The following is a 133,689-nucleotide window of genomic DNA, read 5'->3' on the forward strand; positions in this document are numbered from 1 at the left end:
TCTGCAACTTCATTCTTTAATTCCTTAATAACTCTTGGGTGTATGCCATCAGGGCCCGGTGACTTATTGATCTTTAATTTATCAATGAGGTCTGAAACATCTTCTCTTTTAACCTCTATCTGACTTAACTCCTCGGTCAGGAGGGGCCGTTCAGGCAGCGGTATCTGCCCGAGGTCTTCTGCCGTGAAGACAGATGCAAAGAACTCATTTAATTTCTCTGCCATCTCTAAGTCTCCTTTTATCTCCCCTTTCCCTCACCATCCAGAGGGCCAACCACTTCTCTGGCGGGTTTCCTGCTTCTAACATATTTGAAGAAGCTTTTATTATTCCCCTTAATGTTGCCGGCCATGCGTTCCTCATAGTCTCGCTTGGCCTCCCATATCACCTTCTTACATTTCTTTTGCCACAATTTATGTTCCTTTTCATTCTCCTCATTAGGGCAAGACTTCCATTTATGGAAGGAAGCTTCCTTGCCCTTCACAGCCTCTCTAACTTGGCTCGTTAGCCATGCGGGCACCCTCCTGGACTTAGTGGAACCCTTCTTTCTTTGCGGTATACACCTCTGCTGGGCCTCTTATATATATATTGGCAACCTTCAGTCTCGAAAGACTATGGTATCGCGCTCTGAAAGGTGGTTCTGGCACAGCGTCTAGTGTGGCTGAAAAGGCCAATCCGGGAGTGACAATCCCTTCCACACCGGGAGCAAGTGCAGTCTGTCCCTGGTCTGTCTCCCTGGCTATGGGCCTTCCTTCTTTGCCTCTTAGCCTCAGACTGTTGGCAAAGTGTCTCTTCAAACTGGGAAAGGCCATGCTGCACAGCCTGCCTCCAAGCGGGCCGCTCAGAGGCCAGGGTTTCCCACTTGTTGAGGTCCATCCCTAAGGCCTTCAGATCCCTCTTGCAGATGTCCTTGTATCGCAGCTGTGGTCTACCTGTAGGGCGCTTTCCTTGCACGAGTTCTCCATAGAGGAGATCCTTTGGGATCCGGCCATCATCCATTCTCACGACATGACCAAGCCAACGCAGGCGTCTCTGTTTCAGCAGTGAATACATGCTAGGGATTCCAGCACGTTCCAGGACTGTGTTGTTTGGAACTTTGTCCTGCCAGGTGATGCCGAGGATGCGTCGGAGGCAGCGCATGTGGAAAGCGCTCAGTTTCCTCTCCTGTTGTGAGCGAAGAGTCCATGTCTCGCTGCAGTACAGAAGTGTACTCAGGACGCAAGCTCTGTAGACCTGGATCTTGGTATGTTCCGTCAGCTTCTTGTTGGACCAGACTCTCTTTGTGAGTCTGGAAAACGTGGTAGCTGCTTTACCGATGCGCTTGTTTAGCTCGGTATCGAGAGAATGAGTGTCGGAGATCGTTGAGCCAAGGTACACAAAGTCATGGACAACCTCCAGTTCATGCTCAGAGATTGTAATGCAGGGAGGTGAGTCCACATCCTGAACCATGACCTGTGTTTTCTTCAGGCTGATTGTCAGTCCAAAATCTTAGCAGGCCTTGCTAAAGCGATCCATGAGCTGCTGGAGATCTTTGGCAGAGTGGGTAGTGACAGCTGCATCGTCGGCAAAGAGGAAGTCACGCAGACATTTCAGCTGGACTTTGGATTTTGCTCTCAGTCTGGAGAGGTTGAAGAGCTTTCCATCTGATCTGGTCCGGAGATATCTGCCTTCTGTTGCAGTTCCAAAGGCCTGCTTCAGCAGGACAGCGAAGAAAATCCCAAACAAGGTTGGTGCAAGAACACAGCCCTGCTTCACTCCGCTTCGGATGTCAAAAGGGTCTGATGTGGAGCCATCGAAGACAACAGTGCCCTTCATGTCCTTGTGGAAAGATCTGATGATGCTGAGGAGCCTGGGTGGACATCCAATCTTGGGGAGAATCTTGAAGAGGCCGTCTCTGCTGACCAGGTCGAAAGCCTTTGTGAGATCTATGAAGGCTATAAAGAGTGGCTGTCGTTGTTCCCTGCATTTCTCCTGCAGTTGTCTAAGGGAGAATACCATATCAGTGGTGGACCTGTTGGCTCGGAATCCACACTGCGATTCTGGATAGACGCTCCGCTGGACCTCTATTACTGTTGTTTTAAGCAGCCTCCATGCACTCTGGAGAGATTGGACTCTTTTTACCCTCCCTTTTAACCTCCTTCTAACCAGCCTCCTCATTTGAGGGAAGCCCGCCCGTCGGAAGTCAAGGGTTTTTGTTAGAGATTTGCCTGGTATTCTTCCCCCAACGTGCACGTCAAAACGGATCGCAGCATGATCACTGTTCCCCAATGGCTCAGTAACGTTTACCTCTCTAACCAGGTCCTGCATACCGCACAATATTAAATCCAGAGTCACCTGCCCTCTGGTGGGCTGCATGACTAACTGCTCTAAGGCACAGTCATTTAGCACGTCAAGAAATCCGGTCTCCTTATCGTGACCAAAACACAAATTGAGCCGGTCTATATGAGGATAGTTGAAGTCCCCCATGATTACAACCCTGTCCCTCCTTGTCACCTCCCTGATCTGTTTCCTCATTTCCTAAAAGGTTTCCTCACAAACCTTTTAGAATTCTTTGAAAAGGTCAACAGGCACGTGGATGCGGGAGAACCCGTGGACATTATATATCTGGACTTTCAAAAGGCTTTCGACATGGTCCCTCACCAAAGGCTACTGAAAAAGCTCCACAGTCAGGGAATTAGAGGACAGGTCCTCTCATGGATTGAGAACTGGTTGAAGACCAGGAAACAGAGAGTGGGTGTCAATGGGCAATTTTCACAATGGAGAGAAGTGAAAAGTGGTGTGCCCCAAGGATCTGTCCTGGGACTGGTGCTTTTCAACCTCTTCATAAATGACCTGGAGGCAGGGTTGAACAGTTAGGTTGCAAAGTTTGCAGACGACATCAAACTTTTCCGAGTGGTGAAGACCAGAAGTGATTGTGAGGAGCTCCAGAAGGATCTCTCCAGACTGGCAGAATGGGCAGCAAAATGGCAGATGCGCTTCAATGTCAGTAAGTGTAAAGTCATGCACATTGGGGCAAAAAATCAAAACTTCACATATAGGCTGATGGGTTCTGAGCTGTCTGTGACAGATCAGGAGAGAGATCTGGAGGTGGTGGTGGACAGGTCAATGAAAGTGTCGACCCAATGTGCGGCGGCAGTGAAGAAGGCCAATTCTATGCTTGGGATCATTAGGAAGGGTATTGAGAACAAAACGGCTAATATTATAATGCCGTTGTACAAATCTATGGTAAGGCCACACCTGGAGTATTGTGTCCAGTTCTGGTCGCCGCATCTCAAAAAAGACATAGTGGAAATGGAAAAGGTGCAAAAGAGAGCGACTAAGATGATTACGGGGCTGGGGCACCTTCCTTATGAGGAAAGGCTACGGCGTTTGGGCCTCTTCAGCCTAGAAAAGAGACGCCTGAGAGGGGACATGATTGAGACATACAAAATTATGCAGGGGATGGACAGAGTGGATAGGGTGATGCTCTTTACGCTCTCACATAACACCAGAACCAGGGGACATCCACTAAAATTGAGTGTTGGGAGAGTTAGAACAGACAAGAGAAAATATTTCTTTACTCAGCATGTGGTTGGTCTGTGGATCTCCTTGCCACAGGATGTGGTGATGGCATCTGGCCTGGATGCCTTTAAAAGGGGATTGGACACGTTTCTGGAGGAAAAATCCATGACGGGGTACAAGCCATGATGTGTATGCGCAACCTCCTGATTTTAGAAATGGGCCATGTGAGAATGCCAGATTCAAGGGAGGGCACCAGGATGAGGTCTCTTGTTATCAGGTGTGCTCCCTGGGGCATTTGGTGGGCCGTTGTGAGATGCAGGAAGCTGGACTAGATGGGCCTCTGGCCTGATCCAGTGGGGCTGTTCTTATGTTCTTAACTACAATTCCCAGGAAGCCTTTCAGGTCTCTTGTTATCTGGTGTGCTCCCTGGGGCATTTGTTGGGCAGCTGTGAGATACAGGAAGCTGGACTAGATGGGCCTATGGCCTGAGCCTGTGGGGCTGTTCTTATGTTCAGAGCACTCCAGCCCCTTCTTCCATTTCCAGTGAAGCTGCCTGCTGACTGGGCCTTCCACCCCACCCAGGCGTTCTGAACAGAGCCACTCTTCCCGGTGGGCACACCCAAGGAGGGTGGCAGACACTCCTGCCTTCAGGTGCAGGGAGGGTCTTCCCCCTTTTCTGATAGCCCTCCTGCCCACCCCCAGAATTGGATCCGTCCAGGCTGGAACCATTCCAGAGCCTCATTCAAGAGACAGCAGGTCTGGCCAGGTCATTCCTTGGGCCCAAGACCCCACAGCAAGAAGCCTGTTTGCAGAGGTCCTTCCTGAACTGGGAGTCCCTGGGCAGCTGGGAAACTGCTGGACCCAAGAGAAGGGGGTGATGGGTGCTGCAGTCCAAGCGGCAGGAAATCCCTGAGCAGGAGGCTCACATCCTGCCACTGAAGAAAGGGCTGGGCCCTGCTTTTTGTGGGTCTGTCAACCCAGATTCCTCAGTGCATGTTCCCTCCTTTTCCTACCCCCCCCTCCAAACTGCAGTTCTACCTGGTCACTAGTGGTTTCTGAAGCTTCATGTCTGGACCCAGGAGGAGGAAGACACCCTCCTCTCCCCCCCCAATCCCTGAGGTCAGTCTCTTTTGCTCCTGCCTTGCATGTCGCCAAGCAGGTGCCCAGCAAAACATGATCTGGGATTCCAGTGGGGACCTGCCTGCGTGTGCTCCCCCTGTGCCATGGCCCTCAGGCAGGGCCTTAGCTGGGGGGGGGTTGGGGGGCTGGGGGGCTTTGTCCCCCCTGAACCAGCAGTTTCCCCCCCCCCCCCGGCAGCATTTTTTCTGAACCTGTCCTCTTTTTGTCTAGTTTGGCATCCGTTGGGGGTGATTTGAAGCCCTTTTTTTGCAACTTTTATGTGCACAAGAAGGAAGAGGGCTCAGTGCTTCTGGCAAGGATGGGGGGAGAGAGAGTGCATGTGTGTAGAGTGAGTAAAACAGGGTCCTGGGGGGCTCCTTAGAAGTTATGATCTCTGGTTACCCTGCCCCCATCCAGAGCACATGGAGAGTGGGGCTGGTCAAGAGTAGCCACAAGGAAGGTTGGGAGAAATGTCTACTTGTACTGGCTGCGGGTGGGCACATGCTGGGAGTGCTCGAGAACATGCTAATTTCTACAAAGGTATTGCTGGAGTTGACTCCTGAAGATCCTTCCACAAGGACATGAAGGGCACTGTTGTCTTCGATGGCTCCACATCAGACCCCTTTGTCATCCGAAGCAGCGTGAAGCAGGGCTGTGTTCTTGCACCAACCTTGTTTGGGATCTTCTTCGCTGTCCTGCTGAAGCAGGCCTTTGGAACTGCAACAGAAGGCATCTATCTCCGGACCAGATCAGACAGAAAGCTCTTCAACCTCTCCAGACTGAGAGCAAAGTCCAAAGTCCAGCTGAAATGTCTGCGTGACTTCCTCTTTGCCGACGATGCAGCTGTCACTACCCACTCTGCCAAAGATCTCCAGCAGCTCATGGATCGCTTTAGCAAGGCCTGCTAAGATTTTAGACTGACAATCAGCCTGAAGAAAACACAGGTCATGGTTCAGGATGTGGACTCACCTCCCTGCATTACAATCTCTGCGCATGAACTGGAGGTTGTCCATGACTTTGTGTACCTTGGCTCAACGATCTCCGACACTCTTTCTCTCGATACCGAGCTAAACAAGCGCATCGGTAAAGCAGCTACCACGTTTTCCACACTCACAAAGAGAGTCTGGTCCAACAAGAAGCTGACGGAACATACCAAGATCCAGGTCTACAGAGCTTGCGTCCTGAGTACACTTCTGTACTGCAGCGAGTCATGGACTCTCCGCTCACAACAGGAGAGGAAACTGAACGCTTTCCACATGCGCTGCCTCCGACGCATTCTCGGCATCACCTGGCAGGACAAAGTTCCTAACAACACAGTCCTGGAACGTGCTGGAATCCCTAGCATGTATGCATTGCTGAAACAGAGATGCCTGCATTGACTCGGTCATGTCGTGAGAATGGATGATGGGCAGATCCCAAAGGATCTCCTCTATGGTGAACTCGTGCAAGGAAAGCGCCCTACAGGTAGACCACAGCTGCGATACAAGGACATCTGCAAGAGGGATCTGAAGGCCTTAGGAGTGGACCTCAACAAGTGGGAAACCCTGGCCTCTGAGCGGCCCGCTTGGAGGCAGGCTGTGCAGCATGGCCTTTCCCAGTTTGAAGAGACACCTGGCCACTTAGACACCTGACACTTAGACTGAGGCTAAGAGGCAAAGAAGGAAGGCCCATAGCCAGGGAGACAGACCAGGGACAGACTGCACTTGCTCCCGGTGTGGAAGGGATTGTCACTCCCGAATTGGCCTTTTCAGCCACACTAGACGCTGTGCCAGAACCACCTATCAGAGCGCGATACCATAGTCTTTTGAGACTGAAGGTTGCCAATACAAATTGCTGGAGGGAGGCAGGGAGAAATGTTTCTGTTTGGAGAAATCATGGTGGGGTTTTGCCTTTCAGATATATTTTTAAAATTAATGGCTGCTGCTTGGAGGCTGGGGAAACCCATTTTCTGTTAAGAGAAAGCATGGAAAGCATCTGAGCTAAAAAGAACCAAGAACTTGTGTGGGAAAGGTTCTAAGCAGGGGCGAATCTGGGGAAGGCCTTGGGTGCCTACCCCCCTGTCCTGTCAGCAGGGAAAGGCACTGACCAGGATGGAGAGCAAAACTGGGTGTCAGGGGAACACCCACTGGGCAGGCTCCAAGGAGATTGGCTGGAATGGGAGCCCAGGTCTACCCACCCAGCAGATAGCCACAGAGGCTATAAGCTCAATCTGGAGCCCAGGTCTACCTGCCCAGCAAATGTCCACAGAAGCGATAGCTCAAGCGGGAGCCCAGGGCTACACAGCAATTAGACCTGGGTTCCAAGTCCAGGTGGTAGCCCAGGTCTGCCCACCTGGTTGACCTGGGCTCGGAAGGTAGTGCTCATGGCAGTACAGACACTGGATCAATCCCTGGTTCTATGGAGAATCAGAAAGATAGGGGAATTCAGCTTCACTAGGTAGATTCAATAAATTCAAAGCTTCTGTACTTGGCTTTTTCAAAGTAGTGAATATTGTGCAGAACGAATGTTCCAGTGGCGCAACGGGGTTTGACTTGTGCCTCTTTCCTCTTGCTTCTACGTAAATACACTTGATTTGCACATAGATCAATGCATCAGCAGTGCGTCACTGGCAAATGAAAGGCTTTCAATACAGTCCCTACTGCCTGCATCACAGCGATTTGTTTTACTTTTGCAGGGATGCAAGGCTGTGTATTGTGCTGCTGTGTAAAATGAAAGGATATGCTGCATGTTATTTCTGTGTGGACAAAGACAGACATTTTACATGGCATACAGAGATATGTTTATTCTGTGCAAATTACTGTGACGTGGCTTTACAGATAATGAATGTGTCTTTCAAAGCCCCCCCACAAAAATGTTGTGTTCATGAAATATGGGGTCTTTGATGTTTCTCCATACTTATCCTTTCATTTTGCACACCAGTATAGACACCTGACATAATTGCCCAACCTGAAAAATAGCCCCCCTCCCCCTGCTCTAGTATCCTGGCTATGGGCCTGCCCACAGGCCCACATGCAGATGACTTGGGAGCAGTTGAAGTGGACAAGCCGTAGCAGGGAGAGCAGCCTGGGTGGCCAGGCCCCACCAGCCACTCCCCCCAGTGGTGGGTGTGCAGGTCCTCTTGCTTGATAGGCCCCCCTGCCAGCCCTCCAGATGCTAGCTGGGTTTCCCTGGCAATCCAAGCACCAGGTGTCCTGGCCTGGGGGTGGCAGGGAGAGAGGCAGCAGCAGCCTGTGGCGTGAGGGGTCCTGCTGTGCAGGCCTCCTTGGCTACTGGGAGGCCACTCTGTCTGTTCGGACACACCCTTAACTGTGCGGCATCCCAGTGCTGGGGATTGAGGTCACCCTTGTGCTTGTTGCTCATTGTTCGGGGCAGGGGCAACCCCTTTACTAGCCTTCACCAACATATGCCTTGGCTGCCTGCCAGGAAGGAGAACCGTGTGTGTGTGTGTGTCCCCGCTGTTCGGATAAATTAAAAGTAGTTTCCTCTTTGGGGGGAAGCACAGTAGCTTAAGCAGCAGACCCCCCCCCCCTTTGGGTATTACCCCAGGGAACCTCCCTCACCCGGTTGACTGCTAATCAATGAAAAGAGGCAATGGCTTGTTAAAATTGCAAAAAGAAGTTGTTTGCTTACAATTCCACTGAGTGTATTTTTACAGCGTCTGATTAGGATCAGAGGTTCAGCTAACACTTAGATAGCAAGGCCCTGGAGCTGCCTCGCCTGCATGGACATGTGCTCAAGAGCCCTGCTGTGTGCCATCTTAACAGGTCAGAGGCCGAGAGAGAGAGTGCTCAGAGGAGAAGGAAGGCTAAAGGGTTAGGGCCACACCCCACAAGGATCACAGAGAGAACAGGAAAAGAAAGGTCAGAGTCACTGGGCCACAGCTTGACCCCTTCTGGGCAGCAGCAGAGTTGTACCAACACCTGCTGCATTTGCCTCCCCAATCCCCACTGCCCTGCCCTTTGGCCTGCCCTCCCTGGCAGATACCCTTGCTGCCACCAGGGGGCTGGCATCCTCCAGGAGAGTCACTATTCGAAAGACCCCCTTGAAGGGGGGCACCTGACGAGAGGGGGCAGCTGAGAGGTGACGGCGTGAGCCTCCAGGCCTGGCCACTGCTGGATGGAGCGGGCGGGTTGCAAGCAGCCCTCCACCTGTGCCCCTGAATGAATGTGCAGCCTTGTTGAGCTTGGCGAGGTGCCGCTAAAAATGCACAGGCCCCCAGGGCTCTCTCTGCTGGTCACAAGGAAGGCAGGGTCCAGGGCTGAGTGGGGCCCTCTGGCCAGCTCTGCCAGCACCCAGCAGCAGGGGGCTGAGGGCAGCTGATCCAACCAGGCCCACCGCCTGGCCGCTTCTGGGTCCGCCTGGGCGCTCCGCTGCTGGAGGCTGGCCCTTTAACGCCAGTGGTGTTTCTCCTAATGCTCCTAATCGGCGTCAATCCCCCTATAAAACTCCGCCGAGCTCCCCCGCACCCCAGCGCCACCCGTCCAGGCAGCATGGCGTCAGAGCCGCCTACAGACAACGGAGACTTGGAAGGAGGCTTTTGGGGTTCCTGCGGGGGGCAGACCGCTCTTCTGCCCCACATCCCCAGCACTTATCCTGCGCTCCACTGCTACGCCTGGTTGCCCCCACCAGCCTACAGCCTCCTCGCTCCGCCGGTAAGCGGGTTGGGGGGGAGGATTCGCGAGACCGACCGCACTGGCGGAACCCTAAAAGTCAGCCCCCCCCCCGTGTCCCCAGCACGCTGGACGTGCGCGCCTTCCACCCCTCGGCGTGGCCTCGTTCGCAGGGCAGCACCCAGTGGCAGGGAGTTGCATAGCGCCAGGGCTGCCCTGAGCGCCTCCTCTGCGGGACGCGCCCCGGTTGGCGGTCTCGTCCGGAGGGGCCATTCCGCGGGACCTGCCTGGAAGGAGGACGGAAGGCTCCGCTGACCTTCCCTTAGCGGAGCGGCCCTGTCGGTGAGTGCAGCTCCGGAGGCACGCAGGGCAGCGCCGACGCCCCTCTCGATGGAACTCCCTGCCACTGGGTGCTGCCCCAAGAGTCCTTTTTCGGAAGGTGGCTGCGCCCTGCCGGCCTCCAGGCACTGGGGGGGGGCGGGTCGACCGATGAGCCCGGTGCCAGGCCCGTGCCACGCTGCCGTCGGTGCCGGACAGTCACGCAGGCTCTCGGTTTGTGGCCGGCCCGAGCGCCGCTTGCCCGGGAACGGGGCGGGGCGGGCGTGGCGCCGCAGGAGCCGTGCTGGGGCTGCCCGCAGGAGGGAGCCCCGCAGCCCCCGGGGAGCCCCGCGCCGACGCGCCGCCTTGTCCTCCGCAGGTCCCGGAGCCGCCCGGGGGCCGCCCGCTGCTCCTGCCGCCGGGGCCGGGCCCGCAGCTCTGCCCGCCCTTCTTCGCGCCGCCGGGCGCCGCCGAGGAGCCGTGGCGGGCGAGGGCCGGCGCCTCGCGGGAGAGCACGGCGGCGCTGAAGGCCTGGCTGGGCCGGCACCGGAGGAACCCCTACCCCAGCAAGGGCGAGAAGCTGCTGCTGGCGCTGGCCAGCCGCCTGAGCCTGGCCCAGGTCTCCACCTGGTTCGCCAACGCCCGCCGCCGCCTCCGCAAGGAGAGCCGCGCCTCCCCCGGCAGCGCCCCGCAGCAGCCCCGGCCCCGCATCTGGCGCGTGGCGGAGCTGGCCGCCGGGCCGCCCCCAGGGGCCGAGAGCGCTGCGGGCCGGGGCCGGGGCCGGGGCCGCGCGGCGGAGAAGAGCGCCGCGGGCCCCCCGTGCGCGCCCGGCCAGCCGCAGGAGCCCCGGAGCCGAGCGGAGGAGGCCGCCTGAGCCGCGGGGGCGCGAGCGGGCTTCCGACGCCCAGTGGCCCGCGGGCGGAGCCCGGCCGGAGGGAAGCTGCTCGGGCCCGCGTCCGGAGCCGTCGCTGCGCCCAGGTGGGGACGCGCCGAGAAGCGGCCCTGAGCCGGCTGAGCGGGCCGCCTCCTCGGAGCGCAGGGGGCTCCCCCGCCGGCCTGGAGGGGGCGAGGCCGGCTGGCCGCAGTGCCGGCGCGTCTCTGTGGAAGTCAGTCTGGCGGGAGAGCGCGGCAGGACGGAGGCGGGCACGGCACGCGAGCTCCCCGGGACAGGCTCGGGGTCCACGGCGGCGCCACCGAGCCCGAGAGCTCCCGCGGCGGCCTTCCTGCCGCTCCACGCCACGGACTGCGCGAACGTCCCGGAGAGGCTCGTCCCCCGGCGGCAGCGAGACCGCCCAGGACTCCCGCTGAGCAGCCCGCCGGCAGCAGGAGGGGCCCGTCCGCCCGCCCCGCTCGCAGAGGGGCGCCCCGCCGCCGCCGCCGCCCTTCCGGCTCAGCCCCCAATAAAGGCCGCTGCCTCGAACCGGCTCCGCGCTTCTCCCGCGGCTCTCTGGACGGGCGGGCAGAGGCGGGGGCGCGCTCGCTCGCTCGCTCGCTCCGGAGGCCGGGCTCCTGGGGCTGCCCGGCGCCGCCTCCTCTGCTCCGGCGGGCCCTGAGAAAATCCCGAACCCCGAGCGCCCTCCAGGCGCTGCCTCCGCCCGCTGCTCGGCCCGGGAAGGGGCTCTTCGCTCCCCGCTCGCCCCGCCACCCGAAGGGGCCTCGGCAGGGTCCCCACCGCCGGGGCTGCACCCGACCTGGTGCGGAGAGCGGCCTCCGGTGGGAAGTCCGGGCTCGCAGGGCGCTGCGTGGGGCCTTCTCCAGCAAGGGCGCGGCGGGCGGAGGTTCCGGGCCAGGCCCAGCTCCAGCTCCGCGCGAGCTCTCACTCGGCGGCCTGCCCGCCGGATCCGGGCCGTGCGAAAGGCTCTCCGGCCCCTGCGACCCTCAGCTGGGAGGACGAGCCCGTGGCACCCGCGACCACCGCCAGGGGGCTCCTGTAGGCTGGTGTTTAGGAGGCCAGGCCCACGCTTTGGGTGAAAGTCACCGCGGAGGAGTTCAGGCCTGGGCCGCGGCCATCTGCATGGGGTGCCCCCCTTCCGCTGGAGCATCCCTGGGGTCAGCATGCTGTGAAGTACACATCTCGGCCCTGGCCCTGCCCAGCGCCAGCACCCGCACCCCGCTTTCCCACGGCACAGCATGGATGTGGGGGTCTGGGGCTGCTGCTAAGGGGGGCGCTGTCAAGGGGTCTGTTGGGTACCTGAGTTTGCCTGAGCAGAGGGTGTGGCCTGCTCCCCCCCCTTCCAGGAGCGACACCTCCTTTGCCAGCTCCATGTAGTGCCCGGCAGCACTTCCCAGCTGGGCTACCCTTAGTCCAGCATCCAGGACCCCCCCCCCCATTCTGACGCAGTCCCTCTGCCCCACACACCAGCGTTGCCTTGTGCTTCCTGCCAAAGAGGCCTCCAACTCCACTTCTTAGCAGCAACAGAATTTATTTGCCCAGGATGTGCACAGCTGCTGGATCAGACCGGCCGGCCGTGTCCCCAGGGCTGCCTCTAGGTCCCTGTGAGGAACAACAGCCCTGCAGGGCTTCTTCGCCAAACGTCCATCTAGTCCTCTTGCAGGCAGTGTCTGAGAACACCGGTTTGCCGAGGTGAATTGGGAAACCTTGGCGTTTATGGAGCGAGATCTGGAGCGCCTTTGAGCCCCCGTATCCATCAGTGGCCGGACCCCACAGAAATGCAGCGGGTGTGAATCTGTGGCCTCCACCTGGAATAAGCAGCCCCTTTGCTGCTGCAGCTGCGCTGGAGAGGAGGAGTCCCTGCAGCCAGGGCTGCTCCTGCACAAGGGGCCGGAGCGGAGGCAGGCTGGGGGCCGTGGAACCGCGCCTAGGGGCACGATCCTCCTTGGCAGCTGTCCTCGAGACCCCGCCCCGACAAACGCGGGGGTTCAGGAGGGGAAGTCAAAGACCTCATGGCACAAGCACTGGCAGAGGCTGTAGAAGACACAGAGCAGGAGCGTGGAGGGCACCAGGCTCACCAGGATGACGCCCAGGTGGAGGCGTTCGACCAGCAGGAGGTAGATCCCGAAGGGCAAGGAGCTGAAGTAGGCCAGGCAGAGCACGCTGACAAGGAAGCGCGGGACGGCTCGCCAGCTGCTGCGGGAGGGGCACTTGGCCAGGGGCCCGCGGCAGGGGGCCAGGGAAGGCAGGCTGGGGGCCCGGTAGAGTCGCATCACGTCCAGGATCCCCAGGCCCTCGGGGGCTGCCAAGTCCTCCGGCACTTCCAGGAGGGTGATGACGAGGCAGTCGGAGGAGCCCTCCCGGCCCTCCCCACCTGGCTCCAGGATGCTGGGACACAGGAGCACCTCGGGCTGACGTGTCCCCCACTCCTGGCAGCTCAACCAGGCGAGCAGCTGCGCGTCGTCCGGCAGCTGGCCGGGCTCCTGGTCCGGCACGGGCGTCTGCTGGCGGCAAAAGGGGCAGCTGAAGCACCCCTGCTGGGAGTCTCCCACGTCCACCATCTTGCAGAGGCAGCGGGCACACAGGCGGTGCTGGCAGCTCAGCAGTTTGGGCCGGCGGAGGCGCAAGTCGAAGCGCTCGTAGCAGATCTTGCACTCCATCTCGTGGGCGCCGAGAACCGCGGGGGGCCGGGACCCCATCACCGGGTGGCACGGAGGGCAAGCCTGCGGAGGGGAGAGAGGGGCCTTCAGAGCCAGCACTCGGCCTTCTGACCGGCGCCCGCAGCAATGGGCCCGGCCAGGCCGGCAGGGAGGGATGGCCTTGCAGGAGAAGCTCAGTGCCCCGCTGGGTCACAAGCCCACCCTCCCAGGCGTGCAGTGCAGCTGTGCCCGGGGACTGCTAGGCGGCCCTGCACAAAACATCACGGGCACACGCACAGCCAGCACCTCTTCGGCTGCCACAGCAAGAAGACTACGACACCCACCCCCCCAACAGCCACCTGCTTCCTGAGCGGTGGCGGCAGCAGCCCTGCAAGGCGAGCACTCCGCTCCAGGAGGGCTTGTGCTTCTCCTCGGCCCGCAGAACCCCAGCCTGCCAGACCCGCCGCCTTCTGGCCCGCCAAGGGGGGCGTCCTCTGAAGGGGGGTTGCTGCTGCTAGCAAAATGGGAGCACGCGTGCAGGGGTGCAACAGGGAGAGCAGCCTTCAGCCACTGGATGCACCAGGGCAGAGCCCCCCCCCCCCGCACAGCCTCCCATCCTCACCCATGCCGATTCCCACGCAGGGACTCCCCAAGCCTGAGAAGCAGCTCCGCAGGCCGCCTGCCAAGCCCCTCCGCCCACCCAGCCGCACCCCTCCCTACCTGGCAGTTCAGAGACACGAGCTGGTCCCTCCGGTGCCCCTCCCTGTCCTGCTGCAGCAGCAGCACCAACCAGCCAGCCAGCCTGACGCGCCCAGGCCCGGAATCCGCCTCACTGTTGCTATGGCAACGCAGACTGAGCAGGAATGGAGGGTGCCGGATGACGAGGCTCCCTGCCCCCCCCCCCCACACCCGGTTTCCTGCATCAGACCTGCAAGGAGCCACCACTAGGTGGGTGAGGAGGGCTCCTTCCCCCTCCTCACCTTTCTGGACATCCAACCAGATCTCAGTCTCTAGAGCAGTGTTTCTCAAACCGGGGGTCAGGACCCACTAGGTGGGTCATGAGCCAATTTCAAGTGGACCCCCATTCATTTCAACATTTTATTTCTAATATATTAAACGTGATGCTACCATGGTATTCGACTGCATTTGGGGAAACGTTACACGTCTGTACTTTTAACGGAAGACTATGTGCATTCTTTTGACAGTGACAGTGCATGAGACTTCCTAAATGTAAGAAGCACTGCTGGAGCATTCAGCAGCCCCAGCAAGCAGGCCGGCAACTTTCTGGTGCCCTGGCAGCAGCAGCATGGCTTGTCCACTGGCGCTGAGGCTGCAGGCCACCAGGGGAAGTCAGACTCCCTGCTCTGAGCAGACCTTCAAGGCCAGTCCCCAAAGGTCCCATGTGCCAGGAGTGTCCTGGCTCACCTCTCTCTCTGCCGTGTGGGGTCTGTTGCCCTGTCCGTAGGTAGTTCATTGCAGCCAAGAGAAAATAAACACGGATTGCTCCGGGAGGGAGGGTGTGTGCATGCACATGCTGGTGGTCCATCACACCATAAGTCCAGCCAGCACAAAAGGGAAGGGGCACTGAGAGCCCAAACCCAGTGCAGCTGCCCTCTCTGGAAGCCATCTGGCGTCCATGGAAACTCCAGTGCCACCACCAGTTCAGGACAGCAGATGGCCAGCAGCTCCATCATGGGCGGATGTGCAAGGAGCCAGTGGCTGCAGCCTGCCCACCCCCGTGCGCATGGCCAGGGAAGTGCCACCCAGGAGCAGCCGCAGGTCTGATGAGCAGCCCAGCCCCCCAGCCAGCCAGCCAGCCCCTGGGCAGGAAAAGCCAGCAGCAACTGCAGCCTCCATCCACAAGTGGTCCCAAGTAAGAGGGAGCACTGCAGGAGCCACTGCTCTGGAGCAAACACCTGACCGGTCTCAGCCGTGGCCCACTTCACACAGCCCACAAGCCACACCCGCTCTCAGTGGTCTGGCACCTGTGAGCCAAAGAGTGGCAAAAGGTTGCCCTCCAGCAACTGTGCCTGCGTGCCAGGGTGACCAATGCACACAGCCACTGCTCCTCTTTGCGCGTGTTAACGTGTGCTGCGAGGCACAGGCCGTTCAAACAGCCTGAGCGGCTACTGGCCTCAGGACCCTCCTGCTGAGGGTAACTCCTGCACCGCAGCCCTCCTTGGCTCCCTTTCCACCTTTCGTGCTGCTGCTGCTGCTCTCTGCCCCTCCTCTCCTTGCGCTGGGACAGGGAGGAAGGAGAGGAGCAGCACTGGTGCTGGCCACAGGCAGGGCGGGAAGGGGGAGGTGGTGTGGCTGCCCACTTTCCCCTGGCAGGGCGAATCAAGGGAACAGCAATGCTGACTCTGCCCCACAAGCAGCAGCTAAAAGACCAAACATGCAGGAGTCGCAAGTGACCTGTAGCCACCTCAAGTGTGGGAGGCCGTCCGCCTGCCCGCTGGATCCGCTAGATCTGGCCGAGTGGACAGAGGGTAGTAAATTCATCTTTGAGGGAGGGGGTGGTGCCTCTGGCATTAAAAGCAAGCAGTGGTTCGCCCCCTCCTGAAAAAGCCCTCTCTGGACCACTCTGTATTGGATAATTATCAGCCAGTCTCGAACCTCCCGTTTCTGGGCAAGGTGATCGAGTGGGTGCTGGAGTCTCAGCTCCAGAGGATCCTGGATGAAGCGGATTATCTGGATCCCTTTCAATGTGGCTTCAGGCCTGGCTTTGGGACGGAGACGGCCTTGGTCGCTTTGGTGGATGACCTATGCCAAGGGCTGGACGGAGGGAGCGCATCCTTGTGAGTCCTTTTGGACACCTCAGCGGCTTTCGACACCATCGACCATGGTGGGGACGGTTGGCCGAGGTGGGGATCGGGGGCACTGTTTTGCAGTGTGTCCAGTCCATCTTGGCCAACAGGTCCCAGATGGTGGTACTGGGGGACTCCAGTTCGGCACCCTGGCCCTTGAGGTGTGGGGTGCCACAGGGTTCTATACTGTCCCCCATGTTGTTTAACATCTACATGAAACTGCTGGGAGAGGCTATCTGGGGATTTGGAGTTGGGTGCCATCAGTATGCGGATGACACTCAGCTCTATTTCTCCTTTCCACCGGACTCCAGGGTGACTGTCTCTGTCCTGGAGCGTTGCCTGGAGGCAGTTGGGATCTGGATGAGGGCAAACAAGCTGGATTTAAATCCGGACAAGACAGAGGTCCTCCTGGTGCAAAAATCACGATGTGGGTGCTGGACTATCCCCCTGCTCTGAATGGGGTTGCACTCCCCCCGAAAGAGCAGGTTCGCAGCTTGGGGGTTCTCCTGGACTCGCAGCTCCTCCTGGATGTCCAGGTGTCAGCTGTGGCCAGGAGCGCCTTTGCCCAGCTCTGGCTGGTGCGCCAGCTGTGGCCGTACCTGTCTCGGGCGGATCTGACCATGCTGGTCCATGCCATGGTGACATGAAGATTAGATTATTGTAACATGCTCTACGTGGGGCTGCCCCTGAAGACGGTCCAGAAGCTACAGCTAGTGCAGAATGCGGCGGTTCGTGTAGTTGCTGGAGGTTGGCGGTTTGACTCTGTCACGCCGCTACTCCGGAGACTGCACTGGCTGCCCATTCGTTTCTGGGCTGAATTCAAGGTGCTGGTTTTGACCTTTAAAGCCCTAAACGGCTTGAAACCAGCATATTTGAGAGACCGCCTTCTTCTGTATAGTCCGGTCAGTTCTCTGAGGTCATCAGAAAGGGCCCTGTTGGTTGTGCCGTCATTGAGAGTGGTGATGGTGACCAGAAACAGGGCCTTCTCGGTGGTGGCCCCTGCACTGTGGAATTCCCTCCCCTTTGAGTTGAGAGCAGCTCCTTCATTATTAACGTTCCGGCGGGGGCTGAAGAATTTTTATTCAGGAAAGCCTGTAAGGGCTGTTTTTATAAATTATGTCTTTTACTGTGTGTTTTTATCTACTGACTGCATTTTATCTGGTTTTAATTGTTCTTTTGTAATGTTTATTTGTATTTTATCTTGCTTTGTATTTTAATCTCGATTGTTAGCCATCTTGGGTACCCTTTGGGGAGAAAGGTGGACTATAAATCCAATAAATAATAATAAATAAGTGCACACACTTGGTTCTCTTCTATCAAAATGTCATCTCCAAAGTTTTAAAAACCTTTACCAAACATTTCACAAACAGAACCCTTAATAAAACTAACAGGGGGGGGGATGCTTACAGTTGCAGTCCTTTGCTCCCCAACTCTTGGCTGCTTCACCAGCCTGCACTTGCCCTCACACGTCCCCCATGTGACCAGCCCGCAGCTGCTGCTTTTGGCCATCCATCACCCCACTCTGCAGGACACGGGCTTCTGACTCACCGCCCTGTCAGGGAAGGCACTGGGTCTGTCCCACTGGAATCCAAGTAAATCTGCCTCTCCTGACTGCCTAGAAGTCAGGAAACGTTTGTTCTTTGTAACTGAAAAATCCGCCTTAAGGGGGCAGAAAACCACCTGGACATGGTGTGCCACAAGGACGAGGTAGCAGGGCTGGTCTCCTCCAAGGCAATGGAAGTCTCACGCCTGTGGTCTGTCCATCACTTCTTAATATCCAAGCTCTCTGAATCTTTTCAGATTTTATGCCTGCAAAGTATGCCTCTCAGACCCTGAGAAACAACACAGCTGGAGGTGGCAGAAGGCTGGTGGGGGGGGCGGATGAACTGAAAGTGAAGATTCCATTCATCTGTGGACAAAGCTTGACGGTGCAGGTGTCCAGCAGGTATACTGGCGCACTCCAGATAATAAACCGCATTTCATCTGGAACCTCTGACAGGCCCCAGTCAGCCAAGATCTGGGTCTTCAGTCATAAGCATGGTGGCTGCAAGGTTCGAGGTTGTTCCATTTTTTCACAGGTCACATCCTAACATCTTCGCTTCAACACCACGACTTGACACTTGTGCAGTACTTCTGGAACACATAAAGCACTGTGCCTGTGTTTTCTTACTAGTGTCCTCACCAACGTGCTATTCACAGACTGCAGCTGGGAAGACTGAGGCTGGGAGGGAACTGCTCGCCTAAGATCACCTGGTGCAAAGATCTGGCAAGGGCCAGACCTGGACTGGACTGGGAATCGGGCATGAACCAGTTCTTCTGGACGAGGGAGACAGTAGAAGGGGGGGCAGAGGGGCTGCCTTTCAATGACCTCATCACCTCACTCTTCCAACAGCACTGCTGGGGCCCATCCGCTTCCACATTGCCGAGGCTTGTGCCTCTGAAGGAACTGGAAAGCACCTCTCTAAAGGGAGTGTTTACCCATCAGAGGCTTTTCCCAACTCCTTGAACCCCTCCCACCCCCAAAGCTGTTCTGACCATCTCCCCTAAAGCCAGTGGAAGCAAATGCTTCTATGGTTGATATGGTTGGCCCTAAAAAGCCCAGCAGCACAGTGGTGCTTACTGGTTACAGACTTGCAAAACCACCTGGGGGGGAGGGCCTCCTAGAAGGTGGACTGCAACCTCACTAAAGCCTGGTTCACCTATACAACAGAATTAAGTTGTGAACACATGATGGGGGAGGGGATGAGAAGGATCGACACCAACTTCAGTCTCCAGTTGGGGTGTCACCTGGAACACCTCCCTCCCACCTCAGGGAGAAAGGTTCTACTGCAATCATCCTCCCTGTCTTCCTGTTACAGGGTCATATTTTTTCTTTGGGAAGCACTCAAAAGAAGGAAACTACCCCATTCTGAAGTCTGCAGGGATACAGGCCATTCTGCCACTGCACTCCCCTGAACCAGTAGATCAGGCTGCAGATCACAAGGCTCGGGGGAGGCGGAGACAGACAGAAGTGTGGCACACAAGACTGTCAGGTGAAGCAGATGTTTTTGAGCTGAAGGCAGAGGGTGCCCCACTGTTGAGGGGGCACAAAAGCATTTGACAAATGCTTATTTTGTTACAGCACAATCCTGTCCTTATCTACTCAGATGTAAACCCCACGGAGTTCAGTGGGACTCACTCCCAAGAAAATGTGCACAGCACTGCAATCCTGGTCTCTGGGGAGGCTCCAAGCCAGTCCTGTGGCCCCTGCTGGGCATATGAACAGAGCCCCCTCCCCATCACCCCCTTTCTTGGGTTTCTCACACTGCAGAGACCGCCCCCTGGCTTTGAGTGACAGTTTCTGTTGCTTGTCCCAGGCCTGCGGTGGCTCCTGGCCCCGGCCCAGGCTCACATACCAGACCCACTAAGGCCACGACTTGTACACGGAAATGCTGGCTTTTAATGTTCCTAGGAACCAGGAAACAAAATCAAAAATAGACTTTTCTTTGCGGTTTTGATAAAAGTAATAAAATGGTTAGCGCTGTTAAATTAAAAAAAAGACCCAAAGTTCTCCAAGAAAGCCTGGACCTTCAGATAGAAACCATGACGACTACAAAATGACGGCTAAGACCTCTGTACACACACAAAAAAGCTCCTTTGCTCTGCGGCTGACAGTCATCGACTTCAGTGAGAACACGCAACTGGGACAACTTGGGAGAAACCAGGAAAAGGCAACAAGACGGCCTTCGGGAGCCGAGTTGTGACACGGACACGTATTTACATGGCAGGCACGCTGCTGGGCCGCAGCCACCCCGTGGCGCAGTGCAGCCTGCCTCCCCTCTCCCTTGCCCCCACAGCCTGCTGCAAGGCTGCACCAGTCTGCCCCTGCCTCAGCAGCCCACCAGCCCTTCCCCTCCTGCTGTTCCCCAACCCGCCTGATGCCAGCGGGCTCCTTCTAGGAGAGGGAGGCTCTATTGGGAAGGTGCAGTAGGCACCACCTGGATCCGTGTGTTGCCCCAAGGAGTTGAGCAGCCTCCCCGGGGGGCATGTGACCCCCCAACCCAAGGCCTGCAGCCCTGGAGAGGACGGTGGCTGCAGTGCCCATCTCTGCCCTCAGCGTGCCAGGGTCAGCTGCTGCCTCGGAGCAGAGTCTGTCTCCACCACTGCCGGAGGCCCGTAGGATCAGCCAACCCAGTGTCTGTTAGTGCGGGGTTGTCTCTCGGCTGGTGCTCTGCTCCCGAGCTGTCTCTCGATCCTTGTCTGGAGCAGAGGAAGAAGAGGAGGCGGTGGTGGCGGCAGCAGCGGCTGCAGCAAGAGTCCGTCCCGAGTGCTTATAGGCTGCGATGAGCTCCTGCAGCCGCTCTGGTGTGGGTTCCCACTTGGTAAAGCCAGAGTGGTTCTGAAGGAAGAGGACAGCAGTGCTGTGGACGGCCTTGTAGTACATCTCCTCCCTGCAACGGAAGGCAGAGGCTCCAGGTCAGCCTGACCCCACTGCTGGGCACCAAGTCCCAAGTGTGGCTGACAGACAGCCCAGGCAGCTGGGGGGGGGGGCTGGTGTCCCACTCAGCAGCTCTGCAGTAAGGCCAGCCAGGCGCCCCCTGGTGATTCACAAACGGAAGCTGCAACAGTGCGCCCTGGACATCAAGGAGCAGCACTTCCCAACTCCGGGTCCGGGCAGCTTGCCCAGGCTGGCCGTTTCTCTCCAGAGTTCACGATATGCTGCTTGGAAGGGTTCGGCTGCCTCACTCCAAGGGACGATTGCCCATCCCAGAGCGTCAGGGCTCAGGTGAGAAAGCGAGGGGAAGACCACGCCTGGTCCGCCCACCCCCTTAGTAGTTCAAAGACAGCTGCTGAAGGAGATTCAGAGGAGCCCTGCCTGTGGCCGCCTGGCCAGGGGGTTCCACTTACTTTTTGCAGATGTGCTGGGAGCCGCTGCGGTACTCATGGTCAAAGGCTGGAAGGCTGAGCTGATGGCGCTTGAACCTGCTCTGCTCCATGCGCGTCAGGGCCGGGGTGGGGGGATCCCGCCATTCTGGGATGAAGACGATGAAGGACAGGGGCTCATTGGATGTCTCCAGTAGTTTCTAGGGCAAGAGGGGAACAGGCCCATTCTCACCCGTGGCCCGGCTGGCAGCTGCCTGGCAGTCACGCAGGACCAGTAGCAAAGCCACACCAAGGAAGGGAGCGTACCTCAAAGTGAGACACCATGGCATCCATCAGCTCCTCACAGAATGGAGGGTTTGCCTCAAATGAGCCGCTAATGGGGAAGAAATCCAGGCAGGGACTGAAGGGAAGAAGGAGGAGGCAGGCAGGGCCAGTGAGGACCGAGGCAGCACCTGGAAAGCCCCCCAGCTCCTCCCAAGCCCCTCCTCCAGCACACAGCAAGCCAGACTATTCCTCCATGCATGGTCGGCCCCTCCCTCCCTCCCCCTCTGGCCCTGCGCCCCCAAGCAGCACACCGACCCCCTCGCTCATCCTCGGCAGGCACTCACCCTCGTGACCCAAAATAGCCGTCTGTGTCTGGAAAGGCCGAACAGTATTGCTTGAAGTAGCAGTTCAGGGGGGAGGCAAAGCACTCAAAGCTCACGCCAAAGAGTTTGTGAAGGGCTTCAAAGATGTGGACCGGAAGTGCTCCCTGCAAACCAGTCCCTTCGTAGAGGCCAACGCCAAACATCATCTGAGAAGAGAGCAGCCCCATGAGTTGCATGGCTCCCTCCCGCAGCTCATGAACCACCACCCAGGGAACCTTCAAAGCAACTGCTCCCCAGGACACCATCGTGCCCAGACACTGATGCTGCAGCAGCAGCCCAAACCCAGCAGGACCGCCCGTACCTGGTACCTGCGCAGAAGGCACCAGACCCTCGGCAGGAACCGCTCAAAGCCCGGGTCGTCGATGCAGCTGTAGCGGTAGAGCAGCCACTGCAAGAAGAGTCAGAGGTGCTCAGGCCGGGTGAGCACGCCCCAAAAGGATCCCCCCTCACCACAACCCCTGCTGCCCACCTCACTGGGGGACCTCCAAGCATTCCCCTCCCTACTGTCCACAGTCACGCAACAGAGCCCCCAGAGCAGGCCCCTCCCCTGCCACCTACCAGCTTGCTGAAGTAGCTGCGGCTGACCTTCACCATCTCGCCCTTGTAGCGCACACAGACCACGTTGTTCTCCACATGCATCTCCACACCCGGCAGGGGTGGTGAAGGGGTGGCCAGCCTCACTGGGTAGCAGTAGACCAGCCGGTCCTGCAGCTCTGCTGCCTCCACCTCTGCTGCAAAGGGGGCACATCGCATCAGTCTCATGCAGGCTCTGCCTGCTCCGCACGAGACAAGCCGTGCCAAGCCAAAGGCCACTCTCCTTCGGCAGCAGAAACAGTGAAGGCACCCTGGTTGCAGACTATACACCCCAAGGCGGAACAGCAGCTGCCTCAGCCTCCTTGTCCCCAAAGGAGCTGCTGCCACAGAGACTCCATATCCACCCCCAATTCTCCTGCCTGCACCTACCGGATATGTTGTGCTCCTTAAGGATCGCCAGGTGCTTCTCGCGAATGCGCTTGACGTACTCCAGGGAGATGTGATAGATCTTGCTGCAAATGCCCTCTACGGAGTCCTTGGCTGCAGCAGACACATGTGGGCCACACTGCTTGCGCAGGTGCTCCAGGCGGTCCTATGGAGTCAGAGAAAGGGGCTATGACATATTGCCAGCAGCCAGTCGGTTGGCTGGCCAGCCAGAGCACCTTCAGGTTCTCAGGTCAAGCTGAGGAGGGTGGCAGGCACCCATAGGGAAGCCTATGCAGCCAACACCTCCTGAGTTGGGTCAGTCAGACTCCACTTTGCTAGGTACTGCCTACACCAGCTAGGAGTGCCTCCTTGGGGGGCTTGGCTGGTGTCCACCCACCCACTCTATTTCCCAGACTGAGCCAGAGGAGCTGCCAGGAACTCATCCGGATTTTCAGGAACGCCAACAGCCCCAGAGAATGATTTACGCTCACCCTGCAACTAGAAAAGTTGAAGGAGAAAACAGTGCAGCTGAGATGGATGGAGATGTTCGAGGTATTGCTGGGGTGCTGTCAGCGAACCATTTCTGGGCCACTCCCCTTAAGGGGGAATGGCCAGTCTGGTTCCCCTGGTGGGCTGTGACCCACCAGTTTAGGAATGGCTGCTCTAGACCAGCAATTTTCAACCGTTTTCATCTCAGGGCACACTGACAAGGTACTAAAATTGTCAAGGCACATCACCAGCTTTTTGATAACTGACAAAGCACACTATATTGCTAGTGTGTTCACATCCTTGATTAGTCTTAATAATAAATGACCTTCCTCCAAATTCCCACAGCATACCTGCAGATCATTTGTGGCCCACCAGGGTGCTGTGGCACAGTGGTTGAAAGTCGCTGCTCTAGACCAATGCGTAAAGCACAGTAGCATGAGCAAGAATGAGCAAGACAGACTAGAGCTGTTGGTACAGGAAGGCAGCTAAAATCTAACAGGCACTGCTGAAACCTGGGAGGGGCGAGATGCAGGAGCACAACAAGGTAAGTGAAAGGCAGAACTTGGCCAAAAAGGCAGCGTGGGGAAGTAGCGCTGTGTATTAAGGCAGGTGAGCAGGAAACGCTGGATGGCAGCGTTGGGGTAAAAATACAAGGGGAAGGAAGGGGTGGAGAGAAAGGTGTGGAAGTCCTTGACAGGCCGCCCCGTCAGAAGGAAGACCTGAGTGATGCCAAATTTTCAGATGTGGGAATAGCGGGAGACTTTGTGTACCCAGATTTCTACAGGGAAAGGTTCTCTGCCAAGGATGAGAAGCCTCAGGTTCCTGACATGCCTTGCTGACGATTCTATACGCCAGCAGCACATGGAGGAATCTGGTGACTGGCTACCTTAGACCTTAGCCAGGTGGCTCTGCTTTTGAGCAGAGTTCTTTGGATTGGGGGTGAATGAAGGCAGCCCAGGCGCTGACAGCACCAAGGGATCCAATACAATCCTGGTAGCAAGTCCCACACCGAATGGATGGGACCAGATCAAGGACAGGGCCAGAAGAGGGAGGCAGCACAGATCTCAGAAGGCTGGGAGCAGCTGTCTCCTACGGGAGGGAAGCCAGCCAACGCTCAACGAAGCCACACAGTTGAGCCTGTGGTGGAAAATGGGGGTGCCATACACTCCTCCCCCACAGGCACTTGAAGCCCAAGAGAAGACTACAGCCATAGAGCCTCAAACCTCAGAGAAGACTGCTTTCTCCCCACTGACCCCATGACGACATCCTTGTGGATAAAACCATGGAGAATGAGTGCAAAGATGCCTGCCTGCCTGTTTCCAGCGAGGACCATTAAATGGCTCCACACCAACATGGGAGGAGGAGCCTAATGTAGTGCAGGGGGCTCTGCCTCAAGTCAGGTGTTGCTCCGCATATTTATAAGAGGCCTAGATGAGGGTGCAAAGAAGATTTGCAGGTGACAAAATGGGGGGGGGGATAACTAGCACCCTGGAACGGCAGGTCAGGATTCGGAATGACTTCAAAAGTTGTCCCCAGTGGGCCCAGATTAGCACATGAAGTTCAAGAGACAAATGAAAGGTTCTGCACCGAGGCACAAAAAAGTACACAGCAGGGAGAGGGGGCTTGGGAACAGCTTACAGGAGCAAGATCTTGGCACCCCCGTGGACTGCAAACTGACCATGAGCCAGCAGCGTGATGCGTTGGAGGAAAAGCGAACACACTGCTGGCCTGCACCGGCAGAGACAGGGACTTCAGATCCCGAGAAGGAGCAGCTCAGCTCTCCTCTGCTCCAGTCAGACCGCACTGGGAATCTCGCGTCCAGTTTTGGGCACACTCTTTTAGGAGGGACAGTGGTGAGCTGGAGCAGGGTCCGGAAATGCAGCCCCACAAGGAACGCTTTAAGGAGCTTGCCTGCTGAGCCCGGGGGAGAGACGGAGCCTCCCTAATGCACTGGAAGAGCTGACCCACAGGAGAAGGGCAGGACTTGCTCCTCTCTGTGGTTCCTGAGGGCGGGAATGGACTGAAACCACACAACTCAGCTGCACATGCCAAAGCATTTCACAAGCGTGAGAGCTGCCTGGTGCTGGAGCAGCCTGCCTCCTGCAGCGATGGGCTCTCCTTCCTGGGAAGTCTCCAAGCAGAGGACAGAGGCTGCCTGGCAGGGAGGCTGCAGGCTACGTGTTGCAGGGATTGCACTGGATGACCTCTAAGCACCTTCCAGTTCCAAGATTCGGTGGGACTTCCAGCAGGCTACACAGACTCCAACTGAACTAGGAACACTTTCCCCAAACAAACCCTTACGCTCCACCCTCTCCTCCTCCCAGTGAAAGTCAGCCCACTGACCATGTAGTCTTCCTTGGAGGCTGAGTGGTCCCGCCGCAGCCAGCTGAAAGTGTCCTCCACATTCCACTTCACCACCTTCCTGCTGTCTGGAGAGGCACTCCTGCAGACACAGAGCACTTCCTTGAGACCGAGTGCTCACTTCTGCGGCATTCGAGACCTTTCCCTGCATTGCACGCGACTGCCCTGCAGCCCTGGCCAATCCACTTGGACTGCCAGCGAATTCCCGGCCCCTGCCCTGGGTCACCTTTGAAGCAGCCCCTCTAGTGACTCTCCCCTGAATGCTCCCCAATAACCCCCCCCCCCACAGGACACCAACCTGGATTCAATGAGTCTCTTGGCCGCCTCCGCGTACTTAAAGAGCAATCGCTTAGCTTCCTCCCGGAACTTGATTCTGGACAACCTGCAGAACATGCCCAGAGGAAGGAGGTGAGGGGGGCCTGGTAAGGAAGGCAAGGCCGCTCCTGGCCCCTGAGGGGCTCTGCCGCCACTCCACACCCATCTTCCTCCAATTACCTGATGGGAATGTCATTCATGATCTCTCTGAACATGGATGGAGACACGACTGGCTCACAGCTGCTGGGCAGCAAAGGATCTGTCCCCTTGTCCACCACCTTCCTTTCCAACATCCAGCGGTTGAAGGATTCTCGGGGGGGATCGATTCCTGGCAGGAACACAGAGCGTGGCCATCAGGGCCCAGGTTGGGGGCCCTGCAGGGGGCGCAGGGAATGAATGTCAGGTGGAGGGCAGAGACCACCAACCTTCTCGCTGCTGGCAGAGCTCCCGGTAATGCTGGCGCAGCTTCAGCATCAGTTGGGAGCGGAGAAGTTCCACCTCCGGGTGAGGGGTCAGCACCTCTGATGGGGCTCTCTGCTTCATAACAGCATTAGTCTGGACATCCAGGTCCCAGTACACCCTGCAGCAGCAACACACAGCCAGGAGACATCACAAGGCGCAGAGCCCAGCATGGGGACTGACAAGGCCCCCTCTCCCATGTGCTCCAGCAGCAGGGCAGGGACCCACTGAGCCATTTCTCCTGCCTCTGGGACTGTGACTCACTCAGTTGGTCGCAAAAGAGCTGTCTGCTTGTCTTCCAGAGAGACCCCCCACATCTTCAGCAGAGGAGTTCCAGGAGTGCTGGAGGAGTTGAGGGCTGGCTGAGCCGGGAGGTTTCCTGGCACATCCACCTAAAGGAGAGGAATATCACATTACACTGGAGGTGGGGGGGGGGGCAGAATGCCAGACTGTCAACCCACGACTTCGCCCCAATGCCAGGCTGCCCTCCTTTCACCCCACTGTTTCCCCATGTGACATCAGGAGACTCCGACACTGGTCTGTTCTCAGCGGCAGAGACAAAATGAAGCTGAGCTTCTATCTTTCCCAGCAGGTTCCTCCAACTCTCAAAGATAAGTGACCCTGCCCACTGCTTCCTGCCAAGGAGGCTACACTGTGGCTGCCCAAGTGCACCCTGAGGGCCTTAACTGCTCTGACTCGCTCACTGCCAAGGTGACTAGAGTGACCTCCTCACTTCCCTGGGAAGGATGCTAACTTGGTCCGACTCTCTTCCTGCGATCAAGGCTCTCTGCCCTTTGGAGCCCTCCAGTCATAGACTGCCAGCGCTGGAAGGAACCATGGGGATCATATATTCCAAGCCCCAGCTCAGTGCAGGCCACTGAAGTATCGTTGATGGGCAGCCATCCCAGGTTGTGCTTGAAAGCCTCCAGTGAGGGAGGCCACAGCTGCACAAGGCAGCAGACTGCTCCACTGCCAGGCTCCATCGCCATAAGGAATTTCTCCGCGTGTCTAGTCTAAACCCACTTTGTTGTAGTGTCAACCTGTTAGTCCTCATGTACCTTCAAAAGTAAGCCCAGCCCTTCTGAGCATAAACCCTTCCAATACTGAAAGAAGCCTCTCCTACTCTCTCCTCTCCTACTTCTCTTTTCCAAGCTGAACACACCAAACTCCTTTAAGCCATTTCTGCCCAACATTGCATATACGCAACAGGGATCAATGTGTATACCAGTGGCTGGGCAGAAATAGGTTAACAGTCCCTCTCAGGACTCCCCCCCCCCATCCTAACTGTCCTCCTCTGAACTTTTTCCAGCTTATCAAAGTTCTGGACACGACACTCCAAGCAAGGTCCGGCTGGTGGGACACAGAGCGGGATGCTGATCTTTCTGGCTCTGTTCCTGCAGTGCACTGCTGGCTCACGTTCAGCCTGTGGTCCATGAAGACTCCTTGATTATTGTGACACAGGCTGCCTCCAAGTCAGCTCTCTCTGCCCCCGTCCCCAGGCTTGCACCTCTGATTTTCTGTTCCTACACAGAAGGCCTTGCGTTGCTCTCCACTGAACGTCATCCAGCTGGTGTGAAGGAGCCTGTCTAGGCCACTGAGAATCCTGATTCAATCTTCAGGGAGCTAGCTGACCTCCCCACCAGCTTTTCCCTACCGTCCAGGTCCCTGTAGAACTGTTGGACAGTACAGGGCCCAAGACAGAGTCTTATGGTGGCCCTCCACTTGCTTCCCCCCCTTCTGGTGGACACAGAACCATGCGATGCACTCGCAAAGAACAGCTGTTCAGCCAGCTTTGAATCTGCTGAATGGGAGCACTGACTGGCACCCATTTCGCCATTTGATCCACATGGTTACCATGGGAGACACAGTCAAATGCTCTGCTGAAATATCGGAAGGCCACGTCCACGGCATTTGCCCGTCTGCCAGACCAGTCGTTTTGTCAAAAGAAGACTTACTGTTGGCCAGGTTACCCTACATGATTGCTGAGTAACACATTTTGCCAACACACATTTGGCTTCCTTGAACCTTACACCAATTCCTGGGCATAATTGGGGTGCTGCTTCTAAAAATGGAAACCATTTTGCCCTATCACGTCTAGTTTTGGAGACAAGGCATAGTCTCTTTACTGAATGGTTGAAGCAGCTTCCTCACGAAGAACCCTATGCCATATCTTCCTCGTGAGAAAGCTGCATGAACCATTCGCTGAGGCTATACTATATCTCCAAAACTAGATGTGATGGGGCAAAACGGATGCAATTTTTGGAATTGGCATCCCAAATTCATATATAACCATTAAAAAGTTTGGGGAAAACTTTTCTGACGCTCAATTTCGTAGGCCTGTGTGATCAGTGAGGTCTGCGACTCCTTCAGCCTGAACCAGAAACAAGTGCTCGACAGGGAAACAGAGCCTACCTTGGGCTTCTTGATGCTGTTGCCACTAGGCTGAACCTCCTCGGAAAGTCTCCGTTTCCGCACCTTACTTTCCACGGCAGCATCGCCCACTCCCCCTTCTGCAGGCACTGGGGCTGCGTTCAGACCCAGAGGGTCGGACTAAAGACACCCAGAGAAAGGAACAATTATGAGGTGGACGATGGGCTCTGCCATCACGCCCCAGATGCAGGCCTCGTGCCTCGGAAGGACCCTATCCATCCAAACATGTGTTGCCTGTCCAGATGCACATAGCATGGTGCTGGACCCCAGGGCAAACTGGTTGCAGGCAGCAAGGGGTGCTCCTATCTCCTCATGCCCCCAACTTCTGGTGCCTGAACAAGGCCAGCCAGTCAGCAACTCACAATGACGTCGTGCTGCCCTAGCAGGGGCATCTCCCAGAGCGACTGGTTGGTGAAACGGTTGAAATAGTAGGGACGATTCTCCCGCTTGCTCCAGCACTTCTCCCAGCCAGCCTGCACCAGCTCATCTGAGAGAGAACATGACAGTCAGGAATCAGAATATTGTGGAATGGGGAGACGGGGGGGGGCAATAGACAGATAGCTTGCCTGCTCCCCCCCCCCACAGGCAAGCAGCTCCCTCAGCTACACTCCCAACAAATGATAAATACCTGGCAAATCCTGCACCAGCCGAATCAGTTTGGGGGAGCTTGGTTGGTTTTGATGGGAGGTACCAGGAGAGTGGCTCATCAGAGCAGCTTCCTCCCTGGAGCTGCCGTGGTTCTCATTGGCCATTTTTCCACATTTGCACTAGAGGAAACACAAGGTAACAGCATCACTACATGCCCCTCCACAGTCAAGTCTGTGCCCAGCCCAAGAGAACCAGCCTGTTGGCCTGCACATCCTACTGAAACCTGCACACTGCCCTACCAGGGACCCAGTGCAACCCACCACCCCTTTCTGCTTACAAGAAACCACAAAACGGCACTGGACATGCTAGCACCAGGACAAGGTGCAACACGTTAAGCACAAGCATGCTTCCCAGCCCCATAAAGTGGCAGCAGGTCTAACCAGAAGAGGGGATCCCTCATCCTATTTATCCAACGAATGCTCTGGGGCCTTTAACTTCCTGCTCCCTCCAAGGCAGATCAGGGTCAAGAAGACTCCAGTGCCTTGCAGCAGATGGCACGTGCAAGCCACAAGGCACCACATGAGAAAATGATGACTACCAAGCTCTCTCTGTGGAAGATTCCACAGAGTTATTCCACAGAAATGACTACCAAGTTTCCTCTTTGAGTTATTGCTGGGGAGTTCACTGACCACTCCGCTCCAGAGTTTTTGCCCATCACAATTGGGCCAAGGACCACAAGGCACTGAAAGCACGTGGGAAAGCGCAGGCTCAGAACATTTGAAAACTCTGGAACATTCTCTTGCTCTGGCAGCCAAGCTCCAGGTGCTGCAGAAGGCAGGGAAGGGCACTTTCCCTTTTCCGTACTAGCCCTCGCTTGAACCTGCGAGTGGGTGCAGACGTGATGGGCGCGCACCCAGGACGCGGCCCAAGACCCCGCTAGCAGTCCAGCAGCTTCCAAAAGAAGCGGCCTGAACAACTGCTGCCAAGCTGGCCTTTGCTAGGAACTTGCCCAGCGGCTTGGGGAAGCTCCAACAGGCAGGCGTTCTGCAGCTCGGCTTCTGTGGGCGCTGCAACTGAGAGCCGGAGGCCGGGACCAGCGGAGGGACTTCTCCCGTCCAGCGGCCCTGTCCTGGGGAGCAGCTTCTTCAGGTCGCCTGCTCAGCACCGCGTCCCCCTTCCCGGGCAGTCCCTTCCCGCCAAGCGCAGGCCGGAAGAGAGCGAGGCAGCCCTGCGGGACAGGCGCACTGGGCGCAGCGGCTCTGGCTCCTGCAGGCCTCCCTGCTCCCGCTCCGCCAGCACTGCACAGCCCGCCTGCCAGGCGGGGCCTCTTCCTGCTTCGGCAGCGGGAGCGGGCGCTGCAGGTCCGGGTTCTGCCGGGGCCTCCAGAGAACCGCAGGCGCGCGCAGGCAGGCCAGGCCAGGCCAGGCGCCTCTGCTCCAGGGCCGCGCAGGCCAGCTGAGCGCCCGCGCTCCAGGCCGGTGCGAGTCCGGGGCGCCCTGGCGCAGGGCCTGGAACTGCGAGCGGGGCGCGGCGCAGGCGCGGGCTACGCACGGGGCTCGGCGGCGCGGGGCGGGTCCCTCCCGGGGCGGCGTCTCCGGCTCGGGGGCGCGCGCGGTCCGCGGAGCTGCCGGCGACTCAGGCCTGCGCGCGGCGCGGCTGGCGGGCGCTGGCGAGGGCGCGGGCGGGCCCGGAACGCGGGGCTGCAAGAGACGGGGCTGCAGGTGACTCCCGGGCGCGGCCTCCCTCGCGGAGCGGGGCGCCGGGCCTCCCTCCGGCCGGGGGGCGGCTCCGCGGCGCGCCTCCCTCCGCCCATCCGCCCGGCGGGCCCCTCCGCGGGCCGGACCCCTCCCGCAGCGGGGCGCGGGCGCGTGCCCGGCCGGGGGCGCGCGCGTTCCAAGATGGCGGCGGCGGCGGCCCCTCGTCAGCGCGGCGGCCGCCCCCCGCCAGGCCCCGCCCCGCCCGCGGGCGGGCGGCCGGGCGCGCGCGCGCGCTGAGGGAGGAGCCTCCGGCGCGGGCCGCCCTCACCTGCGCGCGGGGCCCGCGGGCCGCTCCGCTCCCCTCCGCAGTCCCGCCGCTGCCTCTCCGCGGCCGCCGCCGCCATCTTGTCTTCGGTCCGCGGCTGGCAGCGCAGGCGCCGCGCACGCCCCGCCCCGCTCCTGCGCACGCGCCCCGCCGCCCCGGCCCCGCCTCCGCCGGGCGCCTCCCGGGCTGAGCCGGGCCGGGCCGAGCCGGGCGGGGGCCGGGCGGTGTCGGCGGAGGCCCAGAGCTCGCCAGAGGCGCCTGCCTGCGCGGCCTGGAGCCCAGCGGGGCCCTGAAGGAGGCGCGCCGTCGAGGCCGGGGCCGCGGGCGGCTGCGTGCGCTCGGGCAGCCCTCCGGCCAGCTGACGCAGACGCGAGCCGGAGGCTGAGACCCCTCCCGGCCGGCCCCCGCCAGGCTTCCGGGCCTGCTGCAGCCCCCCGGCCAGTCTGCGGCTGCCTCCCGGGGCCGGACTCCGGCACTGCTGGCTGCAGGGCGCCCGGGACGCGCTTCGGCTCCCCGGTCTGCGGGCTCGGAAGCAGGCCCTCTGGCAAAGCCCCCTCCCGCTGCCTCCCGGGGCTCCGCACTGCTGCGACTCCCCTCGTCGCCCGTGCGCTCGCTTGGCAGGACGGAGCGCTCCTGCAGAGGACTTGTTCCCCGCTCGCATGGCGTCTCGTTCAGAATTACGTCTCGTAATGTCGAGACAAAGAATCCTGCGGGACGGACAGAGTGGAGAGAGACTCGCACAGCTCCAGAACCGGGGCACAGCCGCTGAAGCTGAGCGTTGGGAGGGTTAGGACGGGCAGAAGAAAATATGTCTTTACTCAGAGTGTGGTCGGTCTGTGGAACTCCTTGCCACAGGATGTGGTGATGGCGTCTGGCCTGGACGTCTTTAAAAGGGGATTGGACAAGTTTCTGGAGGAAAAACCCATTATGGGTTACAGGCCATGGTGTGTGTGCCACCTCCTGATTTTAGAAATGGGCTATGTCAGATGCCAGGGAGGGCACCAGGATGCAGGTCTCTTGTTATCTGGGGTGCTCCCTGGGGCATTTGGTGGGCCGCTGTGAGATACAGGAAGCTGGACTAGATGGGCCTATGGCCTGATCCAGTGGGGCTGTTATGTTTTGAAGGCCTGGGGCTCATTATGCCTGCTTTTTTTCTGCTACCCGATGCACTCCCTAAACATACCATTCTGTAGTCTGGGAGAGAGACCCACAGCCCTTCCCAGCACAAGGCTTCAATTCCCCAAGGGGGAAGTGCCACCCCAAGAAAATACTCCTTTGCCAGGGAGGAAGCAGGGTCCCAGCTGCACTCCAGTGGGCTGGCTGCTCACTGTGCACAGATCAAGGAAAGGAAGCTGGCAAGAAATGCAGAAGCCCAGGCAGCAGGAGAGGAAAACCAAAGCCAGGCTTGTCTTTTGCATAGCTGGCAAAAAGTGCCCATCAAAGAGGGCCATGGAAGGATAACAGGCGGAGTTTGAATCCTTGCACTCCAGTCAAGAGACGAGTTTGTCAAGCACTCGCCCACGACAGGAAGCATAAGAGGAATTTAGCCCCACACTTCAGTGCGCGTTTGCACACGCGCACACCCTGCCCCAAACTGGATGGAATACAAATATAGCCATATAGCTATATCCTGGAACACAGACTGCAAGCAGCAGCCCAGCAGAACAGAGCAGCCCTGTGGGTCTTGGGACTCCTGCCAGCTCTCTGTCTGCGCGTGGCTACGCACAGATCGGCTGCTTCCGCGCGTGTCCCATGTGGGGGAATGTGGGCATGCTGTCCTGTGATGAGTGTGCAATTGGTGATGAGGTTGCTGTGGCGCTATGGGAGGGGTTGGTGAGTTGTGCACGTTCCTGTGGACCTTTTCAAAGTTTCTGAAAGGCTCATGAGTCCAGACTTGCCCTTGCAGAAACCGTGCTGATTCTCCCTCTGCAAGGCTTGTTCTTCTTGGAGTTTCCAGATTTTATCTTTGATGAGGCTTTCCACCATCTTCCATCTACAAACTGCATTTGGCAGCTAGTTGCAGTACATCTACCCCAGGACTGACACCCCTGCCAGGGAGACGGCAGCACAGATGTTGAGAAGTGTGGCACAGGGCTCTACCTCTAGTCCCTCAAAGGGCACTTTGGTGATGGGAACCATCTTGAGAGAGCACTTAGCTCACAAAGGGAGCACTGTGCAAAAACAACCTTGCATCCCTCAGAACACGTATGGCAAGATAAGTTTACTCAGAATTGCAGGTATTCTGCCCCAGGAGGAGTCCAAAGACACCCAGTTGGAATCCCTTGGTTACCACCCCAACAGAGGAAGCAGAAATGAAGCATCCTGCATGGGGAAGCAAAGGAGGGAGGGAATCCCACACCACCAGACATTGGTGCTGCACCACTGTCTTGTGTCTGTCCCCCTTCTGACCCTTCAGGATTAGTATGTCATTGGTGGAAGTGACATAAAGCAGCAAGTGCTTTCCTGAGAATGCAGCAACCACTGAAATTACCTATGGCAAGCAATGAAATCATGCCATTTTTAGGCAGGCTATAAACATTTAAAATGAATAATTAGAAATAAAGTAAAACAAATAAATGAGAGGAAATGAAATTGAGAAACCAGCCTAATTCCACCAAATACATAAGAAGAGCCTCGCTGGATCAGGCCAAAGGCCCATCTACTCCAGCTTCCTGGATCTCACAGTGGCCCACCAAATGCTTCAGGGAGCACACAAGAAAACAAACACAACCTGCGTCCTGGTGCCCTCCCCTGCATCTGGCACTCAGAGGCAGCCTGCCTCTAAAATCTAGAGCCTACTATGACTTGTAACCCGTAATGAATTTTTTCTCCAGAAATTTGTCCAATCCCCTCTTAAAGGCATCCAGGCAAGATGCCATCACTACTTCCTGTGGCAAGGAGTTCCACAAACTAATTACGCACTGGATAAAGAAGTATTCTGTTTGTCCTCCCAGCACTCAACTTTAGTGGATGTCCCCTGGTTCTGGTGTTATGTGAGAGAGTAAAGAGCATCTCCCTATCCACTCTGTCCATCCCCTGCATAATTTTGTATGTCTCAATCATGTCCCGTCCCCCCCGACTCCTCTTTTCTAGACTGAAGAGGCCCAAACACTGTAGCCTTTCCTCTTAGGGAAGGTGCCCCAACCCAGTTATTTTAGTCACTCTCTTTTGCACCTTTTCCATCTCCATTATATCCTTTTTGAGATGTGGCGACCAGAACTGGTCACAATACTCCAGGTGTGGCCTAACCATGGATTTGTACAATGGCACTATAGTATTAGCTGTCTAATTCTCAATGCCTTTCCTAATGATCCCAAGCACGGAATTAGCCCTGTTCACTGCCGCCACACATTGGGTTGACACTTTCATCGAGCTGTCCACAAGGACCACAAGATCTCTCTCTTGATCTGTCAGACAGCTCAGAACCCATCAGCCTATATGTGAAGTTTTAGTTCTTTGCCCCAATGTGCAGGACTTTACAATTATACATTGAATTGCATCTGCCATTTTGCTGCCCAGTCTCCCAGTTGGAGAGATCCTTCTGGAGCTCTTCACAGTCTCTTCTGCTCTTTGCCACTCAGAAAAGTTTCATGTCATCTGCAAGCTTGTCCACCTTGCTGCGACCTGCTGTCTCCAGGTCGTTTATGAACAGGTTGAAAAGTACATGTCCCAGGACAGATCCTTGGGGCACTCCACTTTCCACCTCTCTCCATTTGTGAAAATTGTCCATTGACACCCACTCTCTGTTTCCTGGTCTTCAACCAGTTCTCAATCCAGGAGAGGACTGGTCCTCTAATTCCCTGACTGTGGAGTTTTTTTAGTAGCCTTTGGTGAGGGACCATGTCGAACGCCTTCTGAAAGTCCAGATATATAATGTCCACGGGTTCTCCCGGATCCACATACCTGTTGACCTCTTCAAAGAATTCTAAAAGGTTTGTGAGGCAAGACTTACCCTTACAGAAGCCAGGCTGATTCTCCCTCAGCAAGGCTTGTTCGTCTATGTGTTTTGAGATTCTGTCTTTGATGAGGCATTCCACCATCTTACCTGGAGCAGACGTGAGGCTGACTAGCCTATAGTTTCCCGGGTCCCCTCTCCTTCCTTTTTTAAAGATCAGTGTAAATTATCAGAAGTAAATTATCTCTGTAGCCTGCCTGCAAAAACCTCAACCCCCCGCCCCCAAAAAACCTTAAAATTTTCAACCCTACCCAATGCCCAGTTCAATTTAAGTTCTTATATTTAAGCCAATTTTGAATCCAACATGTTTTTTATTTGGGCTGGATTGAGATTCAAAGCTTCCCTCTAAACAGCATTGAAAACCGAGAATAACAGGAAGTGAGACTCCACTGTGTGGGTGGGGGGGGGGGGAGGAATCTGCAAAGTGAACAGCCCTTTCCAGTCAAGCAGTCGTTCACCTGTTATCACTAGAATCCACTGTTTAAAATTTCACCCCATCAGGACCCACCTAGCTTTACAAGACTAAAAAAAAAAGACTTATCAACTCAAGCCTCTTTTAACTATGGGGGGGGCTGCCTTCTGGAGCAGTTGTTGAGCTCCACGTGCATAGGATCAGGACCATTTTGCTAGCTTTGCACTCCCTTTCGCCTGACCTTCCACATGAACCAAGCCACATTTACTTACTTGTGAGTAAATGTGACCGCATGGCTTAATTTCACTTTCCATAAGGCTCAAACACATTCCTTAGCTTGAAGGAGGGGCTTCCTTCTCGGGTGTTTTGGGGGGACTGTGTTCATTGGATTGGGACCTTCTTGTGGTGTTGGATTCCTCTCAGCCTGCCCTTCGCAATGGACCAGGGCACGTACATCTACTCACAGATAAACTTGTGGAATTGCTCATTTTCACTGTCCATCGGGTTCCAGTGCATTTTGCTCCTCTCCGATCAGCTTGTCAGTTGCAGCTTTGCAACCAATCCAAGTAGGTCTCAACCCACAATTTGAGCAACCCTGTTCTAGGATTGTCACTTGTGTCTCTGCTGTCAGCTGTGTGGCCCAACCACAACTGAGTGACTGCCGCAACTCCTTTTGGTACAGCTGAGCGCAGTGAGCTCCTGCGCACTCTTGGGGAATGCCAGGCACTCCAGCCGTTGCTACAGCTGGTCAAACACTCACCGTAGTCCTTTTTGGTTCTTCCCAACTGTGCCATTGCCACAGGATGTGGGTGCTGTTCCTCTGCAGGGATCCACTGCAGCCCCGCCTCTGATAGGGAGAAGTCATGTCCCAAGCCACAATATGCTCTTGCCCCCTATGCTGTCTGGGGACAACACTTGCCGGCACTGAGTATGTGTCCCAACCCAGAGAAGAGTGTGACTGATGCTGTTGTTGAGCTCTTGCTGTCGACTCTGTGTTTTTCCTTGCTCTGCAGAGGCGAAAGCACTGCTCAGCCCACCAGAGAAACCTACCGTCTGCCTGCCTGCCTGCAGTGACCAGCGTGAGCCCAGCTGCTGCTTGATGGGGTTGCTGACCTCCTCCTTCCAGTCGGGTCCTGCTTCTCAAACTCCAAGTCCAGCAGTGCACCGACCCTTGCAGCCTGACCTCACAGGCACGCAGGGCTGACTTCAAGCCAGTTGATCCAGTTGCTCTCAATTGGGCCCCATGCTAGGCTAGTCTACTTTTTGATTTTTTTTTTCTAAACAAAAAATAAAATATTTTAGCTAAATCATTCCAGTCACTAAAACAAGTGGTTTTGTAACTATTTCCTTTTTAATGGTGATCTACACGTTCTTTGTTCACTTGCAGGCTTACGTGTGTGCCGTTTTATATTAAAATGTGCTTCGATCCAGTGGGTCCCTGAACTCACCTGCACTTTTTAAACACACGTCTTGATTGCTCTCCATCCTACCGTAGAGTGTAATGCATTTCATTTATAGCTACAGACCTTGGCTGTGAATCTGGGGTCCTGTGAAAAGATGTTTTCAATGAGGCTTCGCCACTCCTAAGGCTGGCCCTGCAGTTGGCAGTCCGTTGGATCAGGAACCTGCTGGGAGGAGATGGCTGGCAACCCAGTTTGCGTGTTTCCCTTTCAGATGCTGCTGTTCAGTCCAGACTTTGACCTTCTCAGGGATGCTCTGTGGGTGGACAACTTGTTTCCAGGGATGCAGGGGTGTTATTGGGATGGGCTGCAGCAGTGGTGCTTTGCCAGAACAGCTTGGGCATTTGGCCTCATTGCACCATGGGTTGGGGTGGTGTTGCCAGGATGAGCTTAGGATAGGAATGATGCTGTGCCGGCAGCCATATGCAGTCACTGCAGTGTCCGGTGGGATGGGGCTTTAGTCTGCATGCCCCCGTGGAGCAAGGAAACAGCTTCTCATTCAGTTCGCTGTAACTGGAAAGCAACATATCGGCTTCTTAAGAATAGCAGTGCCGTGATTTGCAGTGCATAATCAAAATTATGCTGGAACAGGAAGTTTATGGGGGGCACAGCATGGGGAAGGCTCAACTGCCTTCAAGTGCCCCTGCTCCAGGCAAGGAGAAGCCCCAGACCTACCCCCGGAGTGACCAGGCTTCCCATGTCTCCCTGCACCTGGCCCTGCTACTGTTCCCTCTGGCTGGGGTGGGCTCTGATGAGGGGGACGGAGCTGGCCAGCTGGTCTCCGGCTGCCTTGAGCGTTCGTGAGTCATTTCCTGGCAGCTATTTTGGGCGGCGAAGCCTCTCATTGAGCCCACAGCCCTGCCTTGCTGTGGTTTGTGTGGGGTTCCCCTGCACAGTGGGCAGCCTTGGCTCACTGGCCTTCCCGCTGAATATCTGCTGTGCCCCACTGTGGAAGGACAGTTCTCGGCTGTTTTGGCTGAGCCACCAAAAAGTTCTTGCCAGGAATACACAGGGAGCTGGTGCACTCGGCCCTGTCCGAAACACAGAAGTTGAGTGAAAACCAGCTGCAAGAATGCCAGTGGGGAGGGGGCTGAGCTGGTGTGCAGGGGGCACCACATTTTGTGGAATGCTCTTTCTCTTCTGCTCCCTCCTTTCTCTTGTTTCCTCTGAACTAGCCTGATGGGAGGCTCTGCATCTGGCACCTCCTCCACACCTCAGCAGTGGGGAAAGAAGGGAAGGGGCAGGTGCAGAGTCCCTCCTCCGGGTGGGAAGCAGGACTGCAGCTGTGGCCCCCTCCTCGTGTTCCTGCAAGCAGGCAAGTGGCGCTGCTTGGTTGATGTCTGCGGCACAGCAGCAGCAACATGGTGAGTCAGTCCCTCAGCTCCATTGGGTGCAACTTTTAGCTGCAGAGGGTGGTGTTCTCGTGCCGACCGGCTGGCTGGTGAAAACCCACAAGATCCAGCCCAAGGATGACAACCCAGCCCGAGAGGTTTGGAAGCAAACTATAAGGCTGATCAACAAAATAACTTCTGGCTCCGGGACTGAAATAAACCAGCAGGTACAACTTTATGCAGTCAGCCTGGCCTGCTCCACCAGGGGTCATTGGAACATGATTGTCGTCCCCGTATTGCTTGGAGAGCCTTCTCTGCTTGGCACCATTCGTGAAACACTCGTTAAGAATTGTTCTCTGGGCATAACAAACCATCAATCAGGAAATCATCAGTGGCAGTTCTTAGGGCCACTGCTTTGCCTCTGTTGAAAAGGTTTGAAATGACGGCAAAGAGTTGGAATTGAAGATCATTGGATCTTCAGTTGGATCTGTCTGCCTGAGGAGGAGAAGTGGTGTTTGTATGTCCTATTAAGGAAGCTTTAAAACCGACCCTGGCCAAATTAAGCATGTCAGAGGTGTGGCCCGTTCTCTCAGAGTATCTCCCCAGATAGCAAACTGAATTGTGGATTCTACAAGGTGCACCCTGATTAAATTCCTGCCTGATATTTACATTTACACAGAACACGTGAAGGGGAAGCTCCGGAAAGTCTCCAGCTTTGGGCCTGTCTCTTGAGGCAGAGATGACGTTTCCTAGTGCTGAGTTGGCCTCTGACCCCCAAGGATAATGTGCTGCTGTATTCCCACTATACAGCCACTATGCAGCAACTGTTACCCTGCACATGCCTGATCTCAGAAGCTAAGCAGGGTCAGGTCTGGTTAGTACTTGGATGGGAGACCGCCTGGGAATACCGGGTGCTGTAGGCTTATACCAGAGTCTTTCGAGACTGAAGGTTGCCAACCACTCCCAGAAGACCTTGGCACCAACTGTGCAAAGATGTTGAAGAGATTTACAGAGGAGGCTGTGTGGATTCAACAAACCAGAGTCTTGTTCTGCTCCTAATCCAGTGTGTAGTTAGTCTGTGGAATGCCTTGACCCAAGATGGCATCTGGCTTAGATACCTTTAAAAGGGAACTGGACAAATTTCTGGAGGAAAAGTCCATCACGGATTACAAGCCAAGGTGTGTATGTGCAACTTCCTGATTTTAGAAGTGGGTTATCTCAGAATGCCAGAAGCAAGGGATGGCAGCAAGATGCAGGTCTCTTGTTGTCTTGTATGCCCCTGGGGCATTTGGTGGGCCACTGTGAGACACAGGAAGCTGGACTAGATGGGCCTATGGCCTGATCCTGCAGGGCTGTTCTTATGTTCTTACATTCTTATGTTGTCTGCCATGATCCTCAGCAGTGCTCCAAAAACAGCATGCAGGCCGGTCAGCCTAACATCTATACCGTGTAAGATGGTGGAATGTCTCATCAAAGATAGGATCTCAAAACACATAGACGAACAGGCCTTGCTGAGGGAGAGTCAGCATGGCTTCTGTAAGGGTAAGTCTTGCCTCACAAACAATATAGAATTCTTTGAAAAGGTCAACAGGCATGTGGATGCAGGAGAACCTGTAGACATATATCTGGACTTTCAGAAGGCCTTCGATACGGTCCCTCACCAAAGGCTGCTGAAAAAACTCCACAGTCAGGGAATTAAGAGGTCAGGTCCACTCCTGGACTGAGACCTGGTTGAAGACCAGGAAACAGAGTGGGTGTCAATGGGCAATTTTCACAATGGAGAGAAGTGAAAAGCGGTGTGCCCCAAGGATCTGTCCTGGGACCAGTGCTTTTCAACCTCTTCATAAATGACCTGGAGACAGGGGTGAGCAGTGAGGTGGCAAAGTTTGCAGACAACACCAAACTTTTCCGAGTGGTGAAGACCAGAAGTGATTGTGAGGAGCTCCAGAAGGATCTCTCCAGACTGGCAGAATGGGCAGCAAAATGGCAGATGCGCTTCAATGTCAGTAAGTGTAAAGCCATGCACATTGGGGCAAAAAATCAAAACTTCACATATAATATAATATAATATAATATAATATAATATAATATACAGTATTTATATACCGCCTTTCTTGGTCTTTATTCAAGGCGGTTTACATAGTTGGCAACCTTCAGTCTCGAAAGACTATGGTATCGCGCTCTGAAAGGTGGTTCTGGAACAGCGTCTAGTGTGGCTGAAAAGGCCGATTCGGGAGTGACAATCCCTTCCACACTGGGAGCAAGTGCAGTCTGTCCCTGGCCTGTCTCCCTGGCTATGGGCCTTCCTTCTTTGCCTCTTAACCTCAGACTGTTGGCCAAGTGTCTCTTCAAACTGGGAAAGGCCATGTTGCACAGCCTGCCTCCAAGCGGGCCGTTCAGAGGCCAGGGTTTCCCACTTGTTGAGGTCCACTCCTAAGGCCTTCAGATCCCTCTTGCAGATGTCCTTGTATCCCAGCTGTGGTCTACCCGTAGGGCGCTTTCCTTGCACGAGTTCTCCATAGAGGAGATCCTTTGGGATCCGGCCATCATCCATTCTCACGACATGACCGAGCCAACACAGGCGTCTCTGTTTCAGTAGTGCATATATGCTAGGGATTCCAGCATGTTCCAGGACTGTGTTGTTTGGAACTTTGTCCTGCCAGGTGATGCCGAGAATACGTAGGAGGCAGCGCATGTGGAAAGCATTCAGTTTCCTCTCCTGTTGTGAGTGAAGAGTCCATGACTCGCTGCAGTACAGAAGTGTACTCAGGCTTATTAAATCCACGAAGGGATTTTTACAAATTGAAAGAAGGTTCTTTCTTTCAAGAACCACTACATTCAAGGTGTTACACTCCAATCTGGTTTAACATTCTGGCCTCCATCCTCCCACGCTCCGAGCAGATGGAACAGCTCAGCTGCAGCTTGTCAGCTGCTTCAAGGTCGCACGGTGCCGGTGGCCTCGAACTGGCGACCTTGTGGATGTTAATCTTCAGGCAAATGAAGGCTCTACCCTCTAGACCAGACCTCCTGCCCATATAGGCTGATGGGTTCTGAGCTGTCTGTGACAGATCAGGAGAGAGATCTTGGGGTGGTGGTGGACAGGTCGATGAAAGTGTCGACCCAATGTGCGGCGGCAGTGAAGAAGGCCAATTCTATGCTTGGGATCATTAGGAAGGGTATTGAGAACAAAATGGCTAATATTATAATGCCGTTGTACAAATTGATGGTAAGGCCACACCTGGAGTATTGTGTCCAGTTCTGGTCGCCGCATCTCAAAAAAGACATAGTGGAAATGGAAAAGGTGCAAAATACTAAGATGATTACGGGGCTGGGGCACCTTCCTTATGAGGAAAGGCTACGGCGTTTGGGCCTCTTCAGCCTAGAAAAGAGACGCTTGAGGGGGGACATGATTGAGACATACAAAATTATGCAGGGGATGGACAGAGTGGATAGGGAGATGCTCTTTACACTCTCACATAATACCAGAACCAGGGGACATCCACTAAAATTGAGTGTTGGGCGGGTTAGGACAGACAAAAGAAAATATTTCTTTACTCAGCGCGTGGTCAGTCTGTGGAACTCCTTGCCACAGGATGTGGTGCTGGCGTCTAGCCTAGACGCCTTTAAAAGGGGATTGGACGGGTTTCTGGAGGAAAAATCCATTATGGGGTACAAGCCATGATGTGTATGCGCAACCTCCTGATTTTAGGAATGGGTTAAGTCAGAATGCCAGATGTAGGGGAGAGCACCAGGACGAGGTCTCTTGTTATCTGGTGTGCTCCCTGGGGCATTTGGTGGGCCGCTGTGAGATACAGGAAGCTGGACTAGATGGGCCTATGGCCTGATCCAGTGGGGCTGTTCTTATGTTCTTATGTTCTTATGTTGGGAGAGTTAGAACAAAAGAAAATATTTCTTTACTCAGCGTGTGGTCGGTCTGTGGAACTCCTTGCCACAGGATGTGGTGATGGCGTCTGGCCTGGATGCCTTTAAAAGGGGATTGGACAAGTTTCTGGAGGAAAAATCCATTACGGGTTACAAGCCATGATGTGCATGTACAACCTCCTGATTTTAGAAATGGGCTATGTCAGAATGCCAGATGCAAGGCAGGGCACCAGGATGAGGTCTCTTGTTATCTGGTGTGCTCCCTGGGGCATTTGGTGGGCCGCTGTGAGATACAGGAAGCTGGACTAGATGGGCCTATGGCCTGATCCAGTGGGGCTGTTCTTATGTTCACCAGTGACGTTTGCAGCTGGCTGGTAGTGGAAAGAGCAAGCAGAGCAAAACTGACTTCTCAAATGCATCCAGCTAGAAATACAGTAGTCCCAGAGCCTAGGAGAGGGGGGTAAACGGGGTCATTTGTACCCAGGCCCAGGGTCTGAAAGAGGAACCAAAGGAGGGGGCCCAGAAATCTCCTGGGATCTTACATTTTTCAATCTCGCCCAGACTCACTGCCTGCGCGGGATGCTGTGGGCATTACTGTGGGCACATGGCAGCGACTACTGCCACAAGCCATTCACATCAGGCCCAGGAATGCATACGTTCCTTAGCAGTGTCACATCACAGAGGAAACTGACCCACGACAGTAGCTCTTTGGCTTATGGAACTGCTTACCATGAAGGAGTGTAGGAGCTCAGGGACACAGCTTTGGGACTGCAGGGCTGCAGAAGTCAGTTTTGGTTTACACAGGACACTTTCCATTCTAGTGTGAGCCTAAATTCAATTATACAAATCTCCTGCGGTGACTTTCTATACTTGGAAGATTTTAGAGAGACTAACAGCGCAATCCTATCTTGCTCTGGAACAGGCAGGCCAGGAGGATTGTGCTGAATCCAGCGCAAGATAGGGCCCCAAAGTGGCTCAGCTGGAGGTAAGCGGCAACTCTTCCCCTTAGCCCCAGGTAAGCCACTGCAGCCCCAATGGGTGTCTTCAGACATGTGCACCTCTGAAGGTGCCATAAGTTCGAGGAGAGTGGAGTGCCTTGAAGCCGCTCTGCGCTGCTCGGGAATGGGGATTAGGATCTGGCGTATCTGCTGGGTTCCAGGCCCCCTCCCACTCCCCATCTCCCCACCCCCCACCCCAGAAGGTCTCTGTCCCACCTCTGTGGGCTGGCATGCGTCCCTGCAACGGCCCAGCCGATTCCTGAGGAGGTGCAAACATGCTTTATGGCACATTTGCGACCCTCCTGGGCTGGCACAAAGGACTTGCTCTGGCCCAAGTCAGCCAGGATTGTGCCCTTGGGAGTGTGTTTGTATTACTATATCTAGCTGCCAGCACTGGCTCCAAAGACTATTCCGGCTTTTACCACTTTCCCCCTCCCTGTTTTGCCCCCATTCTTCTCATCCCCATTGCCACCTCCCCACTCTGTTTCACCCTCTCCCTCTTTGCAAAGGGGCCCAAAAGAAACTTTGTACCCCCTGATAAAATTCCTCCCAGAGGCCCTGAGTAGTCCCTACTAGTAGCTAGTATCTGGTCCCAGGAATGGAGACCTTCTGCACTTACTGTGAGTGTAGAAGAGAGTGTGCCTTCCACAAGGCAGCAGCTGGTTCCTATGGCAGACCTGGCAAGGCACACCAAGATCTGGAAGCACACATTCTTGTGCCTGATTATAGGAAACTTCGCTCTGAAGATATCGTGGGGTTACCTGATGGGGGAACCCACCTGACCACTTCACCAGTTACCCTGCTGAGTGGCCAAGAGCACTTTTCTGTTCTTCTTGTGTGTAGCGGGAAAGAGCATTTGTCCCTCCTGACCCCAGCACAGGGTCCTCTCTGTTGACTGCTTGCCAGTGTTCCTTCTGCATCATTTCAGATTCTGAGCCCTTTTGGGAGTCACTTAGTGATTTGATTTTCTCTGTAGACGGCATTGTGACCTTTATTGTTGAAAAGTGGTCTATAAATCCTCTTAATACTGTTGGCAACCGTCAGTCTCGAGAGACTATGGTATCGCGCTCTGAAAGGTGGTTCTGGAACAGCGTCTAGTGTGGCTGAAAAGGCCAATTCGGGAGTGACAATCCCTTCCACACTGGGAGCAAGTGCAGTCTGTCCCTGGTCTGTCTCCCTGGCTATGGGCCTTCCTTCTTTGCCTCTTTGCCTCAGACTGTTGGCCAAGTGTCTCTTCAAACTGGGAAAGGCCATGCTGCACAGCCTGCCTCCAAGCGGGACGCTCAGAGGCCAGGCTTTCCCACTTGTTGAGGTCCACTCCTAAAGCCTTCAGATCCCTCTTGCAGATGTCCTTGTATCGCAGCTGTGGTCTACCTGTAGGGCGCTTTCCTTGCACGAGTTCTCCATAGAGGAGATCCTTTGGGATCCGGCCATCATCCATTCTCACGACATGACCGAGCCAACGCAGGCGTCTCTGTTTCAGCAGTGAATACATGCTAGGGATTCCAGCACGTTCCAGGACTGTGTTGTTAGGAACTTCGTCCTGCCAGGTGATGCCGAGAATACGTCGGAGGCAGCGCATGTGGAAAGCGTTCAGTTTCCTCTCCTGTTGTGAGCGAAGAGTCCATGACTCGCTGCAGAACAGAAGTGTACTCAGGACGCAAGCTCTGTAGACCCGGATCTTGGTATGTTCCGTCAGCTTCTTGTTGGACCAGACTCTCTTTGTGAGTCTGGAAAACGTGGTAGCTGCTTTACTGATGCGTTTGTTTAGCTCGGTATCGAGAGAAAGAGTGTCAGAGATCATTGAGCCAAGGTACACAAAGTCATGGACAACCTCCAGTTCATGCGCAGAGATTGTAATGCAGGGAGGTGAGTCCACATCCTGAACCATGACCTGTGTTTTCTTCAGGCTGATCGTCAGTCCAAAATCTTGGCAGGCCTTGCTAAAATGATCCATGAGCTGCTGGAGATCTTTGGCAGAGTGGGTAGTGACAGCTGCATCATCGGCAAAGAGGAAGTCATGCAGACATTTCAGCTGGACTTTGGACTTTGCTCTCAGTCTGGAGAGGTTGAAGAGCTTTCCATCTGATCTGGTCCGGAGATAGATGCCTTCTGTTGCGGTTCCAAAGGCATGCTTCAGCAGGACAGCGAAGAAGATCCCAAACAAGGTTGGTGCAAGAACACAGCCCTGCTTCACGCCGCTTCGGATGTCAAAGGGGTCTGATGTGGAGCCATCAAAGACAACAGTGCCCTTCATGTCCTTGTGGAAGGATCTGATGATGCTGAGGAGCCTGGGTGGACATCCGATCTTGGGGAGAATCTTGAAGAGGCCATCCCTGCTGACCAGGTCGAAGGCCTTCGTGAGATCTATGAAGGCTATAAAGAGTGGCTGTCGCTGTTCCCTGCATTTCTCCTGCAGTTGTGTAAGGGAGAATACCATATCAATGGTGGACCTGCTGGCTCAGAATCCGCACTGTGATTCTGGATAAACGCTCTCTGCAAGTACCTGGAGCCTCTTTAGTGCAACTCGGGCAAACAACTTTCCTACAACGCTAAGGAGAGAGATGCCACGGTAGTTGTTGCAGTCACCCCTGTCGCCTTTGTTCTTGTACAGCGTGATGATGTTTGCATCCCTCATGTCTTGAGGTACTCCACCTTCTCTCCAGCAGAGACAGAGGATTTCATGCAGCTCAGTGATGATGATCTCTTTGCAGCACTTTAGGACTTCAGCAGGGATGCTGTCTTTTCCAGGTGCCTTGCCAAAGGCAAGGGAGTCCAGGGCCACATGAAGTTCTTCTAGGGTTGGTTCACTGTCAAGCTCCTCCAGCACAGGCAGGCACTCAATGTTGTTCAGCGCTTCTTCGGTGACTACATTTGCTCTGGAATATAGCTCAGAGTAGTGCTGCACCCAGCGTTCCATCTGCTGTGTCCGATCCTGGATGACCTCGCCTGTGGCAGCCTTCAGAGGGGCAATTTTCTTCTGTGTTGGACCTAGGGCCTGCCTGATACCGTCATACATCCCCTTGATGTTGCCCGTGTCAGCTGCTATCTGTATCTCGGAACAGAGCTGGAGCCAGTGGTCGTTAGCACATCTCCTGGCAGTCTGCTGGACTTTGCTGCGAGCACCTCGGAGGACCTGCAGGTTGCGCTCACTGGGACAGGCCTTGTGTGCTGCTTGAGCTCTCCTCTTTTCCTCAATGACTGGTGTCAACTCCTCAGAGTGGGCTTCAAACCAGTCTGCCGTCTTGTTGGTCTTCTTGCCAAATATGGACAAGGCGGTGTTGTAAACAGCATTCTTGAAATGTTCCCATCTGTTGGATGCATTTGCATCGACCGGGCCTGGAAGAGATTCCTCAAGCGCTCGTGCAAATTCCTCCACTTAATACTAGAATAATAATAACAACCCCAGCCCTTAACCTGAACGAGTGGATTTGGCTGCCCGGTTGGCAGACATATGCCTTGGCCTCCACTGGAAGCCTAGTCAGGAGCTCCTGTCTCTAGCGGGAACATCTTCCTACAGAGTGGGAACAAGGTGCATCCAGACTGCTTCGTGTTTTCAGGCAAAGGACAAAGGCTACTCTGTGCATGCGTGTGCGTGTCCCATCAGCCTTCAGGGGTGAACTATACCACTAGGTCCCGCAACCTTGCAGAGGTCATCAGCCCACGCGTTACCAGGTAGCAATCTGTCCATAACAAGGGAGAAACTTGAATCTCCTCCATCACCAGGTCACCCTCCCTCCCTCCCTCCCTCTGAAACCTAATCCCAGCCCTGCCAGTCCATAGATGCAGCTGTGCCAACAGAGCATGTGCTGTGTGCCGTGGTGGAGGGAGGGCAACCAGACAGTCAGCAAGATGTTGGTAAAAACATTCTTGCCACCTGATTGCTGATGGGTGTCCTTGGACCCAGGCCAGCTACTTTGCTGGTTTAGGTGAGGGAACATAAGAACAGCCCCGCTGGATCAGGCCACAGGCCCATCTAGTCCAGCTTCCTGTATCTCACAGCGGCCCACCAAATGCCCCAGGGAGCACACCAGATAACAAGAGACCTCATCCTGGTGCCCTCCCTTGCCCTTGGAGAAAGGAGGTGTGTCAGGCTCCCAAAAGGGATCACATCCACGGCGCACCATTTACAGCAGTGGAACACCAGTTCGGTCTTGTAAAGAGCCCTGAGGATGGGCTGTGAGTTGCCTCTTCCTGCTCCCTCATAAGTTTGCTGAAGCCCACAGTGCAGGCGGTCCCTCTGCGCTGCTCCCACAGGACCACTGGGTGTTTCTACAAGAGCAGTCCAGCCAGACCTGCCTGTAGAGGAAGAGGGTCACCTGCCCACCAGGCTCCACGTCGCTCAGCCCCCCATGCCACGCAGCAGGTAAAGGCTAGGACAGAGACTAGCTCCTGCACAATGCCACTGGGTTGAGGTGCCAGGAAGTGGCACTGCCCCCTTGCAGGTCCAGGCAGCCACACAGGAGGATGGTCGGGCCAGCCCCAGAGCTCTGTGAGGAACCGCGGAGGGAGCTCCTCTCAGCCCAACCTTCCAGAAGGGAGGTGGCAGTCGTGGGGGAGGAGCAGCGGGGTAAAGCAGCCGGGTCAAAGGTGGGGTGGGAACTCTGAGACCAAAGACTTCCTTGTGGCTGGAGCGTCTGTAGGCCAGGTGCAGGGAGTGGGGCAGGAGCCAAGGCCCGAGGGCTCTGCTGCTGCTGGAGTGGGAATTTGCTGGCTTCAGTGGAGACATGCGGAGCATTTCCTGCCTGCTGCCCCCCCCTTGTGTCTGGCACCCGCCCCCCCCCCCGCAAGTACTGCCAGCTCATCAGTGGAGGTCCCACAGGGAGCAGAGTCTCTCCCAGAGCTTCCTGGGAGGGGGCCAGGGGAGGCTGGACTGGTGTGCAAGCCCCAGCCCCCACCACAGGCTGAGCCCCCCCCATTATGACACGGGGAGGACAGCCACAACCTGCAGTGGGGAGACCACCTCTCTCTCTCTCCTCTGACTCTGCCTCCTCCCCCACCCCATCCCTTGCACAGGAATCATGTCAAATAGGCATGGAGCTCTCCCAAGGGACTGCGCAGAGGCACTCTGGCCAGCCAGCAGGGAGAGACCCGTCTCCTTCGGAGAGACCAGTCCTTCTGCACTGGAAATGGCATCTCTGGAATGCAAAGTTGCAGAGGGAATGAAGCTGCCTTCCCTCCTCACAGGCAGAAGCGCTGCAGGGAGCAGCTTAGGGGGAAACAAGGATTTGCGAATCCAAAGGCAGATCAGGACAGGAGCCAAACCACATGAGGCTGAATGCGCCATTGGGCCAGGACAGGCACCAGGTCATGTGTGTTGGGCCCGCAAGGGGCCATTTTAATCGGAGTAGTTGCTCTTTAACGGGGTGTTGCCCTCCTGAAAGTTGCCTCCAAGAAAGGACAGTTTAACCCTACGAATGTGCTTGTGCGACGGGGCATTTTTAGGGCTAAACGGCCGAGTCATTGAAGCGCAGAGGTCTGGAGGGACTCTTGCCGCTCCCTGCTGCGTTTGTGAGCCAAGGTGGTCCTGCGCAGCTCGTCATGACCCAGTGCCCACGCTGAGCAAGGCCTCATTCACCAGGCACAGTGGCGAGAGATGCACCCTTGGAAGGAGCCCCAGGCAGGCTCCCTGGCCTGGATGTTCTCCGTCTCACGATCCCCTGGCCCAGTCCAAACTGCCCCTTTCTTCTGCGCAGCTGCACCATCACATCAGTGGTGGCCGCATTTCTTCAGCCTTCCCTGACACCACCTCCTTGACTGCCCAGTGCTTAGGAAAGCAGTCTGGTGGGCCAGACAGGCAAGCAGTTAGGCAAGCAGGAGCCTGGCCCCTCCCTGGCACTCCTGGCCTGTGTCAGAATGGAAGCAGGGTGGTGTGGAGGGTGGCGCTGGTGGGGAGGGGACTGCGCTCAACTGCTGGTGGTCCTGAGAGTTTGGGGGGGGGGAGACGTCTGTGGCTGAGAGCCCCACAGCTGAACGGCCCTCTTCAAACCTTCACTCTCCCTTTGCTTTAAGGAACACTTGACTTCACTGGGTTAATCCCCCCCCCGGCACACTCGTGCAGACGGCTGAGCTAAAAGTGTTTTTCAAAGAAGCAACATTGCTTTGCCCCCCTGTGCCTGTGCAACTCAGAGGCTGGCCCTTTCGGACTCCTGCTGGGCCAGTGGAGGTGGCGTGGCAGCACTGATCTCGCGTCTGGCCCAGCCAGGGGAGCAGCCCGGGCACGTCCTCTCCTTTCCAGAAGAGCCTCGCCTGCGGCTTTGCTGGAGCGTGTCACGCGCTGAGCACCCTCTTGCTGGAGCTCAGGAAGGGCTGGGGTGGAGGGCAGAGGCCATTTTGTGAGGAGACGTGCTCCAGCGCGCATCAGAGGCACCAGGAAGGAACACTCCCTGTGGAAGCAACTCCGATAAGGGGCTTCCATGGAGCTGCCTCCTGGGCAGAAGGAAGCAGCCTGCCCTGTGAACTGAGAGCCAAGAGGAGTGCTCAGGAGCTCTGAGCAGAACTAGCCCAAGCATCAAAGCAGAGTCCTGCTGCTCAGAGCCTTTGCACAGCTGGAGCGGGCTGCCCTCCCCCCTCTTCTGCAGCAGAACTGTGGCTGTGTGTCACCCTACTTGCAAGCAGGAAAAGGGGGGGCACAAGGGTGAGGATGGGGAGCCCGACTGGAGAAGGCCTCTCACACCATCCCAGTTCTCTCAGGCTGCCTCCGGCGCTCATTCGCCCAGGGAGTGTGTCTGGAATGCTGCACAGGGCACCCTGAATGAGGCTGCCTGGCTGCTGGAGAGGAAGGCCTGCAGCCGTGCTGGGGGGAGGGGGTTCCACTGTCCTCCCAGCCAGAGCGGGGCCCAAGGCTGCCTCGGCTGCTTGGGAGCCATTTCCAGAGTCTAGCAGTGCTGTTGCTGGATCCCTGCAGGAAGGTGGCCAACTGCTAACTGAGGTGAAAGCAGAGCCCCGAACCCTGTTCCGTGAGGAGGAGAGCTTCATTCCTCGAACACGGTGAGCACACAGTGGAAGCAAGTCAGCAGAGGTGATGCTGTGGAAGGGCACCCCCACTCGTGGCCATGCAGAAATAAGCAGGCAGGGGCAGTGAGGAATGCGGCCACAGCTTCCAGTCAAAGGCCAGAGCCCGGCACCCTCCTCCCTTGGGAGAACAACTTTATCAAAAATATGGAAACCAACACAAGGAGTCGGTCTCACTTGCGTGGCCTCGATCAAGTCATCCTTGGAAAGATAAGCTCCAGGCTCTTGCCCACAATACCTCCTTTGTCCCCTGCAGTTGCAGCTCAAGGACTTTTGCACGGGCACCAAGGAGTGATACTGGCCGTTTCAGAACATTGCTGCAGACCGCATCCCTTCTCCACAGAAGTGGGCCTGCTTTCTGTTCTGGGGGGGGGGGGGGGCTTCTCCCCATTCTGGTTTCTGCACTGCTGCCCAACCATTCTGAATAGGCCCCTGGAGTTGCCTTGGGGCCTGCAGTGCTCCTATTTCGGGGCGGGGGGGGGGAGGAGCTGCAGCAGCAGGACTTTTGTCTTTGTGTCATCACCTTCTGCTCTCTGCCAAAATCTACAGTATGGAAATCAGGAACAAAGCAAACACATTTGAAAAATGGTGCACTGTCATAAGAACAGTCCTGCTGGATTAGGCCCAATGCCCACCTAGCCCAGCTTCCTGTATCTCACAGCGGCCCACCAGAAGCCTCAGTGAGCACACACAAGACCACGAGATGCTTGCCTCTTGCTGCCACCTCCCTGAATCCAGCATTCTATTGATGCTCACACCGCCCAGCGAAGACACCAGATTTATTACTTTATTAAACACAGTGACCAATTTTAATGCATGAAACCTACTGAATATCTGTTGGAGGAATCTCTTAAAACTGGTTTCTTCCTTTAGGGGGGAAGCAGAGTAGCTTCAGCAGCAGACCCCCCCCCCCCTTTGCTGGGAATCAACCCAGGGAGCCTCCCACACCCGGCTGACTGCTAATCAAGAAACACAAACATTGGCTGGTTGAAAGTTGCAAAGGAGTTTCATTTACTCAAGGTTCATTGGAAGTAAGGTTACAGCATCTGATTGAGATCAGAGGTACTCTAACTTAAAAGATAACAAGGCCCTGAAGCTGCCTTGTCCTGCTTGCCATGTGGTCAAGATGGTGACACCAGCAGAGCCCTGCTGCATGCGATCTTGTCTGCTTAGTCGTCGTGAGGAAGAGAGCAAGAGAGGGCATGCTCAGAGCGAAGGGAAGGTTAAATAGGGTCTGGGGCCACACCCCCACATAGGTCATTCAAAGGGGACAGGTAGGGTCACTGGGCTATGGCTTAACCCTTTCAATGGACAGTATCCTGCCACCTGTGGAAGCAGACAAAGTTGTACCAACTCCAACAATATCCCTGCCCGGCCTTGCCAGTCTGGGGTAGGCAAAAAAACTGCCATCCATGGCCAATTCAGATGACAGAAAAAAATTCCTACCTGACCCTCATCATGAGTGACCAGTTAATCTCAGACTGTACACACCCATCATGGCTTGTGACAGGTGATGGAGTTTTCCTCCAGAAATCTGTCCAACTCCCTTTTAAAGGCATCCAGGCCAGATGCCATCACCACATCCCATGGCAAGGAGTTCCACAGACTAATTAAACTCTGGGTAAAGAGATATTTTCTTCTGTCTGTCCTAACTCTCCCAACGCTCCATTTCAGCGGATGTCCCCTGGTTCTGGTGTTGTGCAAGACGGAAAAGGACAGAGTCCATGTTCAGAGGATCGGGAACAACCCAGCATCCAGACAAGCATCACTGTGCAACTCTTTCTGTACCCCCCCAAAAGTGGAAACACTGTTCTTTCTGCTCCTTAAGACAGGCGACATGTGGAATAAGCAGGCCGCTGCCAATTACAGAAAAATACACTTAACAGAAAGTGCCCACGGAAAAAAAGCTTGGACAGGAACATGATCAGCCCCCTCCAAACATGTGGTTCCCCCCAGTCAAGCTGTCCCGTCAGCCTGGAAACCAAGTTGCGCCTTTTGTGGCACAGCCTGGGATCTGGCCCCTGAGGTCACTCCAGCCCGCACCACCACTTGCACTGCAGGGTGCCTGGTTCCTCTCAGCAGCAGCGTAGCTAGAGGGGGGGGTGAGAGCAGAACTGGGGCTGCAATCCTAGCCACACTGTCGTGGGAGTAAGCCCCAGTGATTCCAGTGGGACTTACTTCTGAGTAGACATGCGTAGGATTGGGCTCTGGCATCTCCTCCATTTGGCTCCAGCAGCCCGCAATGGCTGGAACAGGCAAAACTTCGTGCCTGCTTCACAGCCCCTCTAGCTCCGCTGCTGCCTCCCCGGGATCAGGTCCAGCTCTCAGCCCTGCCCTCCGGCTCTTGCCCAGAGGTGGCGGACAGCACAGCGCAGGCACTGCGCGCGCACAGAGGTGCCTCCCGAAGACTTCTCCTGGCGCAGGAACGGGCGAACAGGACTCCGCCCCGCGGCCCGGCTGGTAGCCTGCGGGTGAAAGCGCTGCCGGAGGGACCCCAAGGAAAGGCCGCGGTGGGGAGCGGCCCCTGCTGCTGGCGGGGGGGCCTGGCCGGGCTCTCCGCCTGGCCCAGGGCGCCCCTCTCCCGCTGGCCTGGGCAGCATCTCTGCCTCTGCTCGGTCGCAGGTCCGCAGGCAGCAAGCCGACCGGCGGGGGCCACCCAGGAGGGCGCGGGAGCGGCGCCGGCTGGCGGGGCACTTACCCCGAGGCCCGCCGCGGGGCGAAGGGGCGGCCCGCTCCCAGCGCCGCCTCTCGCCTGGCCTGGCCGGCTCGGACTGCCTCCGCCCCTGCTGGGCGGGCGAGGGGCGCAGTTCGCCCTATAAAGGCGGCGGGAGGCCGGCAGCCGCGCACCCGACGGACGGAGCCGGGCACGAGCCCGCGCCGCGAGAGGACCAGGTGCGCAGGGCAGGCGGGCGGCCTCCGGCTTTCCCCCGAAAAGAGCGGCTCCGCCCGGCGAGCGCGGCCTTCGGAAAGACCGAGCCGAGCCGCCGGCTCTCCCGCGTTCACGGGGCGCCGGCACACGCGGGGAGGATGGGCTGAGCCGGGTGCGGCGCCCCGACAGTCCCGCACGGAGCGGGGCAGGCAGGGAGGCGCCCGCAGGGAGCCGCTTCTTTCCCGCTCTCCGGGGCTGCCTGCGGGGGGGGGGCGTGCTCAAGGCCGGGCCGGGGCCAGCGCCGAGCTGCTCTGGCTCCACGCGCTCCCGTCGGGGAGAAGCAGGCGCGCCCCGCCTCCTCGTCTGCCGGGGGGGCGGCGGACTGGAGCAGTGGCCGCTCTCAAGCGGGGAAGCAGGGCCGGGCGTCGCGGGCAGCCCCGTCCTCCTCCTGGAAGGTGCCGGCGGGTTCTGAGCCCGCGGCCAGCCGCAGCGGAGGGGGCGCCCTGGAGACCGCGAGCGAAGCCTGGCCGCGGAGAGCGCAGGGGCGTCGAGCCCCCCGCCCGGCCCCAGAGGCAGCCGCGGGCCCCGGCCGAGAGAGCCACTCGCGCCCGGGGGGGGAGCGGGAGGGACGAGGCGGCGGGTGGGGGGCTGCAGCCCGCCGGATCCCCGGGAGGAGAGCTCTTCCTGCAGTCCCGTCGCGCCCGGGAGGGGAGAGGGGCCGACGGTCCCACCGGCCCCTGCAGGCGGCCTCTGCTGGCCGGGCGCTGCGGGGGGAGGGAGACTGCCCCGGCCCGGCTGCGGAGGGCTGGAGCAGCAGCCTGTGTGCGCGCGCCCCGAGAGCGGGCGGGCCTCTCCATCGCTTGTTCCCGGCGCCCGGCAGCCTGACTCGACCGTCTCCGAACGTGGCTGGGAGCTGCTGCGGGACCTCCGCAACTCCGCCAGGCAGTGGCCGCCCATCCCTGCCTGCATCTTGTGGCAGGGAGTTCCCAGGGTCTGCCAGCGGCCCCCACAGTCAGGCTGTCTCTCGGCAACGAGCGCCCCCAAGTGCCCCAGCCAGGAGGCGCAGAGAGGCCGGGCGCAGGGGCCACCCGTGGCTTGCAGGGACCACGTGACGGCCGGGCTGCCGCCGTCGGGGATTGGCGTTCCTTGCGGCCGCAAACGGGAGGGGAGGGGGCCCTTGCGCTCCGCTGGAGTTCCTCTGCTCGCCCAGCCGGTCTGATGTGGCGAGCACAGGGCGCGGGGCCCCGTGTTCGTGTGCCACAGGGCCGGTGCTGGTGGCGGGCACTTTCTGGGCACCAACGGCCAGGGCAGGAGCTGGCTCCGGTCAGGTGCGGCGCTGGTGGTGCCTCTCCTGCCAGCCTGTGCCGGAGCTCTGCCCTGCTCACCACGGAGGAGACAGCCAAGCACCACCCAGTCAGTTGGTCCTCCCAGCACCACCACCAGCATGACGGGCAGCCAGCAGCAGGGAGACCGCCTGCCACTGGCTGTGCAGGCAGAGCAGCAGAGGCCCTGCCTGCACTGGGGAAGGCTGCCTCCTGCCCGGAGCCCCCCGGGCTGCCCGCCCCTGCCCAGGGCCCCCCACGGGTAGCAGGTGCCCGGCTCTGCCCTCCTCCTTCCTGCCGCCCTGGGGTCTGGCACTCCACCTCGGGCTGCTCTCCTCCCCCTGCCGGCAGCACAGCCAGGCTGCTGTCCTTCCTGGACGGACCACAGTAGGGTCCCAGCCAGCCTTCTGCCTCATCCTGGCAGCTCCTGGCTGGCTTGAGGCGGTGGCACTGCCAGATGCCAGGTCAAGAAGGGATGAGGTGGAGTGCACTGCCATGGCGGGCGGGGGGCTGTGGCCCTGATTCCAGCTCTCCAGTGGTGCCCGCTGGAACGGGTGAGAACCTGGGCCAACTCCTCCTTTGTAGCCTTCCTGGGACTGAGCCTCTTCTCTGCGCTGCGGCCCCCTCCTATGGCAAGATGGATGTCGCCAGGCTCTGCCACGGCCTCCTCCTGATGCTGTCCTGCTGGGGCACTGCAGCCGCCACTGCTGTCCCAGGCTGCAAGATCCGCATCACTGCCAAGGGCTTGGAGCTGGGTGAGGCGGGGGGGGGGCAGCTGCTTGCTCAGTTTCCCTGCCCTGGGTGAATTGGGACGCGCTTAGCCCCTTCTTTGCCCTTGCCCCCTCCTGCTGGTCACGGGTACCCTTCACTAGCTTGGATTCCCTGCTGGCCTTGCCCAGACTTTGTGGGGAGGGCTGGTGGTCTGGCTGGGGGATGTCCCGGCTCTCTCCCCCCTTTGCCAGCCAGAGGGTGGTGGTGCTGACACCCGCTGGGTTCTTGCAGTGAAGCAGGAGGGGCTGCGCTTTGTGGAGCAGGAGCTGCAGAACATCACCCTGCGTGACCTGCACGGCAAGGAGGGCCACTTCCACTACAACATCAGCAAGTGAGTCTGCCTCCCAGCGGAGGGTGGGCCTGCTGTCAGTGTTGCTGCCCTGTTGGCCCCCCAGAGCAATGCTGGGGACTGTTCGGAGCCCAGGGTGCTCCGTACCTGGAGAGAGGGCAGGGAGGCCTGCGGAGCGTGGCCCTGCTCCCAAGCCAGTGGCACTGAGCCTCCCGCAGGAGCAGTCTGGGCCCCCTCGGGCCAGCTGTGCCCACTGGGCAGGAAGGAGACCCCTAGGCCTGCCCCCTGCTGCCTTGGACGGAGAGTGGGGTCTGTGCCGCCTCCCTCTGAGACCTCTGGGCAGGTGCCTTGAGGGATGGGCAAAGAGGACACCCCTGGGCTCTTGGCGGTGCCAGGGGGGGTGCTGGATCCAGTGATAGCAGAGCAGCTGGAGAGCTCTTGGAAGGTGAGTGCAATGTGAGGGGTGGCATGCGCAGCTGTGGGGCAGGGCAGGGAGCACCACTGCCACCCCAGAGCAGATGCAGGGAGAGAACTGGAGGGGGGAGGGGAAGCAGGCTGGAGGCAGGAGGGATGCACCAGCTCAGCTTTGGCTGCTCCTTGCTGGGCACAGGAGGGGAGGCATCAGCGTGAGCAGGGAGTGGCCGGTGGGCCTGAAAGCGGCGCCCCCCTCCCCAGTCAGCAACTGAACCTGGGGTCTCTGTCTCCCCCCCCCCGCAGCGTGAGGGTGACCCACCTCCAGCTGGCCCTCTCGGACCTGTTCTTCCAGCCGCAGCAGCACCTGGCTTTTGACATCAGCAATGCCTCCATCAGCCTGCGCTTCCACCGTCAGCTCCTCTACTGGTTCTTGTAGGTGGCTGCCCTCCCCTGCCCTCCCGTGGACTGATGACAGAGCCACTGCTCTGCTGCAGAGCAGCCATGGAGAATGCCAGGGAGACCTCGCCTGTCCCCAGGGCAGGCCTGTTCTCTTGGGGTGGCTCTTATGGCTGGGCATCTCCTGGGCAGCTGCCCTGTCCTCCTCCCTCAAGGATCCCACCTCTAGCCTCCTTCTGCTCCTGCTATGGTTCTTCTGCTGGTGTGCTCTGGGGCAGGACTATGCAGGTGGACCTGGTGTGTGCCTGCGTGGGGAGTGTCAGCTGGCCTCTGCCCCTGCCTGAGAACATCAGAGGAGCCCTGCAGGATCAGGCCACAGGGTGCCTGCCTCCTCTAGCTCCCTGCATTCCACAGTGCCCCCCCAGGGCCTCCGGGAGCACTCCAGGCGACAAGACACCTGCATCCTGCTGCCACTCGCTTGTGCTTGGCACGTCAGAGATTGGCTCCTCCGCATAGCTTGCACCCAGTCATCATAGCTGGCAGCCTGTTCTGGGTGTTTCCCCCAGTCCTGTTTGAAAGGCCACCCAACACCTGGACAGCTAGGCTGACACTAGCCCTGTGCTCCTCCCCCCCTCCCCCAGCTACGACGTTGGCTCCATCAACACTTCTGCTGAGGGGGTGAACATCCACACTGTGCTGGAGCTCTCCAAGGATGGTGCTGGGCGCCTCAAGATCTCCAACCTCCGCTGCAATGCCTCCATCGCCCGCATGCATGCGGGGTTCAGTGGCACTCTCAGGTACCATCACACCCTCCTCTGGCAGTGGGTCTCGCTCTCTCTGCCCACACTAGTTTTGCATCACTGCAAGAAGTGCCTGTTCTCTCCCTCCCCAGAAAGGTGTATCAGTTTCTGGGCACCTTCATCACTACAGGAATGCGCTACCTCCTCAATCAGCAGGTGAGAATTGGGCCAGTGGTGGGGAGGGGGGCTTCCATCTCTCTTGGGCTGCTGCTCAGCTCATGCTGTGCAAAGTCAGGGGGTGGGGGACAGGACATGCCCTCAGTCCTCCTGCAGAAACGCCTGCCCTGTGATCAGGCCGCCAGATCTCTCTTCAGGTGCCCGGAGACGCTTTTCTCCGCCTCCGCTGCCCGGGGCTGAGGTTTCTCTTGGCCCCCTTTCCTTGTCCTGTTGCACTAAAGCAGGGGTGGGCAAACATTTTGGCAGGAGGGCCACAACATCTCTCAGGCACTGCTGGGAGCTTGGAAAAAAGAATTAGTTTACATTTTAAATTTGAATACATTTGTATAAATGAATACATTTATGGAACTTATATGAATGAATGAATTTTACTGAGCTTACTTATAATACACATGAGAACTATAATACAGGCATGTAGAACCACATGAGAACTATGAACTGTTGCCGCACACCTCTTGCACAGTGAGAACATACAGACCAAACCAGAAACACGTGGAGACATTAGCAGATGCGGGCCAGCATGGGCTCCAACAGCCCCTGATGGGCCAGAGGCTCACTGGAGACTGGGGGCTCCCTGCAGGCAGGATTGGGGGTCCCCGAGGGCCGCAAATGGCCTGCGGGCCAGGGTTTGCTACTGGCATGACCTCCTTTCCTGACTGATGACCTGTGTCCTTATGAGGCAGTGGAAGGAAGCGTTTTCTATGGGAGGACGGATGGCTCTTGACTCGCAGTGACGTGCCCAATGGCACAGTCCTGGTCCCAGGGATGCATTTCAGAGGCCGATCAGAGGCTGGAAGAAACCAGTGGCTCTTTGCCATGAGCCAAAACATGGCCCTAGGATGGGTTGCAGGCAAAAAGGGCAGCGGAGGCATGTGCAGAGTGCTTTATCCACCCTGCCCCCCCTTGGCCTCTGAGGTCTGCAGTGCCCCTTTCAAGCAGCAGTGACTCCTCCCCTCTCCCTTCCTTCAGGAAGGAGCCCCTGTGCCTGACCCCCACTTGGTGTGACTCTGTCCTTCCTGTCATTCCACCACTCTGCTTTCAGATTTGCCCTGTGCTGAACCACGCAGGACTTGTGCTGCTCAACAGTGTTCTGGACACGGTGCCAGGTGGGGCTGCTGGGAGACGGGCCAGACTGAGGGGGGAGCTGTTGCTTCAGGGTGGGGGGGGGAAACCCCGGTGGCCTAGCTAATGATTGTGTAGCCTGGTGCCAAGCTAAAAATGTTGCCCCGGAAATTGTGTCACAACCAGAAGTGACATCACGCCTGGGCTTTTTAAAAGTGAAAATTGGGAGGAACCCACCTCCTTCCCCCAGCAGCTCACCACCCGCTTGTTCTGCTGCCCCCCAGTCAGTGGCATAGCTAAGGCATCTATCTGCTACCTGGGGCTCAAAGAAGATTTGTAGCCCCCCCCCCAGACAAAATCAAATTTAATTAAGTAAATAAAAAGTGTGCCCCTGATTGGTTCGAGACACTGTGCTGGGGTGAAGAGGGATGGTCATTCTCCCCCTGCTAAATATAAGAGGGGCACCACTTGAAAAAGTGCCTGTTTACCCAGTTAGCAGGGAGGGGTAACTGTATTATGATACATGGAAATGGGAGTTGAGTCATATTAACGCCTTGCTGGTTTAATGTTGTATCTTGATAACATGTTATTGCAACATGTCAATAACATTCAGAACAATCAGTCTCATAGGTCAGTTTTGAGTTAAGAAAATTCACTTTTTGTTCCATAAGGCAGTTGTGTTTTCATGTTCTGGTTAATTGGCCATAACTTTTGATATAATACAGATATTCCAGTGCAGCTTGCTTCATTGCATTTAGCATTAAGTTACCTTTCCAGTGATATATAACATGTTGGTATTATTCATATATACCAAGATTTTCACAATTTTGGTCACTAGTGTCAAGCTCAGCTTGTTGCCCCCCTAAAGCTTGATGCCTGGTGCAACTGCTACCCCCTTAGCTATGCCACTGGCGAACCCTTCACTGCCCTGGCAAGACGGCCAGTGTGGCAGGGTGGGGTGGCCCCAGAGGGTGCCTCAATCAGTAGACTGGGCATAGCAGGGGTAAGGGCCGGGGAGGCAAGAGGAGAAGCTGTTCTCCGCTCTCTTCCTTATTAACCCTTGAAGTCACTTGGATGCATCTGTGCCCAATGCACTCAGGATGTCTGAGGGCACTTGCCCTGCGTGTTCCCAAGAATGAAGATTTGGTTTAGCTTGACAGGCGCACAGAAGCTGCCTGAATCTAAAGATCCAGTGGGGCTGTTCTTATGTTCACTGCACGGGCTTGCCGGCAGTGGTGGGCAGCAATGACCTCAGTGAGTGAAGGTCTTTCCCAGCCATGCTTGGAGAGGCTGTGCAGGTGAGGCACATGCCCTGCCTCACACAGTAGCCTGCCCCCCCCCCCCCGGTGGTCAGGATTCTCTGTTTGGGTCAGAGTCATGGAGATGAGTCCCAGGCTAAGTATGGGCTGGAGGCCTGCAGTGCGTGATCCCCACAAGGCAAGCTGGAGGCTCTCCTGCAGTGACTGCCAGCTGCCAAAAAGTACTTGCCCTCGTTTTACATCCAGGACTGGACTCCTGGCATCAAAGGCCTCACCCTGTTTTGTGCTGGGCCCAAATGGTGACTGTGACCCAGACTCTACACCTCCTCTGGGGGCCTGCCGCCGTGCACAGTGGTTGTGCATGAGCTTCCCTTGGCACCACTTGGCATGGCTGCCATCCCACTGGTTCAGAGTCTAACCTTCCTTTCTTGCATCATAGTGCGTACCCAGATGGATGAGCACATTGGGATAGACTACTCCCTGCTGAGGGATCCCATTGTCTCTGCTGATGCACTGGACATGGATTTTAAGGTATTCATCTCTGGGGAATTCTTGGCTTGGGGAATTCTGGAATGAGGGGCAGGCAGGAAAGTTGCAGCCAGTTCCAGCCAACACCTGGGGTGGCACCAGGCGTGCTTTTATTGTGTGTGTGTGCGTGCCCAGGCCAGCACACCCCCCCCATCACCACCACAGGTTCCTCCTCCTCCTGCACCACTTCTTCTAAATGGGAGCAACAGGTTGAGTAGAATTGGTGGAGGACGGGAGGTGGTGGTGGAGGCACCCTTTCCGCAGGGGGGGTCAGGACCAGAACCAGCCACGGCTGCTGGGATCAGTGACAGTCCTGCTGCTGGAGGGGGAGGTGGCGAGCAACGTTTCTGTCCTGGGCAGCAGCCAGGCAGGTGTGGGTGCACGTTCCCTCCCCAGCCCGCTGCGTGGAGGAGTTGCTTATCCAGTGGGCACTGGGGCGGGGGGGGGTCGGGGAGGAGTGGGCTGCTGTTGCCTCCACAGCAGCTCTGCTCTTGCCTGGATCTCCAGTAGCAGAGGCAGGAAGTGCCTGGTCCAGACTGGTTCATCCTGCAGAGTTCTCCCTGACCCCCTGACCCTATCCTGTTTTGCTCAGAGCTCATTAGTCTATAAGTAGAGGTGTTTGTTTCCAGTTGGTAAGATGGGTTTACACCCCAAGTCTTACGGAACACAATAAGCTTACTTCGCAGTAAGGTAAATAACACCATTTAAAAAAACCCAAGGGTGTCATTTCAGCAGCAACATAAGGGCAATGCAGCTCCCAGGTAAGGGAACAAACATGCCCTTCCTTTGAGGAGGTCTCTGTGAGTGCCGCCCAACTGCAAGATGCAGCACTTGTTCCATTGGCACAGCTATGCCAGTGCTGGAAATTTGGTTCGGATTTGGGCCTAAGTGAGGTTTTTGTGCATCACTTTTCACTTGCCAACCACAGTTGCCATTTGGCTGCTTGCTCACCCAGTTTGGAGAAGTCCTTTTGGAACACTTCCCAATTGGCTTTGGTTTTAAACCTCCCCCCGCCCCCCACTCATAAGTTAGGGCAGCTATTGTCAACCTTCTTCATGTCACAGCACACTGACAAGGCACTAAAATTGTCAAGGCACACCATCAGGTTTTTGACAATTGATAAGGCACACCATGCTGCCAGTGGGGGGGGGGGGTCACATCCCTCATTGGCACTACTAGTAAATGACCTTCCCCCAAATTCCTGTGGCACACCTGTAGGCCGCTCAAGGTACACCAGTGTGCCACGGCACAGTGGTTGAAAAACGACTGATTTAGGGTCATCTGCAACCTTGGTCTGCTCATTGGTTACCCTGAACTTCAAGTCATTTATGAAGTACTGGTCCAAAGCCAGCTCCTTGTGGAACTCTGCATCTGTCTTCCTTGCACTGTGGAGATGCCTGGTGTCTTCCCCTCTGCTTCCTGTTTCTGAACCAATCCAGGAAAGGAGCTGTCCTCTTTTTCCATGACTGCCAAGATTATGCAAGAGCCTTTGGTAAAAAAACTTTTTGACTTTCAAAAGGTTTTTGAAAGGTCAAGCCCACAGGAGCATCGTGATCCACAGGCCTTGGAGGACTTTAGCAGCTTGGGAGGCAGGACTTCCTGTAACCCTTGTCCGCGGCAGGGCCTGCCCCTGGGTGGGGGTCCATGGTTTTGGATGCTTCATTAACTGCAATTCTGCTTTCTGCCAGTATACCAGCTTGCCACCATCCTACCGCTGGGTCTCTTCCCCAGGGCACTTTCTTCCCTTTGGAGGACAGTAACGAGACACTGCCCAACCGAGGCACGGAGCTCCACATCCAGGAGTCAGAGCGCATGGTGTACCTGGCCGTCTCGGAGCACTTCTTTGACTCCGCCCTCTTTGCCTACTACCAGGCTGGCGTGCTGAGCATGGAACTTGCTGGGGCACAGGTGCAGTGGGAGGAGCCTGGGAGGGTCCACCTATCGAGCTGGGGGAGGCAGAAGGGGGGCACCTGGGCCGGTGGCTGCCCTGCTAGCCCAAGTCTCCCCTGTGGTTCCAGGTGCCCAAAGACGTGGAAGTTCTGCTGCGAGCCACGTTCTTTGGGAGCATCCTCATGATGGTGAGTGGGCTGGTCCTGCCCAAGTGCAGCTCCAGGCAGCAGGCAGGGCTCACCCCTGATGTTTCCCTCAAGAGCAGAGTCCTGCAGCCTCCGTATGTTGCACCAGCAAGGCTCTTTACAAGGACTGGGGGGAGACGGGGGGGGGGGGGAGAGTGTCTAAAAAGACCCATTGTACAAAAGTGGAACTTCCAGGCACAAATAAAAAATGCACAGCTGGGTGTACAACTGCACGTGTGAGTGAGGTGGGGGACGCGGGCAGCACTGCCTGCCTTGAAGACGCTCCCGGCAATACCGGAGCTGCAGCTGCCCCTGTGGGTGGGTGGAGTCTGGTTACCTGGCTGGCCACAGCACCTGGTGGGAGACCGGCCTGTGGGGGCAACACTGGGCACAAGGAGGCGGTGGCAGTGGGGCAGGACAGCTCCTACCTTCACGAGACTCTTCCCCCCACCCAGTGCCTGTGGCTTCAGCAAGCCCAGGACCAGGCCCTGTGACATTTCAGCCCCTGCAACTCCCCCTCCCCAGGCCCAGCCTGGGGGCCTCTTGATTGATTTGAGTCCCCTGCAGAAACCATCGGTAGTAGATGCGCCTCTGATGCTGACGCTCAAGGTGTCAGCCCCCCCACGCTGCGTCATCAAGGCTTCAGGCACCTTCGTATTGGTCACAGCCACCCTCGACCTCTTTTTGGCCCCCCTGGAGGAGCCCCTCATTCAGCTCTCCAGCATGACCATGGTGAGTGGGGGGACGAATGACACAACTGTGGTGCTCCAGCTAGCAAGCTGCTTGGCAGAGGCTACTGGGAGGGGGAGGCTGCCATGGGGGTGGGTGGGATTGCAGAGGCAGTTCTCAGAGAGGACAGCCAGGCCGCTTAGCGAGGCAGAACCGAGGACCTTGGCACACAGCCCCCCAACGCAGCCCGGATGTTGCCTGTCTCCTTACAGGAAAGCCAGTTGAGTGCCAAGGTGGCGCTGCACAAGAAGGCCCTCCAGATGCTGCTGGACCTGAGGAGGTACCCGTGCAAGCACCAGCCATGCTGGCAGGAGGGCGCTGGGCTTCTCGGGGGCGGGCTGGCTGGCTGGCTGCTGCTGGCACCCCTCTGCTCACGCCTTCTCACTCTCTGCCCTGCTCAGGTTCCGGATCTACTCCAACCAGTCTGCACTGGAATCCCTGGCAGTAAGTGCTGGAGGGGCCCAACCACCCCAGGGTCTAGCCCTGACCCCTGCAAGGAGCCTCACCCTCTCCTCCTCCTCCTCCTTGCAGCTCATCCCCCTGCAAGGCCCTCTCAAGACCCTGCTGCAGTTGTCTGTCGTGCCCATCATTAATGGTAAGGGAAGCGGATGGCAGGGACTGGAACCCACAGCTGAGCACTGCCCTCTTCCTCCCAAGGGAGGAAAAGAGACCCAGTGGAAGCCTGATCCCAAGAGTTGCTTCCAACCAGACGCCCCACTTTCTTTTGCTGTAGAGAGGACCAAGAAGGGTGTCCAAGTTCCACTCCCCGAAGGCATGGACTTCACCAAGGAAGTGGTCACTAATCACCAGGTAACCTGCTTTGCACCTGCAGCTGGGGCGGTCTGGGGCTGCTCCCTTCCCAGCTGGCACTGACTGCACCTTTCCCCCCCCTCCAGGGCTACCTGACCATTGGGGCTGACCTTCATTTCTCCAAGGGCCTGAAAGAAGTGATTGAGAAATACCGCACTGCCACACGCTCCTAGCCCCCCCTTGTATAGATCCTCCCTCTAGGGAAGAGCCCCTGCACAGCTGCACAGCTTCCATCATGAGCAGTGCTGCCGCCCCTGCCTCACCCAATAAACAGGCCTCAGGTTCCCCAGTGATGGCGTCACTGCATTGAGTGCCCAACATGTTGACTTCAGGCACAAGGGGCTGCTTTTGTTTTTTTTTTTGTGGCACCCCTGCAAGAGTAGGATGCTCCAGCAGCAATGCAACCAGGGGTGATTTTCAGACTGACAGCCAGCTGCCCCCCCCTTGAGAAAAGCACCAGTGCAGCAGAGAGTGGGGTAGTGCCTAGACCCCAGGCAGTGGGCCAAGCAAGGCCCCCACTGCTGGGGGCATAGCAATGGTGGGAGGGACCCTCAGGGCTCCAAAACCCCTACTGCCCCCAAGGCACACTGAGAGGAAGGTGCTGGCAGCAGAGCTGCCCCCCCCCCCCGAGGGACCAGTCACAGAGTGTTACAGGCAGGGGCTTGATAGCCCGATGACTCCACCCCCCCACCAGCCAATTTTGTTCTGCTGGAAGCCCTCCCTCTAATTCCACGAAGCTTTGGGCAACAGTTGCAAGGACCGGGCAGATTACTTGCAATGGGGTCCCTGCCCCTCCCTCACAGGAAATGAGGAAATGAGCCAAGGCTGCCCAAGGAACACACACAAGACAGCAGCTCCCTTAGGAAAAGTTTAATGGCAGAGGCCTGAGAGTGACCTCCAGCACCCAGAGGCAGAGGAGCAATCCAGTTCCTTCATTGTGACTGAGCACAGAGGCTGAGAAGGGGCTGCTCAGGAGCACCCGGAAGACGGGCTCTCCCCCCCCCCCAGGAGACAGTGCAAGTAGTGCAGGGGCACAGGGCTTCCTCCAAAGGGGAGGCTGCAAGGACCCCCAGCGGCAGCGGCATGGAGGCCACGGCGGGGCCTTGAGAGGCGATCAGTGCAGGCCCCGGCCTGGGCAAGGGAGCTGGAGGCACAGGGAGCCTGGGTCCAGGCGCAGGCACGGCCCCCTTGGCAGGGCAGAGGTGGCGGCCGACTCCCACCGCTAGAAGGGCTGCTTGGTGATGAAGCGCTCAAACATGTTGAATGCAGCCCGGGGCTGGTCGGCAGGCACCATGTGGCCTGCTCCCTGCAGAAAGAGGCGGCAGAGGGTCAAGGAGGCACCTGCTCCCCCTCCCCTTTAATATCAGGCAGCAGCTCCTGGCCTGAGGGGCTTGGGCAAGGCTTCCTCCAGAGAGCGGACCCAACAGTGGCCCTTTGGGGGGGGGGGAGGAACCACTGGGGCTGGACTCTGAGTTGCCCCTGCAGAGACCAGAGGGCCCTGCTCATCCCAGCCACCCTCCCTGAACCAGCCCAGGCAGCAAGTCCCACCCTTTGCCTGTCCCCCTCCAAGCCATGGGCCTCAGCAGGTGGTGCTGGAAGGAACCACCACCCAGAGAGTGGGTGTCAACGGGCAGTTTTCACAATGGAGAAATTTTATGTCAGAAGGCCAGATGCCAGGGAGGGCACCAGGATGAGGTCTCTTGTTACCTGGTGTGCTCCCGGGGGCATTTGGTGGGGCACTGGCTGTGAGATCCAGGAAGCTGGACTAGATGGGCCTATGGCCTGATCCAGCGGGGCTCTTCTTGTGTTCTTATGAACCTGCTCCCATCTCCAGCCCTACCCAAGCACTGCTTCTGCCACCAGGGCCAAGGTCAAGCAGCCCATCTGGATGGCACTTCTATTCCAGGCACTCTGCAAAAGCAGGATGGGGGCTTGTCCCCTCAGTCTCTTCCCACCCCCGCAACCCCCCCTTACCTTGACAGTGAGAAAAGCAATGTTGCTGAACTCCTTCACAAAGCCCCCAATCTGCTGTTGCCCATTCTCATCGCTGTAGGTCCAGGGCCGCCGAGACACCTCCACCTGCAAACCAAGATGCCTTACTTTAGGAGGAGGGGGCTGCACCCAAGTTCCCTGCCACCTGCAACCAGTCAGCCAGATTGCCCTGTGCACTATAGGAGATGGGGGGTGCGTGTCACTATTTGCTTTCATTTCAGTTTTTAAAGGGAGGGAGAAGTAGAGCACACAACTTGGGAACAAGAGATAAGGAGCCCCTGTGAAGCTGGGGGGTGTGGCCTACTCAGGTACAGGAGCCACTGCGCAGAGGCAGAAACAGGCCAGGGTTAGGACCGGTTTGGCAGCTGTTGGGAAAAGCAGTTGCCACCAGGCAGGCAAGAAGGAGGAAATTGCTAGTAGAGATCTACCAGATGGGAGGCATCTTCTGCAGCACAGAAGCAGGATTTCTGCCATCCTCCCAATCAAGACCTCTATGCCCATCAGCCCCCCATGGTCCCCAGCAGAGCTCCAAAGCACACGGCCTACCTTCTGGCCCAAGGACTCCACAAACCACTCATCGCCCAGGAAGTTGCAGGCCATGTCCACGTCGCCGTTGTACAGTAAGATGCGATATTTCTGCAGGAGTGGCAGCCAGTGTGAGTGGGGAGAGCCTGCCCACATCTCCTTCAGTGGGGAAGGGGGACCCTGCCTAGATGCAGGGAGGGCCCTGGGGCTTCACACTCACCATGGTGCTGAGCAGCTTCAGGTACTGGTCATTCATCTTGGTGTACAGACGCTTGTAGCCATGGCTCACTGCAAAACTGCCAAGAGAGGGCAGGGCCAAGCCAAATGAGCTTGACAGGAGCTGCCCCCCCCCCACTGCCACCACGCCAGCCTGACACAGCTCAAGAGCCACTACTAGACCCCTGGCCCCCAAACGCTCACCTGCACATCTGCCATTCTGGGGCATTGTCCACAATGTGGAGGGCATTGCGCACTTGCGGGTCATTCATATAGGTTGTGGGGGCTGTGGTGTTGATGCAGGGGGGGTCTAGCCGCACCTTCTTCTTACCCCCTTGCAGCTCGAGCAGGTTCTGGAGACACAAAAGTTGACAGATGGTTCTGTTGCCACTCCATCTGCTGGGCTCTTGTGGGTTTGGGAGCCTTGGTTTCTCACAGGGAGAATGCAAGATTCAGGCACATGGAGAACTGAGACAAGGAGTGCAGGGCACAGGCCAGGAGACTGCAGTTAAGATGGTTCCCCCCAAGGGCAAAAAGAGCCACTTGCAGGCCTGACTCCCACACAACAGCCCTGTGACACACCAGCCTGGGTGCCTGGCTGGCTGCTCCAGGGAGACATTCTGAAGCTGGTTGACTTGCAGGCCCGCAGGGACCCCCCTGGGGGGAGGCTGAGCAGAAAATGGCTCCAGGCTCTATAGGCAGCAACGGCAGCAGCTTGGCTTTAGCTCACACACCCCGCCCATCCAGTTGCCCTTGGCTCTCTGTCCAGGGACAACACAAAGGACAAGAGGGAAAGGAGTGGCGAGTTCTCACCTGCCTCAATGAGTAGCGAATGGGGTGCCTGATGAAGTTGTTGCCCAGATCATGAGTGACGAGCATCCCGTTGTCATACCTGGGGTGTGAGCACAGCACTTTGCTGGACAAATGGGCCCCTCCCCACATGCTGCTGTTACTGCCCACCCACCCATTGCACCCAGTGCAGTCTGCACTGCTGGCCAGGATCCGAGCAGTCAGCTAAGCTTACCTGTAGTGCCCCGGCACTCCCCCAGCACACAGTGCATAAAGGTTGTAGATGTTGAGGCCAGACTCGTCCACAATGCGGATCACCTCCTCCATCTGCAGGAAGTCACAAGAGAATGATGGACTCAAGCAGCCCAGCACAGTCCCACGGAAGGACAGTTAAGACGTGTAGCCCCCTCGACCAGAGCACATAGCCCAGGCCCACCTGGACGCTGGCCTAGCCAAGGGGGAACAGGGAGAGGGGAGATGCCCAGCAGTGCCACTCACAGCCAGCGTGCAGTTCAGGTTGGCGTTGTCATGGAAGTTGCACTTCCCGTCTGAGCAGCAGGAGGTCTGCAAGTCCGTCCAGAGCCTAGAACAAGCCAGTCTTGCCATGACTCACACACCTTGGGACTACCCATAACCCCTTGCGCGCACGCGCCTTGGGGCTGCCTGGCCTCTGCACTCATTATCTCAGGCATGATCCGAGCCACCCAGCCCACTCTCACCTGCTTCCCAGGAGGCCGTGGTAGTAAGCAAAGTAGACCAGGGAGTTGTCGTTCGTCTCGTAGCTGGACAGCCCGTTCCCAACCGCAAGTCCCTGCCACAAACAGAGTAGACTGGTCCATGAGAGAACCCCTACTCCGGCTCTCAGCCTAGCCAGCCCAGGGGGAGCAGGCCCTTGGAACGTCAAGTGGGGACCCTGCACCTCCCTCTCCCCAAGGTGGGCAACACAAGCTATGTGCACCTGGGTGCTGCAAGGGACCGGCTATGAGTAGCATGGCACATAAGAACAGCCCCACTGGATCAGGCCACAGGCCCATCTCGTCCAGCTTCCTGTATCTCGCAGCGGCCCACCAAATGCCCCAGGGAGCACACCTGATAACAAGAGACCTCATCCTGGTGCCCTCCCTGGCATCTGACATAGCCCATTTCTAAAATCAGGAGGTAGAAAACACACAATGGCCTTTAACCCATAATGGGTTTTTCCTCCAGAAACTTGTCCAATCCCCTTTTAAAGGTGTCCAGGCCCAATGCCGTCACCACAGCCTGTGGCAAGGAGTTCCACAGACTAACCACACGCTGAGTAAAGAAATATTTTCTTTTGTCTGTCCTAACCTGCCCAACACTCAAATTTAGTGGATGTCCCCTGGTTCTGGTGTTATGTGAGAGTGTAAAGATAGGAGAGTGGCCCCTATCCACTCTGTCCATCCCCTGCATAATTTTGTATGTCTCAATCATGTCCCCCCTCAGGCGCCTCTTTTCTAGGCTGAAGAGGCCCAAACGCCGTAGCCTTTCCTCATAAGGAAGGTGCCCCAGCCCCGTAATCATCTTAGTCGCTCTCTTTTGCACCTTTTCCATTTCTACTATGTCTTTGTGGCACACTATGTGTCCACTATGGACACATATGGACACTATGTGTCCACTATGTGGCACAAAGACACACCCCACAAATTATCCACAGAAGAAACAGACCCCCCCCCCCCAAGTGGGCTGCTGGAGAACTTTGTGCTGGGCTGGCAGACTGGATGCAACCCCACAACAGGTGAGCAGTTGGCCAGTGAATGAGCAGGACAGCAAGCCAGTGAGGGAACCCCTCCTCCCCCCTGGCAAGGGGCACACGTGTTGGGAGGGGAGCCAAAGGGGGCCCAGTGAAAGGCTGCAGATGCCTTGGGTCCCTTCGGCGAGAAAGGCGGAGTATAAATAATATTTTATTTATTTGCTTTATAAATATTTACTTTATTTATACCCCGCCTTTCTCCCCCAAGGGACCCAAGGCAGTCCCTTTCCAGCACTGACAGTTGCAGCGCTTGCTGCCTGGCACAACATTCAGAATGTTCCCTCGAACGCTTCCCTTGATTGGGAAGTAACCAAGTGTGTGAGCAGGTCAAGAGGTGCTTGGCTGAAGCAGGCCAGGGCAAGGCACGCGCTTCAGTGCAACGCTGCCAGGCTTGTGGGGGCAGGCAGGACCCACCATGCAGATGCCTCCTCGCTGGTCAGGCAAACGCCCCGCATCACAGTGAGCGTTCTGACAGTGTGCGCCATGTCCTCCCACCCCCATCCTGCTCCTCGTTTTCCAATATGGGACTTGCTTCCGGGTTTGGGAGGAGGCAGACCTGATGGCCTACTCAGTGCCTGCTGAGCTCCAGGGCATTGCAACACGCTGAGCCGCCCGCAGTGTTAATGAGCAGCCAGTGGCACCAGCACCCCACCCGGATTTCCTCCTCAGGACGTCACCCCCACCACACACCTTCAGGTTCAGGCTGGAATCCTGCATGACCCACTGCGCCAGGGTGGGAATATAGATCCCCCCGTAGCTCTCCCCGGTCAGGAAGAGGTCCTTCTTGCTGTGCTCAGGGAAGAGGCGCAGAAACTCCTTCAGGGCCAGGTAGTTCACACGAGCCACCTGAAGAGAGAGGGGGGAGGAAGGGGGCACTCAGCAAGGGAAGACCGGAGCCCTCTGGCGACCACTCCCCCCCCCCGTCAGCATTCCACCCACCTCAGTGTCGTTAGTCTGGTAGTCTTGGCTCTCTGAGTAGGAGTAGCCAACCCCAACAGGAGACTCGAGGTAGAGGATATTGGCCAGCTGCAGAGATCACAACCAGTCACTGTGAAGGCCAGAACACTCAGGCAAGGATTCTGGCCTCCCAGAGCAGCACCCATCACTTGGTGGTGGGGGAAGAGGCCCTACCTTATTCCAGGCATAGTCGTTGTACTCCAGGGAGGCCCCGCCAGGCTGTGTCTGAAAAAGAAACAGCAGCAGGTCTTGCTCTGCAGGAGCACAGGCACAAATGGGGGGGCTCTCTCCTTGGCCAGCGGTCCCAGTGGCCTCAGGCACAAAGCCAGCTGCGGACAGCTGCGCAGGGCCGCCCACGAAGGGAGCGGCTACTCCACGCAAAGCTTCACTCCCGTGGCTGCACAGAAGTTCCTGCCTGCTGTTCCAGCCACCTTCCAGCTCCCCAGGCGTCAGGACAGGCAGCCCGACACCTGCGGCCGGGAGCCGCTCCCCCAGCCCACCGCAGCGCGCGGCACCCACCGTGAAGGGGCCGTGCTCCGTCAGAAGACCCGCCACGGAGCTGCAGCCGGGGCCCCCGTTCAGCCAGAGCACCAGGGGCTGCTCCGCAGGGCTGCTCTGCGCCTCCACGAACCTGCGGGCAAGACCGAGGTGAGCCGAGCCGAGCCGGAGCCACTGCCGCCAGGCTCCGCTGGGACGGCCGAGCAGGCGCCCTTCCGTGGCAGCGGCTCGCCCCCCCCCCGCCCAGCCCAGGGAAGCCTTCCGCGAGCAGGGCGCCTCGACAGCCGCACCTGCCCAGGGTCGGGCGGGGGGCGCCCACCAGTAGTGCAGGTGCCGGTCGCCGTCGACGTGCAGGTAGCCCGAGTACTGGCGGAAGGCGGGCTGCTTGGCCAGGCCGGGCAGGTACGTGACCTCGTGGGCCGCGGGGGCAGCGCCGGCCCCGCGCAGGGAGCAGCAGGCGGCGGCGGCGACGGCCAGGGCCAGGGCGGCGACGGGCGGCGGAGAAGTTCCCATCACCTGCGGGCGAGAGCAGCCACGGCGTGAGGTGGGGCGGGGCGGGGCGGGGGGTCACCCGCCGGCCGGCCGGCCACCCACCCCCCAGACCGGCGGCCCCCGCCCCGCGGCCAGCCTCACCTCTGCGCAGCGGCTCAAAGATTCCTCCGGCGGGCGGCGGCGGCCGCTCATATGACCCGGCGGGCGTCACCTGACCGCGGGAGGCGGGCCCGAGCAGGGCCAATGGAAGCGCCGGCCGCCCCTGCGCGTGGCGCCTGTGGGCTGTGCCCGCCACCCTCCCCCAGCAGCCTCTTGCCCCGGGCAGGGCCGCATCACCCCGTCTCAGGACCGGGGAGGGCGATGCCCTCGGGGCGCAGGGCTGCTGGAACCTGCCACCGCTCACAGCAGCCCCTCGGCTTGAGGGAGAGGCGGGGCAGAAAAACGGAGCGTCGCTGAGACCCCTTCGGGCCCCTGCTCTTTCCGGGTGCAGCTCCAGCACTCCCAGCAACCTTGAAAAGCTTCCCTGCCTTCACTCTCGGGCCATCTCCACCTGAGGCTTCCTGGGATGCCGGAGCTGTGGGATAAGTGCACAGATGAGGCTCACTGGCCGGGTGTCCTCCGAGGTTCAAAGCAGTGCCAGTCTTCTCCCCCCAGTCATCCTTGCAGCAGCAAGCAAGATGCTCTTTACACTCTCACACAACACCAGAACCAGGGGACATCCACTAAAATTGAGTGTAGGGCGAGTTAGAACAGACGAAAGCAAATATTTCTTTACTCAGTGTGTGGTTGGTCTGTGGAACTCCTTGCCACAGGATGTGGTGACGGCATTGGGCCTGGACACCTTTAAAAGGGGATTGGACAAGTTTCTGGAGGAAAAACCCATTATGGGTTAAAGGCCATTGTGTGTTTTCTACCTCCTGATTTTAGAAATGGGCTATGTCAGATGCCAGGGAGGGCACCAGGATGAGGTCTCTTGTTATCAGGTGTGCTCCCTGGGGCATTTGGTGGGCCGCTGTGAGATACAGGAAGCTGGACTAGATGGGCCTACGGCCTGATCCAGTGGGGCTGTTCTTATGTTCTTAAGCAGGGGCAGGTGTGTGTGTGTGTGTGAAGGGAGTCTTGGCACCAAGAGACCTGGGAGCAGACAACTCTGCCACAAAAAAGCCTTCCGACCTTGCCTGAGCAGACCCTGCTGCTGGGGAGCCACAGGGCACTAGGACCTGTTCAGTTCCCAGCCGCACAGCAGTCCCTACTTGGAGACCTCCAGTGTCCTGGTGACAACAGCTGCCTGGACTCAGAGCTCGCTTAAAAATAGCCTCCAACAGGCCTGCCTGCCTGCCTGCCCGTGAGAGGCCCAGGGATGGCTGCAGCCGTGTCCTACCCTCCCGTGCGATTCCACCACATCCATGGGGCCAACATCTGCATAGATTCTTCCCGTACGCAGGCAACCAGGGTGGAGAGCTTTGCCAATGGCCTCTGCTTCAGCCAGGAGCCCCTGGCACCTGGGCAGCTCTTCCTGGTGGAGATTGAAGAGAAGGAGACAGGGTGGTGCGGCCATCTGCGGGTGGGGCTGACCACACAGGACCCTGGCAACCTGAAGGTGGTGCCCGAATACTCACTGCCAGACCTGATTGACTTGGGGGGCAGCTGGGTGTTCGCCATTACCCGCAACCACAACCGTGTCGTGCCCAGGGGCAATGAGGACCAGGCGAGTGCAAGGGTGCACAGGTTCCTCTCCAGCCCTTACCTGCTCATAGAGGAAATCAGGATCCCCCGAGACAAGCTGGTGGGCCGGAGCAGACCAGGCCGCTACAGCCACCTCCTGGACGAATTGTACAAGGCCAACGTGCTCCCTGCGACAGCCCGGAGGAGTCGGATTGGGGTGCTCTACGTGTTGCAGCACAACGGGACTGCCGACATGCACATCATCATCAATGGGGAGGACATGGGGCCCACTGCCAGGGGCCTCCCAACGTCACGCCCTCTCTATGCCGTGGTGGACGTCTTCGCATCCACCAAGAGAGTCCAAATCATCCAGGTGGACTATGGCTGTAGGTATCCCGGCTCAGAGAGCCCCGTTTTGCAGAGGGTCAGGCCTGTCTTTGGGCACATGTGGTGGGAGGAGCAGGAGGAGGAAGCATCTGGCACATTTGGCTCTCAAGCTTCCAGGATAGGAGCTCTGTGGCTGGTGGTTGATTTAGAGAGGGAGCAAATGGCGAGGAAGAAGAGGGCCCAAGCCAGGGGTTGATCTGCTGGGCTGGGTGTGCTGTGATTGGCTGCCAGATGTCACCTGTATCCTATGCTCCATTGAGGTGGAGTGGCTCATTCACAGGAGTTGGACTTTTCTTGTTTCCGCTTCCCCATTGTTTCTTGCGGGTTTTGCTATCCGAGGCGGGCCTGTCATTGGCATAGTGCTGTGTTTCTCAAGCTGTGGGTTGGACCCACTAGGTGGTTCCCCATTCATTTCAATATCTTATTTTTAATATATTAGAGTTGATGCTACCGTGGTACGTGACTGCATTTGGGGAAGTGCTACAGACCTGTACTTTTAACAAGCTGCTATGTACATTTTAGTGATAGTAAATGGGACTTACTCCTGGTAAGTGTGGGTAGGATTGCAGCCTAGGATTGTCAAAAATTTTCCTGCTTGATGATGTCACTTCTGGTCATGACATTACTTCCGGTGGGTCCTGTCAGATTCTCATTCTAAAAAGTGGGTCCTGGTGCTAAATGTGTGAGAACCACTGGCATAGCACTTTCCTGGAGTCAGGGGTGTGCTTGTCATCTGAAGATGGTTTAAGATCTGCACCTGCCAACTCCTCCTTCTCTCTCTCACACACCCCTCCTTCTCCCCATTTTGGCCTCTTCCCTCATAGGGTTGCCCCAGCATCTGAGCTGAGTTACAGTGGTGCAGTGTTTTCTTGCCATAGTGCCAGCATCCACGTGGTGTCTGTCGGGGGGATGTCTGTGCCTCAGACTGGTGTGGCACTGACAGGCATGGTGTGATGCTGGCGTGCCTTGTGGTATTAAAGACTGGGCCTTAAGCCACCTTGTGCTTCGTTTCATAAGAAAAGGCAAGGCATGCGTGTCTGAAATATGGTTCTCCGTGGAGAGCAACCACGGGGTAAGAATCTGCCACAGGAGGCACGTGGTCCATCTGTGTCTCTAGCGATCCCACTGAGATGCTTTAGTTTCGCAAAAGGCCGGATAACTCACTGGCCACCAATGCACAAAAAACCCCTTTCAGTAAATATAGCAGGGTGTCAAACATAAAGCCTGTGGGCCAGAGGCAGCTCTTGATCCGGCCCTCGGGCTCTCCCAGCACAACCATCAGCTGCTGGGCTGTGCTGAGATGCCACTTCTGGTAGGGTGGCCCACATGATAATTGGACTCTCATCCTGAAAATGTGATCAAGATTTGCATATTTTCTGTCATTTGCAGGTAATGAGTTTCTGAGGAAAAAAGTACTTATTTCTGGTCGTGACCTGCTTAATGACGTCACTTCCAGCCCTCAGCAGGAATCATGAATGCCATTTAGCCCACTATGAAACTCTGACGTCCCTGAAAGAGACAAACAGGAATTGCATCCTGCAGAAACACAAACTGGGGAGGGGGAATTCCCCTTTCAGTCATGTGCTGGGGGTGCGTGGGTGGGATTTGGTGAAGAATTGCAGGGAGGGAGGAGACAGCCTTGTCAGAAGAGCTTATCAGGGAAGGTGCTTGTGTTGGGCTGCCAGGCAAAGGAGCCCAAGAAGGCCTGAAGCAGTGGCAGCCTGGCAGGCCCTCTCCTGCCCTTGACCAGGTGGCGGGAAGCTGCATTGCCTTTCTGGGGAGTGGAACATGCCCAGCCCACTGAACCCCAGACCAAGGCCCTCCTCACTGGGGCTGGCACAGCCACCTTTCTAAGGGCTCTGGAGGCGGCCTGGCCCCACATGCAGTGAAGGGCAACTGGGGCATCAGCAGGAAGGGAAGGTACATCCCTCAACCCCTGGGCACTGCCAGGGCTCAGGCAGGAACATTCACCACATGAGAGAAGCAGGGCCAAGTCTAGTCCAGGGGCAACTGCTGCACATTCCACCTCTTCATGTTCTCCCCCTACAGTTCCCTCCCTGCAGACCCTCTGTCGGCTGACCATCCAGAAACACATTGTGCATCGGCTGGCCATTGATGGGCTCAACCTTCCTCCACTGCTGAAGAACTTCTGCAAATATGAATGAAGTGCTCTGTGTCTCTTTGTGTGCAATACACCAGTCAGTCACCGCATTAATGCTTCTGGGACTTGATTCCTGCCAGGATTGTGTAAGAGGCAAGTACCTTGCAAGGCCATGTGGTAACCCTGCTTCATTTGCAGAGGGAAAGCCTTGCACCCACCCACATGCTAACCACAAGACTCCCCACCACATCCATCTCACCAGCAACCATAGGAGGGCCCCCCAGGCCACCAAGAAAGCCTGACTTGCTCCAGAGCGATTAAGAGCAGGGAGCATCTCACTGGCCCAATGAAGCATTTAGTCCAGCGATTTTCAGCCACTGTTCTGTGACACATTGATGTGCCATGGGAGTTTGGGGGAGAGTCATTTATTGATAGGGCCACTGGGGGATGTGAGCCCCACATCAGCAGTGCAGTATGCCTTGTCAATTGTAAAAAAAACTGATGACAAAAACTGTTGACAATTTTAGCGCTTTGTCAGTGTGCTGTGAGATAAAAGGTTGAAAACCACTGACTTAGTCTCTGCTGCAGCATGAACAAAATGGCCCCCAGGTGGTTGGGAGGGAGGCACACGCTCCGGAACAGCAGCAGGGTGGGGTGGGGTGAAAGGCACCAGGCAGCCTGGGCTTCTTTTCAGGAAGGTCAATGGATGAGCAAGACCACAACTGTGGAACTGTGTGCTTGACTGCAGACAAGAATGCACACTGCAGACAGCACCCCCAGAACAGAGGGTTTGTAGGTCCTGGCTTAGGACAGGGTGGGGTCATGTTTGGAGGAGACTGGGGGGGAGACAATGGGAGGAGGATTGGGGCCACCACCCAAGTCCTGCTCTTAGAACCAGAGACCTGGAAATGTCCTCACCTAGAATGAGCTTTTCTGAGGCAGGAAATCCAAAGCAACCCCAAAGCCTCACTCTCTGGTCCCTGGCTGAAGACTTCTGGCAAGGGAGAGCCCTCCTTGCCCTGCCCATTCACCCTCGGTTCCATTGTCAAACTGCTCTGACCACATTCTCCAGATTCAACCCCAACCCCCATTTCCCCTGGGGCAGCAGAGAATAAGCATGACTGATACTAGGCCTTGGAAGAGGGTAGCATCCCCCCCCCCCGCCTGAATGAGAAGCCAGCACTGGGCCCTGTGCAGAGGGGCAGGTCAGCCACTGCAGTGAGGGACTCTGTGAGGTAAGGGCCAGGTCCTGTGACACTGGTTCTAGAACGGGGAGGCCAGGGCGCATGTAGCAGTAGAGGAGCAGCAGCACTGACCTGCTCCCAGCTGCGCCATGTCCTATTATGGGATGGGAAAGGCTCCCTCTGGCTTCACTCAGTCTCCCACTCCAGGTAAAGCTTCTCCTTCCCGCCCCAACGTGTCTAGTGCACATGGGTAGCTGCTTGCCAAAAGTCCAATGTGGCACAGCCCAAGGGGGACTTGGTCCCCAAGCAGTGCAAGGCTCCAGTGGTCAGGGGAGATCCATGGCAAACAAGTCTCCGTCCCCATTCTGTGCTGGGGGGTGTGTGGAAATCCATCCATGTCTCCACCCCAATCTGCCCACCTCAGCCACCTGTTCCCCTATTTATTTAATAACTTCCCAGCACCTCGTTTGGAAGCAACAGTACTGGCCAGAAACACTCCCCAACTCTCTTACCCACCCCTCCCCTGAGCCTTGCATGCATGGCCCAGATAAGTTCACCCAAAAGACACACAACCAGGGAGTGAGATCTCCCTGGCTCTGGTTCTCCCTCCTGTAACTTCAAGGCTCACTGCAGTGCCCTGAAGGCCTGCTACTGCTGTGGCTCTGCCATGCAGAGGGTCTGCTCTTCTCTTCAGGCAGGCCAGGGCACAGGCTCTGGCCTGCCTGAAGAAGCAAGAAGCAAGGCTGGTAGAAGCAAGGCTGGCCGCGTCACCTCTCCTCAGTTGCCTGCACACTCTCAGGGTGGGGCGGGAAGCAAGGCACTGACGGAATGCCAATTACCACTTGTCCCTCATTCCCACTTCATCCTGCTTCCCTCTTGAGAAAGATGCCTATGCAAGAGTGAGGTGGCAAGAATGTGTGGGCAACAGATACTGGAAGTGAGAGCACCCAAGAGCCAAGCCCACTCTCCCACCCTCAGCCTCCTAGCCTTGGAATCTAGGCCTGGTGAGGGGGACCTGCTTGGCCCTCTGCTGGCAGTCCTGTCAGGGCTGGTGGTAGAAACAAGACCTCCACCTGACATGTTCCCCACCCCCCACAGGAGACTGCGGCAGCACAGCGATCCAAGCAGCACCCAGGAGCCTGGCCAGCCTCTGCCCAGCAACACCCAGGAAGGCTTCTGCTTCAGCAGGAGTCTTGTCAGCCACGGGGGGTCTCGTGATGAGAAGCTTGCAAGGAAGGCCGGCAGCCCCTCTCCAGCTAAGCACTGCCCAGTTGCTGCTCTCGGAGCCAGACCTTGAGCAGCCTGGCCAGGGTGCCTGCTGTTTAGCAAGCAGCCCCAGACAGGAACCACCAGCCCAGTGGGAGCCCTGCAGCAGTCTGGGGCACAGCCTGTTTCCACCCCAAGAGTACTCCACTGAAGTCCCCACTGCCAATAGGTGGCTGTGCCTCCCCTCCACGCCACCCCCTCCGCTCAACCAGCCACCCAAGAACTTGCCCAGCTCCAGAGGGGACTCTGCCCTGGCCAAATGGGGCTTCCTGTCCAGCAGAGTCCTGCTGATGTCAGCAAAGCTCCGCCCAGAGGAAGGGGCCCAACCAGCCCTGTCCCCCAACATCTGCATCCTGACACTGGCCATGATGATTGCTGGCATCCCCACGATCCCAGTGCCAGGGGTGTGTGAGGAGGAGATGATCCACGCGGCCCAGTGCTTCATGGTGGAGAACCTGGCGGAGCCCAGAGGAATGGAAGGAGAGGCGGACAGGACGACGACGACATGGGTGGCAGGACCACGCCTAGGCACCTCCTGCAAGAGGGTCAGGCCACGGAAGCGAGCAGCTCACAGACGGCTCCTGCCTCTGTTCCTTGCACAGCTGGAGAAGTAAATGCTGAGTGGGACACTGGCCACAGCTCTGCTCTGCATAAAGGCACTACTAAATGACCTTCCCCAGACTGTTGTTCTACTTTTGCAACAAGGTGTTGGGCTAGGGGCCCTCCTTAAGCCAACTCCCACCCAGACTTAACCTAGACATCCCCATGGCATCCCACTGGCACAGGAAACAGACGATACCCCAGCCAGACTTTTTGAGAAGGGGTGGGTAGGACAGGCCCATGCAGTACTGTCCCAACTAGAGTTTACCCCCTGCTGGAGCTGCCCCCGTCCTGTTTGCCCCACAACAGGCCTTGCTTGGGTGCCTTTCTGGCTTCAGCCTGCATCACAGTTTCAGGCTTGCACAACCCCACCTGGTAGCCCCAAACAGGAACTGTTACCCAGGGAGAACCTGCTAGACTCCTCCAGCAAAGAAGTGGGGCCCCACCCTGTTCCCCAACCAGAATGCAAATGATAATTATTGGTTGGCATGTGGAGAAACGACTAATGGAAATGATCAATTTATTCACTCCCTGGGGTGTTGGCGACAGGTGTTCTTTTACAGGTCACACATCCAGAGCAGTGGGGGGGGGGGAAGAGGGAGAAGAAGGGCACCAGGCTATCTTCTCCAGCCAGCAAACTCATGGGGCAGCACTGTGCTTCCAACCCGAATCCAGCAGCTGGCCTGGAGAAGTGAGGTGGCTGGCTGGATGAGATTCTGAATCTGCCAAGTGTCACTCAGGCCAGGCAGAGGTCTCTGCTTATAACTTGACCTGAACATAGGGACCAATCCAGCCGTCAGCCAGCTCACGAAGGGTGCAGTACCTGCGGTCAAATTCCTCGCGGCTGCACTGGCTCAGAAGCCGGCTGATCTGCTCCGTCAGAAAAGAGACGGCCAAGTACTTGTCCAAAGACTCGTCCCAGGAACTCCTCAAGACCTCCAGGAGACCATTTGTGCCGTCCTGCCACGGCTGGGAGGCACTGTGCCCCTTGCGCCACTGGGCAGGGATCCTCTCTGGGTCGAGCTGCTTTCCCTCCGCCTTCAGCACAGCCAGCACGTGCCTGCAGGGCAGCTGAAAGGCCTGGTTGAAGTGGCAGGTGCAGCTGTCGGCCTTGCGGCTCACGGTCTGGGCGTCCTCCAGAATCTGCAGGTGGACGGTGCCTTCCTCGGTGCCCATCAGCTGTACGGAGCTCTGGGCCGCCGCAAACTCCTCCAGGCACAGCCTGGCCGCCGGCTGCGTGCAGATGTCCCTCAGCGACCGCTCCAGGCGCTCGGCAGCCTCTCGCGCTGCGACAGCCGCCTCCTGCTCGCAAGTAGCTGGATCGGGCCCAGCCTCCTGCTTGGGCTCCGGGGCCTCTGGCCTGGGCTCCAGCAGGGCCTGCGGGGAGGCCGCGGGGGCGTCCCGAGGCAGCAGGGGGCGCTGCGCGCGCGTGGCGGCCGGGCCTCGGGGGGAGCCACGCGGGGGGTCGGCAGGCGGGACGGCCTCGGCCGGCCGGGAGAGGCCCCGCTGGTAACTCCTGGCGACGCTGGCGAGGCGGCTCTCCAGGAAGGGGCCGGCGCAGAAGGCCTGAGCGAGGGTGCGCGCGAGCGCCTCCAGGCCGCGGAAGTACTGGCCGCACTCGGCCCAGGCGCGCGGGCGCAGCGGCGCCCAGACCTCCTCGCGCAGCAGCCAGGCGCGGTGCGGCGCGGGCAGCGGGCCCGGCGCGGGGAAGGCGCCCAGCGCGGCGTGCAGCGCGCGCAGGTTGCGCGGGCTGGGCGCGCAGGAGGCGGTGCGCAGCGCGCTGAGCAGCAGCCCCTCGGCCTGGCCCTGCAGGCCCGCGCGCCGCACGTCGCGCCGCAGCTGCTCGCACACGTGGAAGGCGGAGAGGCGCACGCGCGCGGCGGGGAAGGCCTCGGCCAGCGCGGGCGGCAGGCGCGAGCGCGGCGCCAGCAGGAAGGCGCGCACGCGGCGCCACTCGGGGTTGAAGGCCTGGAAGGCGCGCAGGGCCCGCGCCAGCCCCTCGGGCGACTCGGCCGCCGGCACGGCCAGGTGCACCAGCGCCGCCAGCTCCGCGCCCGGCGGCGCCGGGTCCGCCACGAAGGCGTAGAGCGCGCGGCCGCGGGCGCCGGTGCGCAGCACGAGCAGCGCCTCGGGCCGGCGCAGGAAGGCCTCGCGCATGCGCGGCGTCTGCAGGCTCGCCCAGGCCAGCCGCCCCGCCGCGTCCGCCTCGTAGGCCACCAGCGAGCCGCGCGGCAGGCCCAGCAGCTCCCGCACCGCGTCCGCCGCCATGGCTGCTGCCGCCCGCCCGCTTCCGGCGCCGCCCCGCCCCGCTTCCGGCCGCCAGCCCGCCCGCGCAGCCCCTCCCGCAGGAGTTCCGCAGACCAGGCGCGCGCGCAGGCGCGGCAGACCCGGGTCTCCAGCCGCTCCCCGGGCCTCCCTGCGCGGCGTCGCGGGGGGGGGAACAGCCCGCTCGCTCCGCCCCACGGCACCCCGCGTCCACCCACCCTAGGCATGGCTCCGGCCGCCAGTCCCTTTGCCTCTCGGGCCCACCTCCATCCCCACCCGCAGGCAGGCCGCTCAGACCCGCCCCCGCCCCTGGCGTCCGACGAGCCCGTTTCTGAAATCAGGAGGTTGCAATACACACCGCGGCTCGTGACCCTAATGGATTTTTCCTCCAGAAACTTGTCCAATCCCCTTTTAAAGCCATCCAGGCCAGACGCCATCACCACATCCTGTGGCAAGGAGTTCCACAGACCGACCACACGCTGAGTGAAGAAATATTTTCTTTTGTCTGTCCTAACTCTCCCAACACTCAATTTTAGCGGATGTCCCCTGGTTCTGGTGTTATGTGAGGGTGTAAAGAGCATCTCCCTATCCACTCTGTCCATCCCCTGCATAATTTTGTATGTCTCAATCATGTCCCCCCCCCCAGGCGCCTCTTTTCTAGGCTGAAGAGGCCCAAACGCTGTAGCCTTTCCTCATAAGGAAGGTGCCCCAGCCCCGTAATCATCTTAATCGCTCTCTTTTGCACCTTTTCCGTTTCCACTATGTCTTTTTTGAGATGCGGCAACCAGAACTGGACACAATATTCCAGGTGTGGCCTTACCATTGATTTATACAACGGCATATTAGCTGTTTTTTTCTCAATACCTTTTCTAATGATCCCAAGCATAGAATTGACCTTCTTTACTGCTGCCGCCACACACTACGTCGGCACTTTCATTGACCTGTCCACCACCACCCCAAGATCTTTCTCCTGATCTGTCACAGAACCCATCAGCCTACATGTAAAGTTTTGATTTTTTGCCCCAATGTGCATGACCTTACACTTACTGACATTGAAATGCACCTGCCATTTTGCTGCCCATTCTGCCAGTCTGGAGAGATCCTTCTGGAGCTCCTCACAATCACTTCTGGTGTTCACCACTTGGAAAAGTTTGGTGTCATCTGCAAACTTTGCCACCTCACTGCTCACCCCTGTCTCCAGGTCATTTATGAAGAGGTTGAAAAGCACTGGTCCCAGGACAGATCCTTGGGGCACATCGCTTTTCACCTCCCTCCATTGTGAAAATTGCCCATTGACACCCACTCTGTTTCCTGGCCTTCAACCAGTTCTCAATCCATGAGAGGACCTGTCCTCTAATTCCCTGACTGTGGAGTTTTTTCAGTAGCCTTTGGTGAGGGACTGTGTCTAACGCCTTCTGAAAGTCCAGATATATAATGTCTACGGGTTCTCCCACATCCACATGCTGGTTGACCTTTCCAAAGAATTCTATAAGGTTCGTAAGGCAAGACTTACCCTTACAGAAGCCATGCTGATTCTCCCTCAGCAAGGCCTGTTCATCTATGTGTTTTGAGATTCTAATATTTTCCACGTCTCTTTTCTAGGCTGAAAAGGTCCAAACGCTATAGCCTTTCCTCATAAGGAAGGCGCCCTAGCCCAGTAATCATCTTAGTTGCTCTCTTTTGCACCTTTTCCATTTCCACTATATCCTTTTTGAAATGTGGCGACCAGAACTGGACACAATACTCCAGATGCGGCCAAACCATCAATTTGTACAACAGCATTATAATATTAGCCGTTAAACAGCAAGCAGTGGAGGGAGCCCTCGTCCCACAGCTCACACGAGAGATCGAACAGCTGGCCATCACACTGAGAGCAGTTGTGTCGGGCTACTGTGGGCTTCAGCAAATCTCTGGAGGGCCAGAGCTCATTGGAGACTGAGGGCTCCCAGGGGGCTGGATTGGGAGTCCTCGAGGGCCGCAAGTGGCCCCAGGGCCAGGGTTTGGGCACCCCTGCTCTAAACCAAGCAATTTGCTTGCAACCGCTAATTTAGGCCTCTGAGCAGCACATGGGAGCCAGTGAAGACATCTGTCAGGGTCTTCGGTGTCCCCCTGGTTCCTTACCAAAAAAGCACATCTAAAATTTTTGTGGCATGATTTTCTCGTTTCCCCCTTCCATTTCAGGGCTATTTAGTTCTGGATTGACGGAAAGCCTGCTGGACGGAACAAACATGGATCAAGAACCACATCACAGGGCAAAACAGATAAGAGCCATAAGAAAAAGGCATAGTCAAATGTATATTTTTAACACTTGATTTGGTCTAAGTACATAGCAGCAAAATCAGCCACTGCTAGCAGAGGCTTTAGCACAAAGGAAATTCAACTTAACCTTGCCTTCTGGCCTCCCTCCCACTCGATCACCATGCCTGCTACTTGGAACCAGGGACCAGCCTCTGCCTCAGGAGCGTCATGGTAGAAAAAAAAACTGGAACTAGATCTGATAAGACAGCATCGCTGGCATGCAGCAAGCCCAGAGATTCACCTCACTCCAGGAAAACAGACCACAAACGTGCCAGGTAGGTTTGCTTAAGCCATTTCTGCCCACCGTTGCATATATGCAACGGGGACCAAATGTGTACACCTATTGGCTGGGCAGAAATGGGTTAAAAGGCTTACTTTTAAAAGAAGGGTGGGGGAGTGAGAGCAAAAGGGAAACACATTTGTGTCAACAGCAACAGACAAGGTTTGGCAAGAAACACTCTGACCTAAACTCCCAGGACAGATGGTCCTGTGGCTAAAGCCCTCAAGATGATCAGAACTTCCCTAATCGAGCCTGACCTGACAAACTGCAGAAGCTGCAGACTGTCATGCCCCACTGTTGCATTGCTGTGCTACATGTGCATGCACACACCTGACTTGTGTAGGTCTCTGGCATATCATGCTGGCCTCCTCCTTGCTAGTCTTCCTAAAAAGCTCTATTTTATTGCTGAGAACTTAGCAGCAACAGAGTTTCTCCAGCTGGGAAGAACCACTGTGGACCTGGGAGTATGGCTGTGAACCCCACCAGCCCAACCCCAACTTAAGCTCTCAAGGGGAGTGCAGCTGCCCAGCCAGCATCGCTTGATTGTCCTCTTCTACTGTTAGGTCAGCCAACTCCATGTCTATCTCCTCCTTTTTCACACAGAGGAAGGGGAGATCACCCACATTCTGGATGGGAAGGGGCTTTCCCTTGTCCTCCTGCAGCTCACAGCACTTGTTCCAGATGCTGACAATCATCTGGAGGGTGGAGATGCGCTCCTCCAGCTCCTCCCCTTCACTCTGCAGCAGAAGGTTGCCAAGCTCCTTGCTGAGGGACTGGATTTTATCCTGTCGCTCCTCTGGAGCAGCTGCTGCCACCACTGCCCCCTGGGTTCCCATGGAGTGCCCAGCACCCTCAGGGAGGTTCTCTCCCCCCAGGATGGAAAGGTGCTGGTACTTCTTCTGCCAGCGCTTGCCAACCATGGACTCGTCTACTACGCGCTGAGTCTCCTGAAGCATAGACAAGATGTGCCGGCAAGGTAGCTGGTAGCGGCAGCGGAAGTAGCAGCTGCAGCCAAGGCCGTCCTTGCGAACCTGGTGTTCCTCCTCCAGCAGTTGGACGGTGGTCTTGCTCCTGGTGGAATTCATCAGCTGAGTGGATGTCTGCACAACCTCCCACTCGTTCAGACAGAGCTGGTAGGCAAGGTCTGTGCAGGTCTCTCGCAGAGCAGTCAGGATGGTGGCCACAGGCCTGGCAGGTGTGTGCCTGGGGAGCTGCTTGGGAGTCTCGGTGGCAGTTTTGGCTGGGTGCTGCTGCAAGCTGTGCCTGGAGGAAGCCCGTGTCTGGATCCTCAGCTCTTCCGTGAGGTTGCTGCGACTACTGGCCTCCCAACTGGAGAAGCCCTGGCTCAGGTGCTCCAAGCCCTGCTTGGTGTTGAAGCAGTCTGCATATTCCACAAAGCGAAGGATGCTCGTTTCCAGGGACCGCTGCATGCTGAAGAGGCTGGAAAGTTTCTGAGTAATGAGATCTAGGCTGTCGATGTAGGTGCTGCAGGAGTGGAGTCCTTTCTTGGCATGCATATACCACAGCATCTCACAGGAAAACCAGTTCGTCTGAAGATAGTCGTGTAGTTCCTGGTCGACCAAGCACTTCACCTGTTGGGACAGCGTCTCCAGGTTAGCACTGGAGGTGGAGAAGACTGCTTCCCTCAAAGCCACTTTCAGGTTCTGCTTGAAGGAAAAAGAGGCCTGAGACTCCTTCAGTTTCTTCTCCAGAAGCCGCATCGTATGATAGACAGAGAGGAGCACCTGCACGGAGGGGAAGGAGGCCTGGAGGAGAGCCCGGTGGAGGAAGGACATGTCCACAAAGACCACCTTGACCTTCTGCCACTCGGGATTGAATTCCTTGAAGACCGAGAGCATCCGCCGGGTGTTCTCAGGCGTGTCGTTCTTCAGAATGGCAAAGTGAACCAGCTTCCCCACACGCTCCTTGCTCTCCACGAGAAAGGCGTACAGCAGGTGCCCTCGTTCACTCTGCACACGGTGCAGCAGGAGGCTCTCAGGGAACTTGACAAGCAGGCTTTTCATCTTGCTGGTCTGGAAGTGCAGCCTCTCCAGGTCCTGGTCGCTGCCCACAGTGATGGAGGCCAGAGAGCCCACATCCACCCGCAGGCAGTTCTTCATGGCTTCGACAACCCGAACCAGGGCGGAGCTGGAGAGGCTTTCCTTCCCCGTTGGAGGGGTCTCCGGCTCCTCGCTGGGGGCAGCAGGTGGAAGGGGAGGCGGAGCTTCCTCCGAGTCAGTTTGCGTCTCTGCACTCGCTCCGTCGCCCACCTCGACCTTCACACTCACGCCCTCCTCGCAGCAGGCGTCCCCCGGAGACCGCTCCCTGCGCAGCTTTGCCGGGGGGCTGCCGCACGCTTTCCCTCCAACCATCTCGACTGCCACTCTGGTCAGGGGCGCAGGCCCAGAGCCGGTCGAGGAAGCCTCGGGGCCCGCACGGACATGGCCGCTGCTCCGCTCAGCACGACCGGCCAGTCCAGTCCCTCGCCGTGGCGTGGCACCAGCCCGGCCGCCTCCTCCACTGCGCTCCCTGCTCCGGACACGGGCCTGGGAGGGAGGGGAAGGACGCGCCCTAAGGCCAGCGCCGTCCGGGGCCCGTGCTCCGCCGCTGCGGCCCTGCAGGGCCCCAGAGCACACGGCCCCTGAGGAGCAGCTGCTGCCCGGCACAGGCCTGCCTGGGGGACGGCGCAGGTCGCACACAGGCTCCTGCGAGGAGGCCGGGCGCTGGGGGCCCGCAGAGGCGGGCGGGCGGGCGGGCGGCGGGGCTCCTGGGCGGCGTCCTCGCGGGCGGCTGTGCAGGCAGCCGAGGCGCAGCTGCCGAGCCCCAGTGCACGCCCGGAAGTCCTCGCGGCTCCGGAAGCGGGAGTGGGCCCGCCCAGCAAGCGCCCACGTGCTGCTCCTCCCCGCCGGGCGGGCGGCCAATGGGGCGCGGAGGAGCCCGCCTGCGCCGGCGGGGAGGGAAGGGGCGGGGCTTCCCTCCCACAGGACGCGGCCGGGCGGGCGGGCGGCAGTACCCAGCGGCGCGCGAGATGGCGGCGCGCACCGACGGGGAGCCGGAGCCGGAGCAGGCGGCCCAACCCGGGCGGGACCTGCGCAGCGTGCTCGTCACCAGCGTCCTCAACCTGGAGCCTCTGGACCTGGACCTCTTCCGGTGGGTGCGGGTGGGCGGGGCGCTTCGGGGGAGGGGCGAGATCGGCCGTGGGCTGACCCTCCCTCCCTTCCCCTCTCGCCCGCAGGGGGCGCCACCACTGGGTGCCGGCGACGCGGCGCCTGTTCGGCGGGCAGATCGTGGGGCAGGCGCTGGTGGCGGCGGCCCGGGCGGTGGGCGCGGAGCTGCAGGCGCACTCGCTGCACTGCTACTTCGTCCGGGAAGGTGAGCGCGCCCCCCTCACCTCCCGTCCTCCCCTCCCCCGCGAGCCGGCCGGCCCTGCCTGCCTGGCCGCGGCCAGCTGTCCTGCTCGCCTCCCCCCGGGCAGGGCAGCGCAGCGGCGCAGGACCCGGCGCTGACGCCCGCCCGCCCGCCCGCCCGCAGGGGACCCGGCGGTGCCGGTGCTGTACCAGGTGGAGCGGACGCGCACGGGCAGGAGCTTCTCGGTGCGCACCGTCAAGGCGGTCCAGCACGGGCAGCCCATCCTCGTGTGCCAGGCCTCCTTCCAGCGCGCGCAGCCCAGCCCGCTCCGGCACCAGTTCCGCATGCCCGACGTGCCGCCCCCCGAGGAGCTGCTCGGCCAGGAGGAGCTCGCGCGCAAGTACCTCCGGTGAGCCCCCCCCCCGCTGCTGCGCCAGCAGCTCCCGCTCTGCGCCCAGCCTGTCGGGAAGCAGCCCCAGGAGCCCCCACTCCGGGGACGCCCAACCTCACTGGAGGCACAGCTGCCTAACCCCCCTTCCTCTTCCAAGGGACCCCAACCTCCTGGAGAGGTACAGGCGGGGGCTCCGCAACATGCTGGCGCAGGAGGTGCCCATTGAGATCAAGCTGGTGAACCCCCCGGACGTCTTCCACCAGCACCCCCAGGAACCCAAGCAGCTCTTCTGGGTGCGGGCCCGAGGACACATCGGTAAGCCGGGACCACGGCTTCAGCCACAGCCACTTGCCAGCCCAGCAGGGCCACTCAGCCTCCAAGGAGATCCCAGCCTCCTTTGGGGCTCCGGGAGAAGAAAAAACCTCACAAGTGTTTCTGGAAATGTGGCGATATCCTGATGTCAGTGGGGACCAATGTGTAGGCTGGAAGATCATGCAGCAGAGGGGGACTTGTGGCTGCAGCAGCTCCCAGCCCAGAACCAGTTGACCCTGCAAGGCTGCCATCTGCCTGCATCTCTGGGCCATGGGCACGCTGGGGGGAGGGGCTCTACGTACTGCTGACACCCTCAGGACCCCCACACCAGAGCCCCCCTCCCACTCCAGCAGGCAACTTTGTGTTGCAGGGGATTGCGACATGAAGCTGCACTGCTGCGTGGCGGCCTACATCTCGGACTACGCCTTCCTGCGCACTGCCCTGCTGCCCCACCAGCAGCACCGGGTCAGCTTCATGGCCTCGCTGGATCACTCTATGTGGTTTCACGCCCCTTTCCGAGCAGACACTTGGATGCTGTACGAGTGCGAGAGCCCCTGGGCAGGTATGTGGTGCAGGGGAGGGCAGCGGGGGGGGGCGCAGACAGCAAGCCCTGCCTGAGCACTGAGCTGTGCTGCAGCGACTCTCCCTCTTCTGTGCAGGTGGGTGCCGAGGGCTGGTACAGGGACGGCTCTGGCGCAGGGACGGCGTGCTGGCTGCCAGCTGTGCCCAGGAAGGAGTCATCCGTGTTCCGGAGCACTCCCCCAGCAGCAAGTTGTAGCGAGCACTTTCCACTCCTGCAAGGTGGTGGCCCAAGCAGAGGTGTCCTGGTGGACTTGGCCCAGGCTTTTTCACCTGGGTGGTTGTGGCAGCAGCCGCCCAGTCAGCTGGAGATGGGCTCAGTCGGCGAGGCACATGGACACCCACACACAGAAGCATTGGTGGCATCCGCTTTATTCTGTACGTCAGTTTCAGCCCTGGCCTGCAAGCGGCTTTCCTTTCTATTGCTAATAAAGTGACTGGAACTATCCACAAGGCTCTGTTCTCCAGGGGCTGAGGTGGGCGAGCAGTGGCAGTGAAGGATCTGTCCCTTCTCTGCAGCACTGCACCATTCAAAGAGGGAGCTGCTGGGGGCTGTCCCCTAGAAGTTTCTCTGCTCAGGCAGAGATGGAGGCCTCACTTCCTTGGCACCTGCTGCCTCACTCCTCTTTTCCCTGCCCAAGAGGAGGGTCCCAACCAGCAGACTTCTCCCTGGGACCTCTTGCAGCACTGGTGTCAATGTCAGAACAGCCCACCAAATGTTGCCGTCCCTTTCAGCATTTCAGGTAACAGCAGCATTCCCTACTGGGAGCAGTCGAGTCCTGTCTAAAAGAGCCTGCCTCTTGCAAAACCCCGGTGGCTGCTCTTCAGGCAGGGGGCAGGCAGGCAGGCCCCAGGGAACCAGGCTCCCTGCCGTGGCAGGTCAGCTCAGGTGAAGCAAAGCTGGGCACTCCAGCCCTCCCCCATCCCTCTCAATCCCAATGCCAGTGCCTGTTCCTCATGGAAGGCAACGCCCAGCCTGTGGCTGTCCTTCTCAGTCCCTTCACCCCTCGACTCAGGGCAGCGGATGCTTGAGGAGGAGCTCCTTCAGAGAGGGTGGCTGTGGCCCAGCCCTGCTGGCTTCCTGCAGGTCCCGTAGCCAGGCCTCCGCTCGGCCCTTGTCCAGGCCCAGCAGCCAGGCCAGATGGAGGTGGGTCTGAAGGAAGGGCACCAGGAGTGGGTGCCTGTCCTGCGCCTCCAGCAACTGCAGGGCCTGCTCACAGGAGGCGTGGGCTGCACCAAACTGGGCCAGCTCCTGCTGGCAGACAGCCAGGCCTGCCAGAGTCAGCAGGAAGTGGCCGGAATGGCAGGCCCCCAGCTTGTCCTGCAGCCGGCGGGCATTGGTCCAGGCCAGCAGGGCTTCCTGGTACTTGCCACTGCAGGTCAGCTGCTGTGCCCCCTGCAGGTCACGCAAGAAGAAGAACTCCAGGTACTCTGCCGAGCGGCGGATCTCTGGCAATGAGTGCAGGTGAGCCAGGAACTGCTCAAACGCCCGGCTGCGCTTGGCAATGGTCTTGGCAGCAAAGTTGTGTCGAAGCCGCTTCCGAGGGAAGGAGACGCTGGCCAGGTCGCTACTGAAGTGGTGCCGCAAGCAGCGGTGAAGCCGCTCAAAGTCCGAGTAGCGACGGGCAATCATGGCAGGTGCTCTGTCAAAGTGCCCTGTCTGGATCAGGTAGACGGTGTAGAGCTGGGGGGGGGAGAGCGAGTGAGGGGCATTACCCAGGAAGAAGCAGCTCCGTTCCCTGCAAAGGGGGGGCCTGGCCACAGCCCACCCCTCTCCAGGCGGTCCCAGGACACAGGCCTCCCACAGGGATGGTAGCAATTACCTGAGGCTCCTCTGAGCCAGCAGTGCCCCAGCCGCAGCAGAAGGAAAGAGAGACAGAAGTCAGGGCCAGGGCCACCAGGCACCCCCACCTCCCCGCATGCACTTAATGGGCTGGTGGGGTCAAAAAGGGGGAAGGAAACGTGTGGCCTTGGACTCCTGTGCAGGGAGCCAGGCCAGGCCAGAGCGGCGCACGGAAAGCCTGCTTCTCTGCCCACCTGCCCTTGCAGCCCCCAAGGCTGCCCCATTGGTGGTGGCTCCCCCCCACATCCAAGAGCCTCCTGCAGGTCGAGCTTCTGCGTTGTTCTCTTAGGCACTCACCACATACTTGGAGTTGCGCTCGCTGACCACACTGGTGCTGGTGACCTCGAAGAGGAGGCGTTGGGGCAGGAGGCTGCTGCGCGATTTTCGCCAAAGCTCCTGCAGCTGCCGCGTCAGCATGTTGCTGCCCCGATGCTCAGCCAAGGTGGAGCTGGGCTCTGCACCAGTGTGCAGGAGTGGGGATGGGAGGACAGAAGGAGACAGGGTGAGAGAGCAAATGGCAGCCACTGACACAGGGTTCTGGGGTCTAGATGCAGCTCTAGCTGAGGCTCTACCTTCTGGCCCGCATAGCCTTCCCTGCCCCAGAGCAAACCAGCCAAGGGCCTGCAAGCCATTGCAACACGCAGGGGTGGCAGCCTTGTTCGTCTCTGCTGAACTGGGAGCCTCAGACCCAGGTGGACCCGGTGCGTGTGGGCACCTAGTCAGCGACTAGAACTCGGGCACCACTGAGCATGTTTGTAGAGCCTGGAGCAGCCCTTGTGGCCTCTCCTTGCCTTGTGGACTGCCCTGCCCTGCAGTGACAGTGAAGGGCAGCCGCCCCCCCTCCACTGTGGAGCTCCTGCAGGTCCCATGTGCCTTCCCCCTCCCACCCACACTAAGGCAAATGCACACTGACCACATGAGCCCTGGCAGTGGCCAGTGAGGGCAAAGCGGCAGTGCTGCACAAATGTATGTTCCCTACTAGCGTTGTGCTGTCTGCACAAGCCACCAGTGGAGGGAGATATGGGGGGCTGAGAGGCGCTAGCACACACCTCGTTCTAAGCCTCCTGCATGACAGATGTGCTCCAGCACGCCTCAGCAAACTGCTAGGTTGACACAAGACTGGAAAACACAGAAAAGGGGTAGGAGAGCAGCCCTGTTCAACCCCTGCGCCCCATTCCCCCCATGTTTCTCCCGTGGAACACAGGATACAGACTGCACGGCAGCCAATCCTAGAGCTAAAGCTCCAGCCAGGCGCCAGGGTGCGCAGCAAGGAGCTCTGCAGCACATGCTTAGCACACAGGTGGGCAGGAAGTCGAGGTAACAGTGGGGAAGCACCCTGGGAGGGCGGTTTGCAGCAATCGGAAAGGATGTCTCAGAAGTGGGTGTCTGAGCGCCTGGTCTAAGGGAGCTTGAACCCTGGTGCCAGACTCTCGAGTCATTTGCTTTCACCTCCTCCTACAATAACGGGGGGGGGGGTGTCATTGTGGCATGTCTCCACAGTTGGCAGTGCAGGCTGCTGCTGTGTGGCTCACTCCTGGGGGTTGCCAGTGGGAGTCACCCAAGCAACAGCTGCTCAGTGAAGCTGTGCCTGCCCTGTCCCTGCTGGTGGGGTGCCTCTGGCCAGCACCATCAGGCTGGGGAGCTTGTGGCCACCGGCTCCGTGCGTGCCTGGCTGATGCTGGGCCACCACCCCATGGCTGATGAGCTGGGGCTGGGCTCCCACGGATGCCGGCAGGTTTGCCAGCAGGGAGAGCCTGGGCCCTCGCCTTCCCCCTCCCTGGTGTGCCAGGCAGGTTCAGGGTATGAGAGTTCTTGAACCAACTCAACGGAGCAGCAATGGTGCAACTTTGGCACAGGATTGCTCCACAAGCATGCGGGGGGCAGAGATGCAGTTTCTTCCATTCTAAGCTGTTGCATCTCTGAGACTGGAAGCTGGCCAGAGACCTTGGAGGGCTGGCAGAGTGCTTCCCGCAGCAGTGCAGTGCTCATCCACGGCATTGCACTCCACACGAGGGCGCCCACAGCCACCAATTTAGGTTCCCTCAAAAAGGGAATGTCGGGGGGGGGGCGTTCGTCAGAGTGGAGAGTTGGAACTGAGGCTTGTTGCTGGGGGGGGGGGTGGCCAAGGACTTCTGTGACTCGATTCGTGCCCTGACTGGCCACTGTGGTCCACAGGTCTCATCCAGCAGGACTCTCTGCGGCCCCCATTCCCTTCTTAGTCCTCCACCAACTCCAGGCACCCACCTCCACTGTTCGTGGCATCACCACGTGTGCCTGGTTCCAGGGGGCCCCCCGCCTCTGGCCTTGCCACAGGGGTGTTCTGTACTTCCTCCATCTCCCCATCCTCTTCGTTGCTGGTGAAGCTCAGTGTCCCACTGAGTCGAGTGGAGAGGCCCTCTGTGTCGTCCTCCAGCTCAGAGCTCTCTGGAAAGTCATCCACCTCCAGGCTGCAGCCTGCCAGGCCCTCCTGGTCCCCTTCTCCAGTCAGTGCGTGCCGCAACCGGTGCAAGAGGTGGGATGCCATTGCGTTGCACCTGCAGGGGGAGAGCCTGGCTGTCAAGACCCTCCCCTGCTACAGTTGGCTGTCAAGACCCAACCCTGCTACAGCTCTCCCTCCAGCCCCATGGCTCTCCCTCCCCACCAAAGCCAGACAGGCTCTAAGCCAGTGATTTTCAACCTTTTTCATCTCATGGAACACTGACAAGGCACTAAAATCAAGGCACTCCATCAGTTTTTTGACAATTGGCAAGGCACACCACAATGACAGCAATGGCTCACATCCCCCAGCAGCCCTACTAACAAATGATCCTTCCCCAAATTCTTGTGGCACACCTGCAGACCATCTGCGGCACACCAGTGTGCCATGGCACAGTGGTTGCAAATGGCTGCTCTAAGCTGCTGCTGCTGCTGCTGATCACCCCCAGACCTACAGTGTTCCTTCTCCCCCTGGACTGGAAGACCTCAGAATGACCACTAAGAGCCAGGGCTGCTCCTCAAGCCGTGTCTCTGATTTCATCAAGGCCTCAGCAGGTACACTGGAAAAAATTGTTGTCTGAACATTTGCTCAGCAGAGCTTCCTGCTTTAAGTGCCATACAGGCAGTATTTTAAAAAATTAAAAGAAAAAAGAATGTTCAATAAGCCCATTCAGGCGACAACCTTTGCCCACATAACCTGTGGTGATTTGAACTCCTTTGTCCTGGCCCTACCCTGTGCCTGGAGCCACTACTCCACATCAGAGCCCCCCACAGGTCTGCAGATCATGGCCGTGTTCCCTTTCCATGGATGTCTCTTCCAAACTGAACATGCCCAACTGTCCCTGGGGGACGTGGTGGTCCTCATTCCCCCCCCCCCCAAGTTGCTCTCACCTAAACTTTGGTGCCCAGGGGTGGACACAATTGTCCTGGGGGTGGGGTGGGGTCCGACTCACGCAGGTGCCATTGGTGGTACCATTGCAAAAAGATGCCTGGAGCAAGCAGGATGCCAGGACTGAGGAGGAAGCAGTGTCTTTCCTGACTGGTCTGAGCCCGAACCAGGATGTACAGAAGGGCAACTGAGTGGGGTGGGGGAGGGGCTCCTGCATCCCAGCAGTTCGGGCAGCTCTGTGTTCCTGGAGTCGCCTTTGGGCTCTCCCAGATGCTGCGGAGCGCTCGGCACCTGCTGTCCGTCCCGTCCCTCTCCCCGCCTCAGTGGAGGGTCTTGCTGGTCCCCAGCACTGCTTCTGTGGCCCAGGACCTTCTGCAGGGAGGCGTGACTGCGCGGGCTCAAGGCCACACGCACAAACACACCCTTGGGAAGGGGCGGGTCCAAGGGGGGCCATGGGTGCGTAGCCCCCCAAGCTGCTGTGCCCGCTGGGATGGGGAACAAAAGGGGGCGTCGGCGAGACTGGCTGCAATGGGAGCCCAGGGTATGGGGGCGAGCCTGCCTGGCGAGCCTTGGCCGCAGGGGCGGGCGGGCGTTCAGCCAGGAGCCCGGTCTCCCCGGCCGGCCGGCGAGTGCTCGCGGCGCCCCAGCACAAACACTGGATCCGCCCCTGGCCGGACCGAAGACGGGCCTGCAGCCTGGAACGGGGCGGGCTCGGCCGCCACCCTCGCCGACTCCAATGGGACTTACTTATGAGTAGGCGGGCGGGCGCGGGCGAGGCCCCGAGCCAGGCCCCTGGCCCTCGGCGCGCGACGCAGGGCCGCACTCTGCGCAGGGGGAGGGCACGGAGCCCGGCGCCGCCCGAGCGAGGGGGCGTCGGGGCCGCAGCCGCAGGACCCGCCTGGAGAGGCTCTCTGCGGGCCGCAGCGCCGCTGGGCGGCAGGCCGAGCCGCCCGCCCGCCGGAGACCCTCCGCCCAGGCCAGGGGGCTCCGGCCGCGCCCTCTGCACATGCTCGGAGCCTGCGCTCCTTCCGCCCGCTCGCGTCACCTGCAGGGGCGCCGCTCCGGCTCCGCGCGTCGGCTGGGCTGCCGGACTGCGAGGGCCGCCGGCTCGATCCGCCTGGCGACGGCGGAACCGCCAATGCGGAGTCACTGCCGCGCTCCTCCCCCCGGCCGCGCTGCTCGGCAGGCAGGCGGTTCGGCTCGCCTGCACGGGGCTCCTCCGCCAGCGGCCCCAGACCCCCGCCGGGCGGGCAGGGGCGGGGCGAGCGAGGCGGCCCGAGCGCAGCTCCTCCCGGTCCGGGGAGGCTCCGCGGCACGGCGGAGAGTGGCGGCCTTCTCGGGCTGCTCCGGACTCCGCGGCGCAGGCGACCACCGGCGGCCTACCCGCGCGGGGAGCTCCGAGCCCCGCCAGCTGGGCGGGCTGCGTGGCGCGCCCGTGTGCGGGGTCTGGGGTTGCTCCGTGGCGCAGGTGCCGCGAAGCTGGCGAGGCCCGCCGGCCGGGCTGGGGGAGCTGGGCAGAGCGGCCGCCGGGAAGCGCTGAACTCCAGCGTCACCACGCGCCCCCCCCCCGCCAGGCTCGGTGTGGGGGCTGCCTCCCTGACCTGAACGCAGGTTCCTCCAGAAATTTGTCCAATCCCCTCTTAAAGGCATCCAGGCAAGATGCCATCACCCCTTCCTGTGGCAAGGAGTTCCACAGATTAATTACACAATGAGTAAAGAAATATTTTCTTCTGTTTGTCCTGACTCTCCCAGCACTCAACTTTTGTGAATGTCCTCTGGTTCTGCTGTTATGTGAGAGGCAAAAGAGCATCTTTCTATGCATTCTATCCATCCCCTGCATAATTTTGTATGTCTCAATCATTCCCCCCCTCAGGCGCTTCTTTTCTAGGCTGAAGAGGCCCAAACGTCGTAGCCTTTCCTCATAAGGAAGGTGCCCCAGCCCAGTAATCATCTTAGTCGCTCTCTTTTGCACCTTTTCCATTTCCACTATATCTTTTTTGAGATGCGGCGACCAGAACTGGACGCAATACTGCAGGTGTGGCCTTACCATTGATTTGTACAACAGCATTATAAGATTAGCCGTTTTGTTCTCAATACCTTTTCTAATGATCCCAAGCATGGAATTGACCTTCTTTACTGCTGCCTCACATTGGGTGTGTTGGAGTTTGGAGCAACTCCATCTGCTGTCCAGAGGTGGCAGGATACTGTCCTGAAAGGGTTAAGCTATGGCCCAGTGACCATACACTTTACCTGTCCCCTTTGTGACCTATGTGGGGGTGTGGCCCAGACCCTATAACCTTCCCTTCTGCTCCGAGCATGCCCTCTCTTACCTCTCTTCCACACTGACCACTGACCTGACAAGATGACACACAGCAGGGCTCTGCTGGCGCCGCCATCTTGACCACATGGCACGCACGGCGAGGCAGCTTTTAGGGCCTTGCTATCTCAAGTTAGGGAAACCTCTGATCATAATCAGATGCTGTAAACATGCTTCTATGGAACCGTTAGTAAATGACTTCTTTTGCAACTTCAAACAGCCATTGTCGTTTGTCTTTCTTGATTAGCAGTCAGCCGGGTGTGGGAGCTTCCCTGGGTTGATTCCCAGCAAGAGGGGGGGTCTGCTGCTGAAGCTACTCTGCTTCCCCCCCCCCCAAAGAGGAAACCACTTTTTAAGATTCATCCAACAGGGTGGACACTTTCATCGACCTGTCCACCACCACCCCAAGATCTTTCTCCTGATCTGTCACAGACAGCTCAGAACCCATCAGCCTATATGTGAAGTTTTGACTTTTTGCCCCAATGTGCATGACTTTACACTTAATGACATTGAAGCGCATCTGCCATTTTGCTGCCCATTCTGCCAGTCTGGAGAGATCCTTCTGGAGCTCCTCACAATCACTTCTGGTCTTCACCACTCATAGTATTGGCAACCTTCAGTCTCGAAAGACTATGGTATCGCGCTCTGAAAGGTGGTTCTGGCACAGCGTCTAGTGTGGCTGAAAAGGCCAATCCGGGAGTGACAATCCCTTCCACACCGGGAGCAAGTGCAGTCTGTCCCTGGTCTGTCTCCCTGGCTATGGGCCTTCCTTCTTTGCCTCTTAGCCTCAGACTGTTGGCAAAGTGTCTCTTCAAACTGGGAAAGGCCATGCTGCACAGCCTGCCTCCAAGCGGGCCGCTCAGAGGCCAGGGTTTCCCACTTGTTGAGGTCCATCCCTAAGGCCTTCAGATCCCTCTTGCAGATGTCCTTGTATCGCAGCTGTGGTCTACCTGTCCATGAGCTGCTGGAGATCTTTGGCAGAGTGGGTAGTGACAGCTGCATCGTCGGCAAAGAGGAAGTCACGCAGACATTTCAGCTGGACTTTGGATTTTGCTCTCAGTCTGGAGAGGTTGAAGAGCTTTCCGTCTGATCTGGTCCGGAGATAGATGCCTTCTGTTGCAGTTCCAAAGGCCTGCTTCAGCAGGACAGCGAAGAAAATCCCAAACAAGGTTGGTGCAAGAACACAGCCCTGCTTCACTCCGCTTCGGATGTCAAAAGGATGTCAAAAGGATGTCACCACTCATAAGAACATAAGAACAGCCCCACTAGATCAGGCCATAGGCCCATCTAGTCCAGCTTCCTGTATCTCACAGCGGCCCACCGAATACCCCAAGGAGCACACCAGATAACAAGAGACCTGCATCCTGGTGCCCTCCCTTGCATCTGGCATTCTGACATAACCCATTTCTAAAATCAGGAGGTTGCGCATACACATCATGGCTTGTACCCCGTAATGGATTTTTCCTCCCGAAACTTGTCCAATCCCCTTTTAAAGGCGTCCAGGCCAGACGCCATCACCACATCCTGTGGCAAGGAGTTCCACAGACCGACCACACGCTGAGTAAAGAAAAGTTTGGTGTCGTCTGCAAACTTTGCCACCTCACTACTCAACCCTGTTTCCAGATAATTTATGAAGAGGTTGAAGAGCACCGGTCCCAGGACAGATCCTTGGGGCACACCACTTTTCACCTCTCTCCATTGTGAAAATTGCCCATTGATACCCACTCTCTGTTTCCTGGTCTTCAACCAGGTCTCAATCCAGGAGAGGACCTGCCCTCTAATTCCCTGACTGTGGAGTTTTTTCAGTAGCCTTTGGTGAGGGACCATGTCGAACGCCTTCTGAAAGTCCAGATATATAATGTCCACGGGTTCTCCCACATCCACAAGCCTGTTGACCTTTTCAAAGAATTCTATAAGGTTTGTGAGGCAAGACTTACCCTTACAGAGGCCATGCTGATTCTCCCTCAGCAAGGCCTGTTTGTCTATGTGTTTTGAGATTCTATCTTTGATGAGGCATTCCACCATCTTACCCGGTATAGATGTTAGGCTGACCGGCCTATAGTTTCCCGGGTCCCCCCTCTTTCCCTTTTTAAAAATAGGCGTGACATTTGCTATCCTCCAATCTTCTGGCACCATGGCCGTTTTGAGAGATGAGTTGCATATTTTAGTCAGGAGATCAGCAACTTCATTCTACCAAAAGATGTCATGATGGAAATCAATTTGGTTGCTTCGTACGTGTGACTTCTGCCAAAATGTGATGAAGGCACTTTGCACATGTACCATTCTTCTTGAGAAGGTAACAGGCCAAGCTTTGTCTCATAGCATATTACTCTAGGAGTCCTCTTTAGATTTTAGAGGCTTAATTAATACAATTTATTGTTCTGAGAGAGATATGCTGCTGGCTTGGCCACATCTGGTACTCCCAGTTAGTTAGCTCAACCTTCCTTTTGTCAGGTCATGTAGCTCTTGATTCCATTTTTTCTTCTTTTTTTCTGGACCAACCTTAAAGGACTGGTGTTGTTTCAGAACTCTGTACATGGCTTGCTTGTCAGTTGGTTTGCTGAAACGATTAGAGAAGAGGCAATAACATTTAATACAGTAGCAGAAAGTCACTGTGCTGGCTTTGCTTACATTCTTATTGAGCACATAAGATTAGGTGTTCCAAAACATTCTTCACAGAGAAAGTAAAAAGGTTGTCCAGAGCTAATGATTGTGTGCAACTTCTTACAGCAAAGAGAGAGGAAAACTGGAACAAATCGTGAAAAGAGACACCTGAGGGGGGACATGATTGAGACATACAGAATTATGCAGGGGATGGACAGAGTGGATAGGGAGATGCTCTTTACACTCTCACATAATACCAGAACCAGAGGACATCCACTAAAGTTGAGTGTTGGGCGGGTTAGGACAGACGAAAGAAAATATTTCTTTACTCAGCATGTGGTCGGTCTGTGGAACTCCTTGCCACAGGATGTGGTGCTGGCGTCTAGCCTAGACACCTTTAAAAGGGGATTGGACAAGTTTCTGGAGGAAAAATCCATTATGGGGTACAAGCCATGATGTGTATGCGCAACCTCCTGATTTTAGAAATGGGTTAAGTCAGAATGCCAGATGTAGGGGAGGGCACCAGGATGAGGTCTCTTGTTATCTGGTGTGCTCCCTGGGGCATTTGGTGGGCCGCTGTGAGATACAGGAAGCTGGACTAGATGGGCCTATGGCCTGATCCAGTGGGGCTGTTCTTATGTTCTTATGTTATGAACTTTACACACCCCAGTGAGCCAAACCTGATTTTTGTTTGTACTTTTACTTCTGCCTCTTTTCCAATTTACAACTCTTTTGGTTCCTGGGGAGAGGGAAGGAACCTGGGTTTTTCTTCCAAGGGGGACACAAGTTGGTTTTGCTAATATTTGTACAGCGTATCTCTTCTTAAAACAGCCATAGAAAAAGGAAGAAATCATGAGTCGGACAGAAACAAAAGGCTTTTACTGAGTTTTGTTTTCTTCTGGTGCTTTTTCCCAATATAGATACAAAAGCCTGATGTTGAGGTTTGGTTTTACTTTCCAGACGCTGTATCAAACTTCACAATGCACACTAGTTCAGCTGCAGGGAAGTGTCCCAGCAGCTTTTAGGCTGCTGAATGAGCACACAAGCCCCTGGAAGATTAGAAGCATCCAAAAATAGGGAAAAATAGGTGAGAATTGCAGGGGGATATTCATCAGGGCAGATTGTAAGAGGGAGGGGCATGGATCTTCTGCTTTGGTACAGAAGAAAAAGCCGAAGTCCAAAGCAAGGAGGGCAGAGAGGCCAGCTGCTGCTGAGAATCAAAGAATCAAATACCCAGGTCTGCTCTGATTTCCAGAGGTGAAATATTGCTTGACCACAGAGACGGAGGGTTCCTTTGTGGCAAATGAAGTTGGAAAAGGCTAACTCCCCCCACACACAGGTGGAGGTGCACAGGTCAAATGGAGAGCAGGAGCCAAGGCTGGCCAAACAGGTCCTGGGGCCAGCAGGGCAAACAAGTCCGGGCTGGGGGAATTGCCTGTGGGTGTTGCAGGAGGAGGTGGATGCAGACCAAGGCACCTGAGGAAGGGGAAGGGTCGAGATTCTGAAGAGCCGCAGTGGCAGTGCAAGGCAGGCCCCGGAAGGTGAGCAGGACCATGAAGGAGCCATGGTGACTTCTATGGTAGAAAGGTGGGGGCCAACAGAAGCCACTGTGGGTAGAGGTGCAAAGCGTGACCAGGGCAGTTGGCCCAGAGCTGTGTATTTGGTGGCCCGGGAGAAGAGGCAGGAAGCAGCAGAGCTTGAGGAACCTTCCCCAGGAATGCTGACAGCACCAAGGACCACTGTGGGGTCATAAGCAGGGAGGCCGCAGTTCCCCATTCCCCGCTGGGCTGGAGCCAGCCTGGCTGGTTTCCATCCCAGATCTGTTCCGCCAGCTTTCCTGCTGGTCGAGTGCCTCCAGGGCCCAACACCCCGGGCCTTCCCTGTGGCGGCCGGCCCTCCTGCCCACTCCCAAGCAAACTTTCTTCCCCTGCCTGCTGTCCTCAGCTGGGGGCCTTCATGGTGGTAGCTAGTTGGGGGACTGGCAAGAGGGGGGGCAGCAGGACCTGTGCGCTCCTCGTTCTTCTTGCTCCCGTGGCCCGCCTGTGCTCCGTGGCCTCGTCTGCTTTGCCTGGCTGCCTCCTGATGCGCCTCACAGACTCCTCCATTCCCTGCTCACACCTGCCTGTTTCAGGCAACCTGTGGCACTGCCTTAGGGCCCAATCCTATCCAGCTTTCAGGAGCTGACGCAGCTGCAGTGCAGCCCCGAGGAAAGGGAACAAACATCCCCTTACCTGGAGGAGGCCTCTGTGGCTGCCCCCCTACCACAGGTTGCAGGGCATGCCCCATTGGCACTGGAAAACTGGGTAGGATTTGGCCCTTAGTCCGTGGTCCCTCCTACGTGGAACTGAAAGAATGGCTGCAACTTTGCGCCACCTGCCTCCACCTTCCTTTGTGTCTCTGTGTGTCAGCATACATCAACTGTAAGCCCAATGGGGCAGAGACTCTCTTTCCGCCCTGTAAAGTGAGAGAAATTAAATGATGAAGCTGAAGAAATAACATGGATCTGTTTATTACAAGCACTTTTGGACGGAGCCCCATGTGGGTGAGTGAGACATCTGACACAGACACAGGCAGGGGATAAGACTTGGGGGTTGGGAGGCAGGTCCAGTCAGAGACATGCAGTGGTCGACAGAAACATGCTGCACTTGTAACCTTGCCAAGAGGCCCAGTGGCAGGGGAGCTCGTGCACTTGTTCCCAGGAGGATGCCAGGCAGGAGTTGGCTGCCAGAACACAGGAGTGGCTGCTGGAGACAGGCGCAGACAGAACCAGAAGCTGCCAGAAGCAGGCCCACAGGAGAGCGGCAGCTCTTCACTGATACCCAGCAAGCAGCAGGGATGGCTTTTTCTGCTGACAGGCGGCCCCTTTCCCAAAGCCCGACTTGAGCACACGGGAAGAGATGGGTCTTAGCATCCATGCTGGGCTGGGCTGGGCTGGCCTGGAAGGGAGGACTGCTGAAGGCACATGGGGCAGCAAGAGCGGGCGGAGGGAGCACAAAAGGCGCTGCTTTCCAACAGGAAGCACTCTGCATTGACCACACAAACATAACAAGCAACCTTCATGTCAGGTGGAATGTGCATGACCTGTGCTATCACAGAGTGGGGGGGGGGGCTCCCCATTGCCAGACACTGACTGGCTCTGCCCCTGTGAGCAAAGCGGCAGCAGGTCACCCCACACTGCCAGCTGCTACCTGTTGCTTAGGCACTGGAGGGTGGCTGGCAAGGGTGTGCCTCTCTGATGCCTTTTGGAAGCTCTTCTTTGCTCCTTCTGCCATTGTCTCCATAGCAAAGGACCCACCAGGCCACAGCGAGGATGGTGGTCTGACTGGGAGGGTGGGACTGACCAGCCAGGACCTCCAGTTCACAGCGCAAGGAGTAGGAAGAAGGTTTTTATTCTGGAGGAAAATTGGGGCTCCAGGCCTGTACTCGGAACTGCTGAAACAGCAATGGATTGGAGGGCTCTTGACGGGCCCTTTTTGGCAGCATCTTCAGGGGCTTGCCTCCTGCTCTGGGCCACCTGTCAAATGCCTCAGACCATGCAGAGCAGGCCTGTCTGGCTTGGGAGCAGCTTTGCCTGGAACATTTTGCTTCTTGGAACATACCCACGTGAGCCACAGGCACTTCTGAGAGCTTCCTGGTGGAGTAAGGAGAGTTGCCAGGGGCACAAGGGGAGAACACAAGAACAGCCCCACTGGATCAGGCCATAGGCCCATCTAGTCCAGCTTCCTGAATCTCACAGGGGCCCACCGCTGTGAAACGGGAAGGGTCCATTGGAAACGGGAAGGTCCCAGCCCCCCAAGTTGATGGCACCCTGGCCTGCAAAGCCAGATGAGGGCTCCTTGCTGCCCAGTCAGAGAAACTGGAGGCCCAGGGAGTGGGGAGGCCCTTGGTGGGGGCTTGTGCTGTGCCTAAGTGCCCCTTGGATGTCACCAGCCTTCCCATTGCGTCATACTGCCCAGGTGAGCTGTGTGTGTGGACCCCTTTGCTGGTTACAAGGTACGAAAAAGGCACACTGTCAGCGAGAGACGTTCCTGCTCAGGACTGGACTTTGAACTCATGCCGACATGTGGACATGAATTGGGGTCTTCTCAAAGAGCAGCACAACGTCCTGTCGGGACGTCACGAGTGGCGCCCAGGCCTTTCCGCAGGTCCAGATGAGGCACTGCCAGAGGCCAAGGCTGTGCCAGGGACGTCACTGAGGAAGACAACCGCTCTAGCAAGCTCACTGCTCCTGTGCATGAGGATGACTTCACCGCAGGCCACTGGATTCAGAGGGTGCTAGACTCGGTTGTCTTGACTCCATAAAGACATCCTGCATCTTTGCAGCAGTGCAGCTCCCTTCACGGCTGACCTGTGTCAGGAATGTCGGCTGTGCAGCAGGCGATTGCGTTTCATAATCAAGAGAGGAAACACACCTGAGCAGGAGCTGCTTTCATCCGAGTCCAGATCAGAACCCCAGCTGAGCAGCGGATTCCCTGACCCCCCTGGGTGGACCAGAGACGCACCCACTTTGCGCTGGGAGGAGCAGTGCAGGAGCCAGCAGAGGCTCTGGGACAACCTTGTGCTGGGAATCCAGGGCAGACCTGGCTGGGTCTCAGGAGCTCCGACGCTTCCTTCTGCATGCCCTGCTTGGCCTCGCTGTTGGTGATTATGCGCCTGCCGGTGCTCGCTTTAGCTCCTCTTTCCTCTCTCACCCAAGGACTGGGAACTGCCTACTGTCTTTCCAGACATTGCGCCCTCCTCCCCGGGACCCTTCCTGAACGCAGCCCCAACCTGTGGCTCCAGCGCTGCTGAGCAGGCACTGAGGAGCGCCAGGCCCTGTGCCAGCAAAGAAGCCTAATGTATTTATTTAAATTTTATATTTGATTTTTTTCCCGGCCCTCGACACCTTGCCAGATATTTTATGTGGCCCTTTGGCCGAAAAGTTGAGAGACCCCGGTCTAGAACTGCGGAGGCCACAGAAAGGGGCTCTTCCCAGCCGTGCTGAGATGGGGGAGGGGCACATCCCGGCCTGGTGTAGCTCCCTCCCCTGCCCCTGCATTGCACCCCCTAAGAATGGATGTTTGGGGAGAATTTCAGGGGAACTTCAATGCTGGCTGCAGGGCAGGGGGAGCAGCGATTTCCAGAATCCACGACCTGCCACTAAGACTGCACCCCTGGGACACAAAGGCACCCCCTGCCCCACTTGGCAGGGCCCTCTTTGCCAAGCCTGCATTTGGTGATGCTTCTAGGTGGGGGACGTGTTGGACCTCCCTGCCTTATTTAGCAAGCTGCCCCACTGGCCTCCTCCACAGCTCCCTTAGGAATGTCTATTAATAGGGGGCGGGAAGGCCCAGGGTGTCCACCTGCTCCCATCAGTCAGGGCCCTCCCTCGGCCCACTTTGGACTGGGCTCCCCCACCCCCAGGCCCTTCCACGCTTTCTTTTTTGCACTTTGCCTGGGCCTGTTTCTAGGATCAGCTCAGGACCCCACATGGGCCCGGGCAGTTGTTCTGACTGATTCATCAGAGAGCGAGGCTTCTCCCGCCGGCCACCTCTGGGTCCTGCAGCTCCTTCCTCGCTTTGGCTCCACTGCTGGCAGCCTGCGGGTTTGGGGGCAGATTCTCTGCACTCTTGTTCCTGTCCCAAACAGAGAGGAAACTGGATCCTGGTGTAAGTAAGACTGGCTCCATGAACAGGCCTTGGGCGCCAAGGGTCACTGCTGGACTCCTGCAACAGAAAGGTCAGCGCCCCCATAACCCTTCTCACCAGCCAGGGCAAAGGGGAGGGGCATGTTGGCCAGCTCTGCTCCGCAGATGCCCAGTTGTCCCAGGGCCTTGGATGCCTCCCCCGCCTCAAGAGAGTGTGCTGGGAATGGAGTCAGTCCTCCACTCTTCAAATGGGGTGGGTGTGGGTGGGGGGAAGAGCTGGGCCGCTGCTTCTATTTCAGCCCTCACTGTTCTGGCTTGTGGCAGGTGCATGTCCCGCCTGCTCTCTGCTCATTGCTGTCCCCGCCAAAGGGCTTGGGTTTCTTCCTCTGGCTCTCGGACCATCCCTCTTCCTTTCCCCCCTTCTCTGCTGCCAGGAGTGGCTTGGCTAAATTTGGTAAAATGGCCCACCAGCCAATCCGCAGGCAAGGAGGAAGGTGATTGGCCAGCGGGAGAGCTGCCTCTGTGGCCATCCAATGATGAGGGCCTGGGTGGGAGCCTCCTGGAAGGGAAGAGTACAAATTGGAGGGCCAGGACCAGGGGGGAAGCGCCTGCCACCTGCTTGGAGCGGAGAGGGTCGCAGAGGTGGTTCTTTCTCTGTGGGGTGCTGTGGGTTGTTGCCTGCCAACATGGTAAGCATGGTAAGACCACGGGCTGGAAGGCCCACTTGGAAGGCGGCGCCCAGGACGGTTGGAGCTGGACCTCCTCCCGGGATGCCGGACCAGCCCGCGGCATGTGCACGGATGGCAAGGTGGACTGGTTGGTCGTGCGTCTGACGGGACAGGCCGGCACCGGGGCCCGGGGCCAGCACAGGCGTGGCGAGAGCTGCCAGGACACAAGCGCAGTCAAGCAAGCTGACTCTGGCTCTGTGTGGGGCCGAGGGGCAGGCAGACCCCTTGGCTGAGGCTGCTGGGGCATGTGGGGAACTTGTGGGGGTGGAGGGCCAGGACCTGGGGGCAGATCCTGACTGCCAAGGCGAGGGCTTCTTTCTGATGATGGTGATGAGGAGGAGCTCGGAGGGGTCCCGGGAAAGGGGAAACGGGGAGCCCAGGAGAGTGGAGCCAGAGAGGGGCCATGGGTGAATCTTGCTCAGTCTGAACACTGAGAGGGAGGGGGCCTAGCCCATTTCTGCTGGGGCAGGGCAAGGTTTTGGCCTGGAATAGGGGGGCCTTGGGGGCCCAGCAAGGACGGTGCTCTCCTGAGGGGAAGATGAGCCGGAGGTCAGGAGAAGGGGCTGCGAAGGGGTAATCCAATCTGGCAGCCAACAGGTGTCGATGCAGCTGGCCGGCCAAGTGCCCTAGAAGGAGGCCTGGGCACAGCTAAGAATAACTGGGGGAATCAGGGAACATCTTGGCGCTCCTCTTCCCCCAAGGGATCTGCTGCCTGCCAAGGACACTGCAGAGTGGCTGGAGCAGGGCACCCACCCCCAGCTGCTGAGAGGCAGCCGCGCCAGCCCCGGAACCGGCTGGCTTGAAGCCCCACCAGGCTGACTCTGGTCTTGCCCTCCTGGGGGCTTCGTGAGCACAGCCCCAGCATGACCCAAGGGGCCTCTCCAAAGACATGGGCAGGGAGGAGACTCTGTTGTCCTGGTTGCTGGCTCCTCTCCTATCTTCCTTCCTCTCCAATCCCTCCCTCGGCCCCACACCAACAAGGCAGACCCTGGGGGATCAGCGGGCTGGGCCCTGGGAGCCCCCAAGTTCCTTGGAGAATGGGGTCTCCAGGGAGCCTGAGAAGGTTCCAGGCCCACCCTTCCAGCAACACCACGGGCCTTTGCAAGGGAGGTCTCTAGTAGACCTGCTGGCCGGGGACAACTCTGCAGCACCAGGGCCCGCTGCAGCCTGCTGCTCCCGGCAGGAAGAACGGGGCTCTTGCAGCAGCGTGTGAGGCTCTGGCCAGGCAGAAGCTGAAGAGGAGGAACGCGCTGTCTCCCAGGCAAGGTCTCACTGGGCCTCCCCTTGCCCCCCCCTCGTGGTGACTGCTTCTGCTTGTCTTGCAGACGGACCAGCAGGCGGAGGCTCGGTCCTACCTCAGCGAGGAAATGATTGCGGGTGAGTTTTAAGCCCCCCCTGCAGGCTCGGTTTTCTGGGCACGTAACTCAACCAAGGAGCCCCTGGCCCAGGCTGGAGACTTGCAGCCAAACCAAGGCAGGCCCTTTGGCTGCTGCCCCCCAGCTCTGCCTAGCAGGTCTGTGGGAAAGTAGCAGCCCCGTTGCTCAGAGAGGGAGACACAGTGGTTCCCACTTATGCCAGCCCCTTTGGCCCCACTGTGTCCATTTGGGAAGTAGTCCTGGCCAGGAGCCACTAGTCACTGGTGGGATCCTGAGATCTATCCCAGCCTGAACTGGAGAATGACTCCAAGAGGCCTTCTCCTCTAGTTTGTCTCAGGTGCGTGGCTGGAGCAGAGGCAGGACAGGGTTTGTGGGGAGGTCCAGAGTGGACATAGCTGCCTGCTTCTGATGGAGCCGCTGATGGGGGGGGGGAGGTGGCAGAAGCAAAGGGCATGGATGGAGACGGGGGAGGGGCACCTGCCCCGCTACACAGGGGCCTGTGCAGTGAAGGTGGGGCTGGCAGGAGCCTGGTCTGAGCCCAGCTGCCCACCTGCCCATGCCGTGTTTCTGCGGCAGAGTTCAAAGCCGCCTTCGACATGTTTGATGCGGACGGTGGCGGAGACATCAGCACCAAGGAGCTGGGCACAGTCATGCGGATGCTGGGCCAGACGCCTACCAAGGAAGAGCTGGATGCCATCATTGAGGAGGTGGACGAGGATGGTGAGCAGCGGCGGCAGCGGTGCGGTGGGCGAGGGGGGCACGAACCACCGCCCAGCTTCTGAGCCGGCCTCCCCCTGCAGGCAGCGGCACCATCGACTTTGAGGAGTTCCTGGTCATGATGGTGCGCCAGATGAAGGAGGACGCCAAGGGCAAGAGCGAGGAGGAGCTGGCCGAGTGCTTCCGCATCTTCGACAGGTGAGACCTGGCCCTGCCCTGGTGCGTGTGCCTGCGCACCGGGCATCACCCGGCAGGGCCGGAGCCTGCGACCTCTGGGCGGCCCTGCCTCTCTGGCACCAGGCCTGTGAGCAGCGCTCTGCAGCTCCGGGCCCAGCCAGCCCCTCCCGCGACGCCTCCCCGCGCAGGCGCAGCACTCACGGACATCAGTGTGGCCAGGGGCATCCGACCGGGTTGCCCAGCTCGGCTCAGCCCGCAGCAGTGAGGCAGGCGCCCTGCCAGGGCCGCAAGCAGCAAGCTGGAAAGCCCTGCATTTGCTGTGCCCCCCCCCCCGCAGAGACCAGCCCCTCCGCGGCGGCAGCACCCGCTCCTACCCCCTCCGGGCGAGGGAGGCCTTGCTCGGCCTCTTGTCCCGCCCCGCCTTCCCTGGCTGCCCCTCGTGTCCCGTGCTCGCGCCCGTGGCCCGCCAGGGCGGCGCTGTGGCCCAGACCCTTCCTTCGTTCTCAGCCCGGGGGCGCGTGCGGGGGCACTCACGCCCCCCTCTGCCCGCCCCGCAGGGCCTTCGCGGCCAGGGCGGGCATGGGAGCAGCCGGCGACTCGCTGGGGTGGGGGAGCGGAGCGGGGCCCTCGATGGCCCCCGCCCTGCACCCACCGCACAGCCCCCGGGTGCAGGATCCGTGGCCGCCACGACGCCTCACTTGGGGATGGGACGGGCGGGGAGGGGCGCGTCGCGTGGAACAGCCGGCCTGTCTGCCCCGCAGGAACGCCGACGGCTACCTGGACGCCGAGGAACTGGTGGAGATCTTCCGCGCCTCCGGAGAGAGGGTCACCGATGAGGAGATCGAGGAGCTCATGAAGGACGGCGACAAGAACAACGATGGCCGCATCGACTTCGACGGTGAGTGCTCTGCCTTGGCCTCCCAACACGACCTCCGACCGCGGAAGGCGCTTCCCCCGCCTCCGCCCAAGAAGCGCAGTGTTACCCACACTGTGGGTCAGGACCCACCAGTCAGGAAAACCTATTGAGGCCTAGGGAAAGTGTAGCTAAGCTGCACAAGCATGTTTACTCACAAGTAGGCAAATGTGCCTCACATTTTGAAGGGCTGGCTAAGAGGAATGCAGCACCACCAGCATGGTCCTGATCCACTGAACGCACTTCAGCCCCAAACACCCTTGTGAAAGAATTCCCCTCCCCAGGCTGACCAGGAAAATGGAGAGCCCTATGGAAAACTGAGCCACAAGTCTGCATTTACTAGGCCAACGTGTCTTGGCTCCTGGGGAAGGCCAGGCAAAGAAGAGTGCAAGGGCACCTCAATGGTTCCGATCTGCTGCAGATGGAGCTCAACAAATGCTCCTGCAGGTTCTCCCCACCACAGTAAAACTGTTCAGAACAGAGGCTGAGGCAGTTGCTATGGTGAACTTATTTTATAAGTCTTGTAAACCTAAGTGGGTCCTGTCACTTTAAAAAGTGGATCCCTGTGCTAAAAATTTGGGAACCACTGGACTAGAGCAGTACTACTCAAGCATGCAGAGAACCCTCCCTTTTCCCACTGTAGACATTAGGTGACAGAGATTGACCTCCCTCCCCAGGCTCCCTGCCAGCCAAATGGACTTGGAAGGCACCAAGCCAGGCTGCAGATGTGGGAGGGCACTTGCAGGAAGACCCCCCCCCATGCCTGTTCTTAGGTGGGTGAGGGCTTCCTGCTCCCCAGCTAATTCTGCTTCTATTTCCAGAGTTCCTGAAGATGATGGAGGGTGTGCAGTAAAGCGACTGGACATTCCTGCAGGACTGGCAGCAGCCCCCAGCCCCCTCTCGCCTCTGCGCCAGCCTGTCACCACCCTCCTGAGCTCCCACACTCCTGTTCCCGCTTGCTCTGGGCGGTTTAGAGACTTCTTTGCAGCTCAGCTCTGCAGCCCCCTCTCTAACCCACACCGTCAAGTCTGGTTTGTAACACTTCAATAAAGAGCCAAGGACTGGAACTGGAGGAAGACCAGGCAGCTTCAATGTGGTTGCAAAGCAACGTCTGAATTGGGCCCCTGCCCCACAGGGGAGAGCTGGAGGGAGGAAGAGGAAAGGCACAAAATTCACAAGCGGGAGGGGTGTTTTTTACCATCTTTTAAATACTTTTAGTTTTAGGCTCTTCCCTAGCACTTAAGGATAAGGTAGGCTGTGGAATCATTCTGCATGGGGAAGGGGGTGGTGGCAGCAGAGGAACGCCTCCAAGCATGCTGTGGTAGCTGGCCACCTCTCCTCACTCCCATCCCTGCAAAGAAAAGAGGCACAGCAGGGGAGCTGGGCTTCCTGGAGCCCCGAAATCTCTGGGTATGAGGCCCTCCCTTCCGCCACAGCACATACTCCACCTAGTCTTGGCCCCCCAATGCACGCTTGCTTGCTCACTGCTGCGGCAACTATGCAAATGAGCCTGCCAGGAAAATGACCCCTGCAACAGCAGGGAAGTGCCCCCCCTTCCCTCCTGCAGAGACAGGTCCACTCCAAGGGTGAACTGCAATCTGGCAGACCTTTCTTCAAGTCCAGTGTGCACCCCTCCCCCAAAATGCCTACAGCAGCATTCTGGGCTGAGATTCTCACTTGTTTGCCATCAGGGCCAGACCCTTGTGACGTTGCAGACATGCCACCACCTCCACTGCTGCTGGGCTGAACAGTAAGTGGCAGGAAATGGAGACATGTCAGGAGCTTGCCAAGGCCCAGTAGGCCAGCAAAAGACCCAATGGGTTAAAGGAATAGAGCCTGTGCCAGGGCAGTAGCACCCGAGACACAGATGCCAGTTTTCAGAGCAGCTGTCAGTTTTTGCAAGGAAAGTTAGTTTCTGGTCCTCACTATTCCACAGCAAAGCTTGTCAACATCAAGTCTATCTGGCCAGGACAGAGACGGTTGCGAGAGCCACGCTGCATTTCTGCCCAACTTGTCAACTGCCTCTTGTGAACGCTCTGCTATTCCAACCAGATGGCACAAACAGGCTTGCTTGCTTGCTAATGCAATCTGACCCAGAGCCTCACACGAATCCAGTGTCCCATGTTCAGGAGCGCATGTCCGCATCTGGTGGGTCCATGGAAGGAGCCCTCCTTTCAGCCAACTCTACAGGGGAGGCTGCTGTGAGCTTGCCCCAGCATAGCCAAGGATATGTATGGGTAAGGCCACTACCAATCTAGAGGGCACTGAATCTGGGCATCCATCTAGAAAAACAAACCTGTTTATTTATACATGAATCAATCGGAGAAAATGCCAAATAAATTTAAAAGCACTCTATAATACAATGTAGCACTCGTGTACCAGAGCATGCAAGGAGTGGGAGAAAGAACAAGAAGACACCACCAGGGTGGAGTGGGAGGGCAGACACCGGCTGGGCGGACGGGCAGGAAGGCAGATGGTGGCGCAAGGTCAGGTGTCCCAGCTCTTCTCGTGTTTCGCATATGATTCATGGAGGCGCTTCTTGTAGGCTGTAGGGAGAGTCACAGTAGTAAAGCTCCAGCGGGGACTTGCCTCCTCCCCCTCCTGTGGTCCTTTGGGGTTTTGTTGCACTATTTCTCTATCACCACATTTTGCATTTTATTTTTGCCATCTTGCTATTTTACTTGGTTTTTTTCTGCTATGCACAGCTACCTTGAGTGCTCCATTCAGTCTGAGGAAAGGGCAGGATCCAGAGTGCTTCTCCACAGGGAAGGGGGCAATTACTGCCCTGAAAAACCTCTGTATGTCCTCCCTGGGGGGAGCTGCTACTCCTCTCCAGCTGTTACAAGCCTACCGCCTTCTGCCTCAGACCACTGGATGCCCCTCCAAGCCAGTTGTGCCACAGGGCTTGACAACCCCTTCCCAAGTTTAGGCAGAGGAAGGATTTTCCCAACCCTACCTCGAGGTGGTGCCAGGGAAGGCCCCCTCCCCCCAGACAGACCCATGAGCACCGCTGGCTCCACCAACCTGGCTGGTTTTTCCAGAGCTCTGCAGCATCCGTGTTCAAAGGGCTCTCAATGTTGGGCTCTGTGGTTGGGAAGAGGAACCATCAGTGCACCAGCCCACGCTTGGAAGAGGTGAGAGACATCAGGGGAATCATTCAACTCTTCTGCTCCCCCTCCCCCCAGTCTATCAGCAAGGGACAGGAAGCTCTTCCCTCTAGAAAGCCTCTGCTTGCCTGGGAGGGAATCAAGAGCTTCTCCAGGAATTGTGCTTTCCAAGGAGCAGAAACACACCAGATGTAGGAAAGCAGTAACAGGCACCCCCCTCTTCTTCACTCCAGGAGTGTGTTGAGGGCCTTGGATAGTCAGGTTCCACCCCCAACCCAGCTCTGCTGGACAAGGAGGTGGTTCGGGGGCAGGGAGGTGATGGGCAGCAGCTGCCCTTTTCCCACATCCTCCTGACTGGCAAGGCCCCCGACAGAGGAACTACCCAGCCTGAGCCATGGCCTTTCCCCAGAGAGGGATGAGTGCGGGCATGTGGCTGGCTGGCTAGCTCCCTCAGTGATTTCCCCCCTTGCTGCTAAACTGAAAATGGGCTTGGAAAAGAACTTTAATGAGAAGCGTGAACTAGCCAGCTTGCATGCACAGGCCAGGACTACAACGCGAGCTGAAATGATGCTCTGAGCAGCCCTTGCCACTTGGGGGGGGGGCAGGGGGAAGAGTCCTGAATGTACCCAGCAGGCCACCCTCCAGCCCTAAAGCGAGCTCATCCTTGCACCCATCAAATGCTGTTCTCTGCAGACTGGACCAGATATTGTCTGAACCGGTCTCAGATTCTCTCCCCCTCCCCACTAGATTAGGGTCACCATCAGGCCTTCCTGTGTGGGGCCGGGGAGGGTGTTGCTGCAGCAGGAGCCCAGAGCCCCAACTCACCGCCCAGCAGGCTCTGGATGGAGAGCAGGATGGTGCGGACATCGTAGAGGGCCGACCACTTCTCCTTGAGGATGTCCAGGCAGATGTTCCCCTGCAGGTCCACGTTGGGGTGGTAGCAGGGGGTGAGGAACTTGACGACGGGGGCGTTGTAGGGGTAGCCACTGGGGAACTCCAGGGACAGCTTGTACCGCAGGTCCTCGTATACCTGGGCGGGCGGCGGCGATGGCCAGGCTCACAGCGACCCCTGCGGGCGTCTGCCCCGCTCCAACAGCCCCGCAGCCCGCCTCCCCTTCCAGAAGGGAGTCCGTCCAGCGCCCGCTCAGGGGAGCCCGCGGGGCCCGGGAATTCCGGCCACCTCGGAGGCGCCGGAAGGATCCCCACCCCACGCTGCCAGCGGCTCCCAGTCGGGCCCCGCAGCGGAGTCCGGCTTACCGTCCCCGCGGCGCCGTGGATGGTCCCGATCCAGCGGAAGAGGTTGTCCGACTCGGGAAAGGCGGAGATGCCCTGGTCGCCGGACGTCTAGACGGGGCGGAGAGCGGCGTTAGAGGGCGCGGGAGCAGGCCGCCTGCTCCCCTCCCGCGCGGGCGGGGCCCCTGGCGGGGCGGGGGCACCGAACCGGGAGACTCACCATGAGGGTCATCAGCTCCTGCTGCAGCCTGCGGAGAGACGGCGCGGACGGTTAGGGCAGCTGCACCGACGCGCCGCCCGCGCTCCCTCCCCCCTTCGCCCGCCCGCCCGCCCCGCCGCCTACCTGCTGCGGACCGAGCCCCGCGCCGCGCCTGCGCCGGGCTCGGCGGCCTTCCCGGGGGCACGGACGGCGCCGGGGTCGGCGTTCTGCGAGGCCATGGCGGGCTGCGGGTCTCGCGCTCCGGGCGCCGCCGAGTTTGAAAGTCGCGAGGCGGCCGCGGCTCAGCCAATCGGCGCCGCCCCCGCCCAGCGCCCGCGCGCATTGGCCGGCCAGGGACGGGCGGGGCCGCGGGGCTCGGCTCGCTCGCTCGGGCCGTCTCCGCCTCGGTGGCCTCGTCCCGGCGCCGGCGGAACTGCCCGCCACTGTGCCGGGCGGCCTAAGCCCCGGGGAGGCCGGAGGGCGCCCGGGCCTCGCAGGCGGCTGCCCGCCCCGTTCCCGCTTTCTCTTTGCCGGCCCTCGCGGCAGGGGCGCCTGCGCTCTCCCAGCCGCCCCCCCCCGCGGCTCGGCAGCGCACAGCAGGCAGTGCCCCCCGTTCCAGGACCGCTCCCCCGAGGGAAAGCCCACGGCGCCCCCTCCCTTCCCGGCGTGCACCGGCTCAGCACGCCCGCCGCTCCTTGCGCCAGGCAACCCTGGCCCGCATGCTCCAGCAGACCTCACCTGGGCTGCCCGCACTCCTACCCAACCAGAACGGTCAAAGAAGCCCAGTGGCGACCCACCCAGAGGGGCAGGCTGGAAGGGCAGTGCCAGTCGTCCCACCGAGCAGGCCTCTTGCAAGCCTCCAGGCCTGCCCTGGTGAAAGCACTGCTCTCGGGCAGGGCATATGCAGGCCCAGCAATCAACAGGCAAGTGGAGCCGCTGCAGGAGGCTCAGTACCCAAGTACCGCGTTCTGTGAGGCTCCCAGGGCTCACGCCCCACCTACCTTGCCCCTTCAGGCTGGGTGCACACCTCCTGCCACTCAGCAACAAAGCCCTGGATATTTTGTGCTCTCTGTCCCTCCCCACTTCTGTCCAGGGGAACCCCGGCCTCTCTGTGCAGGCCCCACCCTCCCTCCTGCCCTGGCACCCCTCTGTCTTCCCCACCCAGCAAGACTCCTCCCAGCTCTACCTAAGAAGGTAAGAACAGCCCCACTGGATCAGGCCATAGGCCCATCTAGTCCAGCTTCCTGTATCTCACAGCGGCCCACCAAATGCCCCAGGGAGCACACCAGATAACAAGAGACGTCATCCTGGTGCCCTCCCTTGCATCTGGCATTCTGACATAACCCATTTCTAAAATCAGGAGGTTGCGCATACACATCACGGCTTGTACCCCGTAATGGATTTTTCCTCCAGAAACTTGTCCAATCCCCTTTTAAAGGCATCTAGGCTAGACGCCAGCACCACATCCTGTGGCAAGGAGTTCCACAGACCGACCACACGCTGAGTAAAGAAATATTTTCTTTTGTCTGTTCTAACTCTCCCAACACTCAATTTGAGTGGATGTCCCCTGGTTCTAGTGTTATGTGAGAGTGTAAAGAGCATCTCCCTATCCACTCTGTCCATCCCCTGCATAATTTTGTATGTCTCAATCATGTCCCCCCTCTTTTCTAGGCTGAAGAGGCCCAAAGGCCCTAGCCTTTTCTCATAAGGAAGGTGAAAATTTAAATTTTATCCCCCTTTTTATTTATTCAACTTTTTTTTTTAATTTTAATTATGCAAAGGACACAGCAACGATTATCCAAATCTAGGTCTCCCATCCAAACCAGGACCACAGCTGACGCTGCTTAGCTTCATTTATGGTTGAGCGTCAACACCACTCAGACACCAGGCCTCACAGCCTTTCTGTTCTGGCTGGCCCTGTATCTAGAAATGCATTCTAAGAATGCCAACCTGGAGGTCCCAGCTGATCAGGAAGGGGCTGCAGCAGCTCAGAGGAAGACCTCCTGGGGCTTGAAGCCCACACAGGGTAGGGGCAGCCACTTTCTGTGTGCGTCACACACACACAGCTGCCAGGCCTTCCTGGTATTCCTGCTCCAGACTGCCTCTGGGCCAGCAGTGCAGCAGCCTCTCTGGGTGTGATGCCACCCTTTGGCCCAGGCAGCCCTCCTCCACCCAGCACTCCAGCCATTTTGTGCCCATCTGTCTTTAAATTGCACCCCTTTGGAGATGGGGATACTGTTCCTGCTAACCAAACCACTAGAGGGCACCAATTCCTTCACTGTAGCACTGCCCCACGTAGAGGAGGAGCCTCTCACTGGATGGGGAGGAGGAGAATCTGCACTGGCCCTGCTGTCGCTGATCAGCACCTCCACAGGCACACTAGGCCCTGATGAACACACAGACGAGGAATATGTCTTCCTTCGCAGGCAACACACAGCATGTTCAACCAGAGGCGTTTATTTCCAGCCTGCGTGTAGGTGCAGACAAGAGAAAATCCTCACAAGCCGCCTGCTTGCCCACAGCAGTGCAAACCCCTCCCAGTCAGACAGACCCCAAGAGTTCAGTCATGAAGTCAGGGCTGGATCTGGATGAGGCCTATGGGTCCTGAGTTCCCTCTGGGGGAGGACGTTCCCCTTCACTGCGGAGGGTCTCCATGTACTTCCGCATCTTTGTGGTCATCCATGGGGGAGGGACAAAGGGCTTCAGTTCATCCAGCTTCAAATCTAGAGATCCTCTGTTGAAACGAGGAAATCAGAGAGGGGAAGCATTGGTTGGTTGGCTGGTCTGACAAGGGCCCCAGTCTCAGCAAATCCCCTGAAAGGCTCTAGGCCCACCTGGCGCCTGCTCAGGTACCAGGCATTTGATACCAAGGCGCGTGCGCATGCATGCATGCACGCACACACACGGGGGGGGGGAGAGGGAGGGTGTATCTTTGCACCAGGTCTGCCTGGACCCACATGTAACAGGACTCTGGCCATCCTAGGAAAGGCCCCCTCCCTGCCTCACCTGTACTCGTTACTAGTAGCCAAGTCCTGAATGTCCTCCTCTAGAAGAAGATAGGCCTAAAGGAGACAAGACATGGAGTCTGTCTACCTGCTGCCCTCCCTATATCATGCTCTGCCCAGGAAGAGAAGCAGCGGCCCAGCCAGGCACAACGGCCCTGCCTGCCAGTACTATGCATCTTCCTGACTCCCACTCCGAAAAAAGAACAGGGCCCAATAACTCTCCACCCTCCCAGCTAAGGGCTCCCAACCCCCGCCGATGCCCTGCCCGACTCACCATCTTCCCTCCAGTGGCCCTCATGTGCTGCTGCTCGGCCAGCCAGTGCTTGTCCTGAGGATCAGCTGCATACTGAGGAGGCAGAAGAGCAGCTGTTGGCTCCCCTGGCCCTCTGCCCCCCAGAGACGGTGCCACTGCCTCTCCCACCATTCAGGGAGGGGATGCTGGCCCCAGGAGCTGCTCTCTTACTAGCAAAGGAAGCAGCAAAGCCAAGCATTCCTGCAACTTCCAAACAGCTTGGGTGGCATTCTGGGGCTCAGATCACCACATGTCACCAGCAAGCCAGCCTGACCCCAAAAGAGCGCTGCAGGACTAGGAAGCCCACCAGCTGGCTTCCTACAGTGGCCAGCCAGGTGCTCAAACGGAACACCCCAAAGCAGGAGAAATGAAGGAAAAAGTAATCCCCACTGGGCCTTGTTCTCCAGCAGCTGGCACGCAGCACCACACAACCCTGGCCATGGGCAGACACAGCTTATGATGAGCCCCTCCTGGCCTTCCCAGATGGCCTCCAGCCTACTGGAGAGGGGGCCTTAGCTCACTGACCTTGAATAGGTGAGGGTGCTTGATGTAGAGGCGGCCTCTGGTCCCGCCCATCCCCAGCGCTCTGCATCAGAAGAAAAGCACCAAAAGAGGTCAGACTTTGCTCCTGGAGCAAGGCACAGCCCCTGCCCTCCAACCCACTCCTTGCTTCAGAGAAGCACTGAGTCAAGGCCCTGATTCCTACCCCTTGTAGCATGGCAGCTCTCCAGGTGGAAAGGGATCTTTTTCAGCCCTACCTGGAGATTCTTCCAGGGCCTCAATAGGGACCTCCTACTCTGACCCCCCCCCCGAGCCTCCCCTTGGGTCTTGGTGACTGTGACCCCAATGCTCCATGGGGCCCCCAGGTGACACTAGGCCAGCTCTTCCACTCACCACAGCCCTCACCTGCCTGGCAGCCACTTACTTGTTTGCTCTCGATCCAAGAACAAAGGTACTGGAGTCTGTGATCCGTAGGGGGTCCCACTGCAGAGTGCGACGGAGGGAGAAAAAGCAGACTGGTCAGGGTAGCCTGTCCCCCTCAACCTACTTTCAGTGATCCCCCAAGTTACTCTCAGGCCAAGCAAGAGAGAAGTTGCCCTGTGTCCCCCAGAGCTCCAGTGGGAAGGGCCCTGCTGGAGCAGACCACGTAGTGGGGGGCTGCCTGGTCCAGCAAGCTGCTTCTCACCAGCCAGTAACCCACAAGTGGGGCACAAGGCCAGAGCCCCTCAGCAACAATGGCTGCCCTGCTGAGTCTGATGCCAGGGCTTTCTGAGAGCGTCCAAGCTCCCCCACCACCGATGCTCTCTGGACTGCAAGCACACACGTCCAGCATACCTTGGGACCGTCCCTCTGCAATGGCTCACAAGTCTTGCTTTTCCACCTGCAGAGAGAGAAAGTGACTGAGCCAGACTGCTGCTCAGAGCAATGAAGGGGGTGAGCTGTGTGGGAAAAGGGCTGGGCATCCTGCACACCTGCTCTCTGCTGCCTGCTCTACCTGCGCAAGAACAGCTGCTTGATGCACCAAACTGTGCATGGCAGAGCATGGGTCAGGCCTCTCCAGGCCCCCTCACAAGGAGGCTCTGCTCTCCCCTCCGTGTTCTTCCTGTTCTGACACAGTGTGCCCAGAGGAGGCCAACCCCACCCCCCTAGCTGCATTCCACCACCACACTTACACGCTCGCACCAGAAGTCGCTCGTTCATTTGCCTGGCTCTGCCCTGGAGGACGCCCCTTCCTCTGCAGTGGGGGGGGGGGGGAGAGAAAGACCCACCTCCTGAACACTTTCTATCCCACATCTGCTCCTCTCAGTGGGAAAGAGACGGGTCTGCTGCAGCTCAGTCCCACAGGAGCAATTCAGTATTGATGGGCAGATAAATGAGGCACTGCTGGTGCCCTGGTGAGGCTCCCCCTTGAAGGGGGAAGAAGGAGGGAGTCACCCTTCAAGGGCTCCACGGGCCTTCCTGGGACTCCTACCTTTCTGGGGATGGGGCTCCCCTGTTGGCTCAGTTCCTCCTCCACTGGCCGGATGCGCTGGGGGGGGGGAGAAAGTATCAGCCTAGAGGTATTCCCCTTTCCTGTCCCTCCCACTCGAGCCCTGGAAAAGACAGGCCTCCTGCAAGGATCCCAACTCAAGGCTGCTGTTCTCTCACTCTCCCCAACCTCCCTCCCGGCAGCAAGACCTGGCCAGGGACCCAGGCTCTGCTTGGACCGCAGAGAGCTTCCCGGTGGCAGGGAGAGACCAGCAGCCTGGCCCTTCACAGAGAATGGCCGACTCCTACCTTCACGACTGGCACCTCATGGGGCAGCCGTGGCACAGACTTCTTGCAAAACAGCAGCTTGGCCTGCAGGAAGCAGCACAGGTCAGAAGAAGTGCGCCAGGGTGGGCTCCTACCAGAAGCAGCAAGGGGCTTTGCGCAGCACTCCACTGCCCCAGCTGCTGGCGGAGACCGAGCACCCAGAGCCCCGTCTCTGCAAGGGGCGCCTGCAGGTGCGGAAGCCACGGCTGGGCAGCATCTGCAGAGAGTGCCCAGGCTGGAGAGTGTCGGCCCCTCGCCCCCAGCCCTGGTAGTGCCGGGCAGGAGCCGCTCCCACTGCCTCAAAGCCCCCAAGGCAGCGCCCACCTGCTCCAGGCAGCTGCGGCAGGTCTCCTGGACGAGCTGCTCCGCGTCCACCTCGTCCCCGACGTTCTCGCGCACGTTCCCCGCGGCCTTCTGGAAGAACTGGGCAGAGGGACGCGCTTGAGCTCCCAGAACCGCGGCGGCAGCCCCGAGACCCGCCCCGCCCCACCGGCCTCACCTTCATGTACTTGCCGAAGACGGCCTGGATGTCCTCGTTGATGCTGGGCTGCAGGACGGCGCGCAGCAGCTCCATGGACACCGCGGGCTCCGTGAAGCTGCGCACACAACAGCGATGCAGCGGCCGGCCCGGGCCAAGGCCGCCCCCGCCCAGCCCAGCAGGAGGCCGCGGCTCCCGGGCCGGCGAAGAGCGCAGCGCAGCGCAGCCTCCCCCGAGCCCCCCGGGACCCACCTGCTCATGACGTGCGCCCGGCGCCCGCGCCGCTGCACCAGCCGGTGCTTGATCATCAGGTTCCAGGGGCCCTGCGGGGAGAGGCCGGTCAGTGGGCGGGCCGGCGGGACCCCCTCCCGCGGCGCTCGGCCGCGCCCCGGCCGCGCCCGCTCACCGCGGCGGCGGCGCCCGCCATGCCGGCCTCCCGCTCGCGCTCCTGCTCGGCCTCCCGCGCGGAGCCCATCCTCGCCGCCTCCGCGCCCGCCCCGCGTCATCGGCGCGCGCCCGCCGGCCCGGAAGCGTCGCCCCGGCAACGGCGCGGGCGGGCTCTGCGGCGCCCCTCCCCCTGGGCCGGCTGCCTGCGCCCTGCGCGTCTCGGGGCAGCAGGGCGCGGAGGGCGGGCCTCCCCTGGCACCGCCCCTGCCCGGAGCTCGCCTCCCGCCCCTCGGAGGCGCGCGGCAAGCCGGGCGGCGTCGCGCGTCTCGGCGCCTGCTGAAGCCACTGCCGCTGCTCCCCTCCCGGCCCGCGCAGCGCAGGCGGAGGGCGGGACTCCGGGCAGCCCGCAGCCTCGCCGCGCCCGCCCCCCTGCTGCGGGCGGGCACAGCGGGGGCTTCCCGCCGCGGAGGGAGAGCGGAGCGCGCCCTCCTGGCCCCGTCCCTTGGGGCCTGCCCGAGGGCCGGGGCAGGAGGTGCCTTCCGGCAGGGCCGCTGCGCCGGGCCTCGTCCCGCCCTGGTGCGCGGAGACGCGGCTGCGGGCTCTGAGCAGCGCACAGGCGGGCCTGCGTCTGCATCGGGTCCGACGGGCGGCCTGCCCCGCGCAGGATGTCCTCGGAGGCCCTGGAGTCTGCCGCGTCTCGCGCCGAAGGTGTGGCCGGCCGGAAGAGGCCCTCTGCTCGCCGCCCCTCCTGCAGGCCCTCCCCAAGGAGACCTCGCGCCCGCCGCTTCCTCGGCAGCCCTTCTGCTCTTTCCCCGCGATTCTGCTCCGAGAAGCAGGAAACCCTTCCAGCGCTTGTGTCGAAAGAGGGCTGCCCTCGCTCGCTGAGAGCCCGGTGGGGCTTGGGGTGAGCCAGAGAGTGAGTCACATCCGTTTTCAGAGGGCAGTTGGGACTCACTAGCAGCTGGAAGGTTTGTGGGATACAGTGTTCCAGTGGTTCTCAAACTGGTGGGTCGCGAGACACCAGTTTGCGTAACGGTTGTCTGTCCCTTTAAGGGGCGGGTGAAGGGGACAGTCCGGAGTGTTGCAGGAGGTGCTTTGTGCCTGCTTTCTCTGAACCTTAAAAGCCTTGCTCTCTGCAGGGCTCCCCACACCTGCAGCCTGCTGCAGCCCTGTCTTCATAAAGTAAGTCACAAGCACCCCCTCGCCCCCCTTAGCGGCGCAGTCTTGTGGATCGTGTTGCTGCCCTAGCCCCTCCCCTGCAAGAACTTACTGAGGTTTTGGGGCAGGGCTCCACTTGGAAAAGAGGGCTTGGCAACTTCGGGCACTCCAGCGTATTCTCTTTCTTGGCTGAGCAGTCAAGCAGAGGCGTGTAGCGTGCCTGCAGCCTCATGCCAGAGGATCAGGGTGTCCTTAGATTTTGTTCTGCTTCAAACAGCCAGCAGTCATTCCATCCCGCACAGACTGCACCTCAGCCCTTTCCCTTAAGTTGGTGAGGGTCCCCTTCTTCAATCTCTGATAGCTGTCTTGGGTACCCACAATAAAAGTGAGAGAAAGGTGAGGTATAAATTCGTTCAGTACTATATCCCCATCTGAGATCTCCGGGTAATGTCACCTAAGAACATCTGAAGAGCCTGGCTTCTGGATCAGGCCAAAGGCCCACCTAGTCCAGCTGCCTGCATCTCAGACGCCTCTGGAAGCACACAAGACAACAAGACCCCTGCATCCTGTGGCCATTCCCTTGCAGAGAGAATACCAAGGACTTGATGTCAGCATCACTCACACCAGTTCTCTGGCTTGAGGTACATGGTTGTGAGAGAGAGCGGTGCCCCAGGAGTGTGCAAGCAGTTGGGGGCAGCTGCATAGTGACTTGGAACATGACTTTTCGTTCTCATGGGATGGGGGGATTCAGTGGAATACTGTGGAGTGTTCAGCCACCTGTGGCAGTAGTGCAGTCCTGAAAAACCCAAGGGCTCTAGATGAGTGTTTGGCTAGCATTGGATAGTTCCTGGCACTCCCCAAAATGGAACAGACATCCCCTCTTCTTCTCTGTTGTGAAAAGAAGGGGTGTTTAGGCAACCCAGGGCCTAACCCTATCTGACTTTCCAGCCCCAATGCAGTTGCAGTACAGTTCCGAGGTAAGGTAACAAATGTTCTCTTATCTTGAGGAGGCCTCTTGAAGCCCCTCCCACCACAGGATGCAGCACACCCCATTGGCACAGCATCATCAATAATAGAAGGTTGGAGAGGATTAGGCCCACAGGTAGGAGAGAGAGACACATATTTTAATCCTGTGGAGTCAGAAAGTCGGGAGAAGAGCCAGTAAACAGATGCAGCATCAATACATTGCGGCATGTAATTGTCCTCCCCCACCTTGTTTTTGGTGCACTGTTCTTGCTTCCCCTGTGGGGGTGGTGAGAGAAAGCATTTCAGGTGGGTGTTTATGTGTGGAGAGAGACCATAAAGGGCAAGGAAGCGTCCTTTGGTAAATGGAAGCCCTAATGAGGAGAATAAAAAGTAACATAAACTGTGGGAAAAGAAATGTAAGAAGGTGATACGGGAGGCCATGAGAGACTATGAGGAACACATGGCCAGCAGCATTAAGGGGAATAATAAAAGCTGCTTCAAATACATTAGAGGCAGGAAACTCGCCAGAGAAGTGGTTGGCGTAGCAATGACTGATGTAGCAGAATAAGGAGTCAGAGACGAGAAGCAGGTTCAGGATTCAATGCAGAGAGGGAAGCTGTTTTTCCAAGCTTCCTAGCTGCTTTTTATTCTCTTGAGACAATCTACAAGTTTACTCTCGGTTACTTGATAACGGTACCCTGACAACGCATTCCTAAGATATGAGCTATGAGTGCTTCTTTACAATGCTATCTCAGCTTGTTCTCAGGCTTCAGCTCAGAACCTGCTCACTCAGGTTTGCCTTGAATGGGGGGGGGCAGGTTTGCCTGCCTGCTGCCATGTTCACTAAAGCCAAAGCGTGCCTCTGCATAAACACTACAGTTGGCCCTCTGGATGGTGAGGGAGGGAAAGGGGAGATAAAAGGAGACCTAGAGATGGCAGAGAAATAGAATGAGTTCTTTGCATCTGTCTTCACCGCAGAAGACCTCGGGCAGATACCACTGCCTGAACGGCCCCTCCTGACCAAGGAAGTCAGATAGAGGCTAAAAGAGAAGATGTTTCAGACCTCATTGATAAATTAAAGATCAATAAGTCACCAGGCCCTGATTGCATCCACCGTAGAGTTATTAAGGAATTGAAGAATGAAGTTGCTGATCTCTTCACTAAAATATGCAACTTGTCCCTTAAAATGGCCACAGTGCCAGAGGATTGGAGGATAGCAAATGTCAAGCCGATCTTTAAAAAGGGAAAGAGGGGAGACTCGGGAAACTATAGGCCAGTCAACCTAACATCTATACCGGGTAAGATGGTGGAATGCCTCATCAAAGATAGAATTTCAAAACACATAGACGAACAAGCCTTGCTGAGGGAGAATCAGCATGGCTTCTGTAAGGGTAAGTCTTGCCTCACAAACCTTTTCGAATTCTTTAAAAAGGTCAACAGGCATGTGGATGCAGAAGAACCCATGGACATTATATATCTAGACTTTCAGAAGGCATTTGACACGGTTCCTCACCAAAGGCTACTGAAAAAACTCAGCAGTCGGAATTAGAGGGCAGGCCCTCTCCTGGATTGAGACCTGGTTGAAGACCAGGAAACAGAGAGTGGGTGTCAAATGGCAGCTGCGTTTCAATGTAAGTGTAAATTCATGCACATTGGGGCAAAAAATCAAAACTTCACATATAGGCTGATGGGTTCTGAGCTGTCTGTGACAGATCAGGAGAGAGATCTTGGGGTGGTGGTGGACAAGTCAATGAAAGTTTCGACCCAATGTGCGGCGGCAGTAAAGAAGGCCAATTCTATGCTTGGAATCATTAGGAAGGGTATTGAGAACAAAATATAAGAACATAAGATCCAACCCCGCTGGATCAGGCCAGAGGCCCATCTAGTCCAGCTTCCTGTATCTCACAGCGGCCCACCAAATGCCCCAGGGAGCACACCAGACAACAAGAGACCTCATCCTGGTGCCCTCCCTTGCATCTGACATTCTGACAGCCCATTTCTAAAATCAGGAGGTTGCACATACACATCATGGCTCGTAACCCGTAATGGATTTTTCCTCCAAGGGCTGGAGGGTGGGCTTGCTGAGGGCACTGGTGGACTTGGGAATGGGGACCCTGTGTGTTACGCATGCGGGGACAGCGCTGCTGCAACGGGCCCTGGGCCTGAGCTCCAGCCCAGGCCGGCATTTCAGTTATGGCCACCGAAGCCCTTTATCTGGCTCACGTGATAATTGGGCTCACCCAGTGCTGCCCTTTTAGCAGCAATGATTCTGTTGGATTGTCTGTCTCTTGTGGGAAACCCTGGCCTCTGAGCGGCCCGCTTGGAGGCAGGCTGTGCAGCATGGCCTTTCCCAGTTTGAAGAGACAGTTGGCCAACAGTCTGAGGCTAAGAGGCAAAGAAGGAAGGCCCATAGCCAGGGAGACAGACCAGGGACAGACTGCACTTGCTCCCGGTGTGGAAGGGACTGTCACTCCCGGATTGGCCTTTTCAGCCACACTAGACGCTGTGCCAGAACCACCTTTCAGAGCGCGATACCAGAGTCTTTCAAGACTGAAGGTTGCCAATACAATGTGTACAGAGCAGTATTGCTGTGCAGCAGAGGTGCATAGCTTGTCACACTGTATTTCATCAATAAAGGCTGTGTCAGTGACAGTTCTTCAGCTTTTGATGAGGATGGTGCATGTCACAGTGCACAAGCAGGGGCTGGGGGGGGGAAGCCAACAATAGAGGGCCCTTCTGTAGGATTGGGCAGGTGGCATGCTTGGCTCTGAGACCCCCCCTTCCCCTGGGTAGGCCTTGGCAGGTTTCCCTGAGGTGGCCTCAGATTTCAGGTGGGGAGGGGTTTCACCATGTCCTCCACCCCTTCACAGGCCTTCCTGTCATTCTGGGATGAGAAAGGCCTCCCTCTTCTTGGTCTGCCCTCCCTTTCTGGGTGCTCAATCCCCAGACTGGGTGCTCTGCCCCAGGTGGCAGAGCAGCTTTTAAACTGATCCCTGGGCGAAAGCTGACAGGAGCCGAGGGGCATCCGGTTCGGGACTCATCCCTTTGGAATGAGGATGGGGAAGTTAGAGAACAACAAGGTAGGGATAGAGTAGGAGTAGCAATTGGGAGCAGAAAGATGATGGGATGTGATAGTCCATCCAACAAAATGATAGACTGCAAGGAAAAAGGAGCTAATAAGCAGCCCATCCTGGGGCATTCCATGTTCAGATACTCTTATGCAAATGTCTGAAGTCTCCAAGCGAAGATGGGAGAACTGGAATGTCTGGTGACCAGGGAAAACATTGACATAGTGGGCATAACGGAAACCTAGTGGAATGCGGAGAACAAGTGGGATACCTCAATCCTGGGCTATAAACTGTACAGGAGGGGCGTGTGGGAGGTGGGGTTGCCATTTATGTTAAAGAAGGGGTAGAATCCAGCAAAGTAGAGACTGAAGGCAGGTCCAACTCCACCATAGAATCTCTGTGAGTTAAATTACCAGGCCTGAGGAGCGATGTAATACTGGGGGCGTGCTATCGTCCTCCAGACCAGAAACCTGAATAGGACATTGAGATGAGGAGACAGATCAGGGAGGTGTCAAGGGGGGACGTCCTCAACAGGCCACTCAGGGGCTGGCCTGGAGGCCTTCCCCATGTGCCTAAGCCAGGGAGAGCTGCCTCGGCTCAGCAAGAGGCAAATTGAGAAAGCAGGGCGGGGGGAGCTGATCTGGCAAAGTAAGGGGTAAAAGGTGTTGGAAAATAGGTGCACTGCTGCCTGTGGGAGCCATGTGCTGCTGCCCGCGGGCCTCCTTGCCACCTTGTTCTGGCCAAACAGCACTGGTGCAGCCCTCCCTGGCAACACCTCCAGCGTCCCTGGAAACACAGTGACAGCCTATCACTCCCAAAGCAGCATTAACGAACATAAGAACAGCCCCACTGGATCAGGCCAGAGGTCCATCTAGCCCAGCTTCCTGTATCTCAGCGGCCCACCAAATGCCCAGGGAGCACACCAGATAACAAGAGACCTGCAAGGCTTCCTGGGAATTGTAGTTAAGAACATAAGAACAGCCCCACTGGAGCAGGCCACAGGCCCATCTAGTCCAGCTTCCTGTATCTCACAGCGGCCCACCAAATGCCCCAGGGAGCACACCAGATAACAAGAAGACCTGCAAGGCTTCCTGGGAATTGTAGTTAAGAACATAAGAACAGCCCCACTGGATTAGGCCACAGGCCCATCTAGTCCAGCTTCCTGTATCTCACAGCGGCCCACCAAATGCCCCAGGGAGCACACCAGATAACGAGACCTGCAAGGCTTCCTGGGAATTGTAGTTAAGAACATAAGAACAGCCCCACTGGATCAGGCCACAGGCCCATCTAGCCCAGCTTCCTGTATCTCAGCGGCCCACCAAATGCCCCAGGGAGCACACCAGATAACAAGAGACCTCATCCTGGTGCCCTCCTTTGCATCTGGCATTCTGAGGTAGTCTACTTCTGAAATCAGGAGGTTGCACAGACCACAACGCAATGTTTCTCAAACTGTGGGTCGGGACCCACTAGGTGGGTCGCAAGACAATTTCAGGTGGGTCCCCATTCATTTCAATATTTTATTTTTAATATATTAGACTTGATGCTACCATGATTTGTGACTGTATTTGGGGAAATGTTATAGACCTGTACTTTTAACAGACTACTATGTATATTCTTTTAACAGTGATAGTAAAGGAAATTTACTCCTGGGTAGTGTGGGTAGGGTTGCAGCCTAGGGTAGTTAAAATTTTTCCTGCTTGATGATGTCACTTCTAGTCATGACATCACTTCTGGTGGGTCCTGACAGATTCCCATTCTGTTCCGGTGGGTCCCGGTGCTAAATGTGTGAGAACTACTGCCATAATGGATTTTTCCTTCAGAAATTTGTCCAGTCCCCTTTTAAAGGCATTTAGGCCAGATGCCAACACCACATCCTGTGGCAAGGAGTTCCACAGACCAACCACATGCTGAGTAAAGGGATATTTTCTTTTGTCTGTCCTAACTCTCCCAGCACTCAATTTTAGTGGATGTCCCCTGATTCTGGTGTTGTGTGAGAGGGTAAAGAGCATCTCTCTATCCAGGGTTGAGCAGTGAGGTGGCTAAGTTTGCAGAGGACACCAAACTTTTCCAAGTGGTGAAGACCAGACGTGATTGTGAGGAGCTCCAGAGGATATCTCCAAACTGGCAGAATTGACAGCAAAATTGCATATGCGTTTCAATGTAAGTAAGTGTAAAACCATGCACATGGGGGCAAAAAATCAAAACTTCACATATAGGCTAATGGGTTCTGAGCTATCTGTGACAGATCAGGAGAGAGATCTTGGGGTGGTGGTGGACAGGTCGATGAAAGTTTCGACCCAATGTGCGGCAGCAGTGAAGAAGGCCAATTCTATGCTTGGGATCATTAGAAAAGGTATTGAGAACAAAACGGCTAATATAATGCCGTTGTACAAATCAATGGTGAGGCCACATCTGGAGTATTGTGTCCAGTTCTGGTCGCCCCATCTCAAAAAGGACATAGTGGAAATGGAAATGATGCAAAAGAGAGTGACTAAGATGATTACTGGGCTGGGGCACCTTACTTATGAGGAAAGGATACGGCGTTTGGGCCTCTTCAGCCTAGAAAAGAGACGCCTGAGGGGGGACATGATTGAGACATAGAAAATTATGCCTGGGAAGGATAAAGAGGATAGAGAGATGCTCTTTACACTCTCACATAACACCAGAACCAGGGGTCATCCACTGAAATTGAGTGTTGGGCAGGTTAGGACAGACAAAAGAAAATATTTCTTTACTCAGCGTGTGGTTGGTCTGTTGAACTCCTTGCCACACGATGTGGTGCTGGCGTCTAGCCTAGACACCTTTAAAAGTGGATTGGACAAGTTTCTGGAGGAAAAATCCATTACGGGGTACAAGCCATGATGTGTATGTGCAACCTCCTGATTTTAGAAATGGGTTATGTCAGAATGCCAGATGCAAGGGAGGGCACCAGGATGAGGTCTCTTGTTATCAGGTGTGCTCCCTGGGGCATTTGATGGGCTGCTGTGAGATACAGGAAGCTGGACTAGATGGGCCTACGGCCTGATCCAGTGGGGCTGTTCTTATGTTCTTAGGTTGAAGAGCACCAGTCCCATGACAGATCCTTGGGGCACACTGCTTTTCACCTCTCTCCATTGTGAAAACTGCCCATTGACACCCACACTCTGCTTCCTGGACCTCAACCAGTTCCTAATCCAGGAGAGGACCTGTCCTCTAATTCCCTGACTGTGGAGTTTTTTCAGTAGCCTTTGGTGAGGGACCGTGTCAAAGGCCTTCTGAAAGTCCAGATATATAATGTCCACGGGTTCTCTCGCATCCACATGCCTGTTGACCTTTTCAAAGAATTCTAAAAGGTTAGTGTTACCCCCCCGACACCCGTGTGTCACCCCTGTGATGTCAGCACATCATCAGTGTGATGTGCAAGGAGCCATTCGCTGCATCCAGTGAACACCAACATTGGCCACCAGAGAAACATCCCCCAGGGTGAACTGCGCAATGAGCTTCCAATGCTGGAGGGGGGGGGGAACACCCTCCTCTATACCAGCCACTTGGAATGAATAACACAGCCTCTGGCACCATCCCAACCCACAGGGGGATGCCCCAAGGAGCCTACATATTATGCCATAGGTGCACACACCCTGACACTTCCTATTGCTGCAGGAGCAACAGTGGCATCAGCAGCAGCGATGGTCACAAACTGCCAGGCACCTCTGCCCCAGGGCTTCAGTTGGCCCCCCCCCCCCACACATATCTAAGGAATACCTGCCAAGCAGAGCAAGGGCTGGAAGACGGTGCCCTGGGCAGCTACCTGAGACAAACACACAAGCCCCTCCATGGCAGGAGTTAGAGTCCCCGTGGGGCACCTGCCAGCTGGAAGGAAAGTTTGCCGGGGGGGACGGACTGGGATGGGGCCCCGATAGCTGTCATGCAAAGCTGACACATGGGGGCAGGTTGTACCCCCCCACCCACACCCCCACCAGGCCCCACTGCTGGCACCATCACTGTCCCAGTGTTTATTGACTGAGGTGGTGCTGGACTCTCACCCGGTGCGCTGCCTTCTCGCTCAGCACAACTTGCTTCTGCCGGCACTTTCCCTGAATGCCACAACACTCTGACATCCCAGCTCAGGAAACGGAAAGCAAACACTGCTCACCATTCTCCACTTTCAGAGAGCCATGCCTGCATGTGGTGTGCTGCCAGTGGAGCCTCCATGTTCAGAGGCACGCCACCTGGCCTGTTTGTTGTTGGGTGAAAACCAGCCAGGAAGGGCTGCTGCCTTGGTGCCCTTTGTGTGGGCTTCCCAGGGGCATCCTGCTGGGAATTTCACAACCGGAGGCTTTTCTCGGCCCTGGAGTAGCCCCGCCATCATGTGACTTCCCCTTCTCATGCATCTCTTGAGCTGCAAATTCAGACTCAACACCCCAATGATGGCCCTAAGAACTCAATGTTCGCCTTAAAAAAGGCTTGGCAGTGTCTGCAGGAGGCAGCTGCCCTCTGCTGCAGGGTTTGCAGTCACAGACACGGCTGCAGCACAGTGGGACCCTGGGAAGACTACCCTGCCTGTGTCCATCCACCCCCACAATGTTTAGCATGCCCCGTTATGGGGGGCATGCTATCGTCCTCAAGTTCAGAAGCCCAAAGGGGACCTTGAAATGAGGAAACAGATCAGGGAGGCATTGAGGACAGGCAGGGTTGTAATCATGGGGGACTTCAATTATCCTCACATCGACTGGGTCAATTCATGCTCTGGTCACGAAAGAGCAGTGACACCCCATCCCCAATATGACAAAATTAATTAATCTGGGCTGCAAGTCCAGGTGGGAGCCCAGGTCTACCTGCCCAGTAAACCTTGGCCACGAATATCAGTTAAACCTGGAGCCCAGGTCTACCCACCTGGAAGAAGCACCTCCAGAAGGCAGTCAGAATGGGAGCCCAGGTCTACCAAGCTGGTAGCTCTGGCTTCCAAGTCCAGGCAGGAGCACAGGTCTACCCACCCAGTAAAACTCAGCCACGGAGGCTACCTGCCTTGGCTACCTGCTTCAACCAGAGCCTAGGTCTACCTGCTTGGTTGACCTGGGTTCTGAAGTTGAGATAATGCTCATGCCCACCCCCAACACAAACACTGCATCCGTCCCTTGCTCAGTGACATACTGCACCTGGAGGTTCAATGTAGTTATGGTTAATAACCACTGATAGCCTACAGTTCACCATCAATGTTGAGAATCCGCTTTAAACGTCATCGGAGGCAACGTGCAACACTCAACCTTCCCACTAACGGCATTATTAGTGTTGGCGTCACCTGTCTGATAACTCATGATGTCACCCCCGTTACGTTTATTTATTTCACTATAGAGCAATAGTTACCCAACCAATCAAACCAACAAAAATGTGGCCAACTTGATGACACTCACACAACTGAACAGGAGTTCTGGTATTAACTCTGATGCCTGGAAAAGGGAGCTGACTCATAACAACATCTTCTTGCTTCCCTGCTGTGTCATCAAAACACCTCATGAGCTCTCCGAACACTCAGGCTCCTTGGTCAGTTTGGAGTTGAGCAAGTCCACTTTTTGTGGCATAAGGCAGTTCTGTTTTTCTTTCCTGGTTATTTGGCTACAGCTTTTGATAGAACACAGATATTGCAATGCAGCTTGCTAACTGGGTAAGAGGCACTTTTTCAAGTGGGTGCTTCTCTTTTATTTAGCAGGGGGAGAGTAACTGGCCCTCCTCACCCCAGCAGTGTCTTTTCTGGTGGCTGTCTGCTGGTGTTTTGCATCTTTTAGATTGTGAGCCCTTTTGGGACAGGGAGCCATTAGTTATTTGATTTTGCTCTGTAAACCGCTTTGTGAACTTTTGTTGAAAAGCGGTATATAAATACTGATGATGATGATAATAATAATATTGTTGGCATCCTTCAGTCTTGGAAGACTATGGTGTCACACTCTGAATGGTGGTTCTGGAACAGAGTGTCCTCTCCAGTGCGCGAAGCCTGGGTAAAGTAGGTATGGAGGATAGGCTGTTACCCATGCAGCAAATCCCCCCTCTCCACGTCGCTGAAATGGTCCAATGGAAAGGCAGAAGCCAATACGGTTGGTTCCAGCGGTGTCGCAGGAGTTGCCAGAACGTGACTGTGTTCAGCCATGAACTGCCTCAGGGACTCCGGCTCCGGATTTTGCCTCGAGGTTGACTCCTGAAGCCTTTTCCATAACTGGATGTAGCCACAAGGCAGTGGAGGTTTGGGATCAGAGTTTTCCTTCTCTCAGATGAGCTGCCTTCCCAGGCTGTCGAGTCCCATCTACCCGGTGGCTGTTTAGTCGCCTCTTACGACAAGTACAGCCAAACTGAGGGCCTATTCTTATCCCCAGCCCCCAGGGGAAATTAATAATAATAATAATAATAATAATAATAATAATAATAATAATAATAATATTTAAACCATATCACCATCAGGACACCCCTAGCATTATAAGTCTAAGAGCACAATCCTGACTTGCCCTTGGGTTGGTGCAAGTCCTGTAAGGCACATTTGTACCTCCTTGAGAGTTGGCTGGGCCGGCACATGGAGGCTGAATCCAGCCTCTGCGCTGATGGAGGGAGCGAGCGTTGCATCGGCCAAGTTTGGCCAACTCAAGGCTTTGTGGAGGATGGGGAGGAGGTGCGAGTGAGGCGGGAAGGAGGTGTTCTGGGGAAGAGGGAGAGTGGCGGAGGGCGGTCCCAGGGCTGGAGGGCAGGGAGCGGGAGGTGGGACTGAGATCCAGCTGTTATGACAGATCCTAGCCCCCATACCCAAGCAGTGTGGAGTGGACTGAAGCCGCTTTGCTCTCCTTGTAAGGATTGCACCCTAAATTACTTGGTCAGGAGGGGCTGTTTGGACAGCAGTATCTGCCCGAGGTCTTCTGAGAGAGGTCTTCTCTCTCCACTCTCACCTCCTGCCACCTCAGGAGGTGGCGCAAGTCCGAGGAGATCCATACGGCTGCAGTGGCTTATCCGGGGGTAAGGGGAAGAGTTTCCCCTTACCTTTTGCTGAACCACACTGTATCCAGTGCAAGATAGGATTGTGCTGCACAAAAGAAAAAAAATTAACCTTACCAGCTGAAGCCTGTTTTATTCCTTTTATTGGGGGGGGGGGGCTGCCTTTTGGAGCGTTTGTTGAGCTCCACTTTCTCCAGATTGGGACCATTCTGGTGGCCTTGCATTCCTCCTTGCCTGACTTGACCACGAGCCAAGACACCTTTGTTTATTCATGAGTAAACACCAACATGGACCTTAGTTGTTGTTAATAATAATAATAATAATAATAATAATAATAATAATAATAATAATAATAATAATAATAATAATAAAAACAGGTATATATATACCACCTTTCTTGGTCTTTATTCAAGACTTTATTCAAGGCAGTTTACATAGGCAGGCTTTATTAAATCCCTATTAAATAGGGATTTTTACAATTTCAAAGAAGGTTCTTTCTTTCAAGAACCACTACATTCAGGTGTTTCAATCCGATCTGGCTTCACATTCTGGCCTCCATCCTCCCACGCTCAGAGCAGATGAAATTGCTCGGCTTCAGCTTGTCAGCTGCTCCAAGGTCGCACGGTGCCAGTGGCCTCGAACTGGCGACCTTGTGGATGTTATCTTCAGGCAGATGGAGGCTCTACCCTCTAGACCAGACCTCCTGTCAAAGGAGGACCTTCCTTAGTTACAGGAAGCTGGATACAGGAGGGAGAGTGGAGATACAGGACATACAGGAAGCTGGACTAGATGGACCTATGGCCTGATCCAGTGGGGCTGTTCTTATGTTCTAGTTTTGCTTCCTATAGGGCTCAATACATTTGTCAGCTTGAAGGCAGGGACTTCCTTCTTGGGTTTATTTTGGGGATTGCATCTATTGAATCAGAACTGTTAGGGTGTTGTTAGATTCCTCTCAGCCTGCCCTTTCCAATGAACTATGGCAAGTTCACCTACTTGCAAGTAAATGTATGATATGGCTCAGGTTCACTTTCCATAGGGCTCCATGCATTTGCCTTTTGTTACAGTTGCATTTTGGTTTTTTGGCCATAACTTTTGATAGAATAGAGATATTTCACTCTGGTTTTTTTTATTGCATTCTGCTGTAAATTACACATGCAACAGTATATAGCATGATGTGGTTATTCTTAACCGCCGTGATTTTAGTGATTTTGCTCACTAGTGATGTCACCCCCCCGATGGTGGCACCCAGGGCTGACGGCCCCCTCTGCTCCCCTTTACTATGCTAGTGCAAAAGAGAGACCGGATTCCTTGACTTGTTAAATGACTGTGCTTCAGAACAGCTAGTCATGGAGCCCACCAGAGGGCAAGTGACTCTGGGTTCAATATTGTGTGGTACTCAGGACCTGGTTAGAAATGTAAATGTTTCTGAGCCATTGGGGAACAGTGACCATGCTGCGATCCGTTTCAACATGCACATCGGGGGAAGAGTGCCAAACAAATCTGACACAAAAACCCTTGACTTCCAAAGGGCAGACTTCTCTCAAATGAGGAGGCTAGTTAGGAAGAAGTTGAAGGGAAGGCAAAGAGGATCCAGTCTCTCTGGAGTGCATGGAAGCTGTTTAAAACAACAGTAATAGAGGCCCAGTGGAAGTGTGTACCACAAAGGAGCAAGAGTGACTAAGTCTAGGAGGAGGCCAGCATGGCTAATGAGCCAAGTTAGAGAGGCTGTAAAGGGCAAGGAAGCTTCCTTCCATAAATGGAAGTCTTGCCCTAATGAGGAGAATAAAAAGGAACATAAACTGTGGCAAAAGAAATGTCAGAAGGTGATACGGGAGGCCAAGAGAGACTATGAGGAACGCATGGCCAGCAACATTAAGGGGAATAATAAAAGCTTCTTCAAGTATGTTAGAAGCAGGAAACCCGCCAGAGAAGCGGTTGGCCCTCTGGATGGTGAGGGAGGGAAAGGGGAGATAAAAGGAGGCTTGGAGATGGCAGAGAAATTAAATGAGTTCTTTGCATTTGTTTTCATGGCAGAAGACCTCGGGCAGGTACCGCTGTCCAAACAGCCCCTCCTGACCGCAATCCTTACAAACTTTCCAGCAGTGACATAGCTGCGCCGATTTGGAATGCACTGCATCCTGCAGTGGGGAGACAGTTAAGGGGGCCTCCTCAAGGTAAGGGCATGTTTGTTACCTTAATTTGGGGCTGCATTGTGGCTAGGTTAGTGCTGGAAAGTTGGATTGCACCCTAAGTCATATACAGGTTAAAAGAGAAGATGTTTCAGATCTAATTGATTAAAGATCAATAAGTCACCAGGCCCTGTTGGCATCCACCCAAGAGCTATTAAGGAATTGAAGAATGAAGTTGCTGATCTCTTGACTAAAATGTGCAACTTGTCACTTAAAACGGCCACAATGCCAGAGGATTGAAGGATAAGAAATGTTACACCAGGGAAGGGAAGGGAAGGAGAGGGGACCCGGGAAATTGTAGGCTGGGCAGCCTGACATTTGTTCCAGGGAAGACAGTGAATGCCTCATCAAAGATACAATCTTAAAACACATGCAGCACAATTCTAACTTGCACTGGAAAAAAGCAGGCCAGGAGGCCTGCGCTGTATCAAGTGCAAGATTGGGGCCAGAATCGGCTCAGCTGGAGGCAAAGGAAAACTCTTGCCCTACTCTGGGTCAGCCACCACAGCCCAAATGCACCTCAGGAGGTCACACAAGCCTGAGGAAAATGAAGCAGTTGGCAGCCGCTCCGCACTGCTCGGGGAACTGGGCTGGGATCTGGCATAACTGCCTCCCGCTCCCTGCCCGCCTGCCAACTCACCGTCCCTGGGGCCCGTGACAGTGCAGTTAGGCCTAATTGCTTCCAGGGTGCCGTGAAAGTGCTTTACAGCACTTTTGTGACACTCCTGGGCTGCACAAGGGACTTGCGCCAACCTAACTCCTATCCTGTTTCCCCAAAAATAAGACCCACCCCGAAAATAAGACCTAGTTGTGATCAGGACCGGGGGGGGGCAGAAGGGGTCCTTGAGCAGGGGGCGTTCGGGTGGACAACATGACCAGGAATGCTGCACTCCTGCGTGCGCCACCTAGAAAGTGCCTGCTGTGCTGCCTTGGACAGAGAACGCTGAGGTGGGAAGCAGCAAGCGAGGCAACCCTGCCTACCGGGCTCTGAGTCTATCCACACCTTCCAGGGAGTAAGTCCCATTAACTAAAAAGGGACTGACTTCTGAAAAAATAAGACCTACCCTGAAAATAAGACCTTGTGTGTTTTTTTGAGCATATATATATATATATATATATATATATATATATATATATATATGGAGGTGGAGTACCTCAAGACATGAGGGATGCAAACATCATCACGCTGTACAAGAACAAAGGCGACAGG

General features: G+C 57.3%; 12 protein-coding genes and 1 pseudogene across 21 annotated transcripts; 5 read left to right on the top strand and 8 right to left on the bottom strand.

The window, feature by feature from the left end:
- Window positions 1-12,425: 12,425 nt before the first annotated feature.
- LOC136648640 (E3 ubiquitin-protein ligase RNF182-like) lies at window positions 12,426-13,702 on the bottom strand. The gene is made up of 3 exons (XM_066624762.1): window positions 13,699-13,702; window positions 13,436-13,590; window positions 12,426-13,160 (listed from the first exon to the last, which is right to left on the bottom strand). The coding sequence occupies exons 1-3, from the start codon at window positions 13,700-13,702 to the stop codon at window positions 12,426-12,428; spliced, it is 894 nt and encodes a 297-aa protein (XP_066480859.1).
- A 5,597-nt stretch (window positions 13,703-19,299) lies between these two features.
- Window positions 19,300-31,088, bottom strand: PCIF1 (phosphorylated CTD interacting factor 1). 5 transcript variants are annotated; one of them, XM_066626453.1, is made up of 16 exons: window positions 31,021-31,088; window positions 29,036-29,174; window positions 28,770-28,894; window positions 28,390-28,527; window positions 26,242-26,369; window positions 25,944-26,098; window positions 25,699-25,846; window positions 25,502-25,585; window positions 25,186-25,285; window positions 22,357-22,519; window positions 21,952-22,124; window positions 21,695-21,781; window positions 21,355-21,539; window positions 21,053-21,146; window positions 20,771-20,946; window positions 19,300-20,313 (listed from the first exon to the last, which is right to left on the bottom strand). In XM_066626453.1, exons 2-16 carry the CDS (start codon window positions 29,157-29,159, stop codon window positions 20,064-20,066), a joined length of 2,130 nt encoding a protein of 709 aa, XP_066482550.1. In that variant the 5' UTR covers window positions 29,160-29,174; window positions 31,021-31,088; the 3' UTR covers window positions 19,300-20,063. The 5 variants fall into 5 exon arrangements, with proteins under 5 accessions (XP_066482550.1, XP_066482551.1, XP_066482552.1 ...); XM_066626454.1 differs by lacking the exon at window positions 31,021-31,088 and adding an exon at window positions 30,547-30,643 and having other exon boundaries at window positions 21,952-22,121; XM_066626455.1 differs by lacking the exon at window positions 31,021-31,088 and adding an exon at window positions 30,547-30,643 and having other exon boundaries at window positions 19,300-20,261.
- Window positions 31,089-38,205: 7,117 nt separating this feature from the next.
- LOC136648641 (RNA 3'-terminal phosphate cyclase-like protein pseudogene) lies at window positions 38,206-50,049 on the top strand (annotated as a pseudogene).
- A 2,859-nt stretch (window positions 50,050-52,908) lies between these two features.
- PLTP (phospholipid transfer protein) lies at window positions 52,909-63,859 on the top strand. 2 transcript variants are annotated; one of them, XM_066626459.1, is made up of 16 exons: window positions 52,909-52,961; window positions 54,846-55,015; window positions 55,263-55,362; window positions 56,038-56,166; window positions 56,772-56,927; window positions 57,023-57,086; window positions 58,150-58,213; window positions 59,868-59,959; window positions 61,688-61,864; window positions 61,975-62,034; window positions 62,599-62,763; window positions 62,973-63,040; window positions 63,162-63,204; window positions 63,292-63,355; window positions 63,494-63,570; window positions 63,657-63,859. In XM_066626459.1, the coding sequence occupies exons 2-16, from the start codon at window positions 54,898-54,900 to the stop codon at window positions 63,741-63,743; spliced, it is 1,464 nt and encodes a 487-aa protein (XP_066482556.1). In that variant the 5' UTR covers window positions 52,909-52,961; window positions 54,846-54,897; the 3' UTR covers window positions 63,744-63,859. The 2 variants fall into 2 exon arrangements, with proteins under 2 accessions (XP_066482556.1, XP_066482557.1); XM_066626460.1 differs by lacking the exon at window positions 56,038-56,166.
- A 566-nt stretch (window positions 63,860-64,425) lies between these two features.
- On the bottom strand, window positions 64,426-71,035 carry CTSA (cathepsin A). The gene is made up of 15 exons (XM_066626457.1): window positions 70,952-71,035; window positions 70,638-70,834; window positions 70,340-70,451; window positions 69,995-70,045; window positions 69,803-69,889; window positions 69,554-69,709; window positions 67,812-67,903; window positions 67,591-67,675; window positions 67,328-67,419; window positions 67,117-67,195; window positions 66,508-66,656; window positions 66,308-66,383; window positions 66,109-66,198; window positions 65,545-65,649; window positions 64,426-64,876 (listed from the first exon to the last, which is right to left on the bottom strand). The coding sequence occupies exons 1-15, from the start codon at window positions 71,000-71,002 to the stop codon at window positions 64,793-64,795; spliced, it is 1,506 nt and encodes a 501-aa protein (XP_066482554.1). The 5' UTR covers window positions 71,003-71,035; the 3' UTR covers window positions 64,426-64,792.
- Window positions 71,036-71,117: 82 nt separating this feature from the next.
- NEURL2 (neuralized E3 ubiquitin protein ligase 2) lies at window positions 71,118-75,513 on the top strand. Its single transcript, XM_066626461.1, has 2 exons — window positions 71,118-72,861; window positions 74,912-75,513. Exons 1-2 carry the CDS (start codon window positions 72,171-72,173, stop codon window positions 75,025-75,027), a joined length of 807 nt encoding a protein of 268 aa, XP_066482558.1. The 5' UTR covers window positions 71,118-72,170; the 3' UTR covers window positions 75,028-75,513.
- A 3,037-nt stretch (window positions 75,514-78,550) lies between these two features.
- ZSWIM1 (zinc finger SWIM-type containing 1) lies at window positions 78,551-80,281 on the bottom strand. The gene has a single exon (XM_066626197.1). The coding sequence runs from the start codon at window positions 80,279-80,281 to the stop codon at window positions 78,773-78,775; it is 1,509 nt and encodes a 502-aa protein (XP_066482294.1). The 3' UTR covers window positions 78,551-78,772.
- A 2,279-nt stretch (window positions 80,282-82,560) lies between these two features.
- ZSWIM3 (zinc finger SWIM-type containing 3) lies at window positions 82,561-85,308 on the bottom strand. Its single transcript, XM_066625367.1, has one exon. It carries the CDS (start codon window positions 85,226-85,228, stop codon window positions 83,363-83,365), a length of 1,866 nt encoding a protein of 621 aa, XP_066481464.1. The 5' UTR covers window positions 85,229-85,308; the 3' UTR covers window positions 82,561-83,362.
- Window positions 85,309-85,797: 489 nt separating this feature from the next.
- ACOT8 (acyl-CoA thioesterase 8) lies at window positions 85,798-87,939 on the top strand. The gene is made up of 6 exons (XM_066626272.1): window positions 85,798-86,006; window positions 86,092-86,228; window positions 86,388-86,613; window positions 86,753-86,910; window positions 87,278-87,469; window positions 87,567-87,939. The coding sequence occupies exons 1-6, from the start codon at window positions 85,885-85,887 to the stop codon at window positions 87,683-87,685; spliced, it is 954 nt and encodes a 317-aa protein (XP_066482369.1). The 5' UTR covers window positions 85,798-85,884; the 3' UTR covers window positions 87,686-87,939.
- SNX21 (sorting nexin family member 21) lies at window positions 87,841-93,926 on the bottom strand. The gene is made up of 4 exons (XM_066623809.1): window positions 93,739-93,926; window positions 91,574-91,863; window positions 89,627-89,784; window positions 87,841-89,170 (listed from the first exon to the last, which is right to left on the bottom strand). The coding sequence occupies exons 2-4, from the start codon at window positions 91,851-91,853 to the stop codon at window positions 88,499-88,501; spliced, it is 1,110 nt and encodes a 369-aa protein (XP_066479906.1). The 5' UTR covers window positions 91,854-91,863; window positions 93,739-93,926; the 3' UTR covers window positions 87,841-88,498.
- An 11,355-nt stretch (window positions 93,927-105,281) lies between these two features.
- TNNC2 (troponin C2, fast skeletal type) lies at window positions 105,282-109,540 on the top strand (the record flags this gene model as incomplete). The annotated part of the gene is made up of 5 exons (XM_066624764.1): window positions 105,282-105,345; window positions 105,921-106,064; window positions 106,145-106,259; window positions 107,000-107,136; window positions 107,973-109,540. Coding segments are annotated over 5 exons (492 nt in total), but the record flags the coding sequence as incomplete, so codon positions are not given.
- Window positions 109,433-112,738, bottom strand: UBE2C (ubiquitin conjugating enzyme E2 C). Of its 3 annotated transcripts, none has more exons than XM_066623181.1 (6): window positions 112,692-112,738; window positions 111,712-111,739; window positions 111,516-111,602; window positions 111,084-111,288; window positions 110,176-110,235; window positions 109,433-109,697 (listed from the first exon to the last, which is right to left on the bottom strand). In XM_066623181.1, the coding sequence occupies exons 2-6, from the start codon at window positions 111,721-111,723 to the stop codon at window positions 109,639-109,641; spliced, it is 423 nt and encodes a 140-aa protein (XP_066479278.1). In that variant the 5' UTR covers window positions 111,724-111,739; window positions 112,692-112,738; the 3' UTR covers window positions 109,433-109,638. The 3 variants fall into 3 exon arrangements, with proteins under 3 accessions (XP_066479278.1, XP_066479277.1, XP_066479276.1); XM_066623180.1 differs by lacking the exon at window positions 112,692-112,738 and adding an exon at window positions 112,429-112,499; XM_066623179.1 differs by lacking the exon at window positions 112,692-112,738 and adding an exon at window positions 111,835-111,952.
- A 1,393-nt stretch (window positions 112,739-114,131) lies between these two features.
- DNTTIP1 (deoxynucleotidyltransferase terminal interacting protein 1) lies at window positions 114,132-119,006 on the bottom strand. 3 transcript variants are annotated; one of them, XM_066624949.1, is made up of 13 exons: window positions 118,919-119,006; window positions 118,013-118,083; window positions 117,782-117,878; window positions 117,607-117,705; window positions 117,265-117,327; window positions 116,960-117,016; window positions 116,661-116,722; window positions 116,323-116,368; window positions 115,913-115,971; window positions 115,513-115,573; window positions 114,970-115,041; window positions 114,697-114,752; window positions 114,132-114,424 (listed from the first exon to the last, which is right to left on the bottom strand). In XM_066624949.1, exons 2-13 carry the CDS (start codon window positions 118,066-118,068, stop codon window positions 114,286-114,288), a joined length of 867 nt encoding a protein of 288 aa, XP_066481046.1. In that variant the 5' UTR covers window positions 118,069-118,083; window positions 118,919-119,006; the 3' UTR covers window positions 114,132-114,285. The 3 variants fall into 3 exon arrangements, with proteins under 3 accessions (XP_066481046.1, XP_066481045.1, XP_066481044.1); XM_066624948.1 differs by lacking the exon at window positions 118,919-119,006 and adding an exon at window positions 118,762-118,892; XM_066624947.1 differs by lacking the exon at window positions 118,919-119,006 and adding an exon at window positions 118,167-118,262.
- Window positions 119,007-133,689: the final 14,683 nt, after the last annotated feature.

This window comes from Tiliqua scincoides, chromosome 4 (genome assembly GCF_035046505.1).
Source record: "Tiliqua scincoides isolate rTilSci1 chromosome 4, rTilSci1.hap2, whole genome shotgun sequence".
Lineage (NCBI taxonomy): Eukaryota > Metazoa > Chordata > Lepidosauria > Squamata > Scincidae > Tiliqua > Tiliqua scincoides.

Bases quoted from the DNA above. Each gene is read 5' to 3' on its own strand.
- NEURL2 (XM_066626461.1), top strand. From the start codon at position 72,171: ATGGCTGCAGCCGTGTCCTACCCTCCCGTGCGATTCCACCACATCCAT. The intron at 72,862-74,911 runs GTAGGTATCCCG...CTCCCCCTACAG, and splicing joins CATCCAGGTGGACTATGGCT to TTCCCTCCCTGCAGACCCTC.
- ZSWIM3 (XM_066625367.1), bottom strand. From the start codon at position 85,228: ATGGTTGGAGGGAAAGCGTGCGGCAGCCCCCCGGCAAAGCTGCGCAGG.
- ZSWIM1 (XM_066626197.1), bottom strand. From the start codon at position 80,281: ATGGCGGCGGACGCGGTGCGGGAGCTGCTGGGCCTGCCGCGCGGCTCG.
- UBE2C (XM_066623179.1), bottom strand. From the start codon at position 111,929: ATGGCCTCGCAGAACGCCGACCCCGGCGCCGTCCGTGCCCCCGGGAAG. The intron at 110,236-111,083 runs GTGAGTTGGGGC...TCCCAACCACAG, and splicing joins CATCCAGAGCCTGCTGGGCG to AGCCCAACATTGAGAGCCCT. The intron at 109,698-110,175 runs GTTGGTGGAGCC...CTCTCCCTACAG, and splicing joins GCTCTGGAAAAACCAGCCAG to CCTACAAGAAGCGCCTCCAT.
- SNX21 (XM_066623809.1), bottom strand. From the start codon at position 91,853: ATGGCATCCCACCTCTTGCACCGGTTGCGGCACGCACTGACTGGAGAA. The intron at 89,785-91,573 runs GTGGGTGCCTGG...ACACTGGTGCAG, and splicing joins TGATGCCACGAACAGTGGAG to AGCCCAGCTCCACCTTGGCT. The intron at 89,171-89,626 runs GTGAGTGCCTAA...TCCCCCCCCCAG, and splicing joins AGCGCAACTCCAAGTATGTG to CTCTACACCGTCTACCTGAT.
- LOC136648640 (XM_066624762.1), bottom strand. The intron at 13,161-13,435 runs GTGGCTGTTGGG...TCCCCTCCGCAG, and splicing joins CGCCACCGCTCAGGAAGCAG to GCTTGCCCTCCGTGCCACCC.
- PCIF1 (XM_066626453.1), bottom strand. From the start codon at position 29,159: ATGGCCAATGAGAACCACGGCAGCTCCAGGGAGGAAGCTGCTCTGATG. The intron at 26,099-26,241 runs GTGAGTCACAGT...TTGCTGCTGCAG, and splicing joins GCTCTTTTGCGACCAACTGA to GGTGTACTGGGACCTGGATG. The intron at 25,286-25,501 runs GTTGGTGTCCTG...CTGTGTCTGCAG, and splicing joins AAGAGACTCATTGAATCCAG to GAGTGCCTCTCCAGACAGCA.
- DNTTIP1 (XM_066624947.1), bottom strand. From the start codon at position 118,235: ATGGGCTCCGCGCGGGAGGCCGAGCAGGAGCGCGAGCGGGAGGCCGGC. The intron at 117,328-117,606 runs GTGGGCGCTGCC...TGCTTCCTGCAG, and splicing joins GCCGCAGCTGCCTGGAGCAG to GCCAAGCTGCTGTTTTGCAA. The intron at 116,723-116,959 runs GTAGGAGTCCCA...CCCCCACTGCAG, and splicing joins GGAGCCCCATCCCCAGAAAG to AGGAAGGGGCGTCCTCCAGG.
- PLTP (XM_066626459.1), top strand. From the start codon at position 54,898: ATGGATGTCGCCAGGCTCTGCCACGGCCTCCTCCTGATGCTGTCCTGC. The intron at 55,363-56,037 runs GTGAGTCTGCCT...CCCCCCCCGCAG, and splicing joins TTCCACTACAACATCAGCAA to CGTGAGGGTGACCCACCTCC. The intron at 57,087-58,149 runs GTGAGAATTGGG...CTCTGCTTTCAG, and splicing joins GCTACCTCCTCAATCAGCAG to ATTTGCCCTGTGCTGAACCA.
- ACOT8 (XM_066626272.1), top strand. From the start codon at position 85,885: ATGGCGGCGCGCACCGACGGGGAGCCGGAGCCGGAGCAGGCGGCCCAA. The intron at 86,229-86,387 runs GTGAGCGCGCCC...GCCCGCCCGCAG, and splicing joins CTGCTACTTCGTCCGGGAAG to GGGACCCGGCGGTGCCGGTG. The intron at 86,614-86,752 runs GTGAGCCCCCCC...TCCTCTTCCAAG, and splicing joins CTCGCGCGCAAGTACCTCCG to GGACCCCAACCTCCTGGAGA.
- CTSA (XM_066626457.1), bottom strand. From the start codon at position 71,002: ATGAGCGGCCGCCGCCGCCCGCCGGAGGAATCTTTGAGCCGCTGCGCA. The intron at 67,676-67,811 runs GTGAGAGTGGGC...GGCTTGTTCTAG, and splicing joins CACGGCCTCCTGGGAAGCAG to GCTCTGGACGGACTTGCAGA. The intron at 66,384-66,507 runs GTGAGCGTTTGG...CTCTCTTGGCAG, and splicing joins CCAGAATGGCAGATGTGCAG to TTTTGCAGTGAGCCATGGCT.